This window comes from Neovison vison, chromosome 7, assembly GCF_020171115.1.
Source record: "Neovison vison isolate M4711 chromosome 7, ASM_NN_V1, whole genome shotgun sequence".
In the NCBI taxonomy this organism is placed as follows: Eukaryota; Metazoa; Chordata; class Mammalia; order Carnivora; family Mustelidae; genus Neogale; species Neogale vison.
In genome coordinates this window covers 57,432,067-57,574,066 of record NC_058097.1, presented here as the reverse complement: position 1 = coordinate 57,574,066, position 142,000 = coordinate 57,432,067, and the positions used below count along the sequence as shown (strand labels likewise).

At 46.2% G+C, this 142,000-nt stretch overlaps 6 protein-coding genes across 17 annotated transcripts in view; 4 read left to right on the top strand and 2 right to left on the bottom strand.

The window, feature by feature from the left end:
* ZNF135 (zinc finger protein 135) overlaps positions 1 to 795 on the top strand; it is a 9,212-nt gene extending 8,417 nt beyond the window's left edge. For both annotated transcript variants that reach the window (XM_044257433.1, XM_044257434.1), the window contains one exon: positions 1 to 795. This exon is cut by the window's left edge. In XM_044257433.1, the coding sequence (XP_044113368.1) occupies positions 1 to 135 (135 nt within the window). In that variant the 3' untranslated portion in view covers positions 136 to 795.
* A 4,675-nt stretch (positions 796 to 5,470) lies between these two features.
* ZSCAN18 (zinc finger and SCAN domain containing 18) lies at positions 5,471 to 18,726 on the bottom strand. 5 transcript variants are annotated; one of them, XM_044257461.1, is made up of 7 exons: positions 18,503 to 18,726; positions 12,380 to 12,932; positions 11,676 to 11,738; positions 10,506 to 10,597; positions 9,231 to 9,330; positions 8,477 to 8,569; positions 5,471 to 7,273 (listed from the first exon to the last, which is right to left on the bottom strand). In XM_044257461.1, exons 2-7 carry the CDS (start codon positions 12,771 to 12,773, stop codon positions 6,507 to 6,509), a joined length of 1,509 nt encoding a protein of 502 aa, XP_044113396.1. In that variant the 5' UTR covers positions 12,774 to 12,932; positions 18,503 to 18,726; the 3' UTR covers positions 5,471 to 6,506. The 5 variants fall into 5 exon arrangements, with proteins under 5 accessions (XP_044113396.1, XP_044113394.1, XP_044113395.1 ...); XM_044257459.1 differs by having other exon boundaries at positions 12,380 to 12,908; XM_044257460.1 differs by having other exon boundaries at positions 12,380 to 12,852.
* Positions 18,727 to 45,420: 26,694 nt separating this feature from the next.
* Positions 45,421 to 63,588, bottom strand: ZNF329 (zinc finger protein 329). Its single transcript, XM_044257455.1, has 2 exons — positions 63,525 to 63,588; positions 45,421 to 48,036 (listed from the first exon to the last, which is right to left on the bottom strand). The coding sequence occupies exon 2, from the start codon at positions 48,026 to 48,028 to the stop codon at positions 46,409 to 46,411; it is 1,620 nt and encodes a 539-aa protein (XP_044113390.1). The 5' UTR covers positions 48,029 to 48,036; positions 63,525 to 63,588; the 3' UTR covers positions 45,421 to 46,408.
* Positions 63,589 to 81,966: 18,378 nt separating this feature from the next.
* ZNF274 (zinc finger protein 274) lies at positions 81,967 to 106,342 on the top strand. 7 transcript variants are annotated; one of them, XM_044257435.1, is made up of 8 exons: positions 81,967 to 82,036; positions 82,514 to 82,584; positions 83,298 to 83,424; positions 84,178 to 84,273; positions 99,295 to 99,777; positions 103,211 to 103,311; positions 104,462 to 104,588; positions 105,047 to 106,342. In XM_044257435.1, exons 2-8 carry the CDS (start codon positions 82,552 to 82,554, stop codon positions 105,946 to 105,948), a joined length of 1,869 nt encoding a protein of 622 aa, XP_044113370.1. In that variant the 5' UTR covers positions 81,967 to 82,036; positions 82,514 to 82,551; the 3' UTR covers positions 105,949 to 106,342. The 7 variants fall into 7 exon arrangements, with proteins under 7 accessions (XP_044113370.1, XP_044113371.1, XP_044113372.1 ...); XM_044257436.1 differs by lacking the exon at positions 81,967 to 82,036 and adding an exon at positions 82,120 to 82,269; XM_044257437.1 differs by lacking the exon at positions 81,967 to 82,036 and adding an exon at positions 82,300 to 82,315.
* Positions 106,343 to 125,023: 18,681 nt separating this feature from the next.
* On the top strand, positions 125,024 to 135,886 carry LOC122912107 (zinc finger protein 544-like). Its single transcript, XM_044257468.1, is given in 7 exon segments — positions 125,024 to 125,212; positions 128,985 to 129,076; positions 129,630 to 129,710; positions 129,712 to 129,757; positions 130,068 to 130,151; positions 134,745 to 135,769; positions 135,771 to 135,886. Coding segments are annotated over 7 exon segments (1,536 nt in total). The 5' UTR covers positions 125,024 to 125,112; the 3' UTR covers positions 135,879 to 135,886.
* Positions 135,887 to 136,067: 181 nt separating this feature from the next.
* On the top strand, positions 136,068 to 137,378 carry LOC122913377 (zinc finger protein 2 homolog; the record flags this gene model as incomplete). Its single annotated transcript, XM_044260122.1, has 1 exon — positions 136,068 to 137,378. A coding segment is annotated over one exon (873 nt), but the record flags the coding sequence as incomplete, so codon positions are not given.
* Between the last annotated feature and the right edge of the window lie 4,622 nt (positions 137,379 to 142,000).

The window sequence follows — 142,000 nt, the reverse complement described above, 5'->3', positions numbered from 1 at the left end:
TTCAGGCAGAGCACACACCTCACGCAGCACCGGCGGATCCACACAGGTGAGAAGCCCTACACGTGTGGGGGCTGCGGCAAGGCCTTCACGCACAGCTCGTCGCTCACCAAGCACCAGAGGACTCACACCGCATAGGCTCACCTCACACTGGCCAGGATGCTGCAGAGCCCGAAGCCCCATCTCGTCCCTTCTGGACCTGACCCGGCCGTCCTTGACGGAAACACTGGTACAAGCACACGCGAGCCTGGGTGCCCGGTCGGCGGCCCGGACGCCCTCCGACCAAAGGGACGGACATGACTGCGGGAACCCAGAGCTCTAGGTCGTCCATCCCTGGACAGCAGGTTGGAAGCAGAAGGGGAACATGGAGTTTGTTTGTGTTGAGGGCTTTGTCATGAGTGCCCTCTAATGCCACATCCCAGAACCTACAGGAAAAAGGGGGACAAAACGTAGCCGATCTGGAGATGGCTTCTGTCCAAGGATTCGATATTCCAAAATAGGATTTTCAAAGCAGTGAGAAACCCCATAAATGCGTTCTGTATACAGGAACTGGATACACAGAATTTATCATTACTACGTGTGACGTTTTGGGGAGGGGTGCTTATGGATGGTGCAGGGTGGCTCTAAGTTCCTCTACAGGACTCACAGGCATTAGAAAACACACATGTTGCTGTTCCACAAAAAAGGGATATTTTTCCTTTGTTAAGCCACCGTCTTAGCAACAATAGTGCCTCCACATTGAAACCCTTACGTTTTGCAAGATTTATCTCTGTTGAGAAATGTATGAGTTAATCTCTCGATTGTTGTTCACTGAGTCTTCTTCCTGGTGTTTAAGAAGCTTTTGTTCCTGTGTTATTTATCTTGAGGGTCCACAGTACTACATTAAATCCTGAATCCACTCACAGCAGTCTGACAACCACGACCCTTGAACGGTGACATGCCATCCTCATTAGAACCCATACTTAAATTACATTGGCTGGATTTGGTCACCAACCATCAGGGTTCTGTCGGTTGGCTTGATTTTCTGATCACAATGCCGGGATGTAAGTTCCCAGTTAACTTGAAATTTCTCCCTTGGGGGAAAACTATTACAAATAGTCTTCCGGTAGTCCCCAGTGTGCTTGTGCAATGCCTCCTCTCCCTTTATCGGACTTCATAAGCTACTTAAGGAAACAGCCGTCTCTGGTAGAAACTATGCAGGCCACATCAGTAACTTTAGCTATTGTCATAGTCCCATTTAAGAAGCAAGAAGAAAGGTGAAATTAATGCCTGTTCCTGTAGATCCCAAATGTCACCTTTCCAGCGTGCCACTATAAGAGACCACCCGTGAGATGTTTTGCTTACTTCTGTATAAGGCACCTTTGAAATCCAGTGTATATTTGACTTTTGAGGCATATGTCAGTTTGCTGTAGCCTCCTTTCCGGTCATTTGCCACAGGGACCCAGCCAGTGGCTGGATGGGACTGGGCGGCTCAGTGGCCTTGGTCCTCCGGTCAGCTGTTTTATCCTTCTCCCTTTTCCCGGGCTTCTCTCCTTGTGTTGTGTCTTGTCCTCAAGGAAACCAGATGTTCTGAGTAGATGCGCTTCTTTAGGTGAATGTAATGACAGGCTCCTACCCCTAAATCTAGTGCAGGAAGTGGGTCAGGCACAGTTCACTCTCTAGGGAGATACTTCTCATCGGAGAACACTGCATCTGGGAAAGGTTAAGGCTCCCCAATTTGAGTTCAGGTCAGTAAAAATGGAACCAACCACACTGTTTCGCACTTCTTTGAAAATGGCAGGTGACTGAAACTGAGTCACACAAGCTCTTGTCCCACACAGCCCCAGCTCTCCTGCCCCCACAATAACACACACAGGAATACAGCCCGGAGTTGGGAGCCATGGGGAGGTGCCCACAGTATCACTGCCACCCTCCATGGTGAGCGAGATACACGTTTCCTGCCCAGCAGGGCCACACCAGTTGAGGGAACTTGAAGTTACTCCAGAGTGTCAGGAAAATGGCAGGGACAAGTGTGCTCCTGACCAGAGGGCCTCATTTACTTGAGTTGCTGGTATGTCTCAGTTACTGACACAGAAGTTGAAGACCCAACAAGGAAGAATGAGAGGCATGAACGCAGATTCAGAAGAGGCCGTGCAGTTTCCGCCTCACTCACTGGCATGCTTGTGCTCGGAACCCAGTGACGCCACGTGAGAAGTCCAACCGCCACCAGGCCACCATGAGGTTTCCTCAATGCTTTAAATATCCCAGCTACAGCCAGAAAGGATTTCAGCATCTCATTTTATATAGCTTTTCTAAGTTTTAAGTTTTTAAGAAAAATCACCGTGCCTAAAACTTAAGATTCAAGGGATACAAACATCATATTTGTTCTCAGTGTGAATGTGCTGTTTGCTTTCCAAAGCAGTCGCACTGGCTGACACTGGTTTACAAACTCAACCCAGAGCATGACGAAGGCCTGTATTAGTCCATTCAGGCTCCCACAACCGGATACCTTAGGGTGGGTGGCTTTAACCACAGAAACTGATTTTGTCTCAGTTCTGGAGTTGTTCTTTGCTGGAAGTCCAAGACCAAGGTGCTGTCCGGGTTGGTTTCTAGCGAGACCTCTCTTCCCCGTTTGTAGATAGCCGCCTTCTCACTGTGTCCTTGCATATGGCTTTTCTTCTGTGTGCACGTGATGAAAGGGTAATCTCTGCTCTTCCTCTTCTTATAAGGATATCGAGGCTGTGGGATTAGGGCCCTATCCCATTCCCTCCCTCCAGGCCCTATCACCAAATACAGTTACATGGGGGGTTAGGGCTTCAGTGTGTAAGTTTGGGGTGGGAGGCAATTCAGTCTGTAAAAGAGGGTATGTAAGCATTTTCTTCTCATTGAAATTTATTCCCATCTTGCCAGTTTTCCATTTGTGGGATCCGCCCTCTCCGCCCACTCCGAACAGTCATCCTTGGACACCCTGTGGAAACTAGCCAGGAGCTCCATTCTATTCTTCCCACCAGTGCATCTAGGGCTCTCTCTTGCCCTCCAGATACCATGTCCTTTTTTGAGTCATGGCTCAGTGCCCCATGATCTGTACACTTCCCAGCCCTCCCAACTGTGTTGGAGACACCAGGGTCGCCACCTTGTGCTTTCCATCTGCTCCATCTTTCTTTTTTTTTTTTTTTTTAAGATTTTATTTATTTATTTGACAGAGAGAAATCACAAGTAGATGGAGAGGCAGGCAGAGAGAGAGAGAGGGAAGCAGGCTCCCTGCTGAGCAGAGAGCCCGATGCGGGACTCGATCCCAGGACCCCGAGATCATGATCTGAGCCGAAGGCAGCGGCTTAACCCACTGAGCCACCCAGGTGCCCCATGCTCCATCTTTCTCAACGGGCCACATCCCTACCTCTTTGGATGGGAGACCCTTAGCACAAACCCAATGTCCCTAATGCCTGAACTAAAGAAGCTTCCTCTGAGATTAGCAAGTGGGAACATCTGGCTGTATTTCTGCCTCTCTGTAGAACCAATCATCCATCTGTGTGCTCTACCATGCCTTGGTCAGGTTGGTGGCGGCAGGGACTAACAAACAAATCCTGACAGCTTTTCTAGGTTCGGTTTTTGTAGTGGTTTGGGAAAAGCAATTCTGAAATGATTTTGAGAGGTCTTTTAGAATTTAGCATACTACTAAACATGCTGATTTCAGAGTTTTCACTGTTGACATAATATGGGGGAGTAACAACATGCATTGAGGTACTGCTGTACGTGTGTGTGTGCGCACGTACGAACACATACAGGCCTTTGTGTTTATACCTGTGTGTCAACGTTTCCCAGCTCACTGGAAGATACTCTAGTAGCAATGAATACACCTCAGGTTTGAAGGCACTCAGATTTGGTCTTAGAGCAGCCCCACTAAAAGGTACCAGTTCTCTGGAACTGGAAAATGGCTGATTTTAGGGTAGGAATAATTTGGGCTTGGAATAACTTCTTATACTAAAAAGAACCCTGCAAAAAAAAACAGGCAAAAAACAGAGGCATGTCACAGGGATGCAGGAGCCTTCTTGAAGAGACTCTCATTGGCCACATCTGGGACAACTTGGGTGCCAAAATAACCAAGGATGGTAGTAATAAAACTTGAAAAAACATGGAGAACACAAGAATCCCTAAATTCATTCTGATTATAAGGACAAATAAATGGAGAGAAAGGAGGGCACTGGCTTGCATCAGGATGCCCAGGGCTGGGTGGCGAGCCCAGAAGGAGGATTGGTATTAACCAACAACTCGGAGTGCCTGCATGGCTCGGTGGGTTAAGCCTCTGCCTTTGGACCAGGTTGTGATCTCGGGGTCCTGGGATTGAGCCCTACATCAGACTCTCTGCTTGGTGGGGGGCCTGCTTCCCCCTCTCTCTGTCTGCTTGTGATCTGTCAAATAAATAAAATCTTCAAAAAAGAAAAAAAAAGATAACCAACAACTCCGCAACCATCATGGCAAGAACCATCAATGGAAGAGAAACCGGGTGAGGGGGCATTTGGGTGAGAAGCAGTGTATCTTCACGTGTCTCCCCACAGACTGCTTATTAGGGGAAAAGCAACCGTAAGTGGACAAGCTGGGCACTTTGAGCAAAGGAATCCTCACTGGAGTAGTAACATGGACCCAGGCACTCCAAAATGTGTGTGGTGGGGGCAGGGGGCATGAAGCACAGGCAAAAGGGAAAATGTTCACAGGGAGGCGGTGGAAGATTTTCTATAAGGGAATTATTTCTAAATAAAATTATTTATTCTAAATAAAAACTTAAAATAAAAAAAAGGGCACCACCATGTAGCTGTGCACTAAAGACCACAGATGGGAAATGGACAGATGGAGAGCCAGGCTTTCCGGTAATGGCAGACCTATCAGTGGCCCTGAAGCTGAAAACAGGAGCACCTCAGGTGTTACCTCTCTGTGGCAGGAGAGGCAAGCTCATGGGTTAGGCTGGGAAGGAAAGTTCAGAGAGCAAATACAGTTTATTTATTTAAAGATTTTAGTTATTTATTTGACAGAAAGTATTGAGATCACAAGTAGGCAGAGAGGCAGGCAGAGAGAGGGGGAAGGAGGCTCCCCGCTGAGCAGAGAGCACGATGTGGTGATGATCCCAGGACACTGAGATCATGACCCGAGCCGAAGGCAGAAGCCCAACCCACTGAGCCACCCAAGCGCCTCCAAATACAGGTTAAAAAAAAAAGTTAACCAGAGCCACAGCCAGCTTAGGATGAGGGTGTTGGGGGAAGAGACAGTCCCAGACACTCACACGTGACTCGGGCTGTGAATCATGGCCCTCCAAGGACATGAATGGAAGTGATGTGCGTGGTTTCCCAGCTGAGCAAGTGCGGCTTTCCCCCGAGCACCAGGGGTCTAGTGGGGAACAGAGCCACGGCAGGGACAGAGCCTGGATCCCCAAATCACTACACAGAGCAGAGCTTCCCTCCCATCGACAACACACAACAGTAACAAACATGAGACTGTCACGTGAGTGCGAGAAAAAAATCCTTTATTACGTTAAGCTTTTGCTTTGGGCATCATTACAACAGACTGCTTGCTCAAACACAATGACAAAAAAGAGGCACCAGTTTATCTACAAGGAGCAGTTCAAGTTTATGCTCAGGCAAAAGAAACAATGCTGCAATCAGATTATACACACAAAGCAGAAAGTCACCTTAGGCAGCCCGAGGAGTTACGCTTCGCCTGTCCAGACAGTCACATCTCATCAACCTCTACTGGTGTCTTCCACCTGCTCTGATCACGAGCCTCCATCCTCTGTGCAAGAAATCCATTGTACTTTGCAGGCTGCTCTTGTATTTAGATGCATGGCTGAGAAGTTTCACGAAACAATATCTGCCTTTACTATATGATGAATTTTTACCTATTTAATTCTACTTCATTGCTTTGTAGCACTGGTGGCCACCCACTAATTTGATTTCACAATTCACTAATGGGCAGAGATGCACGGTTTGAAAACACTGTAACGAGGCTCCAAGCATTTCTGTGATCTCAGTTAAGCCACTCCGCACTCACAGACGCGTGCATTATCTAGGAGTCTGCTAGTGAGGATTCAGAAGTGAGCTTGACATCAGGTGTTTATGAAAGGACCAAACAGCTTGAGCAGAAGCCCTGGGGAGCATGAACAGGAGGAGCAGAGACAAGACTGACTTCAGCAAGAGCTGGCACATCACACCCTTTAAGGCAACTCTACGCTTAGCACAATGACAAACGTTCCACCGCGAGGGTGGTGCTAAAATGGCTATGGAAGAAAGGGAATCTTCTTTCACACCTGACAGCTCGTGCTTGCATGTGGGCGTCTACATGGGTTTTACAAGGAGACAAGGGCTTCCCGAGGGCCCTTCCTGGGTTTTAAGCGCTTTAGCCACATTAGCTCATTGAGAAAACAGATCACGTCCACACAGACACTGCAAAGAAGCCACACAAGGGTTTTGAAGGACCGGATACATTACTCGGGAATCCCAGGCTGGTGAAGTTGTCCTCTAGGGACACTTTGAGCAAGTGGCTCATCTCTGTGCCTCCGAGTGCACAGGGAAAACATCGCCTGCCACAACCCCCATACGCCCACTGAGCCTCCCGCTGTCATGGGCTCCACACGATGCAGGGTGGGGTCCCAGGGCCCTCCCCAATGCGTAGAATTTCTCCTTCTCATGGGTCTTCTGGTGCTCAGCCAGGGCTAGGCTGAAGTGGAAGGTCTTCCAGCAGCCCGGGCATGCGTACAGCTTCCTGCCACTGTGGCTTCTGAGATGATCGATAAAGTGTGAGATCCATGCAAAGGTTTCCCCACACTCGCTGCACGCATAGGGCTTCCCGCGGGACAGCCCAGGCTCCTCAGCAGCAGGGCAAACTGCCGGAGAACCATCCTGGTCCGGCCTGGCCAGGGACCCTGCGCTATGGCTGGCTGCACCAGGCTCTCTCACGTGGCACGGCAGGTGGCTGCTCACATGGGAGACACACTCGGGGCCCTGCCCACCCACATCCTTCGGGCAGGGCCTCTTTCTCCCAAGGCCTTGGCGCGTGGTGGCTGGCATCATAGGCACCGCAGGACTCTCCCCGGCTGTGCCCCTGTCCTGGGCTGGCTCCTGGATGACTGACCGCCTGTGGGCCATGGTGACAGGGCTTGGTTCCCCCTCCTGAGGATCCAGAGCCTTCTGCAGCTGCTCCTCCTCCTCTGGGGCGGCTCCCGTTAGAGGGCAAACGAGAATTTCCCTCGTGATCCTCTCCATCAGTGTCTCGCACATGTTTTCTCTACCTTCCTGCCACCTCCAGCCACCTGAAATAAGGTCATGATGTGAGCAGTCCCAACTCCAGGGACGCCAAAGGGGTCTGCCCTTCGGGAGAAAACTAACAAAAGGCGCAGGCCAGCGACTATGAGATGAAGCAGGATGGAAAGCCGGGGCGAAAGGGAAACAAGTGAGGACATGGTGCTCGCCACGCACACCATCGTCAATCCCCTCCACAAACCCAGGGGTGATGGATTTGAACAAGACCACTGAGAAGACTGCCGTGTGTCCCCCATCTTTTGCAGTCCCCGAGCTCAAGTGCCTGCCTAAAGACAGTCACTCCCAGCCTGCCTTGTGCTTTAGTGGCCATGTGACTGAGTTCTAGCCCACGAGATGCACGTACAAGTGTAAGGGGTAGAGAGGAGTCTCCTTCCTGCACTGGGGATGTGAGCTGCAGCGGCCACCGTGACCCGTCCGTGAGCAGAGCCTGGCAATGGACCCATGAGCTGGTAAGCCCACATCATCCCCCAGGAAGGGCCCGATGAGCGCTTGCGTAGTACACTAACGTGTTCTAACAGGGGCCCCCGATGAAGCAATCTCCTGGGATTCAGGTCCTTGGGAAGTGCCCCACCGCACACACTCACACATACAACCCATGCACCATGAACACGGGTTTGACCATGTGACCTGCTGGTCTAGGGGACTTAATAAGTGTGCATGACGCAAGCAAAGGCTCCAGAGCACCACAGGACGGTGCTGACCCTCCCAGAACGCTCCCTTTCTGACCCTCGCTGCCACACTGTGAAGAAGCTCAGATCAGCCACATGGAGAGGCAATGAGGAGATCGCAGGCTGATTGCTGCAGCTGAGTTCCCCATCAAGAGCCAGCACCAACTGCCACGGTTGAGTGAGACCACCCAGGCCAAGTCTCCGGATAACTGTGGCTGTGTACACAGCCCCACAGCCACCACAGGGAAAACAGAGGCTCAGCCATTCCCAGTCAGCCCCGCTGGTGCTCAAGTGACTAAGCTTTGGGGCTGTTATCCAGCAAGAGATAGAACGGCTGGACTGCTACCTCCTGCTCTGACATTTGGCGGGGGGGTGGGGGGGCGGCAAAAGTATGGGACATGGGGTGGGGTAGAGTGAGGTCCAAGCTGAGGTCTTTGTTGAGCCCAGCGGAGCTTCGAGGAGCTCCATCAGCCTCCGAAAGGCGCACCCTCCACCCCTGGCCTGACCACAGCTCTCGGACCTCACCTGAGAAGCTGCCTTCCGGTGGTTCTGTTTCAACTAACCGGAGCTCCTCCGTCTCCAGCCTGCAGGTATCATCAGGCTGGGCCAGCTGAAACCCTGGGTGGGATCAAAAAAACCAAAAATTGAAAGAGCCATCAAAAGCAGACTAGAAACAGCCAACGATGCACCTCAGCTCTCACAGGCTGGCCGGGGCAGCCCCGATCCTTTCCTCTGTCCTGGGACATCCGCCAAAGCTGCTCTGAGCCCTAGAGAGCTGGGGACTCCCGGCAAACTGGGGAAGGCGTGAAGAGGGCCCACTGAGGAAGAAAAGGAAAGCCCAACAGGAAGTGGGGAAATTCAAGGGAGAGCAGTCAGAAAAGACCCTAAAACTACAACCACAAGGAACTCAGAAGTCTGTGCTGGGTTCTGGGCTGTGGGCAAAGATGTCCACACAAGAGGCCAAGAGGCTCCGTCTCTGCACCGAGGAGGAAGGGAAAGTTGACACACTGGAGCCAGGAGGCCTTTCCACGTTCAGAAGCTTCAGGTCCCAGAGCAGGGGTTGCAAACTCAAAAGCCCAGGGTTCTGGCAGGCCTCAAATGTGTAGATTGAGAAGGGCAGGGCCAAGGTGGGGGCCCTGGCGAGGTCATTCATGGTCAAGTATGTTCAAAACATTGTGGGGCCTTAACCAGAGCCCCACGTGGGAGCTGGAAACCCCTAGATCAATGCTTCTGGAAGAGGGCAGAGGATGCAGTATGAGGCCGTGGGGAGAGGTCTCACCCCACAGGAGCAGCTTCCGGAAGGTCTTCAGGTTCTCCTCTGCCGGGTCCAGGTGGCCCCACTCCCCTAGGTACAGAGGCACCTCCGGAAATGTCAACTTCTGAAACAGTAGCACCGCCATGGCTGAGGCTTCCCGAGCAAAGGAAGGATGGACCCTTGTCCCACGATGCCAGGGACCATAATGGGGATGGCACTATCCTTGGGGGGGCTCCCCCCCCCCCCCACGCAGGTCCTGGACCTGGATCCCAGCTTAACCTGATGGAAGGGTTTCTTGGCCCGAGAACTACGGACTTTTTTTTTTTTTTTTCAAAGATTTTATTTATTTATTTGATGAGAGCAAGCAAGTGCACAAGCAGGGAGAGCAGGAGAGGGGGATGCAGGCTCCCTGTCAAGTGGGGAGCCCGAGGCAGGGCTCAAGCCCAGTACCCGGGGATAAGCCGAAGGCAGATCCCCAACCAACCTAGTGGCCCAGGTGCCCCAGAGCTAGGGACTTTGTCAGCTGGGCCTGCCCCAGGCACTGCAGATGTTTCCCGCCCTCCTCCCCCGAGAAGTACTGACAAGCCAAGTAGTCTCTAGACATCACCCAATGTCCCCCGAGGGGGCAAAGCCACCCTGGCTGAGAGCCACTGCTGTAGACGACCCCAGAGTCTCCTATGTCTGCCACCCCTGCACGCCACACAGGGCCCAGGCCAGCACCTGTGGGGACCGGGACAGCCATCCTCACTACCGTCAGGAGAAGCAGTCACCATGACAAAGGCCACGGGCTCCATAAGGTCTGGGGGAGCTGTCTCCCGGGGAGAGGTAAGGGCACGTCCAGGCCCAGAGTGCCGAAAGGCAGGGGGCATGGGAGTGGGAAAGGGAGTCGTGGCTAGCAACAATGGTGCACCCCAGAAGAGAGAACAGTGCCGTGGCCACAGCCAGAGGGATGAGGGCCAGGGAGTCGCCATACCGGGTGGGCAGGTTGCTGACAGAAAGGGAGATCCTGTCCAACATTCCTAAGGGGGCAGTGGCAGCACTCAGGCTGCTCGCTCTGATCCCAGAAACCTCTCCTTGCCTCATCCCCACCCGCTCTCAGCCAGGCTCATGTCTTGGTTTCCTGGGGTGGCAGCAGCTCAGGTGTCCAGCCCTGGAACCTCAGCCCACCCCAGCTCCTCCTGTGGAGTGGGTGGCATCTTAACAATGGGGAGAGGGAGAGAGCCTCACAAGCTAGGATGACAGATCCACCTCCTGGGGAACAGGCCCGATGAGCCCCCGGACAAGAAATACCCTACCCACCTTCAGCTCGACCTTTGCAGGCTTGGCCTCTTCGGTCTTCTCGTCGCCGATGTTCCCCTGTTCCAGAAGCACAGGGTCTGGAGAGGGACAGGCTGGGAGAAGGGGAGACAAAGATGAGGAGACTGGTTTTACACAGCTGGGCAGCCCGAACCAATGAGGGAGACCCCACTGCTTCCCTTGCACAGGTCCCAGAGAGTGAAGAGTTCTTCGACTCAGAGGAAGGGAGGACCAAGTGCTCATGTCACAGCAGGTCCCAAGCTCAAGGGGCCCCACAACTGTCCTCAACTGACAGAGTAGAGCACACCAAGAAGAAAGCAAAAAGAAGCTCGAGGTCAGTAGTGGACCCAGGAATTCAAACTAAAGCCACAAAGCAGAGAATGCTTTCATACCCGTTAGCATGACGGAAATCTTAAACAGCAAGAATGTACGGTGCCGGCGTGGATGTGGGGAAGTGGGCACCCTTGTACACTGGCGCTGTGTATGCTACGGAACTTCTACAAAACCACGTGGAATGTCCTCTGTCCAGTGATCCCGAGGAACCCCAACACAAACGAAACCTCCCACACCAGGTACAGGCCTGAGGACGTTTAACAGCACGTTTGTAGGAAGAGGCAGAAACCTTAATGGCAGTAACTTCCAACTCGGGACCGCGTAGGGCAGATCCTGTGAAATGCCATGAAGGTAAAAGAATGGCTCTGGATATCTGGCCACCATCTGGAGGGGGCTGGCTGGGTGACACACTCTGAACAGTATGAGCTCAGGCACAAAAAAATCATCTCCAGGGAAAAGGGCCACAAACCCTCTGAGGAGACTCCTGGGTGAGATGTGTGTGCACCCAAGAGATGTGCAGAGACGCATGAAGGAACACATGCCAGGGGGCACCACTTGGTCTAGTTTTAGAGGACACATGGGGTGGAGAGATTATTACTTTTTTTCTTTGTACCTCAACACTTTTCACTATTAATAGCAAAGCACATATACCTTCTATGATCTTTGATAACAAATTTAATTATAAATACTTATCATGTTCACCAGAGCCTATAGAAAGAAGTCAGCACAGACTTCCAGGCTTCGGTTACCTGGCCTCCCTCTAACTCCCTCCCACCCTCTCCCAACCTCCCTCAATCAAACCCTGGCCCATACCCGCCCAAGGGCTAGCTGGTCACTCACAGTTGTCAGTGGATGCCTGGGTCTCGCTGGGCTCCAGGTCTTCACTGGCCCTCGCAGGCCCACCTGGTAGTAACGGACAACAGAGACTCAGCATGCTTCCCACTCCCCCTTCCTCAAAGCTCTGGACAGCTCCATGGGAGACTCAACAGCATCCCTGCTTATACTCGAAGGGCGCGTGAGCCCAAAAGGAGAGATGTGCTAACAATCACACAGTAAACCTGCAGGGGATGGGCATGGACGTAGGCTTCTGACCGAGAGCCCAAGGCTCCAGACCACCCCCCCCAGCAGTCCTTCAGGTCCTGCCCTCAAATGTGGTTAACTGCCCACCCAGCCCCACGGCTCCTCTTCTTACCTTACTGAGGGGATAGAAACAAATGCCCAGAACATTTACTCAGCTTTTAAAAGGCTGGTTCCCTTCTGCTTCCTTGCATCGGGAAGGCAGATGTGAGGGCAGGAGCCCGAGCAGTCTTCCTGGTCCATGTGACAACTCTGAGGATGCTGCCACTGGGCAGGGTGGTGAGGCTGCAGCCCCCACCAGCTCTGGGCTGCTCACCTCTGTGCCTCTTATACACCAGGGAGCTCAACTCTCAGGGAAGCCACTGACTGGCTTGGGCTCTATGCTGTCAATTTTACGCCTTCCAAGGCTGACCACCCCACTTCCTATTTCTTCTGTGGTCTACTCTCCTCTGGGGTAGCTGCCTCACCTGGCTCTTCCAGGGCCTTGGTAAGGTCCTTCACCAGGGAGGCTGCCTTCTTGCAGCTCTCAGGACACTGTGCCACCACCAGGGGCCGGACATTGTCAGGCAGGACGCTCAGGAACTGCTCCAGCACCAGCAGCTCCAGCATCTGCTCCTTGGAATGCACCTCGGGCTGCAGCCACTGGCGGCACAGCTCAAAGAGCTCAGTCACGGCCTGGTGGGGTCCAGCTGCTTCCTGGTAGATGAAGTTCCGGAAATGCTGGCGGGAGAACTCAAGGTCCCTCCCGAGGACAGTCTTGGGGTCCTCCTCCTGGTCCTCAGCTGCTGATCCTAGCAGAGGCAGTTCTGGGGGAATTAGGGAGCTCCGAGGGGTGGCAAATGCCTTCTCCAAAGGCAACATCTTTTCAAACTCGCACTGGGAAATGTGACGAGCCAGGGACAGGCCAGGTGTTGTGGAGGGCGAATTCACGTAACTGCAGCTGCAAAGGACAGAGAGAACAGCAGGACGCTCTGGGATCTCAGCCAGAATTCAGACCTGCACAGGAAAGACAAGAGATGCCTACACAATGAGAAGCCAGCTACAAGGCATCCATACCAGAGAAGAACAAGCAGGGTCCCCTGAGCTCATCAGTCCCACTCACCACACCAGAAGTCCATGCAGAATTATTTCCAAGCAATCTGCTTGTTAGGTATCAGCAGAGTTTTACACTTGCATAGGTAAAAATTAACATAAAAAGTGGGATGCAGGGTGCCTGGGTGGCTCAGTGGGTTAAGCCGCTGCCTTCGGCTCAGGTCATGATCTCAGGGTCCTGGGATCGAGTCCCGCATCGGGCTCTCTGCTCAGCAGGGAGCCTGCTTCCTCCTCTCTCTCTGCCTGCCTCTCTGCCTACTTGTAATCTCTCTCTGTCAAATAAATAAATAAAATCTTTAAAAAAAAAAAAAAGTGGGATGCAGAAAGACTCATTTTGTAAGACTGGTATTACCAGGATTAAAAAAAAATCAGTCACAGCTAAGAGTAAAGTTAAAGGATCTCACTTTCTAAAAATGTAAAAATCTTAAAACATTATAAAACTCACTCCAACAATGTATACTCAAAGCATGTGATACCATGCCAGATTTGGGTGTATCCCAGACTTCTTTCACCTTTGGAAGGGCTAGGTATCACCATTGTCCCTCCTATTTAGATAACTGTAAAATCCGAAAACACAGCTGACCCTTGAATACTTTGAACTGCATGGTCCACTTAAGGTGGATTTCTTTTTTTATAAATCAGTACCATACTGTAAACGCATTCTCCCTTTTTTACAATTAGAACATTTTTTTTTTCTCTTAACCTTATTGTAAGAATACAATATTTAAAAAGTGTTATATACAAAACGTAAGTTAACCAACTGATTATCTGTAAGGCTTCCAGTCAACAGAAACTATTCGTAGATAAGTGTTTGGGAAGCCAAAAATTATACACAGATTTTTGGCAATGCCCTAACCTTCAACTTCTTCAGGGTCGACCATAGATCAGTAAACAACCAGCATCTACTTCTGGAAATGGCACAGGACTACAGACCCAGCCTGACCCGCCCTCAGAACCAGGTGGGAAGCAGAAGAAGTTGGCCAGGAGGAGAGTACAATGATGGGGGGAGAGCATAGACTGTGGTGTTTAGGTCCTGGGAGTTCAGGTCCTGCTCTGTCCTCTCCCCACCCCCAGTGGATCCTGATGGGCAGCAGCATCATCTGAGAGAAGCTAGATTCAGGATGTTTAGGTGAACTCTCTTGACTGTAACTGCTGGCAAACAGTGAGCAAGCTGAACAAGGAACCCGGCAGGCCACCACTGGCCAGGCCACCTGCTGTTGGCTTCAGGCTCCCAGTGCCCTCACCAGCTGTGAGTACACAGGGATATGCACTCCAGCTCCTCCCAGAACCTGTTGCGTCTGCACTTTTCTCCGCATAACTGGGAGATCCACGGACCCCACCAGGAGGGACACATCCCAGACAAAAGCTGCACCCAAACCCAGTGGGAATGCTCTCCCTGGCTGAATCACAGAAACCCCCAACGTTTTTCTTCCGAACACGTCTGGGGAAGTCAAGAAAATGTAGTGAGGATTTTGTCTTTACAGAGAAAACTGCAATGAGGACCCGGGCACCAATGACCTCCTCCAGGGAAAGGGAAGATGTGCTCTGACATTCCACCAGGGCACAGGGCCCAAGGACGTTGTAGCTGGGGGTGTCAGATTCCAATCACATCAAGTGTCCAGAAGAGGCAAGTCCACAGAGACGGAAGTAGCTCAGTGGCTACCAGGGGCAGGGGGTCAGAGTCAGAGGGACTGCCCTGCACTTCTTCCTGGAGTGATAAAATGTTCTCTAAAATTCACCATGGTATTGGTTGTACAACTCTGTGAATGCGCAAAAACCAACGAATTGCACATTTTAAATAGGTGAACTCTTTTGATATGTCAACTGTATCTCAATAAAGCTGTTAAATATAGACGGGGAAAAATAAAAAAAAACGTTGGCAGAGGCCCCAGGGCCCACCGCTCCCCCTCTCTGAGGCTACACCAGGGGTCTGAAGCCATTCCACACAGAGTTCCATTTCCCTTAAGGAAGAGACAGCTGGGCCACACATTTCCCTTGCACACCCCGCCTCAGCCTGCCCTGCTCCCTACAGCACTCCTCCTGTCCCGCACAGGTCTGGGCTCTGAAGGGGACCCCATGGAGACCTTCCCTCCATCCACACCTCCTCACTCGGTCTTACATGCCTATCACCTGCCTTTCCTGCTGGGAACGTAAACTCTAGGAGAGTTGAGGTTACTCACAGGGAACGCTCTGGGCAGTTCCTGGCTCAGTATTTGTTGAGTGCATAAATTATCTTTTTCAACTCATTTTAGAGAAAGAAAGAGCACAACAGGGTAGAGGGGCGGAAGGAGAGAGAATCTCAAGCAGACTCGCCACTGACTGTGGAGCCCTACCATCCCAGGACCCCGAGATCATAACCTGAGCCAAAATTAAGAGCCAGCTGCTCAACCCACTGAGCCACTCAGGTGCCCATTATTTAAATCACTTTTAAATGGTTCCAGTCCTCTACTAACATGCATGCTGGCTATTCCTAATTTTTGCTGGCCATTACCATCATATCTGTCTATCTGGGATCAGGCTGGGGATATAGCTGGAAGGTCAAAGTAGAAGTAGGATACTTGGACCACTGGGCATGTGCTGTGACCCACAGCAGCCCACCGGAGGCAATCCAGCCCCTGCCACCCACTACAGCAGTGCTCACCAGGGTTCTCCTTCCCCGTATCTCTGCATCGGGGACCTCAGACCACAAAACCTGCTCCTTCCACTCTGTCAGTCAGCAGCCTGCTTTTCGATGGCACTTACAGCTCCCTATCTATTAAGTAATTAAAGTGGTCTCTCTCTGGCTTGGTCTTGCCAGTGTCCCCATCTGTGGCTTGTCTTTTCAGTTTATGCTCTTTCAGCTGTAAGAGTCTAATGTTTACTTTTCTTTTTTCCCCCTAAATAAATTTCTGAGTTCCAAAACTTGTTTGTAAAGAGCTTCCCTGGGGCACCTGGGCGGCTCAGTCGTTAAACATCTGCCTTTGGCTCAGGTGCTTCTCCCTCTCCCACTCCCCCTGCTTGTGTTCCCTCTCTCACTGCCTCTTTCTATGTCAAATAAATTTTTAAAATCTTTAAAAATAGATGAGTAAGTAAAGTGCTTCTTTCCCTACCTCAGGATGAGAAATGCACTCTTGCATTTCCTCTGCTAGGGCCACGAGGGGCAAATGCAGGACAGTCTCAGTTGTGAGAATGCAACTTTGCCTGGCGGCTAAAGCAACCAGAGAACCTGTCTGTGCCAGGTCTGGGTGTGTCCCTGTTACAAAAGAGGCTGCTGGCTGGGCTTCTGGACTCTAGCTTTTGTAACCATGTTGCTGCCATTGACTAATCTAGAGCCTCCTCTGGCAACAGAAGTGTTGCCAGCTCCAGCCAGCAGCACAGCCATATTTATCCCAACAGGCACAGGGTACACGGAGCTCTATGTGGAGCACGGGCAGGTGTGCGGTCACACAAGCAAGTAATTTGCGTTTTCTTAGGATACCACAGGCACTACTGTTCTGTGTGGGTCCTGTCTCAGAAGCTTACCTTGAATTCACTAGAAAGTGCATGCACAGATCTCATCGTCCTGCACTGGAGCCTCATGAACTGGTCACACTGCTGCAAGGATGTTGTTAGGCAGAGGGACCACAAGAACTCTTCCCTGTCCCCAGCTTCCTTGAGTAAAGCCATTCCCCACTGCCCAAATTCCTCCTGGCTCAGTCACCAGGCAGCTACCCACCCCATCACATACACATCTTGGGGCCTCGGGGGATTTACCTCAGATGGGGATGGAAATTTCCTAGAGCCCAGACTCCCCTTGCATCCCTGCCCACAAGTCCTAGGATGCAGAGGAAGCCGTGGGGGGCCGAAGGGGGAGCAGGTGAGCTGAGAGGTCCCCAAGCCCTGTGGGGCTCCTGCAAGCAAATCCCTCTCACACTGGGCTAAGCAGAGCTCAAGGTTGGCTTCTAACTCCTCAACTCTACCTCCAGGCCTGCCCTGCCCCACTTCCCCCTCTCCACATATGCCCATCTCAGGTGACTCAAGATACTCACAGGGTCTCTTGACCTCAACCAATAATAATTTACTCATTACAAAGGGCGCCTTTAAAATGAGAAAACGGGGGCGCCTGGGTGGCTTAGTGGGTTAAAGCCTCTGTCTTCAGCTCCGGTCATGATCTCAGGGTCCTGGGATCGAGCCCTGCACTGGGCTCTCTGCTTGGTGGGGAGCCTGCTTCCCCCTCTCTCTCTGCCTGCCTCTCTTGTGATGTCTGTCTGTGTCAAATAAATAAATAAAATCTATAAAATAAAATAAAATAAAATGAGAAAACGAAGATTAAGGGATCATCCTTAACATCTTAGCTGTCTTCTATGGTCCCTGCCAAGAGTGCAAACTCTGGATCCACTTGGGAGAACAGATCGACCCAAATCAAGAAAAGTCCTGTACAACTGGCCTGAGCTTCCCAAAAGCCTGAAGGACAGAACTCAAAAGTCAGAAACTCACAGAGGCAAAGAATACACATGTGCCCCTGGACCAGAAAAGGTACAGGATATTGTTGGGGTTTGGGGGGAAAGGGGGGACCAAACCCTGGTACAGAAAAGAGGATGGTGGAGCTGTCCAGCTCAGCCTCTAGGGTGTCAGCGAAGACATACAAAAGGTATGTGAGAGAAAAGTAGAGAAGGGGAAAAAGGGAGGAGCGGGGAGAGGAGAGAGAGGGAAGGAAGTGGGGAATGAGGAGGAAAAGTGACATAAGTACAAAACAAAATATTAAGAGATGAATCTAACCAAAAGACGTGCAATTCTAAGATCTTTCCTTAAAACGCTTCTGAACATTTTTCCCCCACAAACAATATCCTCAGTCATCCCCATTTCCCCTTGCCGGCTCCTCCAGCAGCAAAAAAGGGAGACCCATGCTCGCCCTTCTCTTGGGTTTCTTCGCCCACCAAAGAGATCTAACACAAGGACAGACAATCCGCCCCGGGCAACTGGGAAGAGGCAGGGCGTCAGGGAGCCTGGCAGCAGAGATGACCTCTAATCCCCAGGCCCCACCTCGGGTCCCACTCGGGTGGCTCTGCACCACCCCTTCTCTCAGCTGCACACTCGGGGTACCGCAGCCCCCTCCCTGCTACCACCCAGGACGCCACAGTCTGCCGCTCCTCCCGCCTAGAGACACCCTCAGCCCTCGAGTACCCTCTCGTTATCCCCTCCCTCTCCCAGGCCGCAGAAGGGTGACCTCAATCGTTCCCTGTTTCCACACTGCAGAGGGCAGCCAGGCCCCCCTCTGAGGTCTCTCAGCCACGTCCTCCCCGCCCCATACCCAGGGGAACCGCACCTCCCACCTCACCCCCACCCCAGGGGCTCGCAGCCTCCACCCCTAACCCGCCCGGCCTCACACCGCAGAGTCTCCTCCCCTCCCCAACCCGGGGTCGCTCCCTGCCCCCACAGGTCACCTCCGAACGCAGCTGCGCGAAGCACACTGGCGGGACCGCTACGATCCGCTCGACAAAAGCAAGCCGTAGAGCAGCCCCGCCGGCGGCCAGACCTACCTCCTGCGTAGTGGTCCTCGGCGGGTTCCAGCCGCCAGGAGCTCGGCGCGATGGCGTCAGGTCAGACTGCGCGTGCGCACTGGGCCTGCGTCGCGGACTACGACTCCCAGACTGCAGCGGGGCGTTCCCCAGGGCGAGGGCAGAGCGAAGACTCAACAACTGAACGGACAGCCAATCAGGGGCAGAGCTAGCCTCCCTCAGCTTCTATGGTTCTCGTACGCCTGCGTCATTTTCGATCCCTGGCAACGCGCTAAAACAAGGGCGAGGTGGGGAATACACCGCCCTGAGAACCAGAGACGAGGAGACACTGAGGCACTGAGAGACACAGAGAGACAAGAAGACGCAGGGACAAGGAGTGACAGAAACGCGAGAACCCAGAGATGGAGAGACAGGGACAAGGAGACCAAGATTCCCAGAGTATCAAAGAAGGCGGTATACAGAAGAGGGGAAAGCGAAGGGGAGGCCGACAGAAGCCCTCGAAGGAAGAAAGATCGAGAAGGGGAGGTCTAAGCACAAGGAAACTCAGACATGGATAGAGCCAGCGACAGCGACAAAGTCCGGGACAGACAGAAATGGGTAGACCCACAACTGGGAACACAAAGACACCCAAAGACGGTAGACTTTGACGTAAAACAGAGACGGAGACAGAGAAGGTGAGAAGCGGGATGTGGAGAGACCCAGAGACTGAGCAACAGCGGGGCAGACACCGCTGAGACCCAGGGACGCTGATTCGCTGAAAAGGGAGATGGGGTCTGCATATCCAGAAACTGACAGAACTGGAAGACTAGCCAAGCTGGGGGATTCCGGAGTCGCGAAAACGGAGGAAAATGTAACAGGCCGGCTGGGGTGAGTGCCCAGAGGCGCAAGACAGGTGTCGCCACTTGACTAGACGGGACAAACAGGGCAAGGGCTAGGACGCTCCTTCCCATTCCAGAATTTTCTAGATAACAGTTTATAGGACTGACATTCTGTGCAAATGTGATTTTCGTTTTTAATTGGGGGCGAGGGGCAGGCAGAAGAGGGAAAGAGAATCTGAAGCAGGCCCAGGGTGAAGCCCCTTGTGGGCCTCCATCTCGGGATTTTGAGATCATGACCTGAGCTGAAATCAAGAATTCAAGCTTACCTGGCTGAGACACCCAAGGCGCGCCCCTGTAAAATCTGATTTAAAAAAAAAAATACACACACACACACATTTGAGAGAGAGAGAGAGAGAGATCACGACCAGAGTTGGGGGTGTGGGGTAGAGGGAAAAGCAGACTCCCCAGTAAGCAGGAAGCCGGATACCAGACTCGATTTCAGGACCCTGAGATAAGCCCAGCAGAAAGCAGATGCTTATCCAACTAAACCACCCAGGGGCCTGAAAACTGATTTTTAAAAACATTTATCTTAACAGGTCATTTTATATATTTTATTTATTTACAACAACTCTCACATTTTTAGGTATTCAGTTCTGAGTCTTAACTTGTATAACCACCAACACAAAACAAAGAACAGATCCACTGTACAACAAACTCCTTCCTGATACTCCTCTCTCCCACCCACAACCCTGGCAGCCACTGATCCATTTTCCATGGACTTAGAATCCGAGTAGGTGGCCGTTTGAGATTTGCTTTTTTGACTGGACATAATTCCTTTGAGTTGTAGTGATAGTTTGTTCCTTTTTATTGACACTTCTCGATGGTTTCAATATACCACAGTTTGTTCTAACATTCAACTACTAAAAGACATTTTTGTTGTTTCCAGTATTTTGCTATTACAAATAAAGCCACAATGAACATTAGTATAAATGTTTGTATGTAAACCTTCCTAAGTCTTCATTTTTCTGGGATAAATGACCAAGAGTGCAACTGCTCAATTACATGGCAAACAGATGTTTAGTAGTACCATTTTACATTCCCAGGAGCAACATATCTGAACACATTCTTAGAGCAATTGATGTTCCCCCCTTTTTTTTTTTTTTAAAGATTTTATTTATTTATTTGGCAGATAGAGATCACAAGTAGGCAGAGAGGCAGGCACAGAGAGAGAGGAGGAAGCAGGCTCCCTGCTGAGCAGAGAGCCCGATCCGGGACTCGATCCCAGGACCCTGAGATCATGACCTGAGCTGAAGGCAGCGGCTTAACCCACTGAGCCACCCAGGCGCCCGATGTTCCCCCTTTTTTAAATTTTTATTTTTTTTTATTTTTTAATTTTTTTATTTTTTAAAGATTTTATTTATTTATTTGTGAGAGAGAGAGGGAGAGAGAGCGAGCACAGGCAGACAAAGGCAGGCAGAGGGAGAAGCAGGCTCCCTGCCGAGCAAGGAGCCCGATGTGGGACTCGATCCCAGGACGCTGGGATCATGACCTGAGCTGAAGGCAGCTGCTTAACCAACTGAGCCACCCAGGCGTCCCAATTTTTATTTTTTTAAGTAATCTCTACATCCAACATGGGACTCCAATTTACAGCTATTAATTTTAAGAGTTGCTCCACCTACCAAGTCAGCCAGGTGCCCCAGTGTTTATTTTAGCCATCCTGATTTGTAGTGACATCTCATTGCTTTTAATTTGGATTTCACTAATGATTAATAATGTTGAACATACTTCCATATTCTCCATCCGTGTATCTGCAGTGAAACGTCTGTTCCTGTCTTAAGCTCATATTTTACTTCTTAAAAAACTGTTTCTGAGTTTTGATATTTATATATTCTAGGTATGTTCCTTGTCAGATATATGATTTGCAAATGTTTTTTCCCAGTCTGTAGTTTGTCTTTTTTTTTTTAAAGGTTTTATTTATTTGACAGAGATCACAAGTAGGCAGAGAGGCAGGAAGAGAGAGAGGGGGAAGTAGGCTCCCTGCTGAGCAGAGAGCCCGATGTGGGGCTCAATCCCAGGACCCTGAGATATGACCTGAGCTGAAGGCAGAGGCTTCAACCCACTGAGCCACCCAGGCGCCGCTGTAGTTTGTCTTTTAATTCCCTTAACAAGCCATTAGCAGAGCAAACCATTTTAATTGAGCTGATGTACAGTTTGTCACTTTTTGCTTTAATGGATCATGCTTTTTGTGTCAAGTCTAAGAGCACTGCTTAGCCCCAAGGATTTCCTCTTACATTTTTTCTAAAAGTTTTATAGTTTGGGGGTGCCTGGGTGGTTCAGTTGATTAAGCATCTGCCTTTTGCTCGGGTCATGATCCCAGGGTCCTGGGATCAAGACTTGCATCAGGATCCCTGCTAAGTGGGGAGTCTGCTTCTCCCTGTCCCTCTGTCCCTTCTTCCTTCTCATGCTCACACACACTCTGTCTCAAATCATTTTTTATAAAAATAGAAGTTTTATAGTTTTACTTTGTACATTTGAGTCAATCATCAATTTTGACTTTTTTATAAAAGAGGTGAAGTTTAGGGGTGCCTGGGTGGCTCAGTGGGTTAAAGCCTCTGCCTTCAGCTCAGGTCATGATCTCAGGGTCCTGGGATCAAGCCCCACATCGGGCTCTCTGCTTGGTGGGGAGCCTGCTTCCTCCTCTCTCTCTGCCTGCCTCTCTGCCCACTTGTTATCTCTGTCAAATAAATAAATAAAATCTTAAAAAAAACACCACTGACTTAAAAGAAAAAAAATTTTTAAAAAAGAGGTGAAGTTTATATTTAAGTTCATTTTTTTCTCCTATGGGTGTTGGGCTTTTTTCCAACACTAATTCTAACACCAAATATGTAGGATTTTTTCCAACACCACCCAATTCTCCAACCCAACTGGATGTCCAACAATTCAGTTCTAAGCTACTCAGAGTTAAGACAAGCTCCACATGTCAAGGGCTTACTTGCACAGGACTGTTCCCTCTCCAGATCACAGCCACAGGCTACACACACTTCTGCTCAGCTGACTACAAATTCACCGGATCTCCAGACCCCACCTCAGGTTTGAAAATTCACTAGAATGACGCACAGAACTTAAGAAAACACTTTATTATGTTTACCAATTTAATAATAAAGGCTATAATTCAGGAACAGCCAAATGGAAGAGCTACATAGGGCAAGATTTGGGAGGGGTGTGGTACACACACATCTTTGCATTCTCTAGGAATGCCTCCTTCCTCTCAGCACTTCAGTGTGTTCACCAGCCCAGAAGCTCTCTGAATTTCCTTGTCCACGAGTACTTATAACAAATCTCCAGCCTCCCTTCCCTCCCTGAGATCATGGTGGGGGGCTGAAAGTTCCCAACCTCCTTTTAGTGACCATTACCCATCCTGAAGCTACCTATGGGACCCAAACCAAGTCACCTTATTAGCATAAACTCAGGTGTGGTCCAAAGGGGCTCTTTATGAATAACAAGACATTCCTATCACTCAAGAAATTCTAGGATTTCTTCCAGGAATGAGGGACAATGACCAAATATGTTTTGCTATACGACAGATATCCAACTGCTCCAACACCGTTCATTAAAAGGCTATCCTTCCCCAACGGAATAGCTTTACACACTTGTCAAAAATAAGTTGAGCATGTTCTTGTGGGTCTATTTTTGGGTTTTCTATTCTGTTCTATTCTGACTTATGTGTCAGCCAAAACCACAAAATCTGAGTTACTGTAGCGAAATAGTAAGGTTTAATATCAGTTATTCCTGGGACACCTGGGTGGCTCAGTTGGTTGAGCGGCTGCCTTCGGCTCGGGTTATGATCCCGGCATCCTGGTATTGAGTCCCTCATCGTGGTCCTTGCTCAGCGGAGAGCCTGCTTCTTCTTCTGCCTCTGCCTGTGCTCACTCTCTCTGACAAATAAATAAATAAAATCTTTAAAAAAAAAATCAGTTGAAAAAAAAAATCAGTTGGGCACCTGGGTGGCTCAGTTGGTTGAGCAACTGCCTTCCGCTCAGGTCATGATCCCGGACTTCCAGGATCGAGTCCCGCATCGGGCTCCCAGCTCCTTGGGGAGTCTGCTTCTCCCTCTGACCTCCTCCTCTCTCATGTTCTCTCTTACTCATTCTCCCTCAAATAAATAAATAAAATCTTTTTAAAAAATAAGTTATTCCTCTTACTTTTCTTTTTTAAAAATTATTTTTGTAACAATATTTTTTCTATTCTATGTCTAGTATAAATTGTAGAGTAAGCTTGTCTATGTTTAAAAGCTTATTGTATGTCTTATGTCTCTTACCTATGTCTTCCTGTGAGTTTGATGAAAATTGCATTTTGTACACTTCTTGTATTTTTTTCTTGCTTAACTGCATTGGCTAGGACTTCCAGTATGATTCCAGTAGCAGTAGGGAGTGCTGCCATCCTTATCTGTGGTTCACCATTATGATGTTGGCTATACATTACTTACATAAACCCTTTCGGATTAAAGAAGTTCCTCTTTATTCCTAGTTTGCTACTGTTATTATGAAAAGAGAATGAATTTTGTCAGATTCTCTGTCTGTATCTATTTGTAAGGCCATGTAGTTTTTGTTCTTTAGTCTGTTAATATCATGGGTTACACTGACTGGTTTTATTTTTTTTTTTTAAGATTTATTTAAGAGATTTAAGAGATTTTTTTTTTAAAGATTTACTTAAGAGAGAGCACATGAGCAGTGTTGGGGGGGAGCAGAGGCAAAAAGCAGGCTCCCCACAGAGCAGGGAGCCTGACATGGGGCTCCAGGTCTGAGATCATAACCTGACCAAAGGCAGACCCCTACCTGATGGAGCCACGTGTGTGCGCCATGACTGGTTTTCTTTTCTTTTCTTTTTTTTAAATTTATTTATTTATTTGACAGAGAGATCACAAGTAGACAGAGAGGCAGGCAGAGAGGGAGAGAGAGAGAGAAGCAGGCTCCCCGCTGAGCAGAGAGCCAGACGCGGGACTTGATCCCAGGACCCTGAGATCATGACCTGAGCCGAAGGCAGCGGCTTAACCCAATGAGCAACCCAGGCGCCCCAATGACTGGTTTTCAAATATTGGAACAGCCTTGCATTTCCAGGATAAACCTCCTGGTCATGTTGCTTTGTTGCTCTTATATCTTACAGAATTCAATTTGCTGACATTTTATTGAGAATATTTGTGTTAAATTCATGAAGTCTATTACTCTGTATTTCTCCTGTCATTGTCTGGTTTTAGTATCCAGGTAATGGTGACCTTATAAAATCAAGGAGGAAACACCTTGATTTTATAATCACATTTATAAATGTGAAAACACATATTTTCTCAAAGTGTAGAACTGGCATCATTTCTTAAGTGTTGGATAAAATTCATCAACAAAACTACCATGGCCTAGAATTTGTTTTGAGAAAAACAAAACAAAACAAAACAAAAACACTACTTCAGGGTACTTGGGTGGTTCAATCAGTTAAGTGTCTGCCTTTGGCTCAGGACATGATTCTGGGGGCCAGGGATCAAGCCCTGCATTTAGCTTCTTGCTTAGCAGAGAGTCTGCTTAGCCCTCTCTCTGCCCCTCTTCCTTGCTCCTGCTCACTCACTCGCTTTCAAAATAAATAAACAAAATCTTTTTATTAAAAAACCCAGCTATGGGAGCACCTGGGGGCTCAGAGAGTTAGACCTCTGCCTTTGGCTCAGGTCATGATCTCGGGGTCCAGGGGTCAAGGCCTGCGTTGGGGTCTCTGCTCAGTGGGGAGCCTGCTTCCCCCTCTCTCTCTGCCTGCCTTCCTGGCTTACTTGTGATCTTTCTGTCAAATAAATAAATAAAATCTTAAAAAGAAAAAAAAAAAAACACCCCAAGTACAGGCGCCTGGGTGGCTCAGTTGGTTAAGCAGCTGCCTTCAGCCAGGTCATGATCCCAGGGTCCTGGGATTGAGCCCCACTCACCAGGAAGCCTGCTTCTCCCTTTCCAACTTCCTCTGGTGCTCCCTCTCTTGCTGTTTCTCTCTGTCAAATAAATAAAATCTTAAAAAACAAAAAAAGAGCATCCATGATAATAGCAACAACAAGGATGGAAGCCAGAGTGCATGACCAACTAATACACACTGAACAGTGACATCCCAGGCACTCTCCACACCTCACTGAATCCTAATGAAGTAGGGCTTGTCCACATTTTAAAAGTGAGAAAGTAAGGCACAGAGAGGTTCAATAATTCAGCTAAGATCACACAGGCTATGAAGATGTAAGCCCATGAGAAACCCAAGTCTGACTGACGTCAAAAGATGCACTCTTAACCATGACACACTCATGTGGCCTTGGTCCAATGTTTTCATACAATTTCACACAATTTTTCTGTAATTAGCTGGGTTTCTGGTACAGGTCTTCTCAGAAGCCAAGGATTTAACACTAACATGAGTACCTACTGACTGTCAGGCACAGTGTTTTCCTTTATAAATAAAAGGTTCTGGGGTTCCTGGGTGGCTCAGTGGGTTAAAGCCTCTGCCTTTGGCTCAGGTCATGATCTTAGGGTCCTAGGATCCAGCCCCGCATCGGGCTCTCTGCTCAGCAGGAAGCCTGCTTCCCCCTCTCTCTCTGCCTGCCTCTCTGCCTACTTGTGATATCTCTCTCTCTCTCTGTCAAATAAAAAAAAAAGAAAGAAAAAGAAAAGTACTTTGCAGTATTATCACTCTATATTGGCTAGTCCAAAAACTCATTCTTTTTACTCAAGAGTTTTGACTAGATTTCTTACCAAAACCTCAAACTTGTCACATTAGCCAAATCTTCTGATACAAGGAAAGGCAAGAATTCCAAATTAAAAAGAAACATAGGGGCACCTAAGTGGCTCAGTCATTAAGCATCTTCCTTCGGCTGGGGTCATGATGCCAGGGTCCTGGATTCAAGCCCTGAATCGGGGTCCCTGCTCAGCAGGAGGCCTGCTTCTCCCCTTCCCACTCCCCATGCATGGGTTCTTTCTCTCAATCTGTCTCTCTGTGTCAAATAAATAAGCTCTTAAAAAAAAAAAAAAGAAACAGGGGCGCCTGGGTGGCACAAGTGAGTTAGGCCGCTGCCTTCGGCTCAGGTCATGATCTCAGGGTCCTGGGATCGAGTCCTGCCTCGGGCTCTCTGCTCAGCAAGGAGCCTGCTTCCTCCTCTCTCTCTCTCTCTCTCTGCCTGCCTCTCTGCCTACTTGTGATCTCTCTCTGTCAAATAAATAAATAAAATCTTAAAAAAAAAAAAAAAAGAAACATAGCAAAAGAATTCTCCCAATTTGGAAGAGAGGAAAAAATAAAACAAGATGAAACCAGAGAGGAAGACAAACCATAAGAGATCTAAATCTCAGGAAACAAACTGAGGGTTGCTTGAGGGGAGGGTGAGAGGGGCTGGCTGGGTGATAGGACACTGGGGAGGGTATGTGTTGTGATGAGTGCTGGGTGTTGTGTAAGACTGATGAATCACAGAGCTGTACCCCTGAAACAAATACATTATATGTTAATTAACAAAAGAGTTCTCCCAATTTCTTATATAGACACAATGTCTCAAAAGTTTCTGTTCCAAGGAGTAAAGGCTAAATTCAATTATTTTCAAAGAACTGCTCTTCAGTACAGTCTCTGACACTAAGTAATGAGAGTCTGACAGAGCCACTGTCACATTCACTGAATCCCCTTAGGTATCTTTTTAGTGTGCTAACTCTGGTGTCTAATAAAAGCAGAACTATTCTGGAAACTTTTCCCACCATTGAAACACTAGTACAGGGTCTCTTGAGAATGTATCTTCTAGTGCTTGACCAGACCACAGCTGTCCCAGAAGCTTTGGAACACTGATTACTCTCATAAAGTCTCTCACCAGTATGAGTCCTCTTGTGCCAAATGAGACCAGTGATATTACTGAAGTTTTTGACACTGGTTACAGCCATAGAGTTTCGTACAGTATGAATTCTCTGGTACCAGATGAGATTAAGGGCTCTCAAGACACATTTTCCCCATACTCTTTTACACTCAATAGTGTTTCTCTCCAGAATGATTTAAGATTTTAACGCAACGTGGGACTCAAACGTACAACCCTAAGATCAAATGTTGCATGCTCTAACAACTGAGCCAGCCAGGTGCCCTGGAGGGTTTTTTTTTTTTTTTTTAATGCACAGTGAGGTGACCATTGCAATTGAAGGATTTTCCACATCCATACGCTTATAGGATCTCTTTCTGTTGTGATTTCTCTCGTTTAATAAAGCATGAGATATTAATAAAGGCCTTTCCACACTCTGTACATACATAAAACTTCTCTCCTATGTGAATTCTCAGACAATGAGGTGGGAATCATCAGGGAAGGATTTTTCTCACATCTACATCTACATGGTTTTCTCCGGAATGGATTCTGTGATACAAAGCAAGGGAAGAGTGGTGGTTGAAAGACTTCCCACACTGGTTGCACTCACGGGTTTTCTCTCCTGTGTGTGTCCTCTTGTGCTCAATAAAGACAAAAGCTGGCACTGAAGGATTTCCCACAATTATTACATTTATAAGGATTCTCTCTACATGGATTCTTCGATGCACAATCAGGAGGTAATCCTTAGAGATGGATATTCCATGGCCATTACAGAGATAAAGTCTGTCTCCAGTATGAGTCCTCTGGTGCCCAAGGAAGTGAGATTTTTGTCTGAAGGATTGTCCAAACTTGTTGTATTCACAGCATTTATCTCAAGTTACTTCTGCTCAAACACCTGCTCACATCCCATCCCTCTGCACGGCTGCCTTTCTCTGACAAATATACCATGTTTGCCAAGAGTGCAGAATGGTTGGAGAATCACCACTTTGGGTACATCTGGAGGGCTTATCTCCTCTGGAGGGCTTATTTCCACCAAGGTGGCCAAGTTGATCAGCTTGGCTGATGGCTCTTCTATAGTCATTTTCATCAAGTATGTGAATTTTACAGCTGTTCCAACAATTACATATGTAACAGGAATGCTTAACATCTGAGTCAGGCTCACAGAAATTTTTTGTGGCATGACTCTTTTGAGATGGAGCAGACTGAGCAGAGACTCATCCTTTCTCCATATTCACAACAACCACAGCCTTTCACCAGACCTTTGTGTTCTTCCGGGTGTATGCAGTTTGCCTCAAATGCTTCTCAGGGGTTTTTATGAAGCATTTCTACCTCTTTCTCATATTCTTAGATTTCTCCTAATGTATATAAACAGGAGTCATCCCTCATGAATCCTTCAATTTTCATGAAATTTGGTGGTTCTACCCCAAGAACATCCTGACAAGATGAAAGGATTCACAGCTTGTGGGGAACACTTCAGGTTACATAACTACCCCTTTGTCTCAATTCTCAGGACTCCTAGCTAGACCAGATCTACATGCAGGACTACAGAGAGCCACCTCTGCTCCAGACCCTCATGACCTCCTCACATTCATCCTCTTGTCAGAATCACATTCTCTCCATGTCTGCCCATAAACCCATGTCCTCTTTTCATATCACATTCGGGTCACAAATCCATGAACTCAAGCTTATGCTGGCCTCTGGGCTTCTTTTTCATGTACCAGTCCTCCCCTTAAGCCAAAGATACCCAATAGTTGGTTATGATGTATTTCAAGCTGTGGAGAAGGAACTCACCAACAGGATGCTATGATATATTTTGTTTTAATTGCAATTTTTATTGAAGATAACTATAGAGGAGCGCCTGCGTGGCTCAGTGGGTTAAGGCTCTGCCTTCGGCTCAGATCATGATCTCAGGGTCTTGGGATCGAGCCCCGTATTGGGCTCTCTGCTCAGCGGGGAGCCTGCTTCCCCCCCCCTCTCTGCCTACCTCTCTGCCTACTTGTGATCTCTCTCTCTCTCTGTCAAATAAATAAGATCTTTAAAAAAAATAACTGTAGGGACGCCTGGGTGGCTCAGTTGGTTGGACGACTGCCTTCGGCTCAGGTCATGATCCCGGAGTCCCGGGATCGAGTCCCGCATCAGGCGCCCAGCTCCATGGGGAGTCTGCTTCTCCCTCTGACCTTCTCCTAGCTCATGCTCTTTCTCACTGTCTCTCTCTCAAATAAGTAAATTTTAAAAAATAACTGTAGATTCACATGCATTTGTAAGTAAGATTAGGGAATGGCACCTCACACACTTTATCTAGTTTCCCCCAATGGTAACATCTCTCAAACCTTTAGTAAATATCACCACGACAGTACTAACTTTCATATGATCCACTGATCATACTCCTATTTCTCCAATTTTAGTTGTACTCATTGGCTTGTGTGTGTATCAAGTTTTATTCAATTTTATCACTGTGGTAGGTTCCGGAGCAGTTCCAACACCAAAAGTATATCTACCACGTGTTGCCCCTTTATTACTACACTCACCTTCTTCTCAAGCCCAAAGTAATGCTTTTAATACCTTCTTTGTTTTCCAAGATCATTTTAAGTAAAAGGCATCATGGGAGGACCAACATCTGAAATCTCGCCTCTCTCTGATGATCACTCATATTCCATCCAGGGTTCCTCCTGATGCTTTTATCTTTCATTCATCCTCCACATTTCTTTTTCCTTTCCGTGTAATCAGCCCACAGCACAGAGATGCTGCACCTCATTCAGTACCTCTTGAGGCTTCAGACTGAGTTATTCTTTTAATTATGAAAACAAAAGGTCCTCTCTCTTCTGAAGAAAACAGGGTTCTCGACAACTGCTGCTTTCTGCCATGTTTTTATTTTGTTATATTGATTCTGAAACACTGGATCATCACTCTAAGCAACCCAGCTATGATAGAAATATCCTTGGGCAGCCATTCTTCTCTCACCAAGAGACCCATCACCTCTTATTAAATCTTTGACTTTGCATTTCCAAGATCAGCTATTATATAAAGAGAAACAAAAATTTGATGTTTTTGACCCCAATCTATCTAATTCTATACTAATATCAATAATATAAATTTATTTCAGAGATTGTTCATAGGAAAGATAGAAAGATTTGGAAATTTGCCAAAGGCCTCAGTGTGCAGAAGTTTCCATACCCTCTGGGAAGGGTGACTCCCACCATCCCCAAACAACCCTGTACCACACGCCAACAGAGTATTTCTTCTCCTCCATGCTTACCTTGCTGTTTCTCGGAATAAATCCCCACCACTCGATTTTCTCATTTCTACCTGTGGTTTCAGCTTTCCTGCCTAGACTCTCTGCTAAAAATCACAGAACAGAAACTAGATCTTCTGCAAAAGATGATCTCAAAGATTCCATGGAAATGAGTGAGCCAGGTATTTCTAATTACAAATACTTTCATGGATATGGGATTTCAAGCTGATAAATCCTAGGTAAGTGTCAGATTGATTGAACTGAGAGATGGAGTCAGGATCTCCAGGATCATTTTTAGTCCCAAAGGAAGAGAAGACTTCATCAAAATGGACTGCAGCATGAATACCAGTGAAATAAGAACTAAGGCTGAATAAACTGGTGAAAGTATTCTCCTGGTGACTACTGGGAATATTTAGTGTTATTTTTACTATTTTATATTCTGATGGTTATATGATCTATTTCCAGTCCTTAGCAGAAGAGAATATTTTTTAAATGGTTTCTCATTCTCATTGACCCTTCAGAATCCAGGATTAAACACTTTCCCCAAACCTCTTTATTTGTAAGAGCAACGTGGTTATTTGCAGAGGTTCTAAAAGGACTGGTCTTCATTTTTAACAAACAAGTTGTGCAGTCAAGCACATATCTGAAGTGTCGAACCTGAGAATAAATCCTTCCATACATCGATGCCATTATGTGACACACCCATCATGAAAGACAGGGATAAACTTCCTTTGGCATCATCTTACCACAAAGCTCACCAAGGGACAGCTGGAACCCATTCTGCAGCTTACAGTCTTGTAGAAAGAAATGAAGGTCCCCGGCAAGCTGGGAAAACTAGCATATTTGAGATGTTCAAGGAAAGAGGAACTGACCCACAAGTATATATAGTACAGATGCAGTCTTCATGAGTTTTCTGGGGGTTTTTCACACTCATTATAAAAAAAAAAAAACAGAGTGAACTACAGAAACCACTGGAGGGAGTGAGGCTAGTGAAAACATGGTCCTAGATCCTTAGTAAACCTGCAGGAGGTTCAGAGTCACTGAAGAGAAGCACCATAACCGCGCTGTTTACTCTGGGTAAGAACTACCATTGAAAAAGGCCAGGAACACACTTCTAAGAAAAAAGAAATCAAGAACTAGCAATGGTGCAAACAACAAAAGCTGTTGGTTTCTACACATACCTATGCATCATATGCGACTCTGTTTTCAGAGGTTTCAAGAAAGGATCTAGCCATATAGCTGACATCCACTAATGAAGATCTTTGACCTCCAACTGTCTCCAAGATGCTGCTTTGATGACTTGTGATGCTTTGGTTCTCCTTCTGTCCAAAATCTCCTTCCTTTCCCCCTCTGCACATTGTATTCCCAAACCAGCACATTATACTCGGCTCTCGTTTTTATACTTTCCCTTTCCCAACCTCATGGTTCCTCTGAATCTGCGTATTAGACAGCTGACGTCTCACGCTCTCAGAGCTCTGCCAGACATCGTACACCAAAGAGCTAAAAAGCTGAATGCCAGCGTCCTACTCTGACAGTACCCACCCACCCATGCTGCTCCTCCCAGTAAATGGCCACTTCACATTCCCAGTGGAGTAGGCCAGAAACGTGGGCCTTACCCCCATTCTGTGTCTTTTCTCAAAAGTCACATCTAATTTGTCAGCTCTGACTTACAAATTCATCCAGAATCCCACCTCTCTGCAATTCCTCCACCACTGCGGTCCAGGCTGGAGTCATTCATTTAAAAGAAGAAACATAGGGCGCCTGGGTGGCTCAGTGGGTTAAGCCGCTGCCTTTGGCTCAGGTCATGATCTCAGGGTCCTGGGATCGAGTCCCGCATCGGGCTCTCTGCTCAGCAGGGAGCCTGCTTCCTCCTCTCTCTCTCTGCCTGCCTCTCTGCCTACTTGTGATGTCTCTCTGTCAAATAAATAAAATAAAAAATCTTAAAAAAAAAAAAGAAGAAGAAGAAGAAGAAAGATATACACACACATGTATATGTAACCTGTTCTCTTCCTGGAGAATCATTTTGGTATAGTTGAAGTCAAACTGAACTGTACATACAATTTTGGGTCCTTTTTTCGTTTTTTCCCAGTTAATATTATGGGTAGTTTCCACATCATTAACATGTCTTTATTAGCAGAAAAAATGGTGCAGTCCCTTTTAAGAACAATTTTGGGTTGAAACTAAAATTTTTAAAATGCAAAGCGTGTGGTAGATCAACATTAAAATTTCAAAACTAGGGGTGCCTGGGTGGCTCAGTGGCTTAAAGCCTCTGCTTTCAGCTCAGGTCATGATCTCAGGGTCCTGGGATCGAGTCCATCGGGCTCTCTGGTCAGCAGGGAGCCTGCTTCCCTTCTTCTCTCTCTGCCTGCCTCTCTACCTACTTGTGACCTCTGTCAAATAAATAAAATCTTAAAAATAAAATTCAAAACTAACATTAAGAGGACCTGACCCATGGTGTTATTTCATCAAACTTTTGCTCCAATTACATATACATATGGGTTATGAATGTGTGTTTCTTATAATGCCTGGGTCAAACAAAACAAAACAAAGAAAAAGAAAACCCCAGGCTGGAGAAACTCTTACCCTTTTTGCAAGGACACATGTTCAAGATGCCCACTAAAGCACTGTTGGGAACACTGAAAAACTGCAAACTCCCAGCTGTGCATCAACACTGGGGGGAAGGGGTAATAATCTGTGGCAGCTTCACAAGGTAGAACACCATACAACAGTGAAAACAGTACATGTGGAAACCAAAGACTGGTGAGAGAAGCAGACTACAGAAGTTTACATATCAAGCATGTCAATTCCAAACACACACAAACCATACTGGAGGCTACAGGTACTATACAGGGAAAAGCTGTTAGCAGCCTGAAGACAAAGGTTAAGTGTCTGCTAGATGTGTCACAAACCCCTTCTGTGATCTTAAGTCTCTTGGGGAGGGCTCACTCCCTCTTGTGGTCACACTGGGGTGGCCCTTTTTCATTCACTAAACAAATGTTTACTGAATGCCTACTGTGTGCCAGGTCCTGTTCTAGGCAGGGATCAATCAACACTGGATGAGAGAGGAAGACCCTGTCTGGTGGAGCTGGCTTTCTAGCAGGGAAGACACAAAGAACAAACTGCAAGGTGTCTCCATCACTCACTCTGCAAATTCAGAATGCACACAGACGTGGATCCGTTTTCTTAGTTAGCACTGGTGTCTCTGACTGCCCCTATCTCTACCTACTGTTCAAAACCCAGAAACCAAGCAGATTCCGGGAACACACTGCTCAAGGAAGGCGGCAGGACTGTGACACAAGCTCCTAACCATCTGCACTCCTGTTCTAGAGCTCCCGAGGGTTCTGGCCATTACTAGGGGTGCGGTGGGAGACCTGGGACAGAGAACAGATGTGATCTGACACGCACCCCCCACCAGATTCCACTGGCTAACAAAGGAACAACAGATGGTGGGGAGGGCAGAGGCAAGGGAGCAGGGAGGAGGCACCTGTTAAAGAGTGAAAAGGGAGTGGTGAAGGGGTTGAAATCTGGAAATACCTTAGAGTTACAGACACGAGATTTTTGGGCAGAGAATATGTGGAAGTTGGGGAAGAGAAAGATGAAGGTGGACATTGAGGCCTGTGGGTAGGAGTATCCATTTATAGAGCCTGGAAGGACTGGGCTTGGGAGAGACCAGAGGCTTAGCTACGGACCCCAAAGTCTGAGGTGTCCTGTGGGGAGGGGCAACTCCGTCCATGACCGGAGATGGAGGTCAAAACTGGGAGGGCGAATTTAGCGCATAGGAGTACGATGGAAACATTAACACGCACTCCAAAGGTGCAGAGGGAAATTGGACTTGGAAGGGGAGGAAGCAGGCCCAAAGAGGAGAAAGCACCCTAGAGAACGGGACCAGGGAAACAGAAAAGGCTGTGCCAGCCCAAACCCTGTGAGGGAGACGAGGGGCGTCCACCCAGACAGGGAGAGGGCAAGGAGGCAGCGCACACCTGCGAGGCGCCGAAACAGCAGGGACGGCTGTGCTTACAAGAATTCTGACAGCTCTTACAGCTCTTACAAGAACACTGATGGCTCGGGCGCCTAGGTGGCTCAGTGGGTTAAGCCGTTGCCTTCGGCTCGGGTCATGATCTCAGGGTCCTGGGATCGAGTCCTGCATCGGGCTCTCTGCTCAGGAGGGAGCCTGCTTCCTCCTCTCTCTCTCTCTGCCTGCCTCTCTGCCTATTTGTGATCTCTCTCTGTCAAATAAATAATAAAATCTTTAAAAAAAAAATAAAAGAACACTGATGGCTCTGACGGCTCTTACAGCTCTGACTCAAGGTAAGAATGAGTCTCCAGGAGCTTTCTAATTGAAGCCTATAAAATGTATAGCCCAATCGATCCTGAGGCACCTGAAAATCAGAGGGCAATGAATCTTTTTTTTAAAAAGATTTTATTTCTTTATTTGACAGAGAGACATCACAAGTAGACAGACAGGCAGAGAGAGAGAGAGGAAAGCAGGCTCCCCACTGAGCAGAGAACCCGATGCGGGACTCGATCCCAGGACCCTGAGATCATGACCTGAGCCAAAGGCAGTGGCTTAACCCACTGAGCCACCCAGGTGCCCAAGAGGGCAATGAATCTTGCTTTTGCCAGTCAGTCAGCCCCAGATATAAGGAGGAAACTTCAGAAAATCGAAGGATTTGAAGGGAAGAATCTGACTGAGTTAGTGGGAATAGCAGAAAAGGTGTTTATCAACAGGGATGCACAAGAGGATAAAAAACAGACATAAGAACTGGTTAAGATTTTGGCATTACATGAGGTAGGGAGGAGACGGGTAGGGGATAGTAAATGGAAGGAAAAGCCTAAGCACAGAGAAGGCAGGCGGGAAGACTTAGATTCAGATCAGTGCGCTTACTGTAAGGAAAAAGGACATTGGGCCAAAAGGAAGACAGCAATGCTCGCCACCAGAGACTGAAGGGGCCATGGTTTGGAGCCCCTCCCCAAACCTCGGGTAAAAATTGAAGTGGAGAGGAAATCAGTTGATTTTTTGGTGGACACGGGAGCCCAATTTTCATCATTAGTTAAACCTATGGGAAAACTATCTGGAGAGGAAGTTTGGGTACAAGGAGCAAATGGCACAGAAAGACATAAAAGGACAACAGAAAGGACTTTAAATTTGGCCTCGGGAATAGTTAAACATCGATTTTTGGTCCTCCCTAATGCCCCATATAACTTGATGGGAAGAGATCTCCTCTACAAGTCAAGAGCTGGCATTCAGTTCTCGGAAGGAGACATGACTGTAACCTTGAGACAACCCACTGTACAAGTGCTTATGGCAGCAGTAGATGAATACCTCCTTTACAAGCCAGTCTCAAAACCAGAGGGAACAAAAGTGGGGGAGCCTTTTCCAAATCCTACAGGACGAGTTTCCCCAGGTCTGGGCAGAAGGGAAGCCCTGTGTCTTGGCCAAGGAACAACCTCCAGTGGTGTACAATTAAAGGCGACAGCTATGGCTGTTCGCGTTCAGCAGTACCCCTTTCCCCAGGAAGCAAAGGAAGGGATTAGAAAACACATTAACTGCCTCCGAGGAGACAGGATCCTAGTTCCTTGCAAATCTCCATGGAACACACCTATGCTGCCTGTTAAAAAGGCCGAGACTGTGGAGTACCAACCTGTCCAGGACTTGCGGGAAGTTAATGAACAGGTTGAAATATCCACCCAATGGTGCCTAACCCCTATACCCTACTCTCCCTCCTGGGCCCCAGAGGAACTGTGTATACTGTCTTAGATCTCAAGGATGCATTTTTCTGTATATCTTTAGCAAGGGAATTTCAGCCCCTTTTTGCTTTTGAGTTGAATGACCCACAGAAAGGGTTTCAAGGCCAGCTCACCTGGACAAGATTTCCCCAAGGGTTCAAGAATTTGCCCACTATCTTCGATGAGGCCCTACACGAGGATTTGCCTGAGTACAGAATCTCCAACCCAGGAGTCACTCTTTTTACAGTACGTTGATGACTTGCTAGTAACGCTGAGGACTATGAGTCATGTTTGCGGGGGACGAAAGCTCTCTTACAGACGCTGCAGGAAAAAGGGTATTGGATGTCAGCGAAGAAAGCACAGCTCTGTCAGAGCCATGCCACTTATCTAGGCTTTGACCTCCACGAGGGAGTGCGTTCACTCTCTGAGTCCAGGAAACAGGTGATCACCCCATACCCCCGCCCCACCATGTCCCGACAAGTGAGGGAGTTTCTTGGGATGGTGGGCTACTGCAGGCTGTGGATATCGTGGTTTGCGGAGATTGCCCGACCTCTCTACGAACTGGCAAAAGGAGGGCTCACTATGATAGAGTGGAAAGCTGTGGCAGAAGAAGCATTTCAGGAATTACAAACAGTCTTACTGAGTGCCCCAGCATTGGCCATCCCAGATGTTACCAAGCCCTTCCAATTGTATGTGGATGAAAAGGCAGGGATTGCCAAAGGAGTTTTAACTCGGACTCTGGGGTCTTGGTGAAGGCCAGTAGCCTATCTTAGCAAGAAACTAGATCCAGTAGCAGCTGGGTTTCCCCCTTGCCTCCGCATAATTGCTGCAATGGCCTTCCTGGTCAAGATGCACGTAAATTGACTTTGGGTCAAAATCTTATCGTAACCACCACACATGCTATTGAGGGCCTTCTCTGGACTCCACCAGACCGATGGATGATGAACACCTGAGTGACGGGGTATCAGGCCCTTCTCCTCAACGAACCAAGAGTGACCTTCCGGCCCCCAGCAGTGCTAAATCCAGCTACACTGCTGCCACAGGAGCTAGCTGACCATCCACACGACTGTGGGGAGGTCCTAACCCAAGTCACAGAAATAAGGCCGGATCTCAAAGACATCCCCCTCCCCGATGCCAAGATGACTCTGTTCACAGGTGGGAGTAGCTACATGGTCAATGGAAAGAGGTATGCAGGGGCTGCGGTGGTTTCTCCTGAGCAGAAACTCTGGACAGCAGCCCTGCCACATGGAAATTCGGCACAAAAAGCGGAACTGATTGCACTCACTAAGGCACTGCAGATGGCCAAAGGTAAAACCTCCAACATCTATACGGACAGCAGATATGCCTTTGCTATTCTTCATATACATGGGGCTATTTATAAAGGAAGGGGCCTATTAACAGCACAAGGAAAAGGAATTAAAAACAGAGGAGAAATATTGGCTCTCCTCCAGGCTATTTGGGACCCAAAAGAGGTGGCTGTTATGCATTGCCCGGGACACCAAAAGGGGACTGATCTGATTTCAAAAGGAAACCACTTAGCAGATCAAGCCGCAAAGCAAGCATCCCGAGAAACAGTGCAAGAAATGGTTACACTCCCGGCTCCAGCCCTACCAGAAAAAACGAACTATTCAGAAGAAGATTTAAAGTATTTACAGAAATGGTTTAAATTGGACTATGAAGGGTGTCTGGGTGGCTCAGTGGGTTAAAGCCTCTGCCTTCAGCTCAGGTCATGATCCCAGGGTCCTGGGATTGAGCCTCACATCAGCTCCCTGCTCAGCAGGGGGTCTGCTTTCTCCTCTTTCTCTCTGCCTGCCTCTCTGCCTACTTGTGATCTCTGTCTGTCAAATAAATAAATAAAAAATTTTAAAAATTGGACTATGAAGGGGTCTGGGCTAAGACTAAAGCAGGAAAAATAATTCTTCCTCAAAGACTAGGTAAGAAGGGACGCCTGGGTGGCTCAGTTGGTTGAGTGGCTGCCTTCGGCTCAGGTCATGATCCCAGCGTCCTGGGATCGAGTCCCACATCGGGCTCCTTGCTCTGTGGGGAGCTTGCTTCTCCCTCTGCCTCTGCTGCCACTCTGCCTGCCTGTGCGCTCTCACTCTCTCTCTCTCTCTCTGGCAAATAAATAAAATTAGAAAAAAAAAAAAAAAGACCCTTGTGTCAAAAAAAAAAAAAAAAGACTAGGTAAGAAGTTAGTAGACCAGATACATCAGGGTACTCATTTGGGGATACGCAAACTCAAGGACCTTATAGGCAAGCAATTCCAGGTTTCTAAATTAGGGCGTATGGTTCAGGATGTAGTTGACAGATGTACTCAATGCCAGGCAGTTAATGTGGGAAGAACTAAAATGGAAAGAGGGAAAAGAGAAAGAGGTAAGGAACCAGGAATTTATTGGGAAATAGGTTTTACAGAAATGAAACCCGGAAAATATGGGCACAAGTATATGTTAGTTTTTATAGGTACATTTTCAGGCTGGGTAGAGGCTTTTTCCGCCAAACATGAGACAGTAGGAGTGGTAGCCAAAAAGCTACTAGAAGAAATAATTCCTAGGTTTGGGCTGCCTCTCGCGATTGGGTCAGACAATGGCCCTGCATTTGTAAGTTCAGTCTCACAGGCATTGGCCAAGGCTGTGGGCACTAATTGGAAACTACATTGTGCCTATTGGCCCGGGTTCTGGGCAAGTAGAGAGAATGAACCAGACTCTTAAAGAGATCTTGACAAAACTAATTCTGGAGACTGGCGGTGGATGGGTGGATCTCCTTCCTATTGCCCTCCTCAGGGCATGATGTACACCCTATTTAAACAAGGTGACCCCATTTGAAATAATGTTTGGGAGACACCCCCCCCCTCCGCCCTGCTCTGTCCCCGGCTACAGGAGGTTGCCCTAGCAGAAATGACTGATCAGTCTGTACTCCAGTCACTGCAGGCATTACAGTCTGTCTTTAAAAAAAAGCCCATGCAGGGATCCAGACTGCCCACACTGGGATGGAGACAGAGGTGGAACCATATCCTTACCAACCCGGGGACTTGGTTTGGATACGTCGTTATCAAGTGGGGAACTTGGAGCCTCGCTGGAAGGGACCGTTTACTGTTATCTTGACCACCCCCATGGCAGTAAAAGTAGAAGGCATTAGGGCCTGGGTTCATGCAGGTCACGTCAAACGAGCCGAGAGTAAGGACGCCCCCCAGAGATGGAAGCTGCAGCCAATAGACCCCGCTGACCATGGACTAAAGACTAAAAAAACTGTTAGTTTATTGTTGCTCCTATTGTTACCTGTTTATGTAAAGTATAGGTGGGAAATTAGATGAACGGAATTAGGTAAAATGGAAAAGGTTATACAAAGTGTTGAAGGGCTAACTTATCAGTTGACTGTGTACTACTGTTACTTTTTGGCCCTTATGTTATAAACGCCCTAATGTCATTTGTACCAAAGAAAATTAGAGCAATAAAATATTAGTCTTACATGCTCAATATAACATAGAACTGGCTGAAAAGTCAAGGATTTGACTAATCTCCAAAGAAAAGGGGGGAATGTAAGGGCCTGGTTGGCCAGAGGGAGCCATTTTGTTGCAGTGAACTTAGACTGACCCTGCCCCTCCCAGAGGAACTTACTTGCAAAGCCTAGATATAAGGGCGGGTCAGGCCAGGTGAAGACATCCAATCAGTGGGGCAAGCATATATTTATTGAGGGGAGTTTAAATCCCATTGGCCACCTGTGTGTGGGCGGGGCTCAACCACCCCTATAAAGGTTAATCTGCGAGGCTGAGGCTGGGGAGGAGAAGGAGAGCCATTGGAGGAGTAGGAGAGTCGTCAGAGCTGGGAAAGCTGTCAGAGCTGTAAGAGCCATCAGAGCCATCAGAGCCGTCAGAGCTCTTGTAAGAGCTGTAAGAGCCATCAGAGCTCTTGTAAGAGCTGTCAGAGCCCTGAGAGCCGCCAGTGGCCCCGCCGCCCCGACCTCGCCAAGCGGCCTTGCTCAGGTCGTTGTCGTCACCTTTTTGTAAGAGACAGCCCTGACCAGTCAGTTTGACTCTTGATGCTTGGCGCGAAATAAAGCTTTGCTTGACCTTCGCTTTTTATCAGTCTCATTCCTTTGATCGTGGACCCCAACATTACCATTTACAGAAAAGTTTGCTGACCTCTGACGTATAGTGAGATATGATCACTGAATTTTAACTATTGAGAAGTTTGCAAAACCAGAAGATAATATTTCATATGCACTAGGATATCTATAATCCAACACACAGACAATAATAAGTGTGGGGGCGCCTGGGTGGCTCAGTGGGTTAAAGCCTCTGCCTTTGGCTCGGGTCATGGTCCCAGGGTCCAGGGATCGAGGCCCACATCGGGCTCTTTGCTCAGGGTGGTCTGCTTTCTCCTTTCTGCCTACCTCTCTGCCTACTTGTGATCTCTTTCTGTAAAATAAATAAATAAAATCTTTTAAAAAAATAGTGTGCAAAGGATGTAGAGAAATCAGAACACTTAGACATTATTGGTGGGAATCTAAAATGGTACAACTGTGAACAACTTTGGCAATCCTTCAAAAGCTTAACCAGAGATTTATGTGAACCCAGAAGTTCCACTCCAGTTATCTGCTTAAGAGTGTTGATAGCATAAATTGACACAAAAACCTGGACATGGGGATGCCTGGGTGGCTCAGTTAGTTGGACGACTGCCTTCGGCTCAGGTCATGATCCCGGAGTCCCAGGATCGAGTCCCGCATTGGGCTCCCAGCTCCATGGGGAGTCTGCTTCTCCCTCTGACCTTCTCCTCGCTCATGCTCTCTCTCACTGTCTCTCTCTCTCAAATAAACAAATAAAATCTTAAAAAAAAAAAAAAAACTTGGACATGAAGGGTCATAGTAGCATTATTCATAATAGCCAAAAAGTGGAAACCATGTCCACAGATGAATGAATGAAAGGTGATATAGCCACACAATGGATTATTCTTCAGCCATATAAGGAATGAAGCACTGACACATGCTACATCATGAACTCTGATAACATAAGGCTAAATGACAGAACTCAAAGAGGACTACATATTTTACGATCCCATTTATATGAAACGTTAAGAGAAGTCTAATCTGTGGAGACAGAGTAGATTAGTGGCTGTCAGGGGCTGGGAGGAGAGAGAAGGAGAATAGGCTCCCCACGAGCAGGGCTTGATTCTAGGACCCTAGGGATCATGACCCGAACTAAAGGCGGACACCTAACTGACAGAGCCACCCAGGTGATCTTTTCTTTAACTTGAAAATTGCTTAATCTATTTTATCAAAAATGACCACTGATTCCGCTGAACTGCTTTGGTCACTATTGTAAGGGCCTGGTTAGCCAGAGGAACTTACTTGTAAACCCCAGATATAGGGGTGGGCCAGGCCTGATGGAGACATCCAATCAGTGGGGCGCGCATATATTTACTGTGGTGAGTTGAAATCCCATTGGCCACCTGTGTGTGGCTGGGCTCAACCACCTCTAGAAAGGTTAGTCTGTGAGGCTGAGGGGGGGAGGGGAGGAGTAGGAGGAGGAGTTAGAATAGCCATTAGAGTAGTAGGAGGAGTTAGAATAGCCATTAGAGTAGTAGGAGGAGTTAGAACAGCTGTTAGGATAGCCGTTAGAATAGCCCTTGGGATAGCCGTTAGGGTAGTCTTCGGGAGAGTCGGAGCATCGTGGTCATCCTGGTCATCGTGGTCATAGGCAGAGGCACCACAGCAAACGGCCTGGCTACCAGCAGCCTAGCCGCCAGCAGCCTCGCCACAGTGAGCGGCCTCGCCGCCCCGGGCTGTGGCCCCACTGCCCCAGCTGGGGCCCCACCACGAGCGGCCTCACCAGAGCGGCATCATTCTGGGGAGTGGCCCAGTCTGGGGAGAGGCCTCACCAGAGCAGCCTCATTCTGGGGAGCAGCCCTGTCTGGTGAGCGACCTCGTCAGCAGCGGCCTCATCGGGAGTGGCCTCTTCTTGGGAGCAGCCCCGTCCAGGGAGCGGCCTCATTGGAGCAGCCCTGTCCGGGGAGCAGCCTCGTCTGGAGCGGCCTTGTCTGGAGCAGCCTCGTCCAGAGCAGCCTCCTCGGGAGCAGCGTCACGGGGAGCAGAGTCTGCGTCATTAGGGCTGTCGTCCTCGTCGTCATCACCCCTTCGTTGTCGGGAGTGGCCTCGTCTGTCTGGGGAGTGGCCTGTCCAGCGAGCGGCCTCATCCTGGGAGCGGCCTCATCTGGAGAGCTGCTTCCTGGGGAGAGGCCTCATCCAGAGTGGCCTTCTCCTGAACAGCCTTCTTGGGAGCGGCCTTGTTGGGGTTGTCGTCTTCTTCTCTTCGTAAGAGAGGGCCCCTACCTGTTGGTTTGATTTTCCATGCTTGGCGCGAAATAAAGTTTTGCTTGACTTTCGCTTTGCATCAGTCTTGTTCCTTTGATCACAGACCCTAACAACTATAAGCGTAGAAGCCTGTATACTTACATCTTTGCTATTTTTTTCTCCTGGGACTTGGTTATACACACTCTCAACCCGTTTATCTTTTGGGGTCTCAAGTGTCGTCCTTGTAAATGTGGATTTTTTATTTGGCAAATATGCAGCCTTGTAACCCACACCCAACTTTTCTCCAGTGAAGCAATCTCCCCAATTGTTTCCCATGAAGGGATCCCAATAGCTTTGTTGCCCCTCCCTGGTATTTAACAGGTGAAGGGAGTCTCTCCTCCCTAAATCCTGTTCTCTCTTGGTCCATAACATCACCCACCCTGGCTTCCCGCCTCCCTCCTAAGCCATTTCTTCTTCACCTGGCTAACTCCTTTCTGTTCTTCCCATGATCGATTGCATCTTTGGTCACCACTCTTGAGTGTTCACCTAACATAATCAGGTCTAACAAGTCTCTTGCCTGCCTCATCCTGCCTGCTCTGATGCCCCCACAATCCCTCCCGCGTCAGCACATACTGCTTTCTGCGTGAGGCAGTCTTCCCTCTTTACCCCTTTGTTAACCTCTCCTCCTCTTACAACTCACATTATGTTTCCATGATTGTTGGATAAATGCCCAACTTGCTCTCCAGCTGGACAGCTCCATGGGGCTGGACACGTTGTCTGTTGTCTTCCACAGGGGATCAATGTGCCAAAAGGAGATACTCACCAAATGTTTGCTGATTTGTATGAACTGGAAGGCATATTCCAAGATATTAATAATGATTGCTGGTAACAAGGGAGATGCTGGATGCAATTTCTTAATTTCATTATTTTTCTGTACATCCTGAATATTTTTTTTCAGTGAGGAATAATTACTTTAGAAATAGAAAATAAAAAAAAAAAAGAAGAAAGAAAGAAAGAAAGAAAGAAAGAAAGGAAGGAAGGAAGGAAGAAAAGAAACAGAAAACAAAGATATGCACCCAAGATATGGCTGTCCACTGTTCACTGGTGCAACAAACATTCATGTGGATGTGCTACAGTATTCTAAGGGCCAGGGATACAGCAGAAACCAAACCAAGAGCTTTACAGGCCAACAGGAAAGATAAACAAGTACAATGAATCATGTATCAATCAGTTGGCAGTCAGTGCCTTGAAGATACATGAAGCAGGGAAGAATGGGGGAGTGTGTGTTGGGCAGGGGCAGTCTCTCTTAAATAGAAAAGTCAGTAAAGAGCTCACTGAAAAGGTGATGTCTGAGTAATGAACTGCAGGTAATGAGGTGATCCCAAAGGTATTGGGGGGAAAGGATCCCCACAAAGTGAACACTGATTGCAGAGGCCCTGAGATAACATGACTGGCATTTGAGGATTTGAGGGAGGCCACTGAGACTGGAACAGACTAACTAAGGGCAGTATCAGAGAAGAGGCCTAGGAGGTGACAGAGGCATGAATTAAAACACTGCCAGGCCATGGGGTACCTGGGTGGCTCATATACTCAGTTAAGTATATCTCTTGATCTCACTTCTGGTCCTCTCTTTTAAGATTTTACTTACTTATTTGAGAGCAAGCACAGCGGGGAGAGAAGGACAAGCAGATTCTTCACTGAGCTCAGAGCCCAATGCAGGGCTCGATTTCAGTACCCCGAGGTCATAACCTGAGCCAAAATCAAGAGTTGGACATCCGACCAACCAAGTCACCAGGGTGCTCCTCAGCTCCAACTTCTGGTTCCATCATCACCCCTCCTCTGACTCTAACCCTGTAAGGGCTCCTGTGATGACACTGCCACCACCAGATAACCCAGGATCATCTCCACATTGCAAGATCTGGATTCCATCATGTAGCCTTCCAACAGGTGTTCCTGATTGTTGTATTGAAGAATTGCAACCCAGCCTGTGTGAGGATGAAGACATTGGGTCTGCACATATGGTTAAAACTAGTCATATTGGGGGCATCTGGGTAGCCTGGTCAGCTCAACATCTGCCTTTGGCTGTCATCCCAGGGCCTGGGATTGAGCCCCACATCTGAGCAGGGATCCCATTTCTCCCTCTCCCTGGGCTTGTGCTCTCAAATAGAATCTGTTAGAAACAAAAGCCAATAAAACAATAAACTATTGTTTTGGCCATGTACTGGCCATGAGTTGGGCAGGGCTTTTAAGGGGCAACGCACGAGACTCCTCACAGTCCATCAACCTCACAATTTCAGCTGTTAGCCCTACGTACCCAGCTGCATTATCTCCAAAGCAAACGAAGAGATCTTCTTCTATACTGCCCCAAGGAGCTCCTTTTCTTAACTAGTATGGAAGGGAAATGTAAATTGGCAGTGGCCCTGCTGGAGTTTCAGGAAAAAGCAAGCAAAAAGAGCAAAAGAAAAGAGAAAAAGGGCTGGTGAAAATTTCCTATAATGCTTGTGTTAGTTTTCTATCGCTGCCATAACAAATTACCACAAACTTAGCAGCTTAAAACAACACAAACTTATTATCTCATTTATTATCTCACAGCCTTTATTCCATGGCTCTCAAGGCGAGCCACCCACAGGGCTCTGAGGCTATGCCAACCAGCTGTGGCCAGCACTGTATTTCCACAGGTGGGACGTCCCTATGTGGCCAGCACTGTATTTCCACAGGTGGGATGTCCCCAGATCATCCTACACCTCTCCCTGGCCTCCTACTCCTCATTTTCTGAGACCCATCCTCTCCTCACAATGACCTCCAAGTCTCAAAGAAGGAAGTTATTCCTATGTCCCGAACCATGGGATGCTCTCACATGAAAGAAAACTTCTTCCCAGATGTTCCCCATCTGTGCTTACAGTGGCCCTGTGACCCTTCTGGTAACAAAAGATCCAAAGAAACCCAAAATTTCCCTTCCTCTGGCTCCCTCTTTGTACTCCTTATCAAATTATTATAGCAACAAAGTATGGCTTATAAGAGAAAAAAAAATCATACATGATTGTAGGCCCCAAGAAAACCACATTTATTTCTCCATGACCAATATCCAGTCTACATCCACATGTGTACATACCTTTACATGGCAGTAATAACAGCAAGTCTTCTATTTTACGCCTCTTTTACTGTTGTTCTTGCCTACCATATTATAAGCATTTTCAGCACGGTAACAAAACCTTCATAATTACGGTTCAGCATGACTGCATAGAACAAATTAGAAATGTCCTGGATGAACAATGGGGGGAGGTGATAACAGAAACATAGGAACTCATTATATTTTTATTTCCACAACTAAAATAACACATCCCATTTCTCAACAGCAGCCCTTTCCATCTTGGTACAAGCCAGCTTCAGTCCTCACAGGGACAATTTCATTGTTGACTCACAAGCAACAACCTCATCCAGTTGCCCTTTCCGAAACAAATCCTTTGTGCCTGAGAGGATTGTGACATAGGCAGACATACAAACAGCAAAATCTAACTACAGTTCTGTGGTGCCATGGGGTAGAGAATTGTGTGCAGGCTATCACCAGGATGTCTTCGCTGACAGAGAATAGACGGTATGAGCTGCCAAAAGCTTTTCTCACTGATTATACTGGATCCTACTAAGAGTTTGCTTATGTACAAGGCTGACATTCCTTATTAATGGGTTCCACGGACCAATTACTTACTGAATACATTCACAGCCTCTTTACTGTTTACGCACTCTGGCGCATCTCCAGGAAGTATCTTGCTGACATTCACAGATTTTATTTCAGTGTGTGTGCTGTTACATTTGGTATTGGCTACATCATTCCTGAAGGCTTTTCTACACTTATTACCATCCTGTTTTCCCCAGGAGTTGCTTACTGTACAGATTTAACAGTATGGCTAAGGAAAGCCTCACATTCAGCAATTCACTGGGTAGCTCAAAGACTCCTGTTCTACCCCTGAAGCCATTCCTCCTTCATTCAGCTTTCTGAGACCAAGGCAGGAGACGAATCTGGCCCACATTCATCATATTTCCATGGGTTGCTCTCCAGAGTGTGTTCTTTGATGTCGGATGAGGGAAGAGCTCCTTCTGAATGTCTTCCCACACTGAGGACACTGGCTGGAACCCTCCCTGCTGTGGAGTCTCTGATGTACTGCCAGGTGAGAGTTCTGCTTGAAGGACTTTCCACATTCAGGACACTGGTATGGGGTCTCCTTTGTGTGAATTCTCTGGTGCTTGGTCAGACAGGAGCTATCCCTGAAAGCTTTGCCACACTGATTACACTCATAGGGCTTCTCACCAGTATGAGTCCTCTGGTGCCGGATGAGGCCAGCAATGTTTCTGAAAAGTTTCTGACACTGGTTACAGCCATAGGGCTTCTCACCAGTATGAATTCTCTGGTGCCGAATGAGGTAAGCACTCTCAATGAACGTTTTCCCACACTCTTTACATTCATAGGGTTTCTCCCCAGAGTGGATTTTTTGATGTACAATGAGGTGAGAGTTTCGGTTGAAGGACTTCCCGCACTCCACACATTCAAAGGGTTTCTCTCCAGTGTGAGTCCTCTCATGCTGGGTAAGGTATGAGCCATCCCGGAAAGCCTTTCCACATTTGCTACATTCATAGGGCTTCTCCCCAGTGTGGATTCTGAGATGCACAGTGAGATGGGAGATGTCGGTGAAAGGTTTTCCACACTCATTACACCTATATGGTTTTTCTCCTGTATGAGTTCTTTGATGCAAAATCAGAGACGAATTTCGGTTGAAGGTTTTCCCACATTCTAGACATTCATAAGGTTTCTCACCAGTGTGAATTCTCTGGTGTTGTGTGAGAGCTGACCCATCACTGAAGGCTTTCCCACATTTATTGCATTTATAGGGCTTCTCTCCTGTATGGATTCTTTGATGCACAATCAGATTATAGTTCTTGGAAAATGATTTTCCACATTCATTACAGGTATAAGGTTTCTCTCCAGTGTGAGTTCGGTGATGCAGAACAAGAGAAGAGTTCCGTTTGAAGCATTTGCCGCATTCAGTGCATTTATACAGTTTCTCTCCAAGGTGATTCCTCCTGTTTTCATTAAGAGATGAACTCAGGGTAAAGATGTCCCCAAAGTCCTTACCTTCATAGAGTTTATTCCCTCTTTTCACTATTTTTTCTTCACCAAGAGGGGTAAAATGGTTGAAAGATTTACCACTTTCAGGGTATTTATAAGGTTTCTCTCTCGTTTGATCTCTTCCAAGTTGAAAAACTTCCACAGAGTGGTTGAAGGCTTTTCCACATGTGTCACTGTCACTATTTCGCTTAGCTACATAATTTTTCTGACAACTCTGTAAAGCTGGGTCACAATCCAAACTTTTAACATCTGAATCACATATATGAAAACCATTTGTAGGTACTCTCTTAGATGGCAGAAGGTCTGAGCTTGCACTCAAATGCTCTCCAAGTCCAGAATATTGACAGATTGCTTCCTGAGCCCCTGGTTTCTCCTGAGTTAAAGCTGATTGCCTCAAATAACCCTCCCGGTTCTTACAGTCCCAATTATCACCTAGAATGGAAAGATGGGGACCCTCTCTTGTAAATCCTTCCATTTCCACGTCACAGGTTGGTTCTTCTTCAGAATATTCTGTCATTTTCAATCTCATGTCTCAGGCTGAAAAGTAAACAATGAAAAAGACAGACTTAAGTACGTAAAGCTATACCTGGAAGAGGAATAAAAAATAATGACAGGCCAGGTATGTGGATCCATATTTTTTTTATTTATTTTTATTTTTTAAAAAGTTTTTATTTATTTATTTGACAGAGAGAGAGAGATCACAAGTAGGCAGAGAGGCAGGCAGAGAGAGAAGGGGAAACAGGCTCTCCACCGAGCAGAGAGCCCAATGTGGGGCTCGATCCCAGGACCCTGGGATCATGACCTGAGCTGAAGGCAGAGGCTTTAACCTACTGAGCCACCCAGGGGCCCCATATTTTTATTTTTTAATTAATTTTTCCCCAGCTTATTTTGTTATTGGCATATATTTGACACACAAGGTTACATTAGCTTCAGGTGTAGGACATAATAATTTGACAAGTCTATATGTTAAGCTAAGTTCAGAACAGTGTAGCTACCATCTGTCATTAGGTAACACTACTATAATACCACTAATTACATTCCCTGCAGTGTACCTTTAATCCCTGTGATTTATTCATTTCATAACTAGAAGCGTGTACCTCCCAATCCCCTTCACCCATTTTACCCACTTCCCCACCCCTCCCTTCTGGCAACCATCAGTTTGATCTCTGTATTTATGGATTTGTTTCTACTTTTTGTTTTTTCATTTGTTTTTTAGATTCCCCATATAAATGAAATCATATGGTATTTGTCTTTCTCTGCTTGACTTATTTCACTTAACACAATACCCTCTAGATCCATCCATGTTGTCACAAATGGCAAAAATTTCATTCTTTTTTATAGCCAAGTAATATCCCATCGTACATACATACCACATCTTTTTTTTTTAAGATTTTATTTATTCATTTGACAGAGGTATCACAAGTAGGCAAAGAGGCAGGCAGAGACAGAGGGAGAAGCAGGCTGCTCCCTGCTGAGCCGAATGCCCGACACAGGGCTCGATCCCAGAACCCTGAGATCATGACCTGAGCCAAAAGCAGAGGCTTAACCTACTTGGCCACCCAGGCGCCCCCATACATACCACATCTTAGCCATGCATCTATCAGTGGGCACTTGGGTTGCTTCCATATCTTGGCTATTATAAATAATACTGCAATGAATAGTAGGGCATATATTTTTTCCAATTAGTGTTTTGTTTCCTTTTTGGAGGTAAATAACCAGTAGTAAAATTACTACATCATACGGCATTTTTGTTTTTAATTTCTTGAGGAAACTCCATTCTGTTTTAGACAGAGGCTGAACCAATTTACATTTGTGGGTATTTTGACTTTTTCAAACTAACACCTGTACAAGGGGAAGGTAAAGAGAGTTAAGAGACGGAGCCAAGAACAGTTTCAAAGACCTATATGGCATCTTCATCCCCCTAGAGAACAAGCAGGAGGAACAGTACAAACAAGTATCACCAAAAGAATGAAACTGAGATGTAGGAGACCAGAGGTCAGGGGTCACTGCTCACACTGGAACACCATCTTGGCTATTGTGTGCTAGCCCCTTCCACCCACTGCCCACATCGACATTCAATACATATTTTCAAAGACCCAACCTCACCATGTGCTTATGATAGTGCTGAATGAACAGTTTTCACCCCAGCTTTGTAGTCAGAGTTCTGTCTCCATGGGTGGGACAAAGCATAAACTTGAAGACACAAAGGTTTGAAAGTCCTAGATCTGTCAATGACCATGCTGCAGGGTTACTATGAGAGTTAGATCATGTCTAACACTGCTTCTGACCTCGGGAATGGATGGCATTTTGTATGTGGCTGCTAGTGTCTCCACCATTATTGATCTTCCTCTAACCAACCCCCTACCCCTTTGATTTCATGATAACAAGACAACTGGCTCCTCGTTTCTTTTAAGCAAAATGAAACTTGCTCCTTACCTCAGAAAGAAGTATTTTTTTAAAAAACTCTAGATGGAGAAAAACACCGACACAAAATCAGAGTTTAAATTACGTAGGACACCTTCATGATCAATAAACATAAACCACACAGATAAAGAATAATAAATTTAATATCAACATTTTAAATCTCCTCACAAAAACAAAAACAAGTAAGAGCCAAAACACAAGGGGCAAATGAAGAAATAATGTCATAATATATAAAAGAGACAAAGGAAAAGTGCCTAAGATCTATAAAGAATTCTTACAAAACAGCACATAAAGGGGAAAAGGGACACCAAAAGGCACTTTATAGAAAACACAAATATCCTGAAAACATGAGTATCTGCTCACTTTTCATACAAGTGAAAATAAAACAAGGCATGAGAATATAAAGCTTAGGCACCTCATGGAAAAGAGTGTTGGTGGGCATGTAAAGTGGTCAGTACACTCAGCAATACAGAATGGTAGCAACATCAAAACATAAAATGGGCACATTCCAATGTACAGCAATTCCACATGTAGGCATCTCATACTGAGAAGCATGAGTCCCAAGCATAACTGGGTATCAATCTATACCTAGGAAGACAGTCTTAAAGACCAACAGAGAGAAAAAAGAACACCGGGGAAGGAGTAAAAAGTATCTTAACAGATTTTTTTTTAAGGTTTTATTTGAAAGAGAGCATGAGAGGAGGGAGGGTCAGAGGGAGAAGCAGAATCCCCACTGAGCAGGGAGCCTGAAGTGAGACTCGATCCTGGGACTCCAGGATCATGACCTGAGCTGAAGACAGTTGCTTAACCAACTGAGCCACCCAGGTGTCCAACAGATCACTTAATAGCAAAAGTAGAAACCTGAAAGTAATGGAAGGTCATTTTAAAGGTGCTGAGGGAGGGGCGCCTGGGTGGCTCAGTGGGTTAAGCCTCTGCCTTTGGCCCGGGTTGTGGTCTCAGGGTCCTGGGATCGAGCCCTGCATCGGGCTCTCTGCTTGGTGGGGAGTCTGCTTCCCCCTCTCTCTCTGCCTGCCTCTCCGCCTACTTGTGATCTCTGTGTCAAATAAATAAAATCTATTTTTTATAAAAAAGTGCTGAGGGAGATATGAGGAATTTGAGAGGCAAAGTGGGGGGCTTGGGGGGAAGGGAAGAAAAAAAAATGAAACAAGATAGGATCAGAAGGGAGACAAACCATAAGAGACTCTTAATCTCACAAAACAAACTAAGGGTTGCTGGGGGCAGGGGGGTATAGAGAAGGTGGTTGGGCTATGGACATTGGGGAGGGTATGTGCTATCGTGAGTGCTGTGAAGTGTAAGCCTGAGGACCCACAGACCTGTACCCCCGGGGCAAATAACACATTATATGTTAATTTTAAAAATGTGGAGAAAAAAATAAAAGCATCTGATTGGGGGGAAAAAAGTGCTGAGGGGGAAATACTCTCAGATACACTACTGCATAGGGGTAAGACAAAGACAACTTCAGAAAAGCAAGTTTATCTCCAAGGATACTAGCCAAAAGAATTAGGAAAAGTTGGGGGTGCCTGGGTGGTTCAGGGGGTTAAGCCTCTGCCTTTGGCTCAGGTCATGATCTCAGGGTCCTGGAATCAAGCCCTGCATCCGGCTCCCTGCTCAGCAGGGAGCCTGCTTCCTCCTCTCTCTCTCTCTCTCTCTCTGCCTGCCTCTCTGCCTACTTGTGATGTCTCTCTGTCAAATAAATAAAATAAAAAATCTTTAAAAAAAAAAAAAAGAAGAAGAAGAAAGATATACACACACATGTATATGTAACCTGTTCTCTTCCTGGAGAATCATTTTGGTATAGTTGAAGTCAAACTGAACTGTACTCTCTGCCTGCTTGTGATCTCCCTCTCTCTCTCAGTCAAATAAATAAATAAAATCTTAAAAAAAAAAAGAATTAGGAAAAGTTGTTCTTCACAGGGGGAAAAAAAAGAGAAGGAAATGATGAAAATGTATTTAAATCAAATCCAATGTATCAAACACAACATCACATAAAACACAGCAGTAACCATGAGGGGGAGTTAACAGGATGGACTAAAATGTCAAATGGCAATACGTTTTGAGATGGGAAAGGCATAACAAAATTAAGTGTCCTGACATCCATCCATTGGTCAGAATTCACATTAGACCTAGTCAAATCAGAAATAAGAGAATAAATACAATGTAAAACTTCCAAACCCACAGAGCATGGTTTTCAACCAGACTCAGTGTTACTCCCCAAAGGACATCTGATAATGTGTGAAAACGTTTTAGGTTATCATGAATGGGGAGGCACATGCTACAGGAATCTAGGAAGCAGAGGCCAAGGATGCTGCTAAACACCTTTAAATACACAGGATAGTCCCTCAAAACACAGAATGGCCCAGCCCCAAGTGTCAATAGTGCTGAGGTAGAAAGCCCCTGTTGTAGTAAGATAGAATGAAGGAGAGAATGTAATTAGCTAGCTTGACCCACAGCAGGATGAAGAGCCACAAAACAACAGTTAGAGCCAAACAAGTGCTTTCTGAGTGCAAGTAGGACATTTGCTAACACTGTCAATAAACCCGGCCAAAGAACAAGTTCAAACAAAGTAAGACCACAGTATGACACAGACCATGCAGCCTGCTTTTTATTTTTAAGATTCTTATTTATTTGAGTGAGCAAGCGAGAGAAAGAGCACAGTGGGGAGTTTGGGGGAAGCAAAGGGAGAGGGAGCAGCAGACTCCTCCCTGAGCAGGGAGCCCAATGTGTGTGTGTGTATGTGTGTGTGTGTGTTTTAAGGATTTGATTTATTTATTTGACAGGGAGAGACGCAGTGAGAGAGGGAACATAGCAGGGGAAGTGGGAGAGGGAGGAGGAGGGAGTCTGATGCAGGGCTCTATCCCAGGACTCTGGGGTCATGACCTGAGCAGAAGGCAGACACTTAAATCACTGAGCCACCCAGGCATCCCAGACCCCAACCTCTTAACTAGAAATGTGGTCAAGTTAAGAACCAGTGGCAGAAAGAAAACCAAATACAAGAAAAACATTAAGTAAAACAAAGTTCTACTTATTGGGAAAAACAAAAACCTATTTCTCAGAATTCAGAGATCAAAGAGAAATCTCAACAGAAGTTAGAAAACACCTAGAACCAAACTGAACAGTGGAAATGGTATATCTCAAAACATGTGGCAAATCAGGATGCAGCTAACACCATTCCTCAGGAAATATTGGCCTTTAAGATTTATGTTTAAAAAAAAGACAAATAGGGGCACCTGGGTGGCTCAGTGGGTTAAAGCCTCTGCCTTCGGCTCAGGTCATGATCCCAGGGTCCTAGGATTGAGCCCCACATGGGGCTTTCTGCTCAGCGGGGAGCCTGCTTCCTCCTCTCTCTCTGTGCCTGCCTCTCTGCCTGCTTGTGATCTCTGTCTGTCAAATTAAAAAAAAAAAAAAAAAAAGACAAATAAATAAAATCTTTTAAAAAAATAAAAAATGAATAAAAAAGACTAAGTCGGGGCGCCTGGGTGGCGCAGTTGGTTGAACGACTGCCTCCAGCTCAGGGCGTGATCCTGGAGTCCCGGGATCGAGTCCCACATCAGGCTCCCAGCTCCATGGGGAGTCTGCTTCGCTCTCTGACCTTCTCCTCGCTCATTCTCTCTCTCTCACTGTCTCTCTCTCTCAAATAAATAAAAAAAATAAAATAAAATCTTAAAAAAAAAAAAAAAAGACTAAGTCACGGTTCAACTTCATTTGGGAAAGAGCGAAGGAGTAAGCCAACAGGAGTAGAAGGAAGGTGATAATAAAGGTAACAGCAGAAATTAAAGAACAAAATAAAGAATATACAAGAAGATAAAGAAAACCAGGTGCCTGGGTGGCTCAGTGGGTTAAAGCCTCTGCCTTCAGCTCAGGTCATGAACCCGGGGTCCTGGGATGGAGCCCCACATTCGGGCCCTCTGCTCAGCATGGAGCCTGCTTCCCTTCCTTTCTCTCTCTTCCTGCCTCTCTGCCTACTTGTGATCTCTGTCAAATAAGTAAATAAATAAACCTTAAAAAAAAAAAAAAAGAAAAGAAAGAAAACCAAATCTGTTATCTGAAAACCAAGTCTGTTATTTGAAAGACATACTTTGGCAAGAGTGACCCAAGAAAAAGAGAAGGCACACATTAGCACTATCAATCATGAAAAGGGGATTTAACTAAGACACAGAAGAAAGTTACCAAAATGGCAACATTGGATTTATCCTAAGAATGTAAGGACTGTAAAACATTAGAATGTTTAGGGGCACCTGGATGGCTCAGTCATTAAGTGTCTGCCTTCAGTTCAGGTCAGGATCCCATGGTCCTAGGATAGAGCCCTGCATCAGGCTCCCTGCTCCTTCTCTTCCACTTCCCCTGCTTGTATTCCCTCTCTCACTGCATCTCTCCCTGTCAAATAAATCAAATCCTTAAAACACACACACACACACACACACACACAAATTAGAATGTCTACTAATGTAACTCCCCATATCTTCTGAAAAAAGTAAAAAACTGTCCCCTACACCATGTCTCAATAAACTAAGTAATTTGAGGAAATCTCACCCAAACTCATGACCAAACTGCTCTCAGATTCAAGTCGTAGACCCCCTTAACCTATATCAGTAAATTCAGAAAGTGCTTTAAGGAAACTCAACTCTTGATGAAAATTTCTAACAATTAGGGACACAAGGAATCAAAGTAAACATCACACCTAATGTGAAAACACCTGCTACATCCACAGCATTCAACGCTGATATGGAGGGGCTAGGTGGGCAGTAGGACCATGTCCCAAAATGTTACTCCTGAACGTTTTGCATTCCTCACCTACAGAAAAGGCCTCCTAAGGCTGCCCTGCCACCATACTGCATGTTTCCCATACTGGGTCTCCTGAGTACACTGGGGCCTGGATGGCCTGTGGAGGTCCCGTGAAGACAAGAGATAGAGAGCACCTTACTTCGGGTCTGTAGGGGAAGGATGCATTTGTGTTCTTAAAAGAAATGAGTCAGACATATATACACCATGATATCACTTGGGGAAATTTTCTAGACACACATATTCTGCAAGTAATGCCCTAGCAAGACACCTACCAAAGCTGTGATCTTTTTTTTTTTTTTAAAGATTTTATTTATTTATTTGACAGAGAGAAATCACAAGTAGATGGAGAGGCAGGCAGAGAGAGAGAGGGAAGCAGGCTCCCTGCTGAGCAGAGAGCCCGATGCGGGACTCCATCCCAGGACCCTGAGATCATGACCTGAGCCGAAGGCAGCAGCTTAACACACTGAGCCACCCAGGCGCCCCCAAAGCTGTGATCTTGACTGTCGTGGGCATATGGAGAATGGGCCTTGAGGAGCAAAGGGAACACCCTTTCAATCTATAATAGCTACCTCCTTTATTGCAGTACGAGTTAGACACCACTAAGAAAGTGAAAAGTTGGGCACCTGAGTGGCTCAGCTGGTTAAGAGACTGCCTTCAGCTCAGATGACAATTCCCAGGGTCCTGGGATCAAGCCCCAAATTGGGCTCCTTGCTCAACAGGGAGCTTGCTTCTCCTTCTCCCTCTCCCTTTATCTGCTACTCTGCCTGCCTGCGTGCGCTCTCCCTCTCGCTCTGTCAAATAAATGAATAAAATTATTTTAAAAAGTGAAATGTTAACCCATCAAATGGGAGAAACTATTTACAAAGCATACGACTAATAATGGACTTCTATATAGAAGATATAAAAAAAAACGCTAACAACTAAAAAACAAAACAACTCTAATTTTAAAAAGAGGCAATGGATGTGAACAGGCATTTCTCCAAAGAAGACATACAGATGGCCAATAAGCACATGAAAAGATGATCATCAACATCATGGTCATTGGGGAAATGCTAATCAAAACCACAGTGAGATATCACTTCATAACCATGAGTGTGGTCAATATAAAAAACAGACAATAACAGGGCACCAGGCTGGCTCAGTCAGTTGAGCATCCGACTCTTGGTTTTGGCTCAGGCCATGATCTCAGGGTTGTGGGATCAAGCCCCACATATGCTGCTTGGGAGTCTGCTTGGGATTCTCCCCCTTTCTGTTTCCCTTCTCCTCTCCTCCAACCCTCTAAGATAGATAAATAAATAAACAAATAAATAAATAAAATCTAAAAAAAAAAAGTTTAAGATAGTTATGTTAAACTTTATCAACTCTATTCCTGGTTTTCTACTCAGGAAAAATGTAAACATATGTCCAACATATAAACTTGTACACAAATTACAAGTTGATAGCAGCACTATTCATGATAAACAAAAAGTAGAAACTCAAATAAAGGGGTGCCTAGGGGGCGCCTGGGGTGCTCAGTGGGTTTAAGCCTCTGCTTCGGCTCAGGTCATGATCTTAGGGTCCTGGGATTGAGCCCCGTATCTGGCTCTCTGCTCAGCAGGGAGCCTGCTTCCCCCTCCCCAACTCTGCCTGCCTCTCTGCCTACTGGTGATCGCTCTCTTTCTCTGTCAAGTAAATAAATAAAATCTTTAAAAAAAAAACCCACAAATAAATGTCCAACAACTGAGGAATGGCTAAACAAAACACAGAAATCCACACAATGGAATACTGTTCAGCCACAAGAAGGAATGAATTACTAATACATGGTCTAACAACATAGATGAACCTTAAAAACATTACGTCCAGTGAAAGAACGTTGACACAAAAGACTACATTTTATATGATCTCATGAAATGTCCAGAACAGACAATCCCATATAGACAGTGGTTGTGGATGCCAGGAGCTGGGAGAAAAGGGGAATGATTACTAATGGGTACATGGTTTCTTGCTGGCGTAATGAAAACATTCTGGAATTACACAGTGGTGATGGTTGCACAACTTTGTGAATATACTAAAAACCACTGACTTGTGCACTTTGGATGAATCATATGATATTATGAATTAAATCTCAATAAACCTGTAATAAGTAAATTTACACCTTCAAGAATGATGCCAATGATGCTAGACATAGTCTCTTCCACCCTGAATCAGAACTCTTGACCTTGATAGTACTTCTGGCAAGCATCTCAAAATCCGGGGAGGTGTTAGGTTGTCAGAAAGCTGCAGGCAGCCGGGAATACTAGATTTGCTACAAGGCTCAGGACCACATGATGTTCAAACACCCTGTGGACCAAAGTCCCTGCAGGAGGTATCAACTCGGAACAGAACAATACTTCATGTACTACAAGACATTAAGAAAAAGGTGCCTTCATTCAAGAGAACCAAGCTAGAAAGAAATCAGGCTAATTCCCAGAATTTACGGACTCATTGCCTATTCTACATCTCCTTGACAAAAACTGGCCATTCCAACTATACCCTCCATCAATGAGGGCCTGAGGGCCATAGTGAGATTACAGGGGAAAAAAAGAGAGAGAGAGACAGACAGACAGACCTGGGGCACCTGGGTGGCTCAGTCAGTTAAGCGTCTGCTTTTGGCTAAGGCCATGATCTCAGAATCCTGGGACTGAGTCCCACATCGGGCTCCCTGCTTAACAGGATGGAGTCTCCTCCTCCCTCTACCCCTCCTTCTTGCTTGTGCTCTCTTTCTCATGCACTCTCTCTCTCTAATATATAAATAAAGTCTTTTTGGAAAAAAAAAAAAAAAAGAGCTTGGGGCGCCTGGGTGGCTCAGTGGGTTAAAGCCTCTGCCTTCGGCTCAGGTCATGATCCCAGAGTCCTGGGATCGAGCCCCATGTCAGGCTCTCTGCTCCGCAGGGAGCCTGCTTCCTCCTCTATCTCTGCCTGCCTCTCTGCCTTCTTGTGATCTCTGTCTGTCAAATAAATAAATAAAATCTTTAAAAAAAAAAAAAAAAGAGCAAATGATCTCCAATACACAGGAGGACATTAGAATAGGCTTTAGGGAAATAATATTAGGAAATTTAACATAGGAATTATACTGAATTTTGTTAATAAAGGTTGTCTTAAAAATATCTCAGGTTGGAAAAAATATATATATCTCAGGTTGGGGCATCTGTCTGGCTCAGAAGAACATGCCGACTCTTGATTCTAGGGTTGTGAGTCAAGCCACACACTGGGTACAGAGATTACATAAATAAGTAAAACTTAAAAAAAATAAATATTGGTGCGCCTGGGTGGCTCAGTAGGTTAAGCCTCTGCCTTTGGCTCGGGTCATGGTCTCAGGGTCCTGGCATTGAGCCCCGCATCCGGCTCTCTGCTCAGCTGGGGGCCTGCTTCCCTTCTCTCTGCCTGCCTCTCTGGCTGCTTTTGATCTCTCTCTCTCTCTCTCTGTCAAATAAATAAATAAAATCTTTAAGAAAATAAATAAATATATAAATATCCCAGATTATTGACTTCCTATATATTTATGTACTATTCCTTTTAGTAATATAATACAAAATTTATGCTGTAAAAAATTCACCTTGGGGCACGCCTGGGTGGCTCAGTTGGTTGAGCCGCTGCCTTCGGCTCAGGTCATGATCCCAGCGTCCTGGGATCGAGTCCCACATCGGGCTCCTTGCTTGGCAGGGAGCCTGCTTCTCCCTCTGCCTCTGCCTGCCACTCTGTCTGCCTGTGCTTGCTCTCGCTTCTCTCTCTATGACAAATAAATAAAATAAAATCTTAAAAAAAAAAAATTGACCTTGGTGCCATATACATATTTTGGGGGTTCCATTTCTCCCCAACTCTTCTTCTGACCTTGTCCTCAGATGTCTATCATACTACTTCTCTGAAGCCCCAGTACTCTCCCCAGCCTGTCCTTCTCTTCCTGTGGCCATCAAAGAAGGCAGTCTCCAAGGCCTTTCACACACTGAATGTTGCCCCAGCACAGGCTGAGACCTCAGGTCTGAGGAGTTATTTTCTGTCATAAATTGTCCTGATGCTGTTCCAGGCCAAATGACAAGGGGTGACTGATCCTCCACCTCTGACTAAGTTCCTACTCATCTCAACAGCCTGGGCTGCCTTAATGCATCTGTACTTAGAATCTGCTTTCAGCAAAGTAAGGTCTGTCTCCCTTTTCCATGCAATACAGCTGGTCTGGGTCCAACCCCAGCCCTCATAGTTCCAGCAGCATCCACATACACACCCCGTTCAGTTTCACTGAGGACAGTAACTTATTCCTGTCCTGTTTGTCTTAATTCAAACCTTCAGCACTGGACTGCTTCTTATGTCTTCTAAGATATTGTGCCCAAGCATTTAAATAAAGAAACACATATTTTTACACAAATGCCTTTCCTGTATTGTTTTTTTTTTTTAACATTTTATTTATTTGAGAGAGTGAGTGAGTGAGAGAGAGCAAGAGAGCAGCTGGGGAGAAGCAGAAGGAGAGGGAGAGTTAGACCCTTCACTGACAGGGAGCCCGATGATGGGCTCAATACTGGGACTACAGGATCATGACCTGAGCCAAAGACAGATGCTTAACCCACTGAGCCACCCAGGAGTCCCTGCCTTTCCTTTTATTGATTCTTTTCATGCATGTAAGACCTTAGCATTTTTAAGTTACATGGCTGTTTAATATTATCTATAAAATTTCTTTTATAGATAATAGTAAAGAATAGTAAAACACACAGTGGAAACTATTGATCACAAAGAGTGAACATTACACAAAAATTAACTCAAAATAGATCACAGGCCTAAATATGAAAGTTGAAATCATAAAATTCTTTTTTTTTAAAGATTTTATTTATTTATTTGACAGAGAGAGAAAGAGAGCACAAGCAGGGGGGAAAGGCTGAGGGAGAGGGAGAAGCAAGCTCCCCGCAGAGCAGAGGAAGCCCCATGTGGGACTCGATCCCAGGACTCGGGCCGTGACCCGAGCCAAAGGCAGTGGCTTAACCAGCTGAGCCACCCAGGCGCCCCGAAATCATAAAATTCTTAAAAGAAATGCAGGCACAGATTTTCAGAAGCAGGTACAACACAAAAGCACAAGTGATTAAAAAAAAAAAAAAAAAGATGCCTGGGTGGCTCAGTGGGTTAAAGCCTCTGCCTTCAGCTCCGGTCATGATCCCAGGGTCCTGGGATCAAGCCCCACATTGGACTCTCTGCTCAGCAGGGAGCCTGCCTCCCCCTCTCTCTCTGCCTGCCTCTCTGCCTACTTGTTATTTTTATCTGTCAAATAAATAAATCTTTAAAAAAAAAATAAAGTTGACTTATCAAAATTAAAGTATTCGTGCTTCAAAGAACTTCACTAAGAAAGTGACAAAAGAAAACAGAAACAAAAATACAACCCTCAGAGAGGCATCTGGCTAGCTGAGTTAAGACCTTGTAACTTTTTTTTTAAGATTTTATTTATTTATTTGACAGAGATCACAAGTAGGCAGAGAGGCAGGCAGACAGAGAAGGGGAAGCAGGCCCCCCCGAGCAGAGAGCCCGATATGGGGCTCCATCCCAGGACCCTTGGCTCATGACCTGAGCTGAAGGCAGAGGCTTTAACCCACTGAGCCACCCAGGTGCCCCAAGACCTTGTAACTCTTAATCTCAGTGTCATGAGTTCAAGCCCCACAGGGAGTGTAGAGATGACTCAAACAAAACTACAAACAAACAGGGCGCCTGGGTGGCTCAGTGGGTTAAGCCGCTGCCTTCGGCTCAGGTCATGATCTCAGGGTCCTGGGATTGAGGCCCGCATCGGGCTCTCTGCTCAGCAGGGAGCCTGCTTCCTCCTCTCTCTCTGCCTGCCTCTCTGCCTGCTTGTGATCTCACTCTGTCAAATAAATAAATAAAATCTTTAAAAAAAAAAAAAAACTACAAACAAACAAATAACACAGAATAGGATAAAATGTTTGCAAATTATATACCTGATAAGGCACAGGTACTCAGAATAAATAATTTTTTTTTCTTTAAAGTTTTTATGTATTTATGGGGCACCTGGGTGGCTCAGTTGGTTAGACTGCTGCCTTTGGCTCAGGTCATGATTCTGGGGTCCTGGGATCAAGTACCACATAGGGCTCCCTGCTCAGCAGAGAGCCTGCTTCTCTCTCCCCCTCTCCCTGCCATTCTGCTTACTTGTGCTCTCCATTTCTCTGTCAAATAAGTAATTAAAATCTTAAAAAAGAAAATAAAAATTTTATATATTTATTTGACAGAGGGAGAAAACGCATGGGCTCACAAGCAGGGGGAGCAGCAGCACAGGGAGAGGGAGAAGCAGGCTCCCTTCTGGGCAAGGAGCAGATGCTAGGCTGGGTTTAATGTCTGTCTGCCTTAGGCTCAGGTCATGATCCCAGGTCCCTGGGATGGAGCACTGTCAGGCTCCCTGCTCAGAGGGGAACCTAATTTTCCTTCTCCCTCTACCTATCTCCTCCACTCATGCTCTCTCCCCAATAAATAAAATCTTTTTTTTTTTAAATCTTTAAAAATTTTTAAAAATCTTTAAAGATTTTATTTATCTGTATGAGAGAGAGAGAGAGAGCACGCGTGCGAGCACACAAGCAAGGGAGCAGCAGAGAGAGAGGGAGAAGCAGGCTCTCCGCAGAGCAGCAGATCAATAACCCGCTTAATAAAGGGGCAAAGGTCTGAATTGGTAATTCTCCCAAGAAATATATAAATGGCCAAATAAACACTATGAAAAGATGCTCAACACCAGTAACTATTAGGAAATGCATATCAATACCACATTGAGCTACCGCTTCACATCCAGTAGGACAGCCGTAATAGGTTTCATCCCTAGGTTGTTATCCAAGAGAAATGAAAACACACATCTACCAAAAAATAAAAAATTTTAAAAAGCGTACATCAATCTTTACAGAAGCATTATTCACAATATCCAAAAAGTGGAAGCAACTCAAATGTCCATCTACTGATGAACTGATAAACAAAATGAGGTACACCAATCAACGAAACATTTCTCATCCATAAAAATAAGCTAGGTACTGATAGATGCTACTCTCCTACACAGATGATCCCTAAAAACATCATGCTAAGTCAAGGAAAGCCCCCAAAAGGACTATTTATTGAATGGTCATTTATTTGAAATGTCTAGAATAGGCAAATGCATAGAGACATAAAGTAGATTAATTACTGTCTACAGGTTGGAGGGATAAAAGATGAGGACTGACTGCTAATGGGCATAGGTTTTGTTTTTTGGGGGGTGATGAAAATATTTTAAAAATTGGGAGCACCTGGGTGTATCAGTCGCTGGGCGTCTGCCTTTGGCTCAGGTCATGATCCCAGGGTCCTGAGATTGAGTTCTGCCTTGAGCTCCTTGCTCAGCGGGAAGACTGCTTCTCCCTCTCCCACTCCCCCTGCTTGTGAGCCCATGTGTTCTCTCCCTCGGTCGCTGTGTCTCTACCAAATAAATGAATAAAATCTTAAAAAAAAAAATTTAAAAATTGATAGCAGCGATATATGCACAACCTAGTGAGTATACTTAAAAACACTGACTTGTATACCTTAAATGGTGAATGGTATACTATATAAACTATATCTCAATAAAGCTCTTTTCTGGGGCGCCTGGGTGGCTCAGAGGGTTGGGTCTCTGCCTTTGGCTGGGGTCTGATCTCAGGGTCTTGGAATCGTGTTCCACGTTGGGCGCTCTGCTCAGCGGGGAGCCACCCCCCTCACCCTGCCCGCCTCTCTACCTACTTGTGATCTCTCTTCTGTCAAATAAATAAACAGAATCTTTTAAAAATAAATAAAGCTCTTTTCTTTTTCTTTCTTTTTCTTTTTTCTTCCACGTGCCGCCCCAACCCCCGTTTTCTTTACTGGCAAAGAATAACGGGCCTTTCTGAGGTGACGGTAATTTTGATAAAGCTTTGGGTTCTATTTGTCAAAACTCATCCGGTGGTACAATGAAGATCTACGTATTTCACCGTTTCACTCTAAGTCAGTTTTGCCTCAAATTTTTCGAAGAGCAGTAATAAGGTGCTTGAGGGGGGAGCTCTGTAAAATCTGCAACTCACTTTAAATGTTCCCCCAAAAGATGAATGGATGGTTGAAAAGACGGAAAGGGGAATACGTGGGATAAAGCAAGCAGAGCAGATCTTAACGAGTCGGCAGGAAGTCGCACAAGACGTCAGCTTCTCTCTATGTACGAACACTTTCTCCACGAACCAGTGCGGGAAGAGGAGTCGGGAAAGCGAACGACACGAAGGAAGAGTAAAGCCGGACACCCACGAAACGGGTGGGGAAACGCGGCCCGAGCTGGCTGGACAGCTCTTAGGTGGAGGAAAACCGGGATCTGACTCCTGCGGGGCTCCGCGGGACACAGCACAGTCCGCCGGCGCAAGGTGGTCACTCGGGCCTGAGACCCAACGACCGGGACCCACCGGCTCCCGGCAGAAGCGCGGCCGGGCCAGGACATCCGGCAGCCGGGGCTGAACGGTCCCGGCGGAAGGACGGGCCGGATGCGAACGCGGAACCCCGGAGAGACGCGCAGGAAAGAACAGAAGCGTCCTCACCCCCGCCGGGTGCGTCCACACCCGCGGGAGACGTTGCGTCCTTCGTCGCTGGGGCAGTCGTGCCCCGGGCCGACCCGCGCCTCTGCGAGCCGGACGCGCCCACTGCCCTCGTGAAACCGCCCGCGGACGCGCACGCACACGCCACACCAGGATTCGGCGGACTTCTCCCCGTCTCAGCACGCCCCGCTACATACACACATCACCTTCCCCAGGGAGTGTGAGGAACCGAGAGGTCCAGGGCGCGGGGGTACTCACCTCAGGCGGGAAGGCAGCCGAGCGGGAGGCGGCGGCCATGTTTGGGGCGGCTACGCGTGCGCGCGCCGGGACCCGGATGTGCGCGTCCCAGAAGCCTCCGCGGCTGCGACCTCCGCGGCCGGTGGAAACGGGTGTGTGCGATGTGCCGCCGCTCGTGTGCCGCCGCTCGTGTGCCGCCGCTCGTGTGCCGCCGCTCGTGGACTCCACGTCCAGTGTACCCCTCCGCCTGGGCCCGGCGGAGCTGGAGGGGGTTGCGGACTACGCCCCGGCCGCCCCACGTCTGCACCTCGCTCATCCTTGACCCCAGCAGGGCCGGTCGGGGGAGAGAGTTCTCCGGCAGAGCCGTCCCTACTCCCCTTTTTACTTATTGACCCGAATATTTATTGAAATCAATACGGGCTCACGGGTAATTGTGCAGCCTTATGTTTATTTACAGCATATTTTATAATTTTAAATAATTTAATGTAATTCTATAGTTATAATTTAATTAATACAACTTAATAATTTTAAAATAAACTCTATACCATAATAGGTACCATAATTCTATACCATATATTATAATATATACCATAATTTTATACCATAATTTATCATTTATTTATAATTTGCCACTTATTTATTAATTTATTAATTTATCCTTTATCATTCATTTCTGAGAAAGATAAGTTAAAAATTCAGGTAAGTACATCTCATTATTCGTTGACAATATAATTATTTCCTTAGAACAAACTACACAATTTTGAATAAGACAGCTAAGTAAGGATTTTAGATAGAATATTAATAAAAATCAGTAAATACATTATGGAAAATATATATTGGTAACAGGGAGAAAATATGCTTTGAAAAGAAATACTTGTTCTCAATTTTATGTACATGTGTAATTATTTATTATGTGTAATTAATTCCACATGTGTAATTAATAATTCCAATAACAATTTAGATACATGTAGAAAGTAATTCTGGGGCGCCTGGATGGCTCAGGGGGTTAGGCCTCTACCTTCTACACAGGTCATGATCTCAGGGTCCTCGGATGGAGGCCGGCTCTCTGCTCAGCGGGGAGCCTGCTTCCCTTCCTCTTTCTCTGCCTGCCTCTCTGCCTACTTGTGATCTCTCTGTCAAATAAATAAATAAATAAATATCTTTTTTTTTTTTTTTTAAGATTTTATTTATTTTATTTGACAGAGAGATCACAAGCAGGCGGAGAGAGAGAGGAGGAAGCAGGCTCCCTGCTGAGCAGAGAGCCTGATGCAGGACTCGATCCCAGGACCCTAGGATCATGACCTGAGCCGAAGGCAGCGGCTTAACCCACTGAGCCACCCAGGCGCCCCATAAATAAATATCTTAAAAAAAAAAAATGCAGTTCTAATCCATTGTCAGGACCAAAATGACTGATCAGCACCAAAAAGGTAATCTGTCACAAGGGCCCTTTTCATTCCCCAAAGGAAAGTGAATCCACCTAATAAGACCTAAGACCCTTTTGTCCCCAAATGAAGTGACCTCACTAATAATCTTTTTTCTGTTTATGACTTGCTTGTCCTGCCCTTAAAAACATTTTCCATTCTGTAGCCCTTTGGAGCTCCTCTCTATTTATTAGATGGGATGCTGCCCAATTCATGGATCCTTTAATAAACCGAATCAGAGTTCAAATGTACTGGGTTGAATTTTGTTTCTTAACAGTTGTAAGATTAAAACAGTTGTACTTATAAAATAAAAATTTAGGAAAAAAGCTCTACTCCTGATGAGGGATAGAAACAGAAAGATGTTCACCTTTAGCCCAGAGGACTGAACTACAGCCTGTCTAGTTCCTTTAAGAATCAAATAAGTGCTGGTTGCTACATTCTTGAACAGTTTCTTGAAGGCCTGTACACCTCACCGATAGTTAATACCAAGCTGAATGATAAGCACCAGAGAAATCTTGCAAAAGTAGTTTACGAGTAGAAATTCGAAGAAGACATTGATATTTTAATACTACCTGCACAGTCCCTCCCCCTTGAGCACTAGCATATAACCAGATTTCATACAGCAAAAATGCAGCTCTTTCTGCTTACAAATACTGTTCCTGTGCTACTTATTAATTGCACCAGAAAATGTATTAAGAATTCTTTTTTGACTATAATGCTCAACAATCTCACAACACCCCTGTAATTATTCATATCAAATAAATTCATCTTAATAGTAGGCAAAAGCTTATATTGAACAATATTGTGGTTCAATTTTTGTAAAAAAAAAAATAGAAAAAGAATTGAAAAGCCAGAAATGTGGCTTATGATGGGGCAAATCACAAATCAGTTAAGTCTGTTGATAGTGTTGTTTGAGTCTTTATATCCCTATCAGTCTCCAACACTTTTCTGTTAATTACAGAGAGAGGAGTATTAAAGTCTTCAACTATAATTATGTATCTACTTTTCCTCTTTTTTTTCTACTTTTCCTTTAATTCTACCAGTTTTTGCTTCATTTGTTTTGGAATTCTGTTGTCAGGTGCATACATAGATAGGATAGTTATGTCTTCTTCATAAATTTTATCTTTTATCTTTATGTAATTTCCTTTCTTATCCTGAGTAATTTTCTTTGCTCTAAAGTCTACTTTGGGGGCACCTGGGTGGCTTAGTCGGTTAAAGCCTCTGCCTTCAGCTAGGGTCATGACCCAGTGGCTCAGTGGGTTAAAGACTGCCTTTGGCTAGGGTCCTGGGATCATGACCCTAGCCAAAGGCAGAGTCTTTAACCCACTGAGCCACCCAGGAGCCCGTACATCATTCACTTTTAATGTAATTATTGATAAGGTTAAACTTAAGGCCTACAATATTATTATGTTTTCTCTTTGTCTCTTCTATAATTTTCCTCTGTTTCCCCTTTTCTGCCTACTCTGGATTATTCAAATTTTTGTAGCATTCCATCCGACTTTATCTGTTGGCATTTTAGCTATATATCTTCGCATTTTTTTAGTGGTTCTGATGAGGGGGGAAAGCTAGCGGAGAACAAAGCAGAAGCTGACACCCCACAACCTTCTCCCCCCACCCCTGTGTGGGATTATGATTGACATTCCTCTTGGATTCTTCCAATTATCTTAGCATCAATGCCTTGCTAAAGGGAAAAACAACCTTAACTTCACAAAGGCAAGGCTCAAGTATCCTAAATCTTTAACAATATGAAAATCCATGGGGCGCCTGGGTGGCTCAGTGGGTTAAAGCCTCTGCCTTCGGCTCAGGTCATGGTCCCAAGGGTTCTGGGATCAAGCCCCGCATAGGCTCTCTGCTCGGCAGGGAGCCTGCTTCCCCCCCCCCCCGTCTGCCTCTCTGCCTACCTGTGATCTCTGTCTGTCAAATAAATAAATAAAATCTTTAAAAAAAAAAACAAAAAAACAATATGAAAATCCTTTTGAAACCTCCCTTTTCCTTACTCCCCCAACTCCCAAGTATATAATCAGTCACCCCACACAACTTCCCCATTACAGCAGCTCTTTCTGCTATGGATCCTCTCCCCGTGCTTTAATAAAACTATCATTTTGCACCAAAGACATCTCAAGAATTCTTTCTTGGTCGTCAGCTCCGGGCCTTACCCCCCCAAACCTCATCTACATTCCAAAACTACATCAGTTCCTCTAGGGATTATGGTATGCATATCTAACATTTAGTAGTCTACCTAGGGTTAGTATTTATGTTATACTTCAAATATAATATAGAGGGGCGCCTGGGTGGCTCAGTGGGTTAAGTCTCTGCCTTCGGCTGGGGTCATGATCTCAGGGTCCTGGGATGGAGCCCCGCATCGGGCTCTCTGCTCAGCGGGGAGCCTGCTTCCCCCTCTCTCTCTGCCTGCCTCTCTGCCTACTTGTGATCTCTGTCTGTCAAATAAATAAACAAAATCTTTAAAAAAAAAAAAGTTTAAAAAATATTTTTTCTTGTTGCTTTCAATATTCTCCCTTCCTTCCTTCCCTCCCCTCCTTCCTTCCTTTTTTTTTTTTTTTTTTTTTGACAGATGGCAGTTTTCCGCAGTTTGATTATCATATATCTGGGCAGGGCATAGTTTTCTGTTGGGGATGACTGAAATTCCTGATTTTGTAAATTTGTGCCTTTTACCAAATTTGGGGAGTTTGTAGCCATTATTTCTTTTTTGTTTTAAGATAAATTGATAATTGCTAATTATATAATAAGATAAATTGATAATTTTTAAAGATAAATTGATAATTGATAATTTTTTTAAGATAAATTGATAATTGCAACAATTGGTTCATCTCAGGATTGGCATCCAGGTCTTTTCCTTTAAGTGTTGGTCATTGTTCACTTGCCTGGTTCTCTTTATGTCAAATAATTTGCATTGTGTCCTGGATATTTTGAATATTATGTGATAAGACTCTGGGATTTGTTAAAATCAGCTGGAAAATGTTGAATTTTTGTTTTATCAGCAATCAACCCAGCTAGGTTTAAACTGTAAGTTCTGCTTCATTTTCAGGAGATGATGGTTCCAATGTCAGTTCAGTTTTGTTTTATTTTATTTTATTTGAGGGAGACAGGGAGAGCAGGAATTGAGGGGGGGGCAGAAGGAGAGGGGAAACAGATTTCATGCTGAGTAGGGAGCTACTGTGGGGCTCTATACCAGGACCCTGAGATCACGACCTGAGCAGAAGCTGGAGGCTTAATCAACTGAGCCACCCAGTTGTCCCCCAGTGTCAGCTGTTTTAAGTTCTGGTATGGTGTGTGGGTCTACCTGACATATGCATCACTCAGAGTTATTCTAGAATTTTGGTGGTGGCTTATATTCTAGTTCCCAAACCCTTTCCTTTTGGCTGTTTCAATATTTGCTCACGAGGGTGAGGCCAGGATTTATGTCAGTTCAGAAATGGATTTCAGGATGCTCTTCTTCAGCTCTCTCCTTACCAGGATCCCCCCCTGCCCCCCCCACACACTTGGGCACCCAGCAGCTCTTTTTCCTAGTTTCTCTGGCCAGAAATTTGGGGTTCTTTAAGAGTTCAGTTCTGTCCACTGGAGCCACCATTTGGGTATAGCAGTGAGGAAAACAACAGAAAAAGTAACAGAGATTTCCCCGCCCCCACAGTCTTCAGACAGTAGTGACCTTTTTCGGTTTCTCTGGCCAGAGAGACAAGCTTCTCTATTTTAGCCCCTGTGCTATTACGCAGTTCCATCCAACGGGGTATGGTTTCCAGGCAATTGGTCAGTGAAAAGAGTAAGAAAAAATTAACAGAAATCCCCTGAAACTCTTTGGTCAAGTAAGGTTTCTCTTACTGGTCCTCTGGCTAGAAATATGGAGGTGGGGGAAGGGTCCTGGAGTTTTGCTCTTTGTGCGTACGGTATAGTTCCAGGATTTGGCCTGCTCTTGTGTCAAAACTAGGAGAAAATGTAGGGGGAGAAAATACAAACCACACCTCTATTACATACATATCATCATTCAAGTTTTTATTTTGGTCCCCAATCTGCCCGCTGTTGTTTACTTTTCAGAGTTCTTAAGTAGCTGCGTTTTTTTGTTTGTTTGTTTTTAAGATTTTATTTGACAGAGAGAGAGAGGGAAGGAGGCTCCCTGCTGAGCAGAGAGCCTGATGTGGGGCTCGATCCCAGGACCCTGAGATCATGACCTGAGCCGAAGGCAGAGGCTTAACCCACTGAGCCACCCAGGTGCCCCTTAAGTAGCTGTTTTTGAACTCTATTCAGAGATTTCATTTGTAGTCAATTGGAGAGGTAGGCTGTAATTGGCTTACACCAGCTTGACCAGCACCAGAAACTATATGCAATTTTAGAAAGAACAAAACTGTAGAAACAGAAAGCAGATCAGGATTGCAAGCATCTTGGGTGAAGAGATGGAATCAACTAAAAGGGTCACAGGGCACTTTTGAAGTAATGGAAACATTCTCTATATTGGTTGTGTTGACCATTATAGAATTGTATACATTTCTCAGAACACAATCAACATAAAATGGGTACATTTTATTGTTCATAAATTATATCTCAATGATGGTAATTAAAAAACAGGATACTAAATCCCACCTACCAGAATGGCTAAAATAAAAATGATTAATAGTATCTTTGCATTGGCAAGAATGTAGTGCAACTGGAACTTTCATATACTACTTGCAGGAGTATAAGTTAGTAGAAGTACTTTGGAAGACTGGCAGCATCTACTAAAGCTGAACAACAGGACAACCTGTCACCCAGGAGTTCCACTCGGAGGCATAGTCTCAGTCAGAAAGGTATACGAAGCGGCGCCTGAGTGGCTCAGTGGGTTAAGCCGCTGCCTTCGGCTTGGGTCATGATCTCTGGTCCTGGGATCAAGTCCCGCATCGCGCTCTCCACTCAGCGGGGAGCCTGCTTCCCTTCCTCTCTCTCTGCCTGCCTCTCTGCTTACTTGTGATCACTCACCGTAAAATAAATAAATAAAATCTTAAGAAAAAAAAATACACTCATCTTTTAAAAAAAAAAAAAGGCATATGAAGATGCAACCAAAGCTATATGCAAGAAAGTCCCTAACAGTAGTTTCATAAAGGTCCCAAAGTATAGTCAATCCAAATACCTACCAGTGGTAGAATGAACTGAATCTGGCATTTTCATACAGCGGGATACGAGACCAAATAAACCACTGCTTACTCAAGCAAAGGATGTCTTTAAAACACAGTGTTGGGCAAAAGAAGGCAAAAAGAATACATACTTAACTCCATTTATGCAAAGTTCAAAAACTGCCAAAAGGAATCCATGGCAATAAAAATCAGGATAGTGTTTGTAAACCTCCGGAGGAGAGATGATATTGACTGGAATGAAACAGAAAGGAAGAATCTTGGGGGCACGCCAGTATTTTATTTTGGGGGGCGCCTGGGTGGCTCAGTGGTTTAAAGCCTCTGCCTTTGGCTCAGGTCACTATCCCAGGGTCCTGGAATGGAGCGAGGCATCAGGCTCTCTGCTCAGCAGGGAGCCTGCTACCCCTCTGTCTCTGCCTGCCCCTCTGCCTACTTGTGATCTCTGTTAAATAAAATCTTTAAAAATATATTTTATTTTTGATTTGTGTATCTGTGATAACTCCTTCCAGAATTGAGAAAAGGCCTCCCAGAGGCCAGGCCAGGGACCCTGGAGGACACAGAATAGGAGGTTCTCTTCCAGAGGGAAGAAGCAGGGCAAACAAAATAAAACAAACCCCGTCTAATCACTAAACTCTACCTCTGAAACTAATAATACACTATATATTGATTATAAATTAAAACAAACAAACAAAACAAAAGTCTCCTCTGTGGTCAGGACAGCATTTCTAAAGAGCCGTACACTGGAATCTGCCTTTTCCATTCAGAATCCGGTCCCTGTTCACCACTGTACATGGGGAGTGGGGGTGGGGCTCAGAACTGCCCTTTAGCTTCAAGGTCAGTGGATCCCAAGGACTCTAGGGCCCTCAGCAGTCTCTTGTGACTGGACAGGAACTGAGCTACCCCCCTGGGAGGGGAGCGCAGTATGTGTGGGATGTACAGATATCCATGGGCAGAGAGGGTCTGCTCCAGCGCCTCCCCTCCTCCAGAAGACGGACGTCTTGCTGGGAAGCGAGGTTGGATCTGCGAAAGGCTCTGCCCAGACAGCGTATCTGGGAGAAGACACCCCAGTGACAGCCAGCAGCAGCCTCCTGGCCCCACTGAAGCCACCCGCGACCCTGCCCGGGGTCCTCCTGGCAGCCCCACCGCCGCCTCAGCCCAAGCGCTAATCGCGCAGCTTTCCCACCAACAGCAAGATAGAGGCCAGGGTCTCCACCACTTCCCAGTCGCAATGCTACCGCCCACCCCTGCTGGAGCAGGCGCACCCGCTTCCGGTTCTCCACTACGCGTGCGTACTCAACCGCCGCCTACATCTCCCAGAGGCGGCGGGACGCGGGGCACCGCCTCTTCCTGTAGGTTGCATTGGCTGCGGCGGCGGCGCCCTCTATTGGCGATAAGAGGAGACGACAGCGGATCCTGGAATGTTAATATCCTCGGGGCGTTCACGAAGGATTCCTATCGCGGGGCTCTAAGGTGACCCCACAAGTAAAAGGAAAACTCATCTGCTGAGTTCAGCCTCGAGCACAGGCCAACAAGAGCCTGAAATCCACCGCAGCCTCATTCGATTCACCTTTGCCGACTACACGCGGAGCACCCAGCCGGCCTGTAGGGGCGGTAGAGACCTTTTTCTGGTGACTGAAATGTACTTTGGGCTCTTACTATTTTTAATATAAGGAACAGTCAGTGGCTTGGAAACGATCTGTCTAGAAACGAATGAGGGGTAACTCCCTCAGCCAGAGATATGTGAACCTCAGAAAACATTGCATTTATTGGATTTACTGTTTACAACATTTTCGGATATTCAGATAACGAGATTGTGTGAGCAGCCGTGTACCCTGCTCCTAAATTAGACAATATACGTTTGACAATGTATTTTATCACTGTACACATCTGATAATAATCAAATGGGATTAAGAGTGACTGGATTTAAACAGACACAACCTGTGCCTCAGATTAGCACAGATGCTTCCCAGCTCCCTAACCCAAGTAAAAAGACCCCAGCTCTCTAAGACTTACCATCATCTGCAAATCAGAGTAATTAGAAAACTGTGAGAAGACTATACTGCTCATACCTGTGCGCTCGACCCACACTAAACCCTCAATGTAAATTCACTATTGTTTAATTACTAAGGTCTTTTAAAGAAGAACTTCTAGAAGTGCAACTCCTAAATGCCGGGGGGGGGGGAAATAAATATATATATATATATTTGTTATATATAACATATATATATATATATATATAAATATATATATATATTTACTTTTTTTTTTTTTTACAGAGACATAGCGAGAGAGGGTACACAAGCAGGGGGAGTGGGAGAAGGAGAAGAACGCCTCCCGCTGAACCGGGAGCCAGATGCTGGCTCGATCCCACCACCCCAGGATCACAACCTGAGCTGAAGGCAGACGCTTAAGGACTGAGCCACCCAGGCGCCCCATAGCATAGTATAAACATTTTAAATACTTTCATGTTTTATGAAATCTCCCTTCATACTTTTCGCACCCACATTAGCCAGCAGGTGTTTCTGAAGTCAGGTCTTTGGGACCAACAATAGAAATGGGGGGGGGGCGCCTGGGTGCCTCAGTGGGTTAAAGCCTCTGCCTTTGGCCCAGGTCGTGATCCCAGAGTCCCGGGATCTAGCCCCACATCGGTCTCTCTGCTCAGCGGGGAGCCTGCTTCCCTTCCTCTCTCTCTGCCTGCCTGTCAACCTGTGATCTCTGTCTGTCAAATAAATAAATAAAATCTTTTAAAAAAGAATAGAAAGAAATGAGGCGGAACCAGAAATCAAAGGCAAGGATATATTGGGGTGACAGCTCAAATGAAGGAAGACAGCACTGACACACGACAACTAAATTCACCAGTCCTAGCTGTGGAGAGGCCCTGCTTATATAAAGTGCTGCCCTGTTAGGTCTCCTCAGGCCCAATATGCTAACAGTGGAAAGGGGGGAAATGACGCATTCTGATTGGTAGATACTGGCAGTCAACTCAGGCAACTCAATGGTGCTTTTTGGAGCCAGGGTCCTCTGTTTTAAGTCTGGGTTGTGTATGGGGTTGGTCGTATCCTGGCTGCACCCCGGTTCTGCTCTTTGGTAGAAGCGCCTAACAGTAACAAAGCGCCCAGGTACACAGCGTTTTTCACCTGGACTTGCGCCTGTTTCTATTGTTGCTCTTGCTGTGTAACAAGCTACCGTAAATTTAATAGCTTAAAACAACATGCGTTTATTTTCTCATTGCTCCTGTCAGTCAGAAGTCTGGCAAGGCTTAGCTGGGTCCTCTGTCTTCAGGTCTCCAAAGGCAGCAGTCAAGGTGGCAGCGGGCTGCATTCTCATCAATAAACTTAATGTGTAAGAACCTGCTTCCAAGCTCATTCAGATTGTGACTAAATACATTTCCTTGCAGCTGTAGAGCTCACAGCAGCTTGCCTCTTCCAAGCCAGCAGGAGAGTGTCCTGGGCACCTGGGTGGTACAGTAAGTTAAGTGTCTGCCTTAGATTCAAGTCGTGATCCCAGTGTACTAGGATGGAGTCCCGCATCTGGCTTTCTGCTCAGCGGGGAGCCTGCTTCTCTCTCCCTCTGCCTGCTGCTCTGCCTACTTGCGATCTTTCTTTCTGTGTCAAATAAATAAATAAAATCTTAAAAAAAAAAAAAAGGGTAGAGTCTCTTAACACTCTTTTCAAGACTTCACACTGGCCAAATCAGGCCGACCCACAAGAATCTCCCATTTGATTCAATTAAATCAACTAATCTGTAACCTTAATTGCATCTTCCAAATCCCATCGTCTTTCATACAAGCTAAACTACTCATGGTGTCACATCGTTAGTTTCTGTTTTGTCCTCCTGTAATTTCCCCTCCCTTCCCTATTCTACCTGCCTCAAATGGGTTAGTGGGGAATAACACCGGTGAGAGACAAAAAGACTAACAAGGGGAGGAAGCACTCTGTGACCACAGTGCCACCCAGCAGTGCGCTCCAGAGAAGAGACTGCTGGTTACAGGAGCGTCATGTTAAATGCAAACATTCAGGCTTTTGGACCATGGCCTTACTCGCTCAGTGGCCAGGGCTGCTAGGAAAGGAGCATGACCTTGGCTCCTGGAGGAACTCACCTCTTATGATGGCAGGCCCCTCCTTAAAGGGGAATTCTGGCAGCAGCCAAACCAAGTCTCTATCCGTGGCACCTTCTCCTCTGTTGATACATGTGTTCCTTTTTTTTTTTTTTTTAAGATTTTATTTATTTATTTGACAGAGATCACAGGTAGGCAGAGAGGCAGGCAGAGAGAGAGGGGAAGAAGCCTCCCCACTGAGCAGAGAGCCCAATAATTCGGGGCTTGATCCCAGAACCCTGAAATCATGACCTGAGCTGAAGGCAGAGGTCTAATCCACTGAGCCACCCAGGTGCCCCACAGGTGTTCCTTTTAAGACTAGATTCCTTCATTCAGTTCACAAGGCCATGCCCCTCGGCTACGGCAGTTCTAGTCCCTTGGTGTGTGTGGCCTCTGATCTTTCAATTCCTAGACATCCTAGATTTCCATGAGGCACAGAAATCACAGTACCCAGGGTCAAAGCTATCTTTAGGGGGCCACAAAAATGGTATTTTTTGGGGTGACTAGGTGGTTCAATTGGTTGAGCATCTGCCTTCGGCTTGGGTCATGATCCCAGGATGCTGGGATCAAGCCCCACATCGGGCTCCCTGCTCAGCAGGAAGCCAGCTTCTCCCTCTCCCCTCCCCCTGCTGTGTTCCCTCTCTTGCTGTGTCTCTCTCTGTCAAATAAATAAATAAAATCTTTTTTTTTAAAAAAAGATAGCCAACTAGATTAGGCCTGGATGCTGCAAGTCTGCTGACTCCTAGCTTAAAACACCAAACATTTGATATTGTCACAGTTTCTGTGGGTCAGGAATTTAGGAGCAACTTAACTGGGTGATTCTTCCTCAAGGTCTCTCATGAGGCTATAATCAAAATATTGTCTGGGGCTGTGGTCATGTGAGGCTTAACTGTAATGGAGGATACATTTTACAAGTTTATTTATGTAGTTGTTGGCAAGAGGCCTTAGATCATCATTGCTTGAGCCTCTGTACATGGCTGCTTGAGTGTCCTCATTAACATTCCTCCAGAATGAGGAGAGAGAAAGAGAAACAAGTCAAGACTAAAGCCACAGTGTCTTTTACAATCTACTCTTGGAAGGGATGTACCATCACTTCTACCACATTCTATGAGTTACACAGACCAATCCTGGCACAGTGCAGGAGGAGGGAACCACAGGACAGTGTGAATTCCAGGAATGGGGAATCACTAGAGGCCATCTTGGAAGCTGCCTACAACAAAGCATTTATTTATTTTCCTTCTACTTGATCTCTTGTGAAACATAGTACTTATCAGGAAACACTGATTCAGGACAGAGGCTGCAATAGTAATGAATGTGGGGGAAAAGCTGATTAGAACTTGACCCTTCTTCCACTATGCAATGATATCAGAGAAGTCATACTTAAGAGAGATCATATAAATGTAATGAATGTAGAGATGCTCAAACAGAGCTCAACCCTTTTAACTGAGAGCAAATTCACTCAGGAGACAAACTTCACAAATGTGTTGAGTGTGGGAGACTTTTCACTGAGAAATATTGCCTTTCAGAATTCATACAGATAAATTCAGAATTTATTTGTTTCAGAATTCATACAGGATAAAAACCTTATAAATGGGGGCACCTGGGTGGCTCAGTGGGTTAAGCCGCTGCCTTCGGCTCAGGTCACGATCTCAGGGTCCTGGGATCGAGTCCCGCATCGGGCTCTCTGCTCAGCGGGGAACCTGCTTCCCTCTCTCTCTCTCTCTGCCTGCCTCTCCGTCTACTTGTGATTTCTCTCTGTCAAATAAATAAATAAAATCTTTAAAAAAAAAAACACCTTATAAATGTATAAACACCAATGAGCCATTACTCAGTATGAGAGAATTTATACCTAAAGAAAACTTTATATTTGCAGTAAGTTAAGGAAATAATTTTCAAGGATGGACTGCTTTACTCTACAACTAATAATTTATAAAGAAGGGAAACACTACAATGCAATCGTTCAGGAAAAATTTCATGCTTTTCTCATTCTTTTCTCAACACCACAGATTTCACGCTGCAGAGAAACCTATGGACATACTCATTGTAGGAAAGACTGTAAACATAGCACTTATGTTGCTATATCAGAGAACTCATACTGGGAAAACCCCTGTATATGTAATCAATGTGGACCAGCCTTCAGGAGGTGTTCTCACTTTTTCAACACAAGAGGACTCATACTAGAGAACACTATGAATAGAGTCAATGTCAGCAGGCTTTCAACTATGGCTTTCACCTTAGTTGACCCTGAGAAATTCATACAGATTTGAGAAACTCATTGATTGTAATCAATATGGAAAAGCTGTTAGTTGGAGTTCCATTTCCTTTAACATCAGACATAAACCACAAAGGAGGCAGAAACCACAAAGTGACAGAGGAAGAGGCCATGGGCCAAGGAATGCACGAGGTCTCTACAAGTGGAAAGGACAAGGAAACAGATTCTCCCCTACAGCCTCTGAAAGGACTGCATTTCTTCCAATGTCTTGATTTTAGCCCATTAAGACCCATTTGGCCTTTTTTTTTTATTTTAGAGAGAGCAGAGGAAGAGAGAACACAAGTGGGGGGAGGGGCAGAGGCAGAGGGAGAAGCAGACTCCCCCCTGAGCAGGGAGCCAGATGTGGGGTTTGATTCCAGAACCCTGCAGATCATGACCTGAGCCAAAGGCAGGTGCTTGACTGAGTCACTCAGGCACTCATATTTTGGACTTCTGACCTCCAGAGCTTTGAGATGAAAAATTTGTGTTGTTTTAGGCCACAAAATTTGTCGTAATTTGTTAAAGTAGCACAGGAAACAAATATACCCCCTGATACCGATATTTTCAGCCAAATGTTGTATGGCTCCATGTAGTGCTTGAAACTGTGATAACCACTTTGAAACCATGGGGACACAAGCCTTAGGAATAACCAAGACAGTACACTACAAGGGACAGTACCTGGCTAAAGGTGATAGTTGAGCCCAGGAACTATCCCTGGAAGCCCTTTGCCTCTGGATTATGCAGTGTCAGATAATGAATGGTGGCATATTCTGTTACCTGGAGAGAAAACCCACAAATTTCTTTATTGTAACCCTTTCTCACTCCCAACCAGGTTCTGCTTTCAAGGCTCTTCCTTAGTCATGCTGAACCATGATTTAGGGAGAGAAGTAGCTATCATAGGTAATCAAGTTCTGCAGGCTCGGGTTGACCCGTGCTCATTTGATTTAGAGCCAATCCTCGGGAGGTGGACACCCCACAAAGAGCACAAATTCACCGCAATCAGCAGGAAGGGCCAAGTCCTCTCAGCTGCAGTCTCACAGGCATAGCCAAGGGGCTACAGAGAAGGCAGAGAAACATTTCAGAGATCCAAAGGTACTAGGTGAAAACACAGAGCAGCTCCAGGCCAAGATGGTGGCTTGATCAAATTACACATGCACACATGGGTAGTCTCTCCCTCATGTCCCTTTTCATAGTAGGTGACATAAGAATGCTTGAAACAAACCATATGCCTTTATCTAAAAATGTGCCAACTTGCTGAACCATAAAATGAGTCTCCCACTACCACCATAAAAAATGTTCTGTGATGGGGCACCTAGCTGGCTCAGTGGGTTAAAGCCTCTGCCTTTGGTTCAGGTCATGATCCCAGGGTCCTGGATTCGAGCCCCGCATCAGGCTCTCTGCTCAATGCGGAGGCTGCTTCCACCTCTCTTTCTCTGCCTGCCTTTCTGCCTACATGTGATCTCTGCCTGTCAAGTAAATAAATTATAAATCTTGAAAAAAAATAAATTTATTGGCAAAAAAACAAGGACTTTTTAAATTTTATTTTTTTATAGATTTTATTTATTTGACAGAGAAATCACAAGTAGGCAGAGAGGTAGGCAGAAAGAGAGGGGGGAAGCAGGCTCCCCACTGAGCAGCGAGCCCTATGCAAGGGCCCAATCCCAGGACCTCGGGACCACGACCCGAGCCGTAGGTAGATGTTTTAACCCACCGAGCCACCCAGGCGCCACACAAGGGACATTTCTGAAGTAGTAGTTTCTGGGACCATTTCTCCTTAAGATGAGTTTGAATCCATCTTGATTTTTCTTTTTTTTTTTTTTTCAAGATTTATTTATTTATTTGAGAAAGAGAGTGGGGAGGGAAAGGGAGAATTAAGCAATCTCCACTCTGAGCATGGAGCCCATTTCAGGACTCCATGCAGAGATCCATGACCCTGAGATCATGACCCGAGCAGAAACTAAGAGTCGAACGCTTAACTGACTGCACTACCCAACCACACCAACCTTGATTGTTCTTGTGAAGAACTAGTCAGTTTCTTCCCTCACATTTTGAGGAAGAAGGAAATACAGAGTAAAGTCCAAGGTCCAGGATCCCAACAGGCCCTGCTATAATCCTGTTTCCTCTTGAATTGAACCTAGTGATCATTTGGGATTTATAATTGGACTTCCCATCCTGAAATATGATAAGCGTTTTTTAAAATGTAAGTTTACTTGTAACTCTTTCCAGAAACTTATTTTCCTATAGGTCCCCTGAATTTCCCAACAAATTAAGCCCAGATATTTTATGTACATTTATTTATATAGTATTACTATTTACATAGTAATAATTTATAGGTAAAATGCTAATTTATTCCTGCTTCTCCAACCTTAAGTTTTAAAGGTCTGAGGAATTCTGAGAAGTGGCCTAGAGGCCTGTGTTTCTTATTTTTTTTAAGTGACTTTTAAACATATGTTCCCCTTTGCATGAAACAATCTGAGATGCTCTGTGTGATGAAAAAAGAAAAGAGAATGGTGAGTGGAGATCAAATCGGGTCCATGATTGAGTCTCATGGCAGGTTTAAGACTCAACTGAATGCCACTAGCTGCCATAGAGATTTGGCCAATATACAGTTCTATATCTCTTATTCTTAGTCATATGTTGTTTAAATTAAATCAGTAGAATACCAAGGAAGCATAAGGAAGAATGCTAATATAGTTCAATAATTCTGTACCTCAATAAATATGTCTTTGACTATACAGAGTATATGAAGAGAGGAAAAGTACAAATTAAACTTTGGTATGGAACGAAACAAGTATTATTGCTAATCCAGCCATTTTTACATAACCCAAATGCCCTTTCTGCAGTTCTAAATTCCCAAATCTTTGCTAATCAAGTTTCTTCCTCTATCATGTATCTGCCAAATTTATCAGAAATAACCAGGGTATGTACACATTGTCTTTCTCCAGCTTAGGGTGACTCTTCATGTATTTTGCTACAGCTGTATGTATATAAAGCCAGATGTTGCCTCAGACCTGCTCAGCTTATTACATACTGTGTGGTGAATGCACCCTACCACCCTGCTAAAACCCTTGTGGGTTGCAAACTAGTTCTGGCCCTGAAGGTGTGAATGAAGGATTGGGGCCCTATGTGCAAACAGGATGCATAACATTTTTGATATATTACATGCATAACAGTTAACATTTGTTCAGAAATGCTCTAACACGGGGTGCCTGGATGGCTCAGTCATTAAGGGTCTGCCTTTGGCTCAGGTCATGATCTGGGGGTCCTGGGATCGAGCCTGCCATATGGACGTTGTTAAAGTTCACCATCAAACTTGTTGGTGAACCACAACAAGCATCCCTAGTCACATCCAAAATAAAGCAATAATAACATGACTAATTAATGTGGCTCTGTTGCATTACCTAGGGCTTTACAACATCAATTTTTTAAGTCAAAATATGGAAAGGGACGAAGGCAAATTACCTATGGAATGGGGATGGTGTTTTATCTACAGTAGCCTCAGAAAAATCCAAGGATACTGTTAAAATGAAAAACGTCTGTATGGTCTCTGAGTAAATACTAATAAAAATCAAGACTGTTTAATTGCAACAAATAAGATAAACAATGAGCAGCCTGCAGATGGCTGCTCTTCACAGTGACCATAAAAATTAACAGCTCCAGGAACAAGTGTGGTAGCCAGCAGGCAGGATGACCCAAAGGGATGCACAGGGCTGCTCAAATCTGCTAGGAAACTCCAAGAGGACAGTATGTCAGGTCCTGGGCCCAAGAATGAGAGGAGAGCCCCAAGAACATCAGCACCTGGGCCCTGAGGAAGACAAGACCACAGTATGCCCTGGGACCTAAGGAAGATGCATGAACACCAGATACTGGACTCTGTGGAAGATAAAACAGACTATCTGGTCCTTGGCTCCCAAGGAAGACGAGAACACACTGGGCCCACACTGAGCACACATCAGATCCTGCGCAACGGCAGACCCCTCATTTCCTGACACAGGCACCCTGCTCACAGAGGAGGATCCTACCAAGGAGATCCTACCAAGGATCTTACCCATCTCATTCCTCCTCCCGGACAAAGATTCTTTGCTTACCCACGCATTAGTCAGGCTCCCCTGAAGCGCTCCCTAACAGACAAGGCCCATCCACGTGCCTCCTCCTAGGACTTAGTTTTAGCAAGAATCCTGCTAAGTCAGTTTAACAAGACTTCTCTACCTTCGAATCCGATCGAACTTCTCATACACACTGTTGCCCTCAGCTGGCATCTGATCACCCCCACCTGCCTTCAGCGAGAATCTTATTGGGTTGCTTCAGCCAGCAGCCCCCAGACTGTCATTTTCCATCATCCAACAACCCCCACCGCCTCCCTCATACACTCCAACTGCTTCTTAGCTATGAGGTCCCACTCGATCTAGTTGTATTCAGAACAGAGCCCAGGTCCATACTGCAGTGTCTCCTTCCCTGCGACATTTTTGTAAATAAAATCTATTTCTACTTTTTTTTTAAGATTTTATTCATTTATTTGAGAGAGAGAGAGAGAGAACATGAGAGGAGAGATGAGAGGAGAGAGGTCAGCGGGAGAAGTAGACTCCCTGCCGAGCAGGGAGCCCGATGTGGGACTCGATCCCAAGACTCCAGGATCAGGACCTGAGCTGAAGGCAGTCGCTTAACCAACTGAGCCACCCAGGTGCCCTATTTCTACTGTTTTAACGTCTGTCCAGCTCTGGTTTTGACAACCTCCCCCCACACCTGTGTTTAGGGCACAATTAACACTGTTCTCCCCACAGCGTGAGCGGACATTTATGCGTGCTTCTCCACCCCACCCCTCTCATGGAGGGAACAGAACCCCGCCAGGTGCACGTTCTGGGAAGGTGCTAGCCGCCCCTCCTCTCCGAACGCAGCGGTGACCTTAGCGCCGCCTCCGGCACACTTCTGCACTCCCCCTTCCGCCCCTTCTCCCTCCCCTAGACTAGGATCCACATTCGGCGCTGCCCCCTCTCACTTCCGTCTTCCGTCTCACAGCCTCTTCCCTGAACTTTGGTGGACTTTAGCTCCGCCCTTCACGTCACTCGCCCGTCCCTACTCCTCCCCGAGCGTGGCTGGATGTTAGCTCCGCCCCCTACGCGCTTTCCGCCCGCCCTGCTCCCACCCCTCCTTCCTCCACATTGGGTAGGACTAGCAGTTTGCCCCAACCCTCTACGCTTCCGTCCCTTCCCGCTCTTCCTCCTCCGCGCAAGGATGTAGTAATCCGCCAACCACACCCTCAACCCAACTTTAATTAACTTCCGGCCCACCCCCTGGGCGCTCCTTCCCTTCCCAACTTCCGGTTCATCCCACGAGTGCTCGCCCTCGTGGCGGAGCTCGACTCTGTCCTGGCCTGCCCTGTTACTTGGAAAATTGTTGAGGCCCCGCGGCCTGGCGTACCCAACTCGAGCCATCCCCCAATCCAGCTGGCCCACCTCGGGTCGCCGGCGAGGGCCCTCCACTGGGCGGCCCGGGCTTCGCCTGCTATCCGAGATGGCCGGCCAAGATGGCCGCCACCTGGGCTAGGTCGGGCGGGCACGCCGCAGGGGTGGCTGGGAGTTGTAGTCCAGGCTGACGCGCTGACGCATTTCGCCGCAGGCGGACGGTCGCCATTGCGCGCCGCGCGCTGGGTGAGTGTGGCGCGAAATCTCCCGTCGGGGCTGTGCGGAACGGTCCCAGAGCCACTCTTCGGGGTGTGCAGCCTCAGTCCATTACCAGCCAAGCTCAGCAGCCGGAGGCCGGCCTTGCCTGCCGTCTTCCTGCCGCGGGGCCGGAAGGGGCGGTGTGGTTGGGGACTCGGGGCCCTGAGGAAAGCAAACTCTGCAGGCGTGGGGTCAGGGCGGCCAGCTCCGCTCCGAGCGGTGTGCGTATTGGGAAAGGGAGTAACTAACTCCCTTTTGGGTGGGAAGGTATGAGGAGGGTCTCCTCTCGACTAGGGGAAACGGGCCCTCTAGGTGTCGGGGAGTAGGTGGAGACGACCCTTTCAGGGCCTTTTTCTAGGTTGGGGTTATCATTTCACGTTGATAGGACTGCTACTGGGCAAAGGAGGGGCCACCCCTCTGCGTAGCCCTCACACCCCTTCTACCTCCCAAATTCGACCTTCTCAGAACTGCCCACTCCCACGAGATACGTCGAGAAGGAAGGTATGGCCTCCGGGCTTCCGACGGCCTGGTTCCGTGTGAGTAGAGTTTCTGAGTCTACCCCTGGATCTGGGTGTGGGGGCGGCCGGATGGTAGTGGGATGCCACCTTCCCTGAAGTAATGTCAGGCCGCAGAGCGTCTTGGGGAGGGTTGAGAGACTGGCCGGGAATGAGACGCTGCTGAACGGATGAACCAAAGGTTGCTTAGCTTTCCCAGAAAATGGTTAGAGTACAGGCTGGGGTCTGGGGGATTCTGATTCATTCTCTATTGTGAGTAGGCACGAGTAGGTTTAAACAGGGATTAGACTGACATTTTTATTTCAGTAGTACTTTGGCGTCTAAGCTGGAGGGGTTTAAGGGAAAACAGGATGGATCCTTGACCCGTGAAGGAAGTAGAGAGGCAGCACAGGCAGTGGGTGGGGGCTGAAGGCTTGGGTGTGATGATTCCGTTCTCAGGATTCCTTGCTAGGGGGTATAGACGCTAATGCCAGTATCCCCGAGTTAATGAAAAATGGAGAGGTCCAGAGTAAGAAGAGCCCTCTCTGAACTCTCATGCTGTCCTCCTTGCGGTGACCTGAACAGGGTCAAGCTTGCGTTTGCTTAGTTTCATACAATTGCAGGAACACTTGAGCCACCTGGAATGCGTGCAGGTCACCTTGTAGACTGTGCCCTCACGTGCTGGGTCAGCCTTCCCCCTCATGTCAGTGTAGGTGATGACACACCATGGCTGAACAGAAACCTGTGGGTTTTAGGAACCAGTGGCCTTTGAAGATGTGACCCTCGGTTTTACTTCAGAGGAATGGGGACTGCTGGACCTCGAACAGAAGTCCCTGTACAGGGAGGTGATGCTGGAGAACTACAGGAACCTGGTCTCAGTGGGTAAGGATGGTCTCCGTGTCAATAAAGATGTGCGCTTTGCAGCACGAATGTGGTGCCTCTGAAGTGTGTGTCTGCTTGGGCTCAGGTTGCAGGGAGGAGCGTGCAGTTGTCATGGCCCTGGGGCCTGAGGGAGGCTTTAATTTGTACCTGCAGGGAAAGGGCAACTTCACATATGACTTCTGAAGCCACCTAGTCTGTCCCTCAGAGGTTTTGAACACTAGGGAGGTAGGTCTGTCAGGGATGTAGCTGACTGTAGTAGATGCTCATTTATGTAACAGAAATTCCATAGGATGTGGGGTCAAGTGCTCCAGCAGTTCAGGAGTATCACTGGAGACTGATTGCTTCCATTTCTTTGTGGTGTGAACTTTTCCACTCTTAGGTTAGTGACTGCATGGCTGTGGCACCCAGCATCATGTTCATATTCAGGGCGGAAAGAAGTGGAGGGGGCAGCCCTGACTAGTTCTCTTTTTCCACTTCCATATTTAGCAAGGGAGAAAAAAGCCTTAAGGTCCCCAGCTGACATATTTTCTTTGTATCTTGCCAGCCAGAACTGGGTCCCATTGCTTCTTTTAGTGGCAAGGGAGTTCAGGAAGGCACGTAGCTAGAAAAGGGAATGGATTGGGTTATCATCACCACGGTAGATCAGAAGTCATGCCCTTTGAGGGAAGAATTCAGGGACAGCATATGCCGCAGCACAGACGCATTTTCTCCTGAACACAGACCCCCAAGCCCTGTCTCTTTTCCCTTGGGCAGAACATCAGCTTTCCAAGCCAGATGTGGTATCTCAGTTAGAGGAGGAGGAAGCGCTCTGGTCGGTGGAGAGAGGAATTCCTCAAGACACCTTTTCAGGTGAGAACCGGGCTCAGAGAGGCCTGGTAGGGAATGGGCTGACGGGTTAGTCAGGGACTGGTGTCTGAGAAAAGAAGATGGACAGGAGAAAACCCAGATGGGGTTGTATGAGGAGTAGCTGCAGACAAGCTGAATCAAACTTTTCCTCTGGTCTCAAGAGTCAGGGGTGTCCGACTTGGTTAAACGTGAACTTGTTCCCAGTGGCAGGTTGGCCCTGGGGCTCCATCTGTTCTCCTGTTCTTTCATGTAATCACCAGTAACTGGTGTGTCTTTCCAGACTTTTTCTTTATAGATCTTTGCAGCTATGTTTATGACTTGGGGGTGTTATACTGTATACAAACAGGCATTATACTGTATACAAACATTTTAACATACTATGTGATCCACATTTGATTTTTTCCTCTTGATAATCTTTCAAGTTGTTGGCAGAAAACTTCGTTGTATACATTTTTTTGCACTTTCAAGCTTTTTTGTGTGTGTGGGTTTTTTTGTAGGTAGGATTTGTGAGATAAAACTTCAGAATCAACCAAGTAGAAGCTAAAAATCTGGTAGCAACAGATTGCTGTCTAAAATCCTTTAAAATACACAGAGCTTCTCAATTATGTGAGAGATTTTCCTGTTCATTGCCAGAAATTTAGAATGATCTTCTTAAGGTTTTCAGATCTGATAGTATGTTGAGTTTAGTTCACATTTCCCTTATGAAGGTTTTTTTTTTTTTTTTTTTTAAGATAGGTTTATTTATTTATTTATTTACTTGACAGAGATCACAAGCAGGCAGAGAGAAGGGGGGAAGCAGGCTCCCCACCAAGCAGAGAGCCCGATGTGGGGCTTGATTCCAGGACCCAAAGGCAGAGGCTTAACCCACTGAGCCACCCAGGCGCCCCATCCCTCATGAAGTATTTTTACAAGTTTACAGACCATTTATATTTTTTCTTTTGTGAGTTATATACTTTACTCCCCCTTTTTTTTCTGTTGATTTTTGGGTTTTTTGGGTGCAATATTTTGTTGGGAACTCTTAATTATGGGTCTTAGTAATACAAATATCCCAGACAAACATTTATCACTACCTTTAAATTTAAATTTAGTCTCCATAAAGAAGTTTTATGATTCAGGTATTTTTCCTTTCAAATCTGTTTTTATTCCTATTCATAACACAGAAAGGAAGATTTTATAAATACTTCCTTGTGTTTCAGTATTGGTTTTGGTTTATGGCTGCACTTACATGGAGTTTCTTTATGTATAAGGCATGGAGCATAAGTTCTGTCAGCACATTTTCTGACCAGATTCTTCTACTTACCAGAAACACCTTCTTTATCATAGACGTAACTTCCCACAGTCCTCATGGGGTGCAGGCCTCCGTCTTGGTCCCTTCTGTGTCCTTCTCTCGGTCTGAGTAAACACTTTTGCTGTATGGGTGGTAGTTTTATAACAAACTTGGATAAATGGGAGCTCCTCTCATTTAAAAAAAATTCTTAGTTCTCAACCGCATGGTTTACCATATGAACACTTAGCATCAGCTTGTCAGGGATTCATTGAGAAAATCCTGTTAGAATGATTGGATTTAGAATTCCTTGAGGCAGAATTGGTCTGTCTAGTCAAGATTTGACACTAAGTAGGGCGCCCGAGTGTCATTTGGTTAAAGGACTGCCTTTGGCTCGGGTCATGATCCCGGAGTCCTGGGATCGAGTCCTGCATGGGGCTCCCAGCTCTTTGGGGAGTCTGCTTCTCCCTCTGACCGTCTCCTCTCTCATGATTTCTCTCTCTCTCTCTCTCTCAAATAAATAAATGAAAAATCTTATAAAAAAAAAAAAAGATTTGATACAAGTATATAAAGAGATCTGCTCTCCTTACTGTGCTATGTCAGGCCTTCTGAGTGCTGTTGGGCTTTCTTTGTGGTTGCGGTCGATCTGCACATATTAGTCTTTGCAATATCACGTAGTTGACCAGATGAGCCTGGCATGCTGCTAACTTCTATTACTAGTTGTCTTACTAGTTTCTTACTGATTTTCTCAGTACAGTCATTTTATCAGCAAGTATAAAGGAAGAGGCGACTGTATTAGTGTTTTTTGTTTTTGTTTTTGTTTTACTTCTTTTGCCCAATTACATAATGACATTCATCACAGCTGGTACTTCTAAAACACTGAAGCTGAGAGGGTGAAGAGTGAATGTCTGACCTAAATAGGAAAGTTTCTCAGCTTTGATGAGCATGTGCTAGACTCTGCTTTAATTTAAATCAGTTATATCTGGATAAAGAAATAGTCATTTAGTCCTTTCTGATAAATGATAGCAGTAGCCCCAGTTTTCCCTCATAGCCTTCCAAGGTGATCATGGTGATTTTCTCTTTTGAACAGTTAACACAGTGACCTAATAAAAATAGAAGTGCCTTTGTTGTAACATGATGCTGGCATCCACTGACACATCAGTATTCATAAATTAGGTGGGGGAGGTGGGTGGATTTCTTTCTTGTGGTTTTTCTTAGTCAGCTTTTATATCAGGATGTGCTGACTTTGTAAAGAAAACTTGGGATGCTCTCCCTTCCCTTTGTAATGTGTGTTCTAATGCAAGTGATATTGGAACTACCTGCTTCTAGCTGTCTTCACCTATGAAATCTGCACCTGGTCCCCATCTTTGGTGATGATTTTCCGCTTGCCACAACACAGACTGGCATCTGTTGTGACTCTCTGCCCTTCCTCTCCTGGACTCAGTTTGATGGCTCAGCATTAGTGTTTTATTCTTTTCCATAATCAGAGTCATTCCTTTCATTCCCTATGAATTCCAGCCATTAGCACAGGTCACTAGACTATACCTCACGTGGAAGGTTCCCAGCAACACAGGCACTTTGTATCCACCCACTGTGGTGTCTTTCCTAGTTGTTCCCCTTGCTCTGGCCTTCCACAGCCCCTTCCTGGGTGGTGGCACTGATTGTGGCAGATCTGTGTCTCATCCTCCCTGGAGCTCAAGTCCTGTGTTGGCAAACCTTCCAGCTTTGTACTTCTGGATGATCTAGTAGTTCCTCTAACCTCGCTGCCTGAGGGATTTGGGGCACATCTTGGGAGGACTGGCTTAAAAGGTGACAGGAGATTCTGAGGTGATATCCCAGAGCAAGAGACCATGTGCAGGGAGGCTTACCAGGACACTTTATTACAGACTGTGCCTGAGGTAATAGGTGTTTTCTGCTTTGTCACAGAGTCCTTTCCTTGTTTTCCCTCCACTGCCTGTCCTGGTTACACCTCACAAATACTTGTGGAAGTTCTCTTGGGTCTTACGTAGTACACTAACCACTTTGGTAGGGAACCAGAGATAACATAAGCCTTGCCATGCTGGACTTTGTAGTCTGATGGATTATGACCTCTACAAACAAGTTCCCCAGATACAACTCTGAACAGATAAGTAGTGGAAGGACTGAGAAGAAAAAGAATGTGATGTGGGGGTCATTGGGAATTACTACGCTAGAGGAAGTGGTTGGGGGGCACTGCAGGAGTGAAATTTTAAGCCAGTTCCCAAAGAAAATTCTGCAGACATGTGAGTGGTGGTAAAGAGAGCTTCCAGGTACAGAGACCGTATCTGGGGTGACCATGAGAATGGCGTAAGCTTGGCACACTCAGGAAACAGCCACTGAGTGGGCTGGGAGGAGGTAGCTGAGGTATACTGACAAGCAAGCTAGGTTTGGCAACGCACACAGGGCTTCCACTGTGAGTAGAGTTTTGATTGTTATCAGGCAGTTGTGTGATGTGGCTTTTCAAGCACGCTTCAGGTGGTTATGAAGAAGGAACTATAGCAGGGCACAGAAGAAAGCAGGCCGGGGAGCTGTGGTAGGTAGCATCTAGGGAAGAGGTGATGACTCCTGGCCTGAGAATAGCAGAGGGGCTGGGGAGAAGCCTGCATGGCCTTCTCCCAGTTCATAAGTGGATTCACTGGAGCCAGGTGAGTAGTGGCCAAAGGAAAGGAAGCTGCCAAGAATCCTTCAGAGGTGAAAGCTTCAGGGATTTCCTACGACTATTTGTAATGTATGCATTTACCATATACACTCTTTGTACGTATCATCATCTAACTTAAAAAGGAGAAAAATTACTCTTCCTGAATATTTGGTTTTAGTCAGTGACATGAGGAAATCTGGTAAAGGCATAAACTTCTGAAGGGTAGAAATAAAGGTTTGGTTTAGTCTTTTCTTTATTGAAGTAATTTAAAGAGACTTAACATGAATGGTACAAAGAACTCCCCTACAGCGTTCACCTAGATTCAAGTTTGTGGAACTGTCTTATGTCCTGACTGGTTCTTTTAATGAAGTGTGAATGAGAAGGGACTTGGAGACCTCCAAGTAGAGGTTTGCGAAGCCAGTGGAATGCCCTTCTCTGGACTTCAGAAGGAGTCCTGGCGAGGCATAAAAACTTGGGAATCATAGGTGTTTGGAATGGCATGCTTTATTTACTGTAAGATGAGATCATCATCTCCAGCAGTGGTCTCTGCCATCACTGGTGTAGTGGTACCTCTTCCAATGCAGGGAATGGGGTTTAAGTGGAAAGCTCAGCCTTTCTGATGCAACTCATTTTGTGTGGCTCTGCAGCTCTCCGTGACAGCAAAAATGCCAGTACAGACACTGGCTGAAGTAGAAGGGACACTGAGTAATAAGCGCTTAAGACATGGCATTCTTTTTTTTCTTTTTTTTTTTTTTTTTAGATTTTATTTATATATTTGACAGACAGATCACAGGTAGGCGGGGCGGGGGGAGGAGCAGGCTCCCCACCGAGCAGAGAGCCTGATTTGGGGCTCGATCCCAGAACCCTAGGATCATGACCTGAGCTGAAGGCAGAAGCTTTAACCCACTGAGCCACTCAGGCGCCCCTACATGGCATTCATCTTTAAGAAGGTACTGATTGGGGAAGATGTTGTGAATATAAGGAATGTGGACCACTCTTTGATGGCACTCAGGTGTTTAGCCATCACTCTATCCTTTCAAGAAAGTATTGCCACATGGTGTGTTTTGGGTGGAAAATGATTAAACCTGGATTTAATCTGTCGGAAAGTAGATCTTTAGGAAAGCAGTGGAGTAAAGACACTATGTTGAAGGTCATGATTACATGACCTTCAGGTTTTACAACCTTCGGATTATAGCTTGCAGGACATTTAATTCTTTGGATCTGTCAAGGAATGAAGCAGGAGAGATGAACCCTACAAATAGGAATGTAGCAACAATCATAATTATTGTGAGCTTTAGCAAAAAAAAATAATTTCTACAAGGAGATTATTTTTGGGGAGGATGAGAAGGAATCCTTTTCTATCTTTTCACCCTTTGTGTAGCCTGAGAGGACTCAAACTATAAAGCAAATGTGTAGTGGGTGTAGGAAATCAGTTGATTTACACAAAGGATAATTCATTTAAGAATAAGAGTACATAAATGTGTTTAGTGTGAGAAAGGCTATTTTCATGTCAGCCTTTAAGGAAAGGCTCACATGGGAGACTAATGTGCAAAGACCTTAAATGGAGGAAATTCTTGAGTTTTTTGATGTGAAAATTCAGGGACGAAAGCCCAGGAATATTATCATAGCGGGAAAGGCTTCCGGCCTAGTTCACTTTGGTTTGACTTGAGAAAGTTCACACTGGAAAAAATAAAAACACAAAAAACCCAGTTGTATCAGATGTGGTAAAGTTCTCACGCCAAATAATTACCTCTGAGAACTCCAAAGCCAAGGGAATGTGACTGCTGTGATGAGATTTCATGCACAGCTCTCTTATTCAACATCATAGCAATCATACTGGAAAACACCTGAGAATGCAATAAGCAGTGTTAAGAAGGCTTCAGAGGCACTGAACCCACTGGCAAGAAGTCCTTCAGTAGGAGTCCTCATTGTACTCAGCATCAGAGGACTCATATGAAAGCAGACCCTCAATGTAATCTGTGCAGGCAAATCATAAACCTTAGTTCCCACTGTATTTGACAGAGTAGCAACAACAAAACAAAAAACGTATACTGAAGAAAACCACATTAAAGAATAAAAGTGAAATGTCTCATTCTATTTTTATATCAGATAAGCATGCAGAAGGCAAACCCTAAATAAAACTTTGGTCACGTAAGTATACAGATACAAAAAAACAGATCTTGTCTTTCCCAACTTGTTCTGTTATTTGACCTGAACACCTAGAACAAATAATTAAACAACATGAGGGGAGTCTTTTAGTTTCCATGTATGTTGCCAGTTGCTAAGACAGTGACAGTCTCTAGCTCAGGAAACTTGGGAGAAGGAATGGCTGAAGAAACTAAAGAACAAGAGGATGTCTTCAAATCGGAGGTTTTTTTTTTTTTTTTTTAAGATTTTTATTGATTTATTTGACAGAGATCACAGAGAGGCAGGCAGAGAGAGAGGAGGAAGCAGGCTCCCTGCTGAGCAGAGAGCCCGATGCGGGACTTGATCCCAGGACCCTGGGATCATGACCTGAGCTAAAGGCAGAGGCTTTAACCCACTGAGCCACCCAGGCACCCCCAAATCGGAGATTTGCAGACAATGCCAGGCTGTGAGACAGGAGGGTGGGTAATGATACAGGGAAATCTTGAGATACGTAATACCGTTAAGAACTCTGACAGGCTCACATCCTAGGGAGTGGGCCAAGAGTTTAGAATCTTGAGTGACTATCAGAATATTTTTGGCAAGAATTCAGCCTGGCAGAGTGTGGTCACATACTGTGCAACTGTTATTCAAGAAAACATTCTCTGTCACCTTCCATATATTTGCTCATTTGGACCCATGTAATCTTGATCCTTTTATCTGGAAACTGCTTTGCCTGGAGTCCAGATGTAATTCCCGGGATAATTTCAAGGCCCGAAAATGCCTTTTAATTGATAAGAAGGACAATAGGGGCACCTGGCTGGCTCAGAAGGAGGAACATGTGACTCAATCTCAGGGGTCTTGAGTTCAAGCTCCACAACGGGTATAGAGATTGCTTTTAAAAAAAAAAAAAAGAAGAAGAAGAAGAAGAAGGAAAACAAATGAACTATGAAGCATTTGACTCCAGAAGTCCAAAGGAAGGAGGAAAGATAAATATGGTTCAAATACGTGAATCAGAAATGGAAAAGAAAAAAAAGGAACCCAAGCTAATTTTCTGGGAGGATAAAATGCAAAAACCAACTGATAAAATAGAGGATAAATAAAAGGCAATTTAAAAACCTGCAGGGAAACAGCAGTCCACACATTCAGCAATATGTATAGTTTTCAGTGTAATACTTTGTACAGCTGTAACAAAGTGAGCCAGATCTGTGTACTGATGTGAAAGTCTCCAAGATATGTGTTTCTTAAATATATAGATTAAGATGTATAAAGTACATAGATGCACGTGATATCAATATCTTTAAGAAAATACACAAAAACAATTGTGTCAGTTGTTTATCACTGAATATAGAAGCTGGTAGGCTGTGATGGCTTCCTGAGAAGAAACTGGTTGGGAGGGTAATGTTGCATTTTAAGAAATGTTGCCCATAACCATGCTGATAAATTGAAAATTGCTGTCTCCTTCCTGCTGTATTACTAGTCCCTGACACGGTATAGGTGCCCAGTAATTGTTGAGGGTAGGGATGAACAAACAATAAAATGCAAAGATATCTGGAAAAGTGTAAGGTTGTCAAAATTGGTCACAGGAAAAATAGCAAAGTTAACTTTATTAGAACAAAGTGGCCAGCTGCGTGTTATCCCTACCTCTTGTTAAAAGACAATTTCCATGAACATGAGCAGTTCAGTGACAGAACAGGTTGGAATGTTGACAGATTCCACAAAGTATACTTAGCACTGTTCTCACTAAAGCATAGAGTAAGAAAAATATTAAAAAGGAAATATTTGTAATTCAATGACGACTTGGAAAAAAAAATGAATCCTCTGAAATTGTTTTTAAGGAGTTAATCAGTGTGACAAATTATAAAATAATAGACTAATAGCCTTGGCTTATACCAGGAGTAGCCAACTTAAAAGATTTTAATAGGTTTTTGAAATGGGATCTAGGAATACATTATTTAAGAAATGATTAGGAACTGATAAGGAATAAAGTATTAAGGCATTTCTATTTGAAAAAATTGTAAGTGGGATATAGAATAAGTGGAAGCAATGACTTTTTTTTAATCCTTAGTTTCCGAGGTAGAATGCAGTGACTTCTTTTTGAGGACTTAACAAAGGCTAAAAGTGTATGAAGTCCCTTTCTTAAATCCTACCATCATTCCAGCCAGCAGCGTCTAGAGAAGTGTTGGAGCCATCCTACCAGTGCAAGCAGAAATGCTAGTCTCTGTCCTGGCTGGTCTGGGAAGAAGCAGGAAAGTAAACCAGGTGTCGTCTTACCTGATGGCCTGCATTCCCATCCTGCTCAGGCTCTCAAGTAGAAGGGAACTTTGTAGCAACAGCAATCATCCCGTAATAATTTACAGGTGGGATCCAATTAAAATGCTAGTGAGATTTCCTGTATTTTGACAGAAATCTGGGAAGATCCAGACAGCTAAAACCCTCAGATCACTCTTTGAAGCTGTGTTGCGTCAATAAATATTGCTTGAGCGCCTGCCAAAATGCCTTAGTGTTGTGCAGGGTAGTAAGGCCCCCTGTCTCCTTGGGTCTGCATTCCAGAGGAGGGGCTAGCATGTGGCTGATTACATGTGAACAGAATACAGTGCACTTGAGCAGTTCAGTTCCTTAGTCACACTGGCCATCTTTCAGATGGTCACTGGTCACCAGCTACTAAAGACTACTGTGTTGGATAGTGTATCAAGAACATTTCTTTTTTTTTTTTTTTTAAAGATTTTATTTATTTGACAGATAGAGATCATAAGTAAGCAGAGAGAGAGAGAGAGGAAGGGAAGCAGGCTCCCCGCTGAGCAGAGAGCCTGATGCGGGGCTCGATCCCAGGACCCGGGGATCATGACTTGAGCCGAAGGCAGACGCTTAATGACTGAAACACCCAGGCACCCAGTCTGTTTTCTGATTCTGCATCTTGAAACGATCCCAAACACCAACACAGACTTAATATTCTTTTCTTTTTTCTTTTTTAAGATTTTATTTATTTATTTGACAGGCAGAGATCACAAGAGGCAGAGAGGCAGGCAGAGAGAGAGAGGAGGAAGCAGGTTCCCCGATGAGCAGAGAGCCCAATGAGGGGCTCGATCCCAGGACCCGGGGATCATGACCTGAGCCGAAGACAGAGGTTTGTTTTTTTTTTTTTAAAGATTTTATTTGTTTGACAGCTCACAAGTAGGCAGAGAGGCAGGCAGAGAGAGAGGAGGAAGCAGGCCCCCTGCTGAGCAGAGAGCCCGATGTGGGGCTAGATCCCAGGACCCTGAGATCACAGCCTGAGCCAAAGGCAGAGGCTTAATGCACTAAGCCACCCAGGCACCCCTATCAAGAACATTTCTTTTTTTTTTTTTTTTTAAGATTTTATTTATTTATTTGACAGAGATCACAAGTAGGCAGAGAGGCACACAGAGAGAGAGGAGGAGGAAGCAGTCTCCCTGCTAAGCAGAGAGCCTGATGCGGGGCTCGATCCCAGGACCCTGGGATCATGACCTGAGCCGAAGGCAGAGGCTTTAACCCACTGAGCCACCCAGGCGCCCCTCAAGAACATTTCTTAAAGAGCTGCATTGGGCAGTGCTGTAGAGAAGGTAGAGAGTGAGTGATAATGAAGCAGATACTTCAAACTGGCAGTCAGTGCCCTGAAGAAAAAAAACAGTGGAATATGCTGGAGGGAAATGGCATGGGTAGGCAGAACTACTTCAGAACTGAGCAGGAAGACAGTTCTGAGGAAGTGATACTTGAGTTAAAAACTGGAAGAGGTGCCAAATGAAGATGTCAGAAAGACTGCGAGGCAGGGATGAGGGGAGTACAACTACCTACAGACAAGGCACACTTTGGTACGTGTGAGAAGCACCCTTTGCTGTAAAGGGCATAAAAAAAAGGGTTTGGATCCCAGCTGCTGTGTTCCCAGTTGTGGCCTGGGCAGGGCTCCTAGGCTCTCCCAGCATGGATTTCCCCTTGTGTGAAGGACGGATGTTCTTGCTTACAGGATTATGGTATGTAAAGCTCAGGTCTTGGAGACCTTCATGTAACAGTAATTACTGTTGCTCAAAGACTTTGATGTAAAGAAGATCATCAACACCTTTGGCAGGTCCTCTGGGCCTGGCTTTAGGGTTTTGAAGGCACAAGACCCAGTTGACATCCTCAGCAGTCCAGTGGGGTAGACAAACTTAGGTGATGGCATTGGGTGCCCAGCAGAGCTGAAGAGTGAGTGATGGGGAGGGTAGGAGAGAGGATGATGAGCAGGGGACATTCTGGACAAGGAGGAAAAGGAACAGGGGAGCGCACAGAGATGAGGGGAGCTGAGAGAAGCACTCTTCCTGACCCTGACCCCCAGCATGGGTGTGAAAAGTCACTATTAGTAACTTATATTTGTGGACTGGTAGCCTTAGGATACCAGATTAGTCATGAACTCTTGAGCACTGAGGGAGAGATGGCTTACCCTGGAAGGGAAGCAGCAGAGACAACATGGGAGAAGAAAAGTAAGGACGAAGAAAACAGCAGCTCCCATCAGCCTTTCCTACATACTATACCTAATCACGTGTGTCTAATAAATTAAAAAGGATTAAACACCTTGCCTAAAGGCTTGGGAATTTGTAAACACTCACTAAATAGATAGTTGCAAGTGAGGGGACTAAATTACTCAAATCCCCAGCCCAGATCATTCAGCTGTGGGACTGGAAACCAGTTCTTGGAGTTGCAGTCGATAGACTGTTTTGTGTAACCCCACGCAGACGAGCGGGTCAGTGAGTCCCAGTATGCCCCAGTGAGTTGAGGATCCAATTCTAGCTCTGCCGGCTGGTAAACTTAAGAGGTTTCACTTTGTGAAGTGGGATGAACACTTCCTGGCACAGACAGTGGTTGAGGGACGTCTAAAGGATGAGATTCGGAGGACTGCAGTGCCTAGAATGATGCATACCCACCAGCCTCTAAGCTTGAAGCCCGTCTCATTTACTGCGTAGCACCCAGTCGGTGCTCTACGATTACCCTGCAAAATGTGCTGTCCTGAAGCGCGGCTACAGCCGGGAGAGCCAGGCTGCAGATGCACTGAGCTCTCGGCACCACAGGGATCAGCACAGTTCCCAACGTACAAACCTACAGGCTCTAAAATTTAAAACGGTAAGAGTTAAACATTTTTGAATGAGCATTAAGTTCAAGATCTGGAGAAATTGCCCTGGTTCCTCCAAGGATAAGAGGAGGAACAAAATACACGATCAGGATTAGATAAATACGGGGCATGGAGTGAAATAAAAACCTACAGTTAATTTTAAGAGACAAAGTACTAAATAATGCCTGTGATTAACCAAGGAGTAAAACAAGTTTTAGAAGTTAGAAGGCTGGGAAGCATTGTGAAGAATGAAGTTTTGTTTTGGTTTTGCTCAAGTTTAATGCACGATTATTGCTCAAAATGGTACCTGTGGCCCAGCAAGGAGCCTTAGGGAGCGCTACCTCCCCTCGCGCCCCAATAACCCGTTATCAGGGGCACTTTCAAGGTCCAGGGCTGCTGGGAATTCGGGAACTTGCGGTCCCTGGCTTCCTGAGTTACTCTAGGGAAATTTCAGGCTCTAAGAGCTCTAACTGAAAGGGAATACGTGAACTCTGCCTTCAAATCAGGAATTGGGGCTGGGGTAGTGAGCCAACAGAAGTCCTGAGGACAGGAAGGTAATTAAACGCCAGACACAACGCAGGTGTAAACGAGTCGGAAAGGGAAGTCCCCTGGTGAAATTAATACAAAAGTTTAGGGGAAGGGGTCGGAAAAGGACATAAGCCTAGGAAAGGATGTGGCTGTGGCCAAGATTAAAAGCACGGCCCAGGACGGGTTTTGCAACCTCAAGCGCCCAAGGCCCGTCCCGGGCGGCGGGCGCGGCCCCACCCATCGCGAGCGACTTTCGACCGCGCGCTGACTCACTTCTCGGATAGTGCGCCAGCAGTCTCCAGCAACAGGTTTGTGAAGCCGGTAAACCGAGGAACCCACAGGCGAACCAAGGCTTGTAATCAGGAATTTGGAGGGGTTGGGGGATGGGAAGCCCTACGGGAACGGGAAGGATTTCGAATCGGGGGCACGAAGATGGACTAGGAGTCCGGGTGCGTCGCTGCCTTAAGGGGAAGCGACCGCGCTCTACCATATTTGCCCCAAGGGGAAAAAACGCGCAAACCAGCAAGGCGGGCGTGGAAGTTCTAGGTGCGCCCGCGCCGTCCCAGGGCGCGTCTGCCGTCACGGGGTAGTCGTAGGAGGTCGTGGGAGGGACCAGAGCCGAAGAGGCCGCAGCCCCAAGGAGCCGCCGCCGGGGCAGGGCCTGGGCCGCGCCCAGAACCTCAATATGGCGGCACCGGAGGTCTATGTCGCGGAGGCTCCTGGGAGCTGTAGTGCGCCCTTGTCGGGCGAGTGACGCACTACTGGGCCGTGCCGGAAGTTGCGGCCTGCGGTCTTCCGGACCGGGGATGGGGCGTGGCTGTGCTGACTTGGTGTCACCGCGTTTACCGGGGAGAGCGGGAGGGAGGCTGCTTCAGTCTCCCGAAAGCGAGCGGAAACGTGTGCTTGTAGCTGCGGCCTCCGCCGGAACCTCTTTCACGCCAATGGGAAGGCCCAGCCGCCCAGCGCCGCTTGAAAAGCTGCTTGATGGCGGATTTGATCTGCAGGTGCTCGCAGGGGGCGGGGAACTGGCGGCGCCTGGGCAGGTAGCCTCTCTTCGCATCTTTGATGAGTCGGTGGTTCTTTCTCTTTTTCAGTAACACAGCTACAGTGACGCCATGCCAGTAGCTTCCTGCTTTTTTTTTTTTTTTTTTTTTTTTTGCTTCCCGTGGCAGCAGCTTTTCTGCGCTGGAAGAGTCACACTAAAATAACGCGTGCACGTGAATCCACACTTTATTGAGCCCTGTTTTAACACCGCCTGTTTTCCAGTTCTGCTCAGTCGTGTGCCCTTGCTCAGCGATGTGTTGTGTGCAAGAAGGACCCCCCCAGGTGAGGGTGGGCAGAGGCTGTCTTCTGGGAGCCCGCTGCGAAGGAGGCAGGGACTGGGGAGAGTTACAGAGAGAAAGGAAGGTTTTCCCTGGAGGTTACTGACTTGGATGGGCATGAGGAGACCCTGGCAGTCGTGACACAGGCTCTGGTGGTCTGGGCTTGTTGACACGGGTTCCAGTGTCAGAGTTTTACGGTCTAAGTGGTCTCGCTCTGAATACTCATTCTCTTCGTGTCTTTTTTTTTTTTTTCTACAAGATTTTATTTATTTGACAGAGATCAGAAATAGGCGGAGAGGCAGGCAGAGGGCGGCGGGGGTGAGGGGCAGGAAGCAGGCTCCCCGCTGTGCAGAGAGACCGATGTGGGGCTCAGTCCAAGGACTCTGGGATCATGACCTGAGCCGAAAGCAGAGGCTTAACCCGCTGAGCCACCCAGGCGCTCCTCTTGTTGTTTTTACATCTGTGTTTGTCTTCAGAAAGCTCCCGGACCACCAGTAGATTTATCTGATGAAAGTCCCCCAGCCTTCCCCTGGACATTTGTTGCTAAGGCTTTGAATCCACATTGTTCCAGGTAGAGTTGTGCTAATCATGTGTATTGAAAACAGCAAGGGTGAGAGAGTACATTTTTTTCTAGACATCAGCCCTGCCATTTCTGTGTTTATAGAATCAAATCTAATGAAAGTAAACTATAATCCGTGGTTAAATTTTTTCTATAAACTTTTTTCTTAAAGCTTTTAAGTCCTTTAGTCAATTAGCATTTCTTTCTGGGAGTTGTAGAGAGCTTTTTTATTTCCTGTTGGCTCGTGTTTTTTCCTTAGCATTGTAGGGCCATGTTGGAGTTCTGTTCAGTGTTTAGCAGATGCTCTTGTGAACTCTGTGCCAAGACACAGAGCCGCTGACGTTCCCAGTCATCTTGGCCCCCATGGAGGCAGGATCAGATTCTGTTCCCTGTGCATGGCTGCAGACTTATACAGCACCACAGGTCTCTTAATCTTTCTTGCCTCTTCGTTTTTTCCCCCACTCTGTATTGGAATATAATTTATATACCATGAAGTTCACCTTTTGATAGTGTATGTTCAGTGATTTTCGTTATATTCACAGGGTTGTATAGCCATCACTGCAATCTAATTTCTTTTTTTTTTTAAATTAAAGATTATTTATTTATTTATATATTTGACAGAGAGAAATCACAAGTAGATGGAGAGGCAGGCAGAGAGAGAGAGGGAAGCAGGCTCCCTGCTGAGCAGAGAGCCCGATGCGGGACTCGATCCCAGGACCCTGAGATCATGACCTGAGCCGAAGGCAGCGGCTTAACCCACTGATAATTTCAAAACCTTTTCCTCATCCTCCAAAAAAATCATTTTTATTAGCCAACACTCCCCAACTGCCTCAATTCCCTATTTCCTGGGAACCACTAATCTATTTTGTGTCTGTGTTGGTTTCTTCTGGACATTTCATGTAAATGCAGTCATACCATAGGTAGCCTTTGGTTTTGACTTCTTGCACTCAGCATAATGTTGTCAGATTTCAGCCGTACTGTAGCCTGTGTCAGTACTTTATTCCGTTTAGTAAAAATAGCAAAATTATTTTAGCAAAATAATATTCCATTGTGTGGGTATACCAAATTTGGTTTATCCATTCTTCATTTGGTGGATATTTTGAGTTGTTTCTGGTTTCGGCTCTTATGAATAGTGCTGCTGTGAACATTCCTCTGCAAGTGTTGGTATTGACCTCTTTTCATTTCTCTGGGAGGTATAACTAGGAGAATTCCTGGGTCATAACGTAAGTCTGTTTAACTTTTTGAGGAGCTCACAGGCTGTTTTGCAAAATGGTGCAGCATTCTGTGTTCCCACCAATAGCGATTTCTCCACATCGTCACCAACAGTTGTTACCATTCATCTCTGATAATAGCCTTCCTCGTGAGTGTGAGGTAGTATCTCACAGTGGTTTGGATTTACATTTTTCTGGTGGCAGATAATGTTGATGTGCTTGTTGGTCATCTGTCTGGCTGTGCTTTTTTGACTCACAGAGTATCCTACAGCTCCACTGGACCCTCAGTTGGATCCTCTTCCTGCTGGGAATCCCCTGATGAAGATTGAAGTCGTTGAAGTCCTCACACTGAACCAAGAGGTAGCTCGTCCCCGAAACGCCCAGATCCGGGCCCTCTATGCCGAAGATGAGGGCCTGAGCCCAGATGTGCTCGGGGAGCCCACTCAACAGCTAGGCAAGCAGCCAGCTGACCCTGAGGCCGCGCGCCAGAGGTTCCGGGGCTTTTGCTTTGAGGAGGTGGCGGGGCCCCGAGAGGCCCTGGCCCGGCTGCGTGAGCTGTGCCGCAAGTGGCTGCAGCCCGAGGCGCACTCCAAGGAGCAGATGCTGGAGCTGCTGGTGCTGGAGCAGTTCCTGGGCTCACTGCCCAGGAAGCTCCGGATGTGGGTGGAGTCGCAGCACCCAGAGGACTGCCAGGAGGCAGTGTCCCTGGTGGAGGATGTAACCTGGATGTCTGAGGAGGAAAGTAAGTGCAATGGAGGGGTAGAGAAAGACATTCCTGTGGGGGCATCCTAGAGGATGGGGAGAGGAGGAACTCAGGCTTCCTGGGAGAGCTTGGGAAAAGGTCGTGCTGTTTCCATTTAGGCCAAGGGCATCTGCTTCCCGAATGTGTTTCTGAGTCAGAGTTTTAGATGCTTCCTTGCTGAAGTACCTACCATAGTCTCTAGGTCATAGAATCTGAGAATGGCCTTATCCCTGGACCTCTCTGTGGAAATGGAGAGTCTCAGGCTGCACCTCACAGCCACCGAAACCTTTGGGTAGGCTCTGGGACTACACTTTTTAACCAGCCCTCCTGAGGCTTCTGAGAGAAGCTTACAGTTAAAGCCTTCATTTCCTCCTTTTGGGATCTTTTCTGTACTACAAGCTAATAGAAAATGTGATTTTAATCACGTAGGTATACTCCCAGAATGCACTTTTTTTTTTTTTTTTTAAGATTTTATTTATTTATTTGACAGAGAGAAATCACAAGTAGATGGAGAGGCAGGCAGAGAGAGAGAGAGGAAAGCAGGCTCCCTGCTGAGCAGAGAGCCCGATGCGGGACTCAATCCCAGGACCCTGAGATCATGACCCGAGCCAAAGGCAGCAGCTTAACCCACTGAGCCACCCAGGCGCCCCTGCACTTTTTTTTTTTAAGATTTTATTTTCTTAGGTAATTTTTGCACCCCACGTGAGGTTTGAACTTACAGCCCCCAGATCAAGAGTGATATGCTCTACCAACTGAGCCAGCCAGATGCCCTCCCAGAGAGCCTTCTGATGTCATGTGCTCAGTGGGGGCTATGGATAAAGTGGTGACCAAGACAGACAGGACTCAGACTCATGAGTTCAGTAAGCCTTAGGTCCAACAAAACTGATGGGAATTTGACAAATATGCATGTGACAAATACGGGGTTGAGAAGAACTCAAGGGTGCCTGCAGAGCTCCAGGAGGCAAACTGCTGTAGTCAACATCTGGTGTGGAGTGGAACTCAGAAGTGGGCAGGAAGGGGCACCTGGGTGGCTCAGTTGGTTAACTGGCTGACTGTTGATTTCAGCTAAGGTCGAGAGATTGAGCCCCAGGGCAGGCTCCATGCTCAGCAGGGAGTCTGCTTCTCTCCCTCTCAAGCTCCCCTTTATCCCTCCCCCAATTATCTCTCTCTCCCAAATAAATAAATCTTTTTTTTAAAGATTTTATTTATTTATTTGACAGACAGAGATCACAAGTAGGCAGAGAAGCAGGCAGAGAGAGAGAGGAGGAAGCAGGCTCCCTGCTGAGCAGAGAGCCCTATGTGGGGCTTGATCCCAGGACCCTGGGATCATGACCTGAGCCGAAGGCAGAGGCTTTAACCCACTAAGCCACCCAGGTGCCCCCAAAATAAATAAATCTTTAAGAAAAAAAAAGAAAAAGAAAAAAAGAAGTGGGCAGGATGTGCCAGGCAGGGAGCATCACCTGTGAAGGGCCAAAATCGGAGCAGTAACAGTATAATCCAAAATTAGAGAGAAATTGGGTAGGTCTTTAGTAGAAGGGAGCAGGGGCAGGGCTGGCAGGCCCCTTGAAGAGATTTTTTATGTTGTCCTAAAGCAATGAGAAGTGTCACTCTAAAGCAGTGGGAACCAATCCATGAACTCTCCCTAGAGACATGTGGCATTGTGTGACTGCATTTTAAAGACCGACCAGGTAGCAGCTTGCTCTGGATGGTGGACAGAGAAGAAGGTCAAAATGAGAAGCAGATTGGCCCCCCAGAGCTATCACTGTGCCCTTCACGTGGTGTGGTGCCCAGGGCAGGGGTGACAGTGGTGGGGAGAGGAGATGGGAGTACATGTGTAGGGTGCATTTGGGGGTGAGATGTCATGAAACTTGATTTCTGTCCGGCTGAGTTCCATGGAACACGGACACTGAATATATAACCTCACACACTGAGAGTGATTTTTCAGATGCCATTGATTAAACTGAGGGTCTTGAGACGGGGAGATTATCCTGGATTACTTAGGTGGACTCAAATGCAATCACAAGGGTACCTACAGAGAAGTAGTCATGAACATTAAGGGTGGAGAAGACGTATGACCCCTGAAGTGAGGTGACACGAGAAAGGGCCAGAAGCCAAGTATTTTAGGTGGCCTCCAGAAACTGGGAAGGTGAGGAATACATTTTCCCACAGAGATTCCAAAAGGAAGGTAGCCCTGCCAACACCTTGATTTTAGCCCAGTGAGGCTGGTGTCAGACTTCTGATCTCTATAATCACAAGAAAGCAAATTCATACTATTATTAGCCACTGTTGTGGCCATTTGTTACAGCAGCAACAGGAAACTGATAGAGATGCTGAGGAGATAGTTGTAGAGCTCACGAGATGAAAGCGAGTCTGTCATAGGTTTCACAGCATGGGATGAAGTCAGTTTATATCATAGAGGACGGGGCAGAGAGGGCTTACAGATAATTCTAAAAATCCTGCATTTGTGATCAGCAAGTTAGTTGGGACTCTCAATTTTGATTGCCAGGGGAGGAGAATTTACTGAAAAATTCCCAGGGTGATCTGCTAGCTTCAGGCATGGCTGGACCCAGGGCCTCCTGTAGTGTCCTCAGGACTCATCTCTCCTCTGTCATACTTCTCCTGGCCTCTGTCAGTTTCACTCACAGGCAAGCTATCTCCATGTGGGACCTCCCCACACAGAATTTCTCTTTCCTAAGTGTTAACAAAAGCCTCATTGGCTCTGATTGTCTAGCTGTGGGCCCTGTATTCATCCACGATCCAGTCGCTGTGGCCAGAAGGAAGCAGCAGCCTGGTGTGCCAGCTTGTGTCACTTAAGTGTTCCCCTTGATTGGGGGGGTGAGGTAATTATAGAAGCCCATGGACCAGCTGGGGACAGATGAAGAGTCAGGCATGAAGGAGCTGTGGTTGAAAGGGGGCTGTAAGGCCAGTTAGAGCTGTTTCCTAAGGTAGAGGAAACTTGATAGAATTCTCATCAAGATGGGTATGTGTTATGAGAATAAATCCAGTCTTGGGAGTCAGAGGCCAGAAATGGGGTCTTTGCTTCTGAGGACAGGTGTGAGGCCAGCTGCCGAGGCTAATGGAGAGAAGAGGCAGCTGCCTTGGAGTTGGGACTGGGTCCAGAACAGTGTCTGGTGAGGGAAGGAGTGAGATCAGGGGTCTCAGCAGTGGGGACACCAGTGCTCTATAGTCATATGGGGTGATGCATCCTGAACGATCCAGATGTGGGGATTTGGGCACGGGCTGTGAAGAGGAGCCAGCGTGGGGACCTGAGCTGGCAAGGAGAAGGTGGGCACAGATGTCCCTGACAGCAGCAGCAACAAGATACACAACGTGTGCTGGCCCCATGGGTCCCAGAAAGAGAAATGGCTGTCACTGCCCGTCCTGGAAGTAGCACCACACCTGGCTGATCACCTGTGCTAATGTCTCCTCCCAGCATTACCCAGCCAGGACTCCACCTGCTCTCTCCAGACCACAGCTCCTGAGGAAGAGGAGGAGGAGCAAGTGACTACGTGGCCAGCAAATGAACCACCTGAGGTGAGTGGGGAGTGCCACCCCTTCCTTCTCTGGTCAGAACATCCCCTGTGAGATGACCTCCCCTTCTACCTCTCATCTCCCACCATTCAGGCCTTTCAGAGTTTCTGATTGTGAAGGGCTGGACTGCCTTGCTGCCACCATGGAGACCAAGAAAGGGCACAGTGACTAGAAGTCAAAAAATTTGGAGGCAAGAGGGAAGGGCCAAGTATTTATAGACACTCAGGAGCTCCAGGTTGGGGCTTGCGGACCATGTCTGGATCTGGGTGAGAACAAGAGAGCTCTTGTCCTTCAGAAATGCATATTTAGGTGTTTATGACAGAAAAAATTGTCTGGGATTTGCTTCAAAAATATCCCAGAGCCAGGACATAGATGAAACAGCATCATCCCTGTCTTGCTAATTACTGAGGCTCAGAGAGTATGACTGAATGATGGTGTGTGTGACATTGGTCAGCACTCTTTCTGATGCAGGTGGCTCACAGCTGGCTCAAGCATAAGGTAAACTTATTGGCTCTCACATAACGAGTGGTCTTGAGTAGGCTTCAGGCAAGGCTGTATCCAGGGGCTTCCTGGTGTTGAGAAAGGGGTATGTCTGTCTAGTCCTGGTCTAATGGTTCTGCTTTCTCCCATTCCTTCTCAAGCATACTCTGCCCCTCATGGGCAAAAGACCTCCCACATATAGGCACAGTGCCATGGGGAGGCCTCTTCCTGCTGGAGTTCTTACCAGCTCCCCAGAAGGACTGACCTCAGTGTAGCCTCTGGTTACCCACCCTCAAGCAGCCCCAGTCCACAAAGGCAGTTCCACCACATGTCGGGGGTTGGGGGTATGGCTAGGCGGGGAACTTGTCTCAGGGGCAGCCTTCTGTAGGGAGTTGCTGGGAAATGGTGAGCTGCACCCAGGGGTGGGTAGAGTGGAGGCAGTTTGCTTATAGCATCTGTAGCTCTTAGCGAAGTAAGGACTCTGCCTCCAGCCTGGGCCCCACACTCTGATTTTGTGAGAAGGGACTTACTGGGCCTCTTACGGCTCAAGCAGCATTTCTGTGCAAACAGGGGTGCCCTCTACTCAGCAGACTGTTGGGAGGCCCCAGTCATCCTTCCTTCTGTCCCTGTCAATGACCCTACCGCTCAGCAGACACAGAATGTGGCATTGCAGGAACCAGTGACCTTCCTGGATGTGGCCGTGGACTTCAGCAAGGAAGAGTGGGGGCTGCTGGACCCGACACAGAGGACTGAGTACCATGATGTGATGTTGGAAACCTTTGGACACCTGGTCTCTTTGGGTAAGGTTCTGCCCATGCTGGCCACTCCAGCCTTCCAGGACTGGGAGCACCAGAAGCCCTGGGCTGGGGCTCTTGCCTTCTCTGGGCCTAGTGTGAGAACTGGGTACGCCCCAGAGAGTTCCGTGCACTGTCTGTGCTTTCAGCTGGCCCTGTGGACCTGGAGGGGTGGACACTGTGTGGGCAGCAGCAGCCTCAGATCCAGTGAAGGACTGACTTGCTGCCTACCTTGAAGGCATAAGAGGAGTCAGAGAGCCAGGAGAGTGTTCCCAGTTCCGGCCCCGGCCCCAGCCGCCGAGCTCATGTTTCTCCCTTTGCTCCTTCATGCTCTTCAGAGTCCCCCCAGGCTGTAGGACTATTCTTGGGGGGGAAAAGCAGCTTTTGAATACTTAGCTATGTCATAACTCCTAGCCCATTTAGCACTTCTCTCTATCGTATCCACACCTTTTGGGTTCTTTTAGGGTGGGAGACTACACTGGAAAGTAAAGAGTTAACTCCGAAGTCTGACACTCCTGAGAAAGAACCAGCCCATGACCTGAAACTGGAAGAATTCTCAAGGGATGACACCTGGTCCCCTATGTCAAGAGATGTCTCACAGGGTGAGGCCCAGGAAGTCTTAGATGCAGCACTGAAGGGGGTGGGGCCGATTCGGGAAGAAACCCTCCCTCAGAAAAGCTCCTCGTTGCGGGCGAACACTGGCCTTGGCACAAGCCAGATTTCATTCCAGAAAACTCTCCCTAGAAAACGCTTGCGTAAGCGTGGCTCACGGGTTAAGAAAGTGACACGTAAAATTCATCAGAAGGACCGCAAAGGGGAAAAAGCCAGAGAAAACAGTGGTTGTGGGAGAGCCTTCAGCCGGAGCGCTCAGCAGATCACATTCACAAGAATCCACAAAGGGAGCCAAGTCTGCCGATGCAGCGAATGTGGCAAAACGTTCCGGAACCCAAGATATTTCTCTGTACATAAAAAAATCCACACAGGAGAGAAGCCGTACGTGTGTCAGGACTGCGGGAAGGCATTTGTTCAGAGCTCCTCCCTCACACAGCATCAGAGAATCCACACTGGAGAGAGGCCGTTTGAGTGTCCAGAGTGCGGGCGGACCTTCAATGACCGCTCGGCCATCTCCCAGCACCTGCGGACTCACACCGGAGCCAAGCCCTACCAGTGTCAGGACTGCGGTAAAGCCTTCCGCCAGAGCTCCCATCTCATCAGGCACCAGAGGACGCACACTGGGGAGCGCCCCTACACGTGCAACAAATGCGGAAAGGCTTTCACCCAGAGCTCTCACCTCATCGGGCATCAGAAGACACACAGTAGGGTAAGATGCAAGAGGAAACAGCCTGCCTCACAGCCGTCCAGCTGAGCCAGGCGAAGATGTCGCCTCTTCAGCCTGACCCTACCACGTAACACAAACGGGCCTGAACCGAACGTGAAAGCAGCACTGAGTGATGATCTCAAAAGCAAAGGACAACCAAGGAGACCGCCCTGCACAGGAGTAAATAAGAAAACTGGTTGGGGGGGGTTGTTGCTAATGAATATAGGTTGGGAAAACATTTCTCACTCACTTGATTTGCTGGTACAATTTGGTCATTAAAAATGATAACAGTAAAACTCGAAAATGCTTATAATGTAAGTTTAAAAAGCCAGGTACCAAAAAGTCTGTGCACTGATATTATATTTGTGGTAAAGTATTTATCCATATGGACAAGGCCTAAAAGAGAACAAGGATAAATAAACTATATATTTCTGTGATAGAATCTGTGTGTTTTCCTCAACTATTAAATATATTTTCACTAATAATTTCATATTTATAGTAAGCAGCACGAAAACAAAACATTGTCAGACCAGTTCTGGAAGACTCTGCAAGGCTGCAGTGCCTCTGGCCCAAGATTCCAGATGAGGTAAGATGAGTGGGTCTTTCTGATCCTTAGAACATCATCAACATGCAAGGAATGTTAGGTTAAGGGAATGGGAGCCTTGAACAACCACTGGAGGCCTAGAGGGAAGGAAACCCCAGGCCAGTGTGGGAACTCCCCGGGAATGTTCATTCACTTCACACATCCACTTTTCCCACAGGACTCCTTCAAGGGAAGGAGTTACCCTGGCTGGATGCTCATCACCAGGTTAAGGAAACTGGCAGCATTAGGGCATGTGTTTGATGCCCACATTTCACGTTTTACCTGAAAGGACAGATTAAAAGCCTTTCTCTAGGTCACACAGCCTGTAACCTGCAGCCCATCCCACTCCTTGCTCTACAACTCCACCTCTGCTCTCTTGAGTTGTGCATAATATTTCAATACATGTTTAAAATTCTGGGTCAGATACTGAACTTGTGCTCACCAGACATTGGCTGAATGCTGCTGGGCACACCTCTGGAGAGCATATCAGCCCATGCTGACAAGGATGAGGCACAGTCATGCCTTCTGGAATGAGAGTACCTCACTCCTTTCTCTATAGGAATGAACAGACCCTGGAGAGAGACCAGAAAGAGCCAGGAGGCCAGGTGCCTGGAGACTGGTGATGGCACGCCCCCTGTCCTATTGCCCTTCATGCATCAGGCACTGCGCTCAGGGCTGCTATATCACATTTAAACATATTCACATGTTCACATCTTCGAAAGATGAACTATCTGAGGGCTGGAGAATTTACCAGGGCCTGCTACCCGCCCTCCCCTGGAGACCTTTCCAGAGGGGGAGAGCGCTTTTATTTATTTATTTGACAGAGATTACAAGTAGGCAGAGAAGCAGGCAGAGAGAGAGGAGGAAGCAGGCCCCCTGCTGAGCAGAAAGCCCAATGTGGGGCTCGATCCCAGGACCCTGGGACCATGATCCCAGCCGAAGGCAGAGGCCTCAACCCACTGAGCCACCCAGGCGCTCCGAGAGAACAGTTTTCAATGGAGAACATCAGCAGTTCCTTTTCCAAGTCCTAGTGATGCAGAGATGTCTGTTTACCTTGGGAGTGGCCTCACCGTGATGCCTAGTGTCCACTGGTGAAGGCCATAACCGTATCCTCAAACAAGGTCAGTTCATCTTGAAATGTCATATACTGATTTGTTGCCAGAAGATGGTCTCTGAAGGAGGTGAGCTAACTGCTCTCACATCTGTGCTGGTTTAAGATATTGCTACAAATGCTTTGCTTTTCCTCCAGTCCTAGAATCTGGTTGGGGTTGTGACTGCTTCCATTCATAGCGTCGGCAGAAGTCACACTGTGTAAATTCCATGAGATGAGGCCATTAAGGATGCTGGGGTTTTCTGTTTCCTCAGGGAAAGGAGAGGCGGTGTTGTCTGCTGGAACTGGGACAAGGCTACATGATGTTGGGTGGCAAATGAGGAGAGGAGAAATCATCCCCTCAGGGTGAACAGATGAGGGGGAGCTTGCCTAGAAGCTCAGCCAGGGCCTCTGAGGTTTGGGGTCACTTACTGTAAGTGACCAAGTTGGAAATCCCATTGGCTGCTTTAGAAGGCCAGAGAAATTCCTCTCTGAAGTGAATGGGAGAATTCCCACTTTCCTTAAAGTAAGACGAGTTGATGTAGGATTCGAATATAATAAGGTGGTGGTTCCGCATTTTTCCCACCCACATAATTCATAGCAGCAGCACCCACTGTTACATTCACAGTTTGTTATCAGGGCTCAGTGTGTCTGAATCTCCTGGGGGGGGTCACAGGAGGCAGAGTGACGGCCCCACAGATGTCCACTGCTAGTCCCCAGAACCTGTGAAAATGGTACTTCACAAGGCCAGAGGGACTTTGCAGATGTGATCGATTATGTTAGGATTTGGAAACAGGGAGATCATCCTGGATTATCCCATGGGCCCAGTGTCATCACAAGGGTCAGTACAAGAGGGAGACAGGAGTGTCCAAGTAAGAGAGGAAGATACGATGACAAAAACGGGTTGGAGTGATGCAGGGCCATAAGCCAAGGAATATGAGTGGCTTCTAGAGGTCGATAAAGGCAAGGAAATGGACTCCTTTCCTAGAGCCTTCAGAATGAACACAGTCTTGGAGATACCTTGATTTCAGGCCAGTGATAGACTTCTGACCTCCAGGATGGTAAAATAACAAATCTGTATTGTTCAAACCACTAATTTTGTGGTATTTTGTTTCTACAATGATAGCAAACTAAAGCACAGGGTATATGTGATTTCCCAGTTTCTACATATGGGTGCTGATCTGCACCCTAAGGAATGGTATATCTCAGCGGAAAGCACTGGTTCTGCAAGAGGGAATGGGGTAGACACTGTGCCCTGGATTGACAATCTGAAAGGAACTAGTGCTTTGGTTCGAGTGGAATGACTCTTAGTTCTCACAGAAATGCAGAGATTGGTTAGGGAGGAAGTCTAACAATGAGTGGGATGCTCAGACTTTTTGTTGAGCTTGGGACAAGGACTGTTGTCTGCTAGAAAAGGGTACAAATGTAACATCTGGGGGAGAGGCAACTGCACTTGCAGAAGTAGATGAGGTAGAATTATGAGTCATTTGAAGGCTGGAGAAAATGGTCCGGTTCACAAGCCGAGACCTGGCTTTCCTCAGAGCCTTGGATCACAACATAGAAGCAACCGTATTACTCTTCAGAGCTGGCATTTAATGACAGCCAACAATCTGGACAACCATCAGAGCCCCTGCTTGGTTTTAGTGTCTTCTTCATGCCCACAAAAACCTGGACAGGTGGGGCGCCCGGGTGGCTCAGTTGGTTAAGCTGCTGCCTTCGGCTCAGGTCATGATTCCAGGGTCCTGGGATCGAGCCCCGCGTTGGGCTCCCTGCTCAGCGGAGAGCCTGCTTCTCTCTCTCCCCCTCTCCCTGCCACTCTGCTTACTTGTATTTAAAAAAAAAAAAAAAAGAACCTGGACAGGTCAGCAGTATTCCTCCTGAATTGTGGGTGAACAGAAGGAAACTCAGCAAGTTATTCAAAGGGTAGAAGTAGAAGTGGCAGACAGGGAGACCTACATGCTTTTGGTCACTTGCTCAACAACAGTCCTTAAATGCCTGGAAAAAAACAATTCAAAGGCCACATGAGAATCATCCATCTGCCTCCAGGGACTTCAGTTATAGTCAGAAAAATATGGCCAATGGAAGATCATAAAAGAGGGGCACCTTGGGGGCTCAGTTGGTTAAGTATCTGCCTTCAGCTCAGGTCATGACCACAGGGCCCTGGGATGGAGCCCTGCATGAGCTCACTGGTCATTGGGGAGCCTGCTTCTCCTTCTGCCTCCCCACAACTCTCTTAAAAAAGAAAACATATGGGATGCCTGGGTGGCTCAGTTGGTTGGTTGACTGCCTTCGGCTCAGGTCATGATCCCGGAGTCCTGGGATCTAGTCCCACATCGGGCTCCCAGCTCCGCGGGGAGTCTGCTTCTCCCTCTGACCTTCTCCTCGCTCATGCTCTCTCTCACTGTCTCTCTCTCAAATAAATAAATAAAATCTTTTAAAAAAAAAGAAAGAAAGAAAAAAGAAAACATGGAGTGCCTGAGTGGCTTAATCACTTGGGCATCTGACTTTTGATTTTGGCTCAGGTCATGATCTCAGGGTCATGGGATTAAGGCCCAAGTCAGGCTCTGTGTTCAGCATGCAGCATTCTTGAGATTCTCTCTCTTCCTCTCCCCTTGCCCTTGTCCCTGATGCTCGCACATGCATGTGCATACTGTCTCTCTCTCTCTCAAATAAATAAATCTTTTTAAAAAATAATCAAAATGAGAACACAACAAAATAAATGGTGCACAGCTAAGCTGTATAACAGGAAAAATTAGGGCCTTGATTGTATTATTAAAGTAGAATTATCAAAAAGAAAGGAATTAATATTTTGCTTTAAGGAATTGGGAAAACAGTATAATAAAGTTTTTTCAATACAATAAACCAAATTGTTCAAGTTCATTGAGATTAAAGCCAAAGTTAGTGAAAAACAAAGGGAAAGGAAAGGTTAAGATGATAGACAAACCCCTCACAAGCCTGACTGAGAAAATAAAAGTAGTATAAATGAGAAAAAAAGGTAACCCAGGTAGAGAAAAGAGTAAAGGAATTATAAGAACTTACACAGAACTATATGAATATTTTCCTAATACAAATAACCAAAGTGACCCAAGAAGCAGAAATAATTGTCATGGAAGTGACATGGGCACAAAGCTCAGGAGACTATACAGCTGACTTGAATAAACTATTCCGAATTGTTAAATCATTCCACATCAAAACAAAATGGACAGCTTCACAAAATATTAAATGAAGATAACATAATATCCACATCTGATAAGGATGGTATAAAAAAGAAATTTACCACTCAGACTCATCTATGAATATAAATACATAAGTTGGAAATAAAGTATCTTAAAAAGAGAGAAAAGAAATTTTAATAAAACCCAGCAGTGTATCTAAAGAACAGCATTATGACAATTTAGTTCAAGAATACAAGAATGCTTCAGTTTCAGAAAATTTATCAATGAAGTTTATTCAACAGTCTAAAGAACTCATCCCCAAGAAAAACTATGAATAATCAACATGGGATGCTTTTCAGCTGACCTCCCCTACCTCTTAGACATTCTATAATGCATACTGGAAAGGGATCCCATGAATATAATGAATGTGGCAGAGCTTTTGGTAGGACATCTCAACTAATTAGACATCAGAAAACTCACACTGAAGGAAATTATTCTGTTGTAATTAGTTTGGGAAATCTTTCAGTCACATCCTTTCTATTTTAAAAAATATTTATTTATTTATTTATTTACTTACTTACTTACTTATTTGACAGAGATCACAAGTAGGCAGAGAGGCAGGCAGAGAGAGAGGAGGAAGCAGGCTCTCCACTGAGCAGAGAGCCCCATGCTGGGCCGGATTGCAGGACCCTGAGATCATGACCTGAGGCTTAACCCACTGAGCCACCCAAGCACCCCCACATCCTTGATTTTAATATTTATCAAAGAAAGCATCACAGAGAGAAGCCTTATGAGTGTAGTCAATATAGGAAATCTTTTTCAGAGCTCTGGTTTATTTCACAGCAGAGAACTCACATTGAAGAGAAACCTTATGGATGTGATCAGTGTGGGAAATACTTCAGTGGGAGTTCTCACTTTGTTATTCTTCAGAGAATTCATACTGGAAAGAAAGGGCATGTGTACCCTCAGTGCAGAAAACCTTTCCGCTGGAGTTCTTTACTTATTAGGCATAGAGAAATCACACTGGAGAGCAATCTCATGAGTGTCACAAATGTGAAAACACTTTCAACTAGAATTCCAACTTTACTGAACATCAAAGAACTCATATTGTAGTCTATGTTCCCCAGTTACAGCTTTACCCCAGGGCCAGGGAGTGGGTGCACAGAATGGGATAAATCTAGTGTTGTAATACTGGAGGAAAATTTAAAAGTAGCCATTTGATGTTATACAGGATTTTTTTTAAAGATTTTTTCTTTATTTATCTGACAGAGATCACAAGTAGGCAGAGAGGCAGGCAGAGAGAGAGGAGGAAGCAGGCTCCCTGCAGAGCAGAGAGCCCGATGCGGGGCTCGATCCCAGGACCCTGGGATCACGACCCGAGCCGAAGGCAGAGGCTTAACCCACTGAGCCACCCAGGCGCCCCTATACAGGGTTTTTTTTTAAAGATTTTATTTATTTGAGAGGGAAAGAGATAAAGCAAGAGCATAAGAGCAGGGAGAGGGAGAAGCAGACCCTCTCCTGAGCAGGGAACTCAACATGGGGCTCAATCCCATGACACTGGGATCATGACCCGAGCCAAAGGCAGCTGCTTAACCAACTGAGCCACAAAGGTGCCCCACAGAGTTGATGTTGTTGTTTTTTTAAATATGGTTTCCATTATCTTCATTACTTTATCTACCTGTGACAGGGCCATGGTATGAGACTAAGGTTCCATATGTCCTTCCATCTCAACTCTTTCTGAGTAGAAAGATTGGGAAAGAATGCCCAAGTTAAAGTAAGTTGTTCTTGGGGATGAAAGGGTCAGCCCCTAAGACCACACACCCAGCTCTGGAGGGAAAAGGGTAAAGTAACCAAGTCCAAGTCAGTAAAGTGACTTTATTCAGGAATCCAGAAGACTGAGAAGATAACAGCTATGTCCTAAAAAACCATCCTAGCATGAAATTTGAGCTGCTTTTGTAGCCCAAAATTTTGTAGCCCAAAATAGGTTCAGCCACTCAATGCCAGCAAAATCCAAAGGCAGGGACACCTGGGTGGCTCAGCTGGTTAAGCGGCTGCGTTCGGCTCAGATTATGATCCCAGCTTCCTGGGACCGAGTCCCACATCGGGATCCTTGCTTGGCAGGGAGCCTGCTTCTCCCTCTGCCTCTGCCTGCTACTCTGTCTGCCTGTGCTTGCTCTTGCTTCTCTCTCTATGACAAATAAATAAATAAAATCTTTTTTTTTAAGATTTTGTTTATTAATTTATTTGACAGACAGAGATCACAAGTAAGCAGAGAGGCAGGCAGAGAGAGAGGAGAAAACAGGCTCCCTGCTGAGCAGAGAGCCCAATGCGGGGCTTGATCCCAGGACACTGGGATCATGACCTGAGCCGAAGGCAGAGGCTTTAACTCACTGAGCCACCCAGGCGCCCCAATAAATAAAATCTTTAAAAAAAAAATTCCAAAGGCAGAGAGACAAGTGGTGGTGAAACAGGAAAGAAATTTATTTCAGTGAGGCCAACCCCAGGAAGACAGTGGACTAATATCTCAAAGACTATTTCCAAAGTGCTGAAAATACTTCCATATTTATAAAAGGAAAATGTGGAGCAAAGGTGGGTGGGTATGTGAAGGTAAACACTGAGGGTCAAATCAATCACTGTCTCAGAGTCAATCACAGGTGGGGACTTGCTGGCTCAGGGTCAAGAGACAAGCTGTAAAGAATCCAACTAGAAAATTGGAGGTCAAAACAGAGGGACCTGAAGTCCTCTTTCTTTCTTTCTCTCTCTCTCTTTTTTTTATAGATTCTATTTATGTATTTGAGAGAGCAATACAGAAATAGTGAGAGAAAAAACCACAAGTGGGTAGGAGAGGGAGAAGCAGTTTCCCTGCTGAGCAGGGAGCCTGATGCAGGGCTCGATCCCAGGACCCTGGGATTATGACCTGAGCTGAAGGCAGATGCTTAGCCATATGAGCCACCCAGGGGCCCCAGTCCTCTTTTATTTTTATGTTAGAAAGAGGGGGAGTTGGGAGGGGTTGGAATCAAGATGTAACTGAGATCTGTGAATATTCAGGTGCCCAAGGGTCCAGGGAAGGTTGTGAAACTGTCACCTGCTAGACCACCCCCTGACCCCAATATCTGACCTTTACTCCTTACCTGCTTGTACGTACCGACCTCTGTCCCACATTTTCCCTTTAGCTCTTCTTTCCAGCTTATCCCTGAACTCAGGCAAAAGACCCAAGGGGCATAGCATCCCATGGTGGAAACCAAAACCACTCCTCAAGCAATAACAAACCGCTCTAAAAAATACAATCTCGCAGGGCGCCTGGGTGGCTCAGTTGTTAAGCATCTGCCTTTGGCTCAGGTCATGATCCCAGAGTCCTGGGATCGAGTCTCGCATCGGGCTCCCTGCTCGGCAGGAAGCCTGTTTCTCCCTCTCCAGCTTCCCCTGCTTGTGTTCACTCTCTTGCTGTCTCTCAAATAAATAAAATCTTAAAAAAAAAGTCTCTCAGGTTGACAGGAGGAGGAGCAGCAGCAGTAGTGGCAGCAGCACGATGGAGTTGAGACTCAGTGTGGCAAGGCAAAAAGCCCTGAGTTCAAATCCTGTCAGCAACACTTCCTAATTGATTGATTGTGAACTTGCTCTCTCTAGATTCAGTCTCTCTGCATTTAGAATGAAGAAAATAAAAGCTACTTCACAACGTATTGTGGATATCAAACTGTTTAGTGTGTGCATTTAGTATTTAAATGAACGCAGAGCTCTGCCAGCACTAACTTCCCAGTTCTCTCAGATTTCTGCAGAGGGGCTTAACCCTGACTGCACACTGGACTCACTTGGAGCACTTGAAGAATACTCATGCTGGGACCCATGCCCAGAAAGCCCATGTTGTTTACATATTGTTGATTTTTTTTTAAGATTTTATTTATTTATTTGGCAGAGAGAGATCACAAGCAGGCAGAGAGGCAGGCAGAGAGAGAGAGAAGGAAGCAGGCTCCCGGCTGAGCAGAGAGCCCGACGCGGGGCTCAATCCCAGGACCCTGGGATCATGACCTGAGCCGAAGGCAGCGGCTTAACCCACTGAGCCACCCAGGTGCCCCGTGTTGGATTTTTTTTTTTTAAAGATATTATTTATTTATTTGACAGGCAGAGATTACAAGTAGGCAGAGAGGCAGGCAGAGAGAGAGAGGAGGAAGCCGGCTCCCCACCAAGCAGAGAGCCCGATGCGGGGCTCGATCCCACAACCCTGGGATCATGACCCGAGCCGAAGGCAGAGGCTTTAACCCACTGAGCCACCCAGGTGCCCCCAAATTGTTGGATATATTTGAAATTATTTGTAAATTACATTTACAAATTTACCACAAACTTTGTGGATTAAAGCAATACAAATTTGTTGGCGTGCCTGGGTGGCTCAGTCAGATAAGCAGCTGCCATCAGCTCAGGTCATGATCCTAGGATTCTGGGATTGAGCCCCATATCATGCTCCTTGCTCAGCAGGGAGCCTCCTTCTCCCCTGCCTGCGGTTTCCCCCGCTTATGCTTGCTCTCTGTCTGGCTTGCTCACTCTGTCAAATAAATAAAAATCTTTTTAAGAAATACAGATTTGTTATCATTCAGTTCTGGAGGTCAAAATTCTAAAATGGGGCTCATTGAGCTAAGAGGAAGCAGTCAGCGGGATGGCATTCCTTCTGGAGGCTTGAGGAGAGAAAGGTATTTTGCCTTTTCAGCTTCTAGAGCCTGCCTCTGTCCTTTGACTTGTGGCCCCCATCAGTAATTGTATCAGTCCAGTCTCAGCTTCTGTTGTCACATCTGTTTCTCTCTCATTCTCCTGTCTCTTCCTTTCATTTTTAAGGACCTGTGATTGCATTGAGCCCATCAGAATAACCCAAGATGATTTCTCCATCTCAAAATACAGAGCTTGATCATATCTGCCAAGGCCCTTTTGCCATCTATATAAGGTAACATATTTACAAATTCCAGGGGTTATGATAAGTATATCTTAGTAGGGAGGGGAGTGGAGGACATCATTCTTCCTATCACAGAAAGTTCCAGAGATACCACATTCCATCTGGAAGTACGTCTGGGGCAGCACGGTCAAGGAATGCATCCTGGCTAGAAGGTCTCTGCTGCCACTTCCCTTAATTCCAGCCCTTTTCCATGTCTACCTCTCCAGCTTTTCCTTGCCTGAAATGTTTCCAACAGGGTCCTTTTCTGCCTCAAATCAGCCACCATCAGTTTATATCGTTTGCTATCAAGGACAACCAAACTGATTAAATTGGAAGATGTGAAGAGGCATTTACTGTCCCATATGGAATTGATTAGCAGGTCCAGAAAGCACCAGAGGATTCTCCCTAACACTAAGCTAATAGGATCCAGTTACTAGCTAAAATCAAATCCTCAGCAACAACAAGCCCTCTGCTAGGTTCTGCACCTGCACTCTCAGGCACATCTTAGTTATTAACTTAAATGAGACACAGACTCTCAAACTCTGTTTAAGTCTAGCAGAAACCTAGAATCCCATCCCAGGCGCAGTGCTGGAGGGGTTTGGGAGAGCTGGGGAAGAAGACATGGCAATAACTGTCTTTTGGGGCATAACAGTGAAAACCCTCCCAAGACTCTGCAAGTGTCAAATGAAAAAAAGCCGGACTTAAAAGACTTTATTGGAAAAAAACTACTGTAATAGAGAGGATGCTCTGACCACAAGATCTGCCTCTCAAAGGTCAGGCAGAAAAAGGTTTTACTTTTTATAGAGTTATTAGAAAAAGAGAACAAACATTGGACAGTTGATCAAGGAACGTCTTCTCTTCTCCCTCTCCACCTTCTTCACCTCCTTCTCCCTACTCATTCTTTCCCCTATCCTTTTCCTTTTTTGGCAGCTGATTTTCCTGAGGGATGTCGTGGGGCTATTATTCTGCATCCTGATGCTGGCCCAAGCTGATGGCACCTCAGCATTTAGAGGCCTGTGGGGAGGAGTGATTAACAAAAGTTTGGTCATATCAAGGTCAGAAATATATACTTCTTACATTTTTAAAAAGATTTTATTTATTTATTGGACAGAGATCCAAGTAGGCAGAGAGGCAGGCAGAGAGAGGTGGGGGGAAGCAGGCTCCCTGCTGAGCAGAGAGCCCTATGTGGGGCTCGATCCGAGAACCCTGGGATCAAGACCTGAGCCGAAAGCAGAGGCTTTAACTGACTAAGCCACCCAGGCGCCCCTCCTTCTTACTTTTTTAAAAGTAAACTGTACATCCAGCATGGAGCTTTAACTCACAATTCCAAGCTTGAGTTGCACACTCTACAGACTGATCCAGACAGGCATCCCAAGGTCTGAAATAGTTTGTTCCAATTGATCAACAGGGACAAATAATTCTGCTAATCTTGTATGAGACAAAGAATGGGAAAGTGTCTGGCCTTATCCTAGATAAGTAATGGTGTTATCTGGGGTCTTAGCTAATTCAAGTGGGGAATGGTTGTTTTTTGTAGTAAGACGTTTCCAGGAACATAAGGCTGGGGAGATTTCTTCGCTGCTGCTGTTTTCCAGGAATAAAGGCTGGGATAAAGTGAACATTCTCACAGGAAACAGGATGTTAGCAGAACTGTATCATCAGGGATATAACGGTTATAAAATAATCAGAATTGGGAAACTATACTTAGAGGTTAACATTTTCTCAAAGAGGGCATGATAACATCTAAAGTCCAGCTGGCTGACAGGTCTTCTTACTCTACAAAGTAGCCTTTCTGCAGCTTTCCATTCACAACATCAAGAGAAAGGAAAGCAGGTTTAAGAAGCTAAAAATTCAGGACACCGGGATGGTTCAATTCGTTGAGCCTCTGCCTTCAGCTCGGGTCATGGTCTCAGGGTCCTGGGATCAAGCCCTGTATCAGGCTCCCTGCTCAGTGGGTAGCCTGCTTCCCCGTCTCTCTCTGCCTGCCTCTCTGCCTATTTGTGATCTCTCTCTCTCTCTCTCAATTAAATAAACTTTTTAAAAAGAAGCTAAAAACTCACAAAACAGGAAGAAAAATGATGAGTGAGCAATGTCCTATAAGGGAGTGATGCCCCATGGAGTTGTGTGAGGGGCTGTCCAATGGGGTAATTAATGTCAGGCAGAGTGTTTTGTTCTTGTTGCTGGGAACACATCCAAACCTAGGAGGCCCAGTTGGGTCAAAGGAGAGCTGATCAGCAGCACTCCATCCAGTCCCAGGGTGGGATGCTCTGGGCTGCTTCTGCCTGTCATCTCCCCTCCTGTGTGTGAGAAGGAGTGGTGCCTGACAGGGGCACCAATGCTCAGCCTGAACACCCTGACTTCGAGGGCTCCAATTAAGGGAGCCCTCCCTGGCAGCAATGAGAAATTGAGGTTCCAGGAGAAGAGGAGACATGGCTGAGACCAAACCAGGAGTGGGAGAAATCCAGGATTTCTAAGTCAGTGTGGTCTAAACCTGACATATAGTGGGGAAAAACCCAAGCTCTGGAGTGGGACGGTCTCAGTTCTAATATCAGCTTTTCTGCTTATCAGCTGTGCCACCTTGAGCTAGTTACTTAACCTCTCCTGTGCCTCAGTTTTCCTAGCTATTCCACAGGAAAGTTGAAAATAGTGTCTATCTTATAGGATTGCTGAGAAAAGTACTGAGTTAATACATACGTGTGCTTTACAGGCTGACAGTAGGTCCTTAATCTATTATTATTGTTATTACGATTATTATTAGCTCCTTTTCCAACCCTCCAATTTATAAGCCCTAAAAATAATAAAAAAGTGAGAAGAGCCAGAATCACCCTGAAAAAGGACAATGAGAGAGGGTGAGCTCCACTAAATAGTAAGACATAAAGCATCTATAATTTTTAAATTGTTAATATAGGCACATGAATAGATCAACTCAACACAAAATCCAAAAATACTCAAATGCATAGGGAAATTTAGTGCATGATAAAAGGGGCACCCCAAAACAGTGAGGAAATGTAAACTATTTAGCTGGTATAACTATGGAGCCATATAGCAAAAGATAAAATGAAAGTCATTCCTCACACCATACACTAGGTTGAAGTACTAACTATTTTTTTTAATTTTTTTTAAAGATTTATTTATTTGACAGAAAGAGATCACAAGTAGGCAGAGAGGGAGGCAGAGAGAGAGAGAGAGAAAGCAGGCTCCCTGCTGAGCAGAGATCCCGATGTGGGGCTCGATCCCAGACCCTGAGATCAGGGCCTAAGCCGAAGGCAGAGGCTTTAACCCACTGAGCCACCCAGGTGCCCCAGTACTAACTATTCATCTAGCACTACACAAGTACTAGAAGATACATGGGTAAATTCCCCCATAACTTGAGAATATTTCTTGTCTGTGAATCAAAATCCAGAGGCAATAAAGGAAATAAACTTCTACATGGAAAAAAAACCCACAACACTATTAGCAAGATAAAGAAAAGATTATAAACTGAAAAACTGCAATTTGTAATTTAAACCATTTAAAATATTGCCAATCAAGAACTTCTAAAGCTAGAGTAAAAGACTAACAACCGTACAGAAAAATGGGCAAAATATGAACAAGACCTAAAATCGCTCTTAAACATATTAGAAGATGCTCATAGAGAAATTCTTACTCATAAAAATATGCCAACTAGAACTACACTGAAATACTGTTTCTTACCTATCAGATTTTCAGAGTCAAAAGTCCGATGCCACATCCAGCTGATGAGACTGTGTGCACTTCTATACATTGTTTGTGGGATGCAAAAAGGCACAACCCCAAAGGAGAGAAATTGGGCAAAATTACATATACATTTACCTTTGACCAACCAACTCCACTTCTACTCTATTCCAAATATACGGTTGCAGAAATACAAAATGACCCAGACACGAGAATATCCACTGCAGCACTATTTTTTTTAAAGATCTATTTATTGTATTTTAGAAAGAGAAAGGGGGGGGCGGTCAGAGGGAGGGGAAGAGAATCTCAAGCAGACTTCTCCCTGAGCACAGAGCTCAGTCATGATGTGAGCCAAAACTAGGAGTCTAGCTTAAGCAACTGAGCCAAGCAGTCGCCCCATGCAGCACTGTTTTTAGTAGCAAAAATCTGGACACAGCTTTTATGTCATCAATAGAGGACTGATGGAAGGAACCGCCATCCTGCCACTCAACAATGCTAAGGGCAACTGTCAGACAATGGTCTCCCCAGCCAGTTGGTTAGATGGGAACAACAAAGCACATCACAGGACTATGCGTGGCATAGGACCTTTACCTAAGGAAAGGGATGTACTACACAAGCAAAATGTTATTTGCATATGGAAGGAGTGGGGAGCAGGGATGGGGAAGAAAAGTAAAATGGAAGGATAATCCAAACTTATATAAATTTGTTACCAGTGGAGGAGAGCAGGAATAGAGGGATGAACAGGCATAGAGAGAGTCTAGGCTTCTGAGTGTAAGTTGTTTTTGTAGTTTTTTTCTTTGGAGCCATGAAAGTGTTCTGTATTAATATAAATTAGGTTTTTAAAATTTTTTTAAATTTTGATTTTTTAAAAGATTTTGAGAGAGAAAGAAAGGGAGAGAGCACAAGTCAGGAGAGGGGGTAGGGATCGAGAGGCTGGGCTTGATCCATGACCCCGGGATCATGACTGAGCCAAAGGAAGATATGTAACCAACTCAGCCACCCAGGTGCCCCAAATTAGGTTTTTTCTAAGTGATCTCTAAAATTTTAAAGTCTTCAGTGAAAAGGCTACCACATTGATAATAATTATTTCCAGTAACTTTAGAGCGCAGTAATCTCACTATGGAGATATAGTCTAAGGGCAAAAAGAATTGCAGAGAAATCTTGAATTCTCAGTAATAATATTGAAGATAATTTGAAACATAAACCAAGTAATTCTATTGATGTAATTAAGAACCAAGATTTCAGCAATATTAGTCCTGTAATCCTAAATTTGAATGAGAATACTATCAAGATTAATCCAAAATTTGTTTTCTCTTAAAAATATATATCCTAATTTTGTCCAGTGAAGAGGTTTGTAACAAAAACTGCCCTAGTAGTAACGGTACTCTAAGTGCCCAGATCTCTAAAACACATTTCCTGCTAAAAAATAACAATGGTTCCTCAAGGATGTAGCTAATTCCAGGGCCAAGGCAGGAGATTTACAGAATGAGCCTTGTAACATCTTCACTGACTGGAAAGCAAAGAAGTTATCAAAACCTACTCAGATCATGTCAAAAGTAAACAGAAGACAAAGTAACCAAAATTTTAATACAGGAAAGTTTTTCCTTATGATAGAATTCCAGCAAAAAGATGCAAAAGAAATGATATAATTAGAAAACTACCATTTTATAACTCCTAATGAAATAATGGGTATAAGCAATGATGGCTAAAACTGTTCTGCAAAAAATGTTGGACAAATCTATGATAGATGAATCAGGCTGTCAACACTTCCTCAAAATAAACATTACAGAAATGCACCAGACATTATGTACTTTCGCTTTCTTCATTTTCTCTTTTTCTCTCTTTTTGTTTATAAAGATTTTATTTATTCATTTGAAAGAGAGAGAGACAAAGCATGAGCAGGGAGAAGAGGGAGAAGCAGGCCCCTGCGAGTAGGGAGCCTGTCACAGGGCTCAGTTCTAGGACCCCAGGATCATGACCTGAGCTGGAAGGCAGAGGCTTAACTGAATGAGCCACCCAGGTGCTCCTATGCACTTTCGGCTATGATGCAAAAGAACACACATGCACCATTATGAAGGACTGTCGAATATACAAACTTGAATCTAATTAAGCCTCTAGACCCAACTACCAGTTTACTGGAAAAACAAGGGAATGAGAAATGACATCATAAGGATACCATCACCAAAATCCAGAATGTAGTAAGTCCTATGGGAAAAATTTACCTGGTTTCAACAGAAACAAAAGGGAAAAGTGCATGTCAGGGAAACCCATAAATTACAAGACTTAAGCACACATTAACCAAATGCAAAGTGTGAACCTTGTTCAGATCCTAATTTAAATAAAATGTAAAAAAAAAATGGACCCACATAAAGTAAACACTGGATATTTGGTATTTAGGAATTATTGCTAATACTTTTGGATGTGTTTATTACTGTAGTTATGTACTTAAAGGTCATCTGTTTTGGGGCGCCTGGGTGGCTCAGTGGGTTAAAGCCTCTGCCTTCGGCTCAGGTCATGATCTCAGGGTCCTGCGATCGAGCCCTGCATTGGGCTCTCTGCTCAGTGGGGAGCCTGCTTCCCCCCTTCTCTGCCTACTTGTGATCTGTCAAATAAATGAAAAATCTTTAAAAAGAAAAGTCATCTTTTCCCCCACTGTATCTTTTTTCCCGCAATAGATGCTGGCACCCTTATGTACTGTTTTTTTTTTCTTCAAGATTTTATTCATTCATTTGAGATAGACCATGAGCAGGTGTCAGAGGGAGAAGCAGACTCCTGCTGAGCAGGGGACCAAACTCAGCAATCTCAACATGGGGCTCCACACGGGACTCAATCCCAGAGTCCTGAGATCATGACCAGAGTAGAAGACAGATGCTTTAACCAGCTGAGCCACCGAGATGCCCCTTTATGTACCGATTTTTTTAAAGATTTTTATTTATGTATCTGACAGACAGAGATCACAAGTAGGCAGACAGACTGGCAGAGGGAAGAGGAAGCAGGCTCCCCAAGAGCAGAGCCCCCGACGCAGGGCTTCATCACAGGACCCTGGGATCATGATCTGAGCCAAAAGCAGAGGCTTTAACCCACTGAGCCACCCAGGAGCCCCATTATGTACTGATTTTTAAGTAGCCTTAGTGAGACAGAAGTCACACATACCCACTTAAAACTGCATAATTCAATGGTTTTTAATGTTTTACCATCACTACAATCAACTTTGTGTAACATTTTCATCAACCCCAAAAGAAACTGATACCCATGTAGCAGTCCCTCATGTTTTTACTCAAACTTCCCCAGTGCTAGGCAACCACTATTTATTTTCTGTATGGATTTTTGTATTCTACCAAAAATAATTCTTGGGCTCCTGGTTGGCTCAGATGGTTAAGCATCTGCCTTAGGCTCAGGTTATCATTTCTAGGTCCTGGGATTGAGCTCCCACATCAGGTTCCCAGCTCAGTGAGGCATTTGCTTATCCTTCTCTGCCTCTCCCCCCGCTTGCGTTCTCCTTCTCTCTCAATTGAATAAAATCTTTTTTTAAAAAGTTAAAAATTATTCTTTTTTATAGATAGAATCTTAGATATTTATGAGTGAAACAATAGGGGATTTGCTTCAAAATAATGCAGCAGTGGCTGGGATCAAGTGGGGAGAAGATTAAGTTTAAAAAGCCGAATGAGGGGGCACCTGGTTGGCTCAGTGGGTTAAGGCTTTTGCCTTCGGCTCAGGTCATGATCTCAGGGTCCTGGGATCCGCCCAGCGTCGGGCTCTCTGCTCAGCGGGGAGCCTGCTTTCCCTCTGTCTCTGTCTGCTGCTCTGCCTACTTGTGATCTCTCTGTCAAATAAATCTTAAAAAAATAATTAAATAAAAAGCCGAATGAGGACAGTAAATGAAGTTGGATAAATGCATGGAGGGAAGCATGGGTTTTCATCACACTATTCACTTTTTTACATTTGAAGTTTTCCATAATAAAAACAAGGTCATGTATGATAGAAGGAAAAGTCTCCAGGGGGACACAGGCAACATTAGTTGATTCAGCGACGCAAGGAGGATGCCATTACTGACTCTGGTTTTTTCGATCTTTCTGTTCTGCCATTCTCAGCATGTCGACTTTGTTGGCCTCTTGGGCTGGCTTCCCGAAGGTGCTGGCATGGCCGTACCATTCTACACACTACAGAGACAGCACTGCCCAGAGACAATGAAAGGGGACACACTAGTGTCTTACGTCCGTTTTTGAAAGAGGAACTTCCCCAGAAGCCCCTGGCAGCCGTGTCACTTCTTGGCCAGAATGCCCTTGCCTGATTCAGTACGCAAGAGGCGCGAGCCCACTCCACCAAGAGTCTCCCTTTGGAGGCCAGATTCCAGACTTCCTGGAAGAATCTACAAATTGCAGGGTCGTGTTAACGAGCATGAAGGAGTCAAGTGAGAAGATGATGGCCATTGGGTCAGCCTCAGGAAGAGTCCAAGCAAGGAAGGCTGGTCACAGGAGCACCCCAGATACGAGAAGTACCGATGCAGGAGCTGATGAGGTTCGAGCAGAGTCAGAATCGCGGACGCCAGTCGCCCGGCCGGGGAAGGTGAGTGAGAGCCGCAGCTGGTCAGCCAGGGGCGGGTCTGACTTGACCCCACGACGCGGTGAGACCGCACACACAGCCACCGACGGCCCCGCACCCTCTGCAGCCGAGGGCCCAGTCAGGGCTTGCTCACGAACTGCCAGCTTCCCTACTTTTTGCCCCGTCCCTCTCAGGGGCGACCTTTCTGCGGTCAAAGCCAAATATGTTCCCCTAAGCAATCCTAACCCTAGGAGGCCCGCCTAGAGTTAGCCGGCCCCTGGCTTCCACACTTGACCAAGACCGTCAAGGCGCAGCGAGGCCGCCCCCCTGCCTGCCTCGGAGCCTCCGCGAACAGGCAGCGGACGGACTGCCTCGCTTTAGCGGGTTCCGGGTCGACGGCTGTTCCTTGTTCCCTTCAAGGCGTCCTCGTTCACTTCCGCGGCGGGTCGGCCGGCGAGAAAAGGGTGCGGCCGGGCGCAGTTCGAACGCCAGCCCAGGCGTCGATGCCGGTCGCAGACGTCCGCCACTGTGGCGTCGCGGCCTCGGTCGCCGGCCTCAGGGAATGCGTCGGGTCTGTGAGCCCGGACTACGGGCAGAGGCACGCCACAGAACACGGCCAAGGGAAACAACTGTCGAAACCATAACACGAGCCGCTGCAGAAGTGAAAAGGTAGCTTTCATGTCTCTCTCAGGTCGCCGCCCCGGCCCAGTCATGTCCCCACCGCCGCAGGTTGAGAGCAACGGTCGCCGCCGCGCTGCCTTCTGGGACTTGCAGTTGCGGCGCGCGCACTTCCGCCCTCCGCCGAAAGCGCCGCCATTGTCCCGCGAACTCAGGGGAGCCTGAAATCCGGGCCCGGCGCGGAGGCTGGGCTGTGGGCTGGGCGGGGCGGGATGGAGGGAGGGGCCGGACCGCCGCGTCTTGGGCGGTGCCGGGGGAGGGAGCGGGGCGGGTGGAGGGCCTTTCTGAGGGGCTGCGTAGGGGTCTGTCCGATACGAGCCCCTCCGGCTGCAGAAAGCGGGAAGAAGCTGGTCCCGCGAGGGCCCTCCTGCAGCAGAGCGCGGCTGGGTGTGATCGTGTCTGAGGTTCTTCTGCTCCGGGACAGAAGCTCTCCCCCTGCAGAGGAGGCCGGCTGTTGCAAGTTTCGGGCCGGCGTGTGGGCATCTGGGGCCTGCCCACCCGGACGTGTCTTTTTCCCTCCCTGATTCGACAGGGCCGCCTACCGCGGAGGCGCTCGATGCCGCAGGTGGTAGCCCCGAGTCTCCCGGGCGAGCGAGGCTTGCTTTCCCCCCGGAGGCCGCCCCTGCCTCAGAGCTTGGACACGTTTTCTTCCACGGGTACGTGCTCTTGAACTCAGCTTGAACACAAAGTGCATGTTTTCCCAGTGAACAAAAAATGAGAGGCAGTCTTGGAAGAGCAGCAGCAGCCTCTGGGTCTGTGGTGTTGGGGCGCCTGCGTTGGTTGTCTGTTCATGCCCCGTGTTAGGGGCTGCGGGAGACAGGGCTTGGAGGTGTAAAGAGCCGGGACGTGAAACCGCCCTGTGCGTGAGGGCTTCGAAGTGGATGCCAGAGAGCCTCAGAGTAGGAGCATCTGGCTGTAGAAATAACTCGGCGCAAGAGAGAATGTGAAGTGGGAATAGCAGAGGAGGCCGCTGAGTTTCCATTTCTAGTGCGGAACCCCGGTGGAGGCCATGAAGAGAATTCCTGGTCACCCAGAGGTGTCGAGTTGAGGAATGTGTACGGATGTAGGGCTGGAAATAAAGGAGGAAGCAGCAGTGGCAGGGAGGTCTGGGCGGAACATGAAGCCGGGGGCAACACTTGAGACCCCACCCGACAGGCAGGGAAAGAGCAAACTGCCCTAGACCTGCAGCCCCAGAGAACCTGCCACACCAGCCCCTTCTCAGGTCCAGCATGAGGAATGGAAAGGGAATTTTCCATGTGACTAGATCTACTGTGTCCTGTGTGTCCGCATGACATTAAGCTCTATAAATGCAACGCATTAATCCTCACAGTAGCATCATGACACCAGGCCTGCTGTTCTCCCACATGTCTACAGAGGAAGAATCTGAGGCCTAGAGAGGGTAAGGGGGTCTGCTTAGGAGCTAGGAACTACAGAGGCAAGTGGTGGAGCAGAGTGGCATTCCCAGCCCTTGCCCTCAGATGCCTCCAGGCAAGGAAGGAGAAGATAGGAGGGTGGAAGTGGTCACAGGTAATAGGAGACTGCCCAGGGGTGGGCAGTGGTACCAGAACAATATAAATGGGTGCAGAACCTTGGTCAGCTTTCTTGGGTGTGGGGTACATTTGTAGTGTGTGTGTTTAGGAGTGAGAGGACAGAGAGAGGATGGACAGGGTGAAGTAGGGGAGACCGGAGTGCTGGCTACTCTGAGGGCCTACCTGTGAGGAACAGGAGCATGAAAGTAACTGGAAGGGAGGGCTGAGCACTGGGATGCAGGAGTTTACTTGACCAGATGGAAAATCTCTCCCCTGAGAAGTTGAATTCAGAGAGCCATTTGGGAGGGTGTGGGCTTAGAGAGGTGTGTGTGCCAGGAAGGTGGTGGAGTCTAGGGTCACTGATTGGAGTGAATTAAGAGGCAGTTTTATCTGCACAGATCAGATAATAGTGAGATGGCAGGAAGGGTGAGTGAGGGCATGGACCAGTAACTGTGGGAGCAATAGAGACGGTGGCCAGGGGCAGGCAGAGAGTGTGGCCAGTAGTCCGAGGCAGATTGCACAGAGCTCCTAGGTAAGAGAGGCTGAGAGGTGGGTCATTGATGGAGGATGCTAAGAAGGAGGGTAGGGGGGAGTCCCTGGGTGGCTCAGTTGTTAAGCATCTTCCTTAGGTTCAGGTCATGATCCCACATCGGGCTCCCTGTGCAGTGGGAATCCTGCTTCTACCTCTTCCAGTTCCCCTGCTTGTGTTCCCTCTCTTGCTATCTCTCTCTCTGTCAAATAAATAGATAAAATCTTAAAAAAGAAAAAGAAGAAAGGGGGCAATTGGTTGGGCAGGGCTGTATATACAATTCAGCTTGACATTATATTTTAAATAACTTAAATTTATATAAATTTTAGGGACACCTGGGTGGCTCAGTTGGTTAAGCAGCTGCCTTCAGCCCAGGTCATGATCCCAGCGTCCTGGGATCAAGTCCCACATCGGGTTCCTTGCTTGGCAGGGAGCCTGCTTCTCCCTCTGCCTCTACCTGCCACTCTGTCTGCCTGTGCTCACTCTCGCTCCTCTCTCTCTCTCTGACAAATAAATAAATAAATAAAATATTTTTAAAAAATGTATACAAATTTTATTTTATATTCTACTCTGTCTTTTTGATCAGTCACATTCTAAACATAGGTAGTCATTTCCTGTGTGGTTTTCTCATATTTCTTTGAGGTTACCAAGTTTTTGCTTTATGTTTTTGCTATAGTATCTGCTGGGCAAATAAATAGTCAAGATTATTATGTCTTCCTACGGCCTAACTTTTATCCCTAAAAAATGTCGTTCTCTTAGTGATCTTGCACTAAAGTGTAGGCCATATCCTTTTTTTTTTTTTTTTAACTATCCTTTTATCACCATCTTCATACTTAGAACTTGTTCCGTCTTTTTTTTTAAATATTTTATTTATTTATTTGATAGAGATTATAAGTAGTCAGAGAGGCAGGCAGATAGAGAGGAGGAAGCAGGTTCCCTGCTGATCAGAGAGCCCGAGGCGGGGCTCGATCCCAGAACCCCGAGACCATGATCTGAGCCAAAGGCAGAGGCTTCAACCCACTGAGCCACCCAGGTGCCCTTTGTTCCGTCTTTTGATGGTGGGATTTCTGCACTCATGCTCTTGATAATTCAGACCGTTGTTGGACATTGCCAGGCTGCTTTGCATTTAACAATTCCCTTCTCAGTAGCTCTTGGCACCACACTTCCGTCTTCCCTTCTGGTGAGGCAGGGCAGCTTCCTGACTTGGTTCTCTTGTTTGTGCCTTCGCTATTCTGACCCTTTGCATTTATCTGTTGGTGACTTTTTAAAAGAAAATAATGAGTTAAGAAGGCCCTCCTAGAGGTTCTAAAGGCTCAGCTTACATATTTCTCAGAACAAAGCACAGAGATCAAAGCAATAAATGAGAAAGGTAGCAGCAGAAAAGCTTGTGGCCTCCAGAGCTGTAGGAGACTAAATTTCTGCTGCTGTAAGGTGCCGAGCTACTTGTAGCAGTTCTGGCAGCCTTGGGAGGCGGTGTAGCAGGCAGGCAGCTTGCTCATCCGTAAAAGGGTTCTTCAGCAGATTTGTCAGCAAGTGGCGGAAAGGGGACTGTGGCTCTGGTTTAAGATTACGGCCTTCACTCTGGCAAAGCCCAGCCTAGAACATAGTTCATGCTCTGGTGCTGTAGAAACCAGACCCCACATTCACCACCACTTTTCTTTCCACTCATTCATAGAAATACCAGTGCTGCTTTTTGTCCCTGCCGTGTCTCTTACATTTTTAAAAATTTTTGAAGATTTTATTTATATGAGGGAGAGAGAGAGAGATCACAGGTAGGCAAAGAGGCAGGCGGGGGTGGGGGAGCAGGCTCCCTACTGAGCAGAGAGCCCAATGTAGGGGCTCGATCCCAGGACCCTGGGATCATGACCTGAGTCAAAGGCAGAGGCCTAACCCACTGAGCCACCCAGGTGCCCCATCTTTGGGATATTTTTAAATTGTCCAGTTGTCTTAACACTCTGCTCCTACCTCCCCTTATTTAGTCTCTTGAAATGACAGGAAAAACTGGCCAGTCTTTTATTTGGGTGTTGAAGGATGGGTGTGTATCTGTGGGGTCACTGTTCAGATATACCCGCATGTGGTGGGGCATTTTCCTTGAGCCTGGGATAGCCCAGGTCCATCCCTAGGCTCAGATCTGGGCAGGCTGGCCCATTCCACATCTGGAAAGCTGGCTTGGTTGCCACAGAGGACCTCAGAGCCTTGGACTTTTTAAGGTACTTGGTCAGAGCCCTGTCTCCCCACTCCCCATACCCTAAGGGAATGTTCCTCAAAAGGCACCGGCAGCCCTCTCCTTTGTCTGGGGTTGGGAGTGGGCTCAGTCTCATGGGCTTACTGAGGTGGGGCTGAATTCCTCATTGTTCCCTTCTTCACCAGCCCTGCCTTCTGAGGACCTCTGCTTTCTTCACCACAGCTTCTTCAGGTATGAGGAGGAGATGGAAGCACATTCTCACGCGGTCTCATCCCTGGTGAGTTAGGGACCTTTTTTCCCTCTCTTTGCCTCAGTCTCGTCAGCTGTAAAAATAGGTCTAGGAATACCATCCACCTTATCAGTCCGACACATGTAATGTGTCCTGTTGCCTTCATGTGAAAGCCAAAGGGTCTCTGTAGATAAAGTACCTTCCCTGTGTGGATGAGCTAGGACCTCCTAGGACCAGACCGAACATGAGTCTCCCACGCCTGGTCACCTGGGACAGGCCTCTGGCTCAGACTCTGTCTGTGACAGCTGCATGGCAGGATCTTGAGGATGGACAGAACTAAGCCTCCATAACCCATTCATCCACCCTGGGGATCTCTGAGTGGGGTTCCTGTTGTTCCTACGACCAAAAATCAGAAGCACTGGTATGACCAGTGATAGATTAGCCCCTCGGAGAGAAGTGATCCCAAAGGTGGGAACCCCATGAGTGCTCATAGATATCATCTTAAACACATGTCCTCTCCTTCCCAGTGCTGCCCCATCCCCCTGACCCAACCTCCACACTGGGGAGGCAGAGCCCCATGGTAACATGGGTGATATTTCAGCCAGCTGTGAGCTTCAAGGACGTGGCTGTGACCTTCACGCAGGAGGAGTGGGGACAACTGGATCTGGCCCAGAGGAGACTATAACCACACCGTGACTCTGGAGACCTGCAGCCACCTGGTCTCTCTGGGTAAGGCGAGCTCTGCCCATCACAGCAGTTTTCTGCTTCAGGGACTCAAAGATCTGGTTCTTCTTAAAGATGTGCCTGGGTTGAACGTGAGCATTCCAGAAATGGATTCCCTTGAGATACAGATCCTAGATATTGCCACTCATTCTGTCTATAATGAGCCAAGAGTTTTGCTGGGAGTTTCCTTGGGATGTGCAGGGCCCTCCTAATACTTCCACAACTTACCCCAGGGACTGAGGGTTGGGCCAGAGGACATGGTTCTTCTACTCTCTGAGCAGAGCACAAAGTCCTGTATTTTTTCCACATTGACCAGGGCTTCTGCTTTCCAAACTGGATGTGATCAGCTGGCTGGAGCAAGGACAAGACCCATGGAGAGCAGAACAGGGACCTCCCCAAGGTGAGAGCAGGCCAGTGACCTGGTGAGTTAACATGGTGAAGTTGCTCTCCACAGGAGCCTGGGTCCAAGGAGGGAAGGAGGTACAGGGAACTTTCTTGGGTGTTCTCTGCTGCTTCCTTGCATCCAAGGCAGCCACATTCTGACCCATGTAGGGCTGTCCCTCTGTCCCCAATCCATGAAAAACACATGTCATTCTTGTCCCAACATTTCTCATGTGTGGGTTCATTTCTGTTCCCATCTTCACTTTGATCTTCACCTCTCATATCCTTCATCTATTCCCAGGTGCTTGTGCCCCCTCTTTTCCTTGAGTCTCCCATCCTCACTTCCACTCAGGGCAGATGGATCTCTCTGTCATGCCTTGTCTTTACACTGTAGTTGGGTGTCCATCCCTCCTCATGTTGGACATTCTTACAACTTGTAGATGATCCAGAGATGTGGTGAGAACTTCTACATCCTAGGAAATGGCAACAACCTATTCCTTCCAGAAGGATTCCTACTAAATCAGTTCCTGGACTTGTTTTCCCACCTCTCCTCATCCCATCGGTCAACCTCCTTATATGTCCCAGTGTCTAAGCCTGATTAGAACTCCTTTTTTTCTTGATTTTTTTTTTAAGATTTTATTTATTTATTCATCAGAGAGAGAGAAAGAGAGAGAGAGTACAAGCAGGCAGAGGGCAGGCTGAGGCAGAGAGAGAAGCAGGCTCCCCACTGAGCAAGGAGCCTGATGTGGGACTCGATCCCAGGACCCTGGAATCATGACCCGACCCGAAGGCAGTGGCCTAACCGACTGAGCTACCCAGGCGCCCCCCTTTTTTTCTTTAATAGTGGTATCATGATATAATTCACATGCCATATGATTCATTCATTTGAAGTATGCAAAGGATTATAGTATATTCACAGCATCTGCGTCTAGTCACTATAATCAATTTTAGAACATGTTCATTACCCCCAACTAATTGGGCTGCTTCTGATATTTGTTTTTGTTTTGTTTTAATTAATAGGTTTTATTTATTAGAGTTTTATGTTTACGGAAAGTTGAGCAGAAAGTACAGAGTTCCCATTTATCACCCTTCCTCACCACACACACACACACACACATACACACACAGTTTCCTCTATTATTAATATCCTGTATTCTGTGGTACATTTGTTACAATGGGAGCAGCTGTATTCACACATTATCAGTAGAGATCAGTTTACATTAGGTTCACTCTTGGTGTTGGACATTCTGCGGGTTTGGGTAAATGTATAATGCCACATCTCCATCTTTATAGTATCAAGCAAAGTAGTTCCACTGCCCTAAGTATTCTCTGTGCTCCACCTGTTTTTCCCTCCCTCCACCCTAGCTCCTGGAAACCACTGGTTATTTTAATCTTTATAATTTTACCTTTTCCAGAATGTCCTGTAGTTGGAATTACACAGTAAGTGGCATTTCTTTCTTTTTTTTTTTCTAAAGATTTTATTTATTTGTTTGACTCAGAGAGAGAGATCACAAATAGGCAGAGTAGCAGGCAGAGAGAGAGGAGGAGGCAGGCTCCCCGCTGAGCAGAGAGCCCGATGTGGGCTCAATCCCAGGACCCTGAGATCATGACCTGAGCCAAAGGCAGAGGCTTAACCCACTGAGCCACCCAGGTGCCCCAGTAAGTGGCCTTTCTTAACTGGCTGCTTTCAGTTAGCTGTAAACATCACGTGTGTCCTTCACACCACTTTGGACCTTCACAGTACCATCAAGACGTTCCCCTAGCCAGAGGTGTTGGGTTTATCTTGTATTTTCCTGCTCTTTCTTACCTTGTAACTCTCACCTACAGCCTCTGTTACTTTTTCCTCTGAAGTGTCACCTGCTTTTACTTGTCCTTGGTCCTTAAAATGATGCCATTCTGAATTCAGTATGTGGACAGCATCTTCTTCTCCTCAGTATGTGGACAGCATCTTTCTTCTCATCTATCATAGATCCTACTTTCTAGCCGACCCACACAGTCTGTTTTCCTCATTTTGAAATCTTGATGGAGACACTGTGTAAAATGTCTGTCCTCCTTTACCCAGTTTCCAATGACCAGGCACAACTCAGACACATCTTAACCACCACCCTGAGACTTATTTCCTTCTTCCGGTCTCCACATACCCTTTCACTCCCTTTCAGTGGGCCACTGTTTCATTTGAAAAAGTTCTCATCATCAGGGATTCCAAGACAACATCAAAAAGGAACACAGCTGAGTCTTGGGAAGGAGAACAGTGTTGGTTGTGGAGGGTGTTAGGCTTAGAGAAGGACTTTGTCCAAGAGGGAAATGCCCCCCGGAAGTCAAAGGAAGGCCACAGAGTGTAGTTACTACTTTGCCAAATGGAGGAGACTTGTCTCCTTAGCACTCCTGGAGAGTGAAGCATGGGTACTTGATCAGAGGCCTTGATAGTACTAGATGTGGGTGGCTACATGACGAAATGGGAAGAGTGACAAGTAAAGGGGGAATTTTGGAGGATCCAGGCAAGGTCCCAAGCTGGAAACCTACACCACTCATCAGAGACCCAATATTTCAACAGAGGGAGGAGTCCCCATTAGGACAGTAACAGGGAAGGCCATAGCAATGGCACCGTGTACTAACAGTGCACCACAGGCCAGGCACCTTGTGGGACTCATATAGCAGTTCGTTTGTGGATCGAAGTAAACCTTGTAAGCTAAGGGTTTTTATTCCTGGCTTACTGTCGAGGAAAATGAGCTTTAGAATTTGCTAGTTAGGGGTGTCTGGGTGGCTCAGTTGGTTAAGCGTCTGTCGTCAGCTCAGGTCATGATCCCAGGGTTCCTGGGATCGAATTCTGTGTGGGCTCCCTGCTCGGCGGGGAGTCTGTTTCTCCCTCTCCCACTCCACCTGCTTATGTTCCCTCTCTTGCTGTGTCTCTCATTGTCAAATGAATAAATAAAATTAAAAAAAAAAAAAGTTGCTAGTTAGTGAAACTCAGTTGCAGCCCAGCCTAGCCAACTACTGCTTCAAGGACTACACTGCTTTTCTGGGAAGTCTGTGGCATTGATTATAAAGTGGGTAGAGAGTTTTTCTTCTGTGGCTAGCCTGAAGAAATAGTAGAAATGGTGCATTAAGAATATTAAATCTGGGGCACCTGGGTGGCTCAGTGGGTTAAAGCCTCTGCCTTCGGCTCAGGTCATGATCCCAGTGTCCTGGGATCAAGCCCCGCATCAGGCTCTCTGCTCAGCGGGGAACCTGCTTCCTCCTCTCTCTCTGCCTGCCTCTCCGCCTACTTGTGATCTCTGCCTGTCGAATAAATAAATAAAATCTTAAAAAAAAAAAAGAATATTAAGTCTGTGTTGGTGTTTGGGATCGTTTCAAGATGCAGAATCAGAAAACAGACTGGGTGCCTGGGTGTTTCAGTCATTAAGCGTCTGCCTTCGGCTCAAGTCATGATCCCAGGGTCCTGGGATCGAGCCCCACATCAGGCTCTGTGCTCTGTGGGAAGCCAGCTTTTCCCTCTCCTGCCTCCCCTTCTTGTGTTTCCTCTCTCGCTGTGTCTCTCTCTCTGTCAAATAAATAAATAAAATTTTCTAAAAAAGCGGGGAGGGGGGTGCACCTGGGGGGCTCAGTGAGTTGAGCCTCTGCTTTCGGCTCAGATAATGATCTCAGGGTCCTAGAATTGAGCCCCACATCGGGCTCTCTGCTTACCAGGGAGCCTGCTTCCCTTTCTCTCTGCCTGCCTCTCTGCCTACTTGTGATCTCCCTCTCTGTCTATCAAATAAAGAGATAAAAAAAAAGAAGAGATAGACTAAGATTCTGGGTCAATAATCTAGGTTGAGGTACCAGTTAGTCTCTTTATTAATTTCCTGCGGCTGCTGTAACAGATTACCAATTGAGGGGCTTAAAACAATACAAATTGATTCTCCCATGATTCTGGAGGCCAGAAACCTGTAATCAATACCATTGGTTTGAAATCAAGGTGTAGAGTCATGCACCCTTGGAAGGGTCCAGGAAGAAATCTGTTCCTTGTCTCACTCACCAGCTTCTGGTGGCTGCAGCATTCCTTGGTTTGTGCCCATATCACTTTAGTCTTTAAGGCCAGCATCTCTAAATCTCTTTGTTCTGTGTTCATACCACTTCTGTGTATATCATATCTCTACTTCCCCATTATAGGACACTTCTAGTCACAGTTAGGGCCTACACAGATACTCTCCCTAGCTCAAGTTCCTTAATTTATGCAAAGACCTTTTTTCCAAGTCAGGTACCATATTCATTCGCTTCACTGGCAGTTATATTGTAGGTATCTTCTGTGGCTATGAAGGCTGTATACCCTTAGGCCCAATTCTTTCTGGATCTCTCCTTTAATCTTTACCCTCCACTGCTTGTTCTTATTCCTCTTCTCCCTCTGCAGACCAGTCTTCCTGGGTTGCCTCTTCACTATCTTTGTTTGTTTTTTATACGTTATCACCACTGCCCTGTTTGCTGTTCCATCCCTTTTTTTTACATCCTGTATGAAATTACAGTCCATGGATTAGAAACAAACCCAGAGACACCTCTCATACTTGGTGGTCTCCTCCATCCCATCCTCCCCCTCTAATGCATCTCCAGTAATTCAGGTATTTTGGATTTCTTTCAGATTGGAAGAATATATTTGAAAAGAAAGAGTCATCTTCCAAAGAAGATTTTGCTGTGGAAGAACCATTCCACCACATAGAAATGAAACACTGCCTACAGGAGGAGGGCCCCTGGTTGGTGTCATTAGGAGAAAGGCAGGATTGGAAGAACCAGCTAAGGGAGCACCAGGAGGACTCTTGGAGTCAAGTGGTACTTACCACAGAGACACTGTTTGCTCAAGGGGACCACTGTGAGCATGACCTTGGGGGAAGTTACCTGAGTATAAGCCTTCTACCTCCAACATTACTCACAAGAACACATTTCCGTACCCTTGACTCACAGGTTAAAATGTTGAAACAGAATTCAGTTTTCATGAATCATGAGAAAGGCCAGGTTGATAGAAAGCCTTATGAAAATCACCAAAGTGCTGGAGTCTTCTCTCGGAGCATTTATTTGAATAAACTTGGAAATGTTGAAATGAGAAATAAAAAACTTTGTGAATATACTGTCACTAGTGACTCTTTGAGCTATGGTACCTCCCTGCAATTTCATAATAGACTTTTCTCAGCAGAGAACAACAATAACTGTCCAGACTATGGAAACATCATCAATCATAGCAAGACTTGGAATGAACACAAGCCGATGCATCTTAGAGAATGTCAGTATGAGTGTGATGACTGCCTCATACAAACCGGAATAAGTGATTGTAGAGAAGCACCATTTAGGTGTGGGGAGGAACATAATGCCTTCCACGTAGCCTCATCTTTTACTGGCTGTGACATCATTCAGACTGGAAAGAGGCCACATGCATGCTGTCAGTGTGGAAAATCTTTCAGCTGTTGTTCTAAGCTTGTACACCAGAGAACACACACTGGAGAAAAGCCCTATGAGTGTACTCAGTGTGGCAAGTCTTTCAGCCAGAGCTATGACCTTATCGTACATCAGAGAACACACACTGGAGAAAAGCCCTTTGAGTGTAACCAGTGTGGGAAATCCTTCACCCAGAGTTCCAAACTTATTAGGCATCAGCGAACTCACACTGGAGAAAAACCATATAAATGTCACGAATGTGGAAAATCTTTCAGGTGGAACTCTAACCTTATTGTACATCAAAAAATTCATACCGGAGGGATGCCTGGGTGGCTCAGTTGGGTAAGCAGCTGCCTTCAACTCAGGTCATGATCCCAGCGTCCTGGGATCGAGTCCCACATCGGGCTCCTTGCTCCGCAGGGAGCCTGCTTCTCCCTCTGACTCTGCTTGCCACTCTGTCTGCCTGTGCTCGCTCTCGCTCCCTTTCTGTCTGACAAAAAAATAAATAAAATCTTAAAAAAAAAAAAAAGAATTAAAAAAAAAAATTCATACCGGAGAGAAGCCTTATGAGTGTACTCATTGTGGAAAGTCCTTCAGTCAAAGCTCGGACTTCGTTGCACATAAAAGGACTCACACTGGAGAGAAACCCTATGAATGCAACCAGTGTGGAAAGTCCTTCATTCGAAGCACTCAACTTATTAGGCATCTGCGAATTCACACTGGAGAGAAGCCATATAAATGCAATCAGTGTGATAAAGCTTTCAGTGGGAGCTCTCACCTTATTGAGCATCAGAGAACTCATACTGGAGAAAAACCTTTTGAATGTAATCAGTGTGGGAAAGCCTTTACTGGGAGCTCTTACCTTCTTTCCCATCAGAGAATTCATTCTGGAGAGAAACCATATGAATGTAATAACTGTGGGAAATCTTTTCGGCAGCGATCACAGCTTTTTGTGCATCAGCGCACCCATACTGGAGAGAAGCCTTACAAGTGCAGTCATTGTGAAAAAGCTTTCAGCCAGAGGTCTCCCCTCATTGTGCATCAAAGAACACACATTGGAGACAAGCCCTATCAGTGTAACATGTGTGTTAAAGCCTTCAGTCAAAGGTCACGCCTTATTGAACATGAGAGAACACATACTGGAGAAAAACCCTATGAATGTATTGACTGTGGGAAAGCCTTTAATGATCGGTCAACACTTAAGAAACATGAGAGAACACACACTGGCGAGAAACCTTATGCATGTAATCATTGTGAAAAGGCCTTTAGTCAGCGATGTCAGCTTACTAGGCATCGGAGAATTCATACTGGAGAAAAACCCTATGAATGTAATGAATGTGGGAAGGTTTTCAGTTATAATACATCCCTTATTCAACATGAAAAAATTCATGGGAGAGAAGCTGAATAATCAAGATGGAGACACTCACTGCCAAACCTTTATTAGACATTAAGTAACAAAGGTGTGACACTCAGTGTGGTCTAATGACCATGGATTTCCTTGGAGTGTTCATTGAAACCGCACATTCCCAAGCTTACCTTGATCTACTAAATCAGAATCTCGTGGTAAAACCCAGGAGCCTGCAATTCCTAAAAGCAGCACAAGTAATTTGTATGTACACTAACTTGCGTTTACGTCTGCATTTAGATGAGAAGCTGTGAACATAACACTGATTTGAAACTTTTGTCAGAGCTCTTAGCAGGAGTTAGGGAATTCAGTATGTAGCTATACCCATCAAATAATCTTTTCAGTGTAAGCAACCACCCAAACTTAATCAGACATTGTCCCTGTGACGCATTCCTAGAGACAATGGACTGGAAGATACTCTCTTTTTTCTTTTCTTTTTTCTTTTTTTGGACTGGAAGATATTCTTTTTTTTTTTTTAAAGATTTTATTTGTTTATTTGACAGACAGAGATTACAAGTAGACAGAGAGGCAGGCAGAGAGAGAGAGAGGGCAGCAGGCTCCCTGCTGAGCAGAGAGCCCGATGTGGGACTCGATCCCAGGACCCTGAGATCATGACCTGAGCCGAAGGCAGCGGCTTAACCCACTGAGCCACCCAGGCGCCCTGGACTGGAAGATATTCTTAATGCAAAGCCCCAAACAATCTAAGAGGAAATCTTTGCATGACGAAGTTGGTATTGAGTGATGAAATATGACGCTGGCCAATGTAAACCAGCAGTTAACGCAACAAACTGGAGGACTGAGGTTGGAAAGTCTTCTGAAATGGTTTTTATTGGAATTAAAAGTAGACTCTGTATCAAGAACTCCATTGTGCTCTAATTTTAACTTTGTTGTTCAGGTTGACTATAATCAGAGCTAACTGTATAGCAATATAGAAAATATTTATCAGGTGAAGTGAAAACAGGACCCAAAGTTGTATATACACAAAATATTACAACCACATGAAAACATGCACGCGGATGGTTAAGAAGGTCAGCTCAGCAGCACATTCAAAACAAAGGCTGAAGTGTGAATCAACAACAGTGAAGAAAGTGGGAGAAGCCGTAACTGCAGATTTGAGCAAGTTGACAGCAGGTGTGAGAGCATCACCTGGAGATGCAGAGTGGAAAGGCTGAAGCCAGGATCATGTGAGGAGAGGGCTGCAGCAGTAGAGGCCACAGCCCCCAAGCAGAGCTGTACACCAAGAGGTGGGGGAGAAAAACAGAATTATGTGAAGATCTGTGAAACTCCACATTTTCTCTCCTTTCTCCCCTACTTTTCTTGTCTCACAGTGACTATCTGGCTGTGGGTAAGCAGAAAATAAAGTAGGAAAGAAGTTATATACTAAAAATGGTCTGGGGAACTAGGAAATTTGGTGGATTATGTTCCAAAACAAGTTCTGCATTGTTTGGGCATCGTGAGAACCTTCACCCAAACAGCTGGTTCTTGCACTTTTCACCCTCTAGCAAAGCATGCCATTAAACTAGTCTCACCCACCTCTTTGAACTTCCCATCTTTGATAGCTTCTTCAATATGGGTGGGAACCAAGGTGTGAAAGATGAAGAAAGCCTTCAATTTGAAAGAAAAAAATGTATGTAAGATAAAACAGAAGCCCCAAAGAGAACAGATATTTGCGGAACCAAGTAGTTAAAGTTTTATTCTAAGAGTGAGTCAAAAAGTAATTGCAGGTGAAAAAATAAATCCAAGATGCTTTTTTTTTTTTTTTAAAGATTGGGTTTTTTTAGAGAGAATAAGGGGAGAGAGGACAGAAAATTTCAAGCAGACTCCGTGTTGAACTCAGAGCCCAATGCCAGGCTGGATCTCATGACCCTGAGATCACAACTTGAGCCAAAACCACAAGTCAGACGCTTAATTGACTGAGCTACCCAGGTACCCCAAGAGCCATGTATTTGACCCTGATGTTAATACTACTTCTTAGAAGAAGCAGAGGACTCATGAAATTGGAATAAAAGAGGGGGGATATACAATCAGATTGTTCTGATTGGTCCTTCATAACAGTATTTGCATAGATACAATATATACAGTAGGTACTGAGTTTTTGTTTTTGTTCTTTGCTTTTCCTAAGGAAGAAAGCCAGAGCTGTGACATGAGGATTTTGTAATGGCAAGAGCATGAGATTCCCAGCACTTTCACCAACAGTAATGGTATAGTCTCTAGCTGTTGTAAAGTAGAAGAAGAAAAAGAGAGTGGGGAAAAGAGTATCTCAGTATCCTCATCTTAGGAAGCCACGTCTTAAATGTAATACGATACATAGGTTATTTTAGGAGACCAAAATTGGAGCATAGAATGGTCAGAATGACCATGACAGAAATTAGAAGCAAATAGAGGAGCAAGAGTTGAGCCAAATCTACATTCCACATCAGAGCAGGAAGTCAGTAATTCTACAGACCATAGAAGATCAGAATTACAGACATGGCTTCAGGAAGAACCGGAATAGAAATGGTTAAGTTGTTGATGAGATGTGTGACTGTTGCATAGGTTGGGCAAGGAGATCACTGGTTTTCATTTTTTACCTTCGGTAGTAACTCTTTCCCTCGTAGTTCACTACTTATTTTGGTAACAAATTATTTCCAGTGTGTACCTATAAGTGAGCAAAACAACAGTACATGAGGACATCTGCCGTTGATTTGTGGGATTATATACAATTTTCTTTCTTTTAATTCAGTGTTGCTATAATAGTAGATTGACAATGTAAAAAGCAGACCAAAAAAAAAAAAAAAAGATGTCAGACTTTTCTATCTGGCCAATTAGACTTTATTCAGAAGGGTAGGAATGCTCCTTGACTTTTTAGAAGTCCCTGATATTAAAGGTGGGTGCTTAGTCTTTTAAGACTTGATTTTCCAGAGGCCTTACTACCAGGAAGTCAGAAGTCCCCTGAGATGGGACCTGGAGAGGTGCTGGTATCCTGGAATGGAATGGGTCAAGACAGTTATGTGAATTTGCATAGCCAAGTACTGAATGTACTTCCCCCATGATCACTCTGGCAATTACCTGGTATCTGTCATAAAACCCTTTAAGTAATATAGCTCTCGTGGCTCATGAGACCCTGAGGTTGAGGTGAAACACGTCTTGTCTCGGGCAACCCACACGTAACAGGTGGGGACTTTGCTTCCTGGTTGGATAGTTGCTTGTGTTGCCTGCACCAGTGTTACCATATAGCTCTCAAGAGACACCAAAGCCTGGGAGAAAGAACCTGCCCAACAGATCCCGCAAAGTGCGTATGTTTTCTCTTTGTTGGTTTTGTTTAAATTTGTGCCTTTTTTTTTTGTAAACCCGAAATGATACCTCATCTATTACATGTGACCCAGAACCTCCTTTTAATAAGAAATAGAAATCCATCCTCCCTCCCCATTTTCATAATACAGATAACAAAATAATCCACATAATTTTGAACAAATAGCAGTGGAATTGTTGGGGGCCCACAAGGCCACCCCCACATCCAGAGATTTCTAGATGAATTCATGAGACTTAGTATATTGTATTCACAGCTAAGATTTATTAGGGTGATGTAGCAAGGATGGGAAAGCCACGTGATGTCTGGGGGAATCTACATGTTGGCTTCCAATGCTGTCCCTGCCCTGAGAGGGTCATACAAAGCTCACTGAGGATTACGCAAGTAGGTATTTCTGTCTGGCATGTACCAAATCCAGACTCCCAGAGGAAAGCAGGTGCTCAGTGCAGGTCACATTGTTTGCATAGTCTAGGCACAGTGAGATGTCCTTATCAGTTGGGTTACAGACCACACTCTAAATGCCAAGTTGCCAGATGCCAGCCAGAGGCCAGCCTTGCAAATAGTACCTTGGAACAGCTGAAGCCTCAGACCTGCTGTGTTAACCCTTATTATGTAAGCTTTCATGCCTCATCAAACATGAATATATTTAGCAGTTTTAACAGTACCTGTTCCATTAAACTGTTTGGACGGTGGGTCTGGCTGCCCAAGTGGGTGAAGCACTTGGTTCATATAATTCCTTCTTGAGACTGGTTTTCAGAATCACACCTTTGCGCCTCCGAACTGAGGTTCCTTGCCACGATTCCCTTTTGTAGATGTGAATCCCACTTAGACTGCTCCAGGCTTAGCGTAAATGCCAGAGGACCCTGATAAGATAACAAAAAATGATGGCTCTTTTTTTCACTTACAAATACCCTAAACATAAAATGTGAATTTGTGTGAACACTCCTTTTTTTTTTTTTTTAAACATAAGCTCTATGTCCAACATGGGGTTTGAACTCGTAACTCGAGATCAAGAGTCAACTGAGCCAGCAAGGTGCTCCGGTGTATTAAACATTCTTAGTAATGTTCAAGTCAAGTTTACTAGCTGGAACTTTTATTTACTATGCAGACATGTTGCATCATGGTAGTTAATGAAGACAGCATGAGCAGAATAGTATTGACCTAAGATGACTCTGAGATCCACTAACTAATTGTACTTTTGTCTTTCTGGGGGCTGTGGAAGCTTCTGGTTTTCTTTCTTTCTTTTTTTTTTTTTTAATTTTTTTTATTTATTTGAGAGAGAGAGACAGTGAGAGAGAGAATGAACGAGGAGAAGGTCAGAGAGCGAAGCAGACTCCCCATGGAGCTGGGAGCCCGATGTGGGACTCGATCCCGGGACTCCAGGATCACGCCCTGAGCCGGAGGCAGTCGTTTAACCAACTGCGCCACCCAGGCGTCCCTGGTTTTCTTTCAATATCATCGGCTGTTAGCATCTTAGCTCTTAAGGGTACTAAGGCTGTATGAATTTTGCCAACCGGCTGTCAAACGATGTGCTCTGTGTATATAACATTACCAATAATTATTTATACTGTTCATATTCGTTAGTGTAAGAAATGTGACGGAGGAGTTTCTAAATATTTAGGTCCTTGTTCCACCTTTTTTTTTTCTTTAAGATTTTATTTATTTGTCAGTGCACAAGCAGGGGGAGCTGCAGGCAGAACAGGCAGAGGGAGAAGTAGGGTCCCCGCTGAGCAAGGGGCTCAATGTGGGATTCGATTCCAGGACCCTGGGATCA

Excerpts from the sequence above, each read along its gene's own strand:
- ZSCAN18 (XM_044257458.1), bottom strand. The coding sequence starts at position 16,528 with ATGCACTTTCTAGTGAATTCAAG. Across the intron at positions 11,739-12,379 it reads CAAGGCCCTGGAAGAGCCAG|GTGGGCCTGCGAGGGCCAGT; the intron begins GTGAGGCAGCTA and ends CGTTACTACCAG. Across the intron at positions 9,331-10,505 it reads CTGCAAAGGTCGAGCTGAAG|AAGTTGACATTTCCGGAGGT; the intron begins GTGGGTAGGGTA and ends CTACTGTTTCAG.
- ZNF329 (XM_044257455.1), bottom strand. The coding sequence starts at position 48,028 with ATGAGATTGAAAATGACAGAATATTCTGAAGAAGAACCAACCTGTGAC.
- ZNF274 (XM_044257435.1), top strand. The coding sequence starts at position 82,552 with ATGGCCTCCGGGCTTCCGACGGCCTGGTTCCGT. Across the intron at positions 82,585-83,297 it reads TTCCGACGGCCTGGTTCCGT|GAACCAGTGGCCTTTGAAGA; the intron begins GTGAGTAGAGTT and ends TGTGGGTTTTAG. Across the intron at positions 83,425-84,177 it reads CAGGAACCTGGTCTCAGTGG|AACATCAGCTTTCCAAGCCA; the intron begins GTAAGGATGGTC and ends TCCCTTGGGCAG.